Source organism: Grampus griseus (assembly GCF_964374135.1).
Source record: "Grampus griseus genome assembly, chromosome: Y".
NCBI classification, from domain to species: domain Eukaryota; kingdom Metazoa; phylum Chordata; class Mammalia; order Artiodactyla; family Delphinidae; genus Grampus; species Grampus griseus.
In genome coordinates this window covers 17,115,718-17,259,896 of record NC_139016.1, presented here as the reverse complement: position 1 = coordinate 17,259,896, position 144,179 = coordinate 17,115,718, and the positions used below count along the sequence as shown (strand labels likewise).

Genomic DNA, 144,179 nt, shown 5'->3' with positions numbered 1-144,179 from the left:
ATTAACGAGCTGCCCCTGGCTTTGCAGTCTATTGTCCCCAGCAGAGACTACTTCTTTGCCTCCTATGCTTGTAAATTAAAGTCATTCTAAGATTTTTGCATAACGTTATTTAGTGCAGCTTTTTTTTTTTCTTTTTTTTTTCGGTGTGCGGGCCTCTCACTGTTGCGGCCTCTCCCGTTGCCGAGCACAGGCTCCGGACGCGCAGGCTCAGCGGCCATGGCTCACGGGCCCAGCCACTCCGCGGCACGTGGGATCCTCCCGGACCGGGGCACGAACCCGTGTCCCCTGCATCGGCAGGCGGACTCTCAACCACTAGCGCCACCAGGGAAGCCCCCTAGTGCAGCTTCTTTATAGCATAAGATTAGAAACAATGAACATGTCCAGCAATTACTTTGATGATACATTCATACAACACAGTATTCTCTAGATGAGAATATCAAATCTATTCTTGATTAAATAGATCTGTACTTTAAAATGATCCCTTGATAATGATCCCAAGGACTGTTACTAAGAAAAAAAGGGGTGGCATACAACAATTTGTATAAAATGTGTTTTAAATATCTCATTGGAAAAAGCAAGAAATTGGATCTGGGAGGTCACGCAGCAAGAATAGGAGACACATTCCATTTCTCAGCCATTTCTCTATAGGCTTCCCTTGGTAACAGTGGACAAACAAGTATGAAGGCATGTTTCTCCTGTTTTCATAAATGAGAACCCGTTATTGCTGTTTGGTATCTCCTTTGTGAAATTTGTAAACATGTCTTACAGCATATCTTTGCCAATGATAACAGAAAGTGGTGCTATATTTTGTGGTGCTATAGATAACATCAATTTCAACTAACTCCTCCATCTTTCCACCACATTCTGCAGAAAGTATTCAGTATCAGTACATACTTCCTTCTTTTCAAAAATGATGGGCATTTGTCACACCTCCCCTTACTTCGCCTTTCAGGAACACTCAACAAGCATGAGCACTACTTCTATAAATTACTTGATTCTCTTGGCTTCAGCATACACAGCCCTGCCCTTATAGAGAAGTGTATATAGTCTTGTTGGTGAGATAACTGTCCAAGGAAGACCTCTCAGAACCTATTAAGGAGCCGACAAGTGGCCTGTGTGGTTGCCCCTTGGACAATGAGGTAAACCGTGGCAAGCACTGACGTGGCATGGAGTGTAAGCTTTGCTAAGAATTTGGTATTTTGTTTCCAATGCCGCGGGAACTGCTGGGACAGTGACATCTGACATGTTTTTAAAAGATCTTCCTAGTTGCCCTGTGGAGGATGGCCTAGAGGAGGATGAAGCAGAGATCAACTGGAATAATAATCATGGATAATAAATGTGGATGTGAGAGAATGGAGAGAAGTTAGGCTTATTACAAAATTTGGAAGTAAGTTTATCTTACTTTCTGTTCCCTGGGTTTCTGAACTTTTTCCAGTCTCCTTCTTACTCTTCTCTGTACTCTACCCGTTGCCTTGGGCCTTGGGCCTCCCCTATTCCCCACCACCATAGAATCCAAACCCATGGCTTTAAATATCACCTATTTCTGATGACTCCTGGACAGAGAAGGAACTGCATTTCAGGGAACAAGTTAGTTGTAGGTGTGTGCTATAGGGAAAGGGGAGTGCCTGGATTTTCAGGTAGGGCTTTGTAGTTCTGCTGAGGATTGAAGCAGAAAAAAGTGGAAAGTGAAGTTTGAAACCAGAAGATTCTCACCCTCTGAGAAAGGCCCAGGGGACATCCATGGGAATATGTGATGCCCTATAAATCCTATCCTTGCAGAACATCACGACCAAGAGACGAGAGAAGAGCACCCTAGCCACAAGCAAAATGAAGCCAAAAATCAAAGACTTGTTTTAACACTGTGCCTGTTGCCAAGCAGTGGGTCCTTACTTGACAGCAGAAGACCACAACTGTCATTCCCTGTGACCTGCTAAAACCAGAAGAGTGAGTTGAGATCACATTTGACCTTCGGGTGTTGAAGTACTTTTAAGTTACGCCATTTGAACTGTAACAGTAACAGTATGTCTACAATGCATTTGATAGCAAAACAAGTCCTTCTTAATTATGAGTAATTTCTGCATGAGTGCCTCACTGTTATAAATCACATTATTAGGTACATTTTGCTCTGCATTTAATCCCCAAAGTAATCCTATTTGATAGGTATTAATATTCACATTTTATAATAGAAAAAACTGAGGTTGTACAGTTACCCTCAAAACAGATATAGCTTCTACAGGCGTCTACCTGTCTCCAAACCTAGGATCTCTCCAGTAGACTGTACTCTTTGCTCCCATGTACCTGCACCATTCTCCCAAACCTTAAACTCTTTCTGGGATCAGATCTTACATAACTTCTTCAATTATGTACTTCAATACCATCCTGGCAACTTGCTAACTGTGATAAATACCACAAAAGAAGTCTGTTCCTTTCTGGGATCAGCAGGTGTCAGATGATACATTTTGTTCACCATAGGACATAATAATTTATAGAATCTATTATCCAACTAAAGAATTGCCTTCCTCAGAGGATTCTGGGGAATTGCAGAGTAGAAGCACCAGAAATCTGCCTCCCCACATAGACAACAATAGCACTGGCAGAGTCTGTAAAACTATTTTGGAACTCTAAAGTCTATTGAGGCTTGCAAGTTCCAGAAGACTTATATGGTAAAATGCAGATAATTTTGGTCAACTTCTGCTCTTAGAAAAACAGCAGCTACCCAGTCAAAATGCTGGTGGCAGGAAGCTGCCCATGTTCCAGGAGGAGCTTGCATACAGCATGCAGGAACAGGGTGAGCAAAAATGACCTTGTCTCTAAATGTTGATGTCGATTGCTGCTTATGATCACGAGGTACAAAGAAGCTGGCAGCCACTGCTGTTTCTCTTACTCTCATTGGTGTAGGTCCATCCCTTTGGACCTGAAATGACTTCTAGAGGATTTAAAGAACCTGTGCCTTTTTAGTTGCTCTTCATTCTCTTTTTCCACTTCTGACAGCCAGACATTAAAGACTATGACATTAAAAAACAACTGCATAATGGGGAAAATTAGAAAGTGACTGCACATGCCCCGGAAAGACTCAGAGAAAACCTTAAGTTTATACCTTAGTTTGATCCCTGGGCACAGAGACAGCCTACAAAAATCAAAAATAAATAAATAAACAAAAGCAATAACAAAATACAGTTGACCCCTGAAAAATGCATGGGTTAGGGGCACTGACCCCTATACAGTTGAAAATCTGTGTATAACTTGACAGTCAGCCCTCCATATCCACGATTGTGCATCCACAGACTCAAACAAGTGCAAATCATGTAGTACTGTGGTACATACATATTGAAAAAAATTTGCATATAATTGGATCCACAGTTCAAACAGTGTTTGAGGGTTCTTCAAGAGATGACTGAAGAACAAACCTTGACAAGGTAAGAATATACTTTCTAAAGTTACCATTTTATTAGATTCAAATGTCCAGTTTTCAAAAACAAACAAGAAAAAAAAGGCATACAAAGAAAGAGGGAAATATGACTCATTCAAAGAGAAAAAAAATAAAACCACCAAAACTTCCCTTGAAAAATAACTAATGGCAGATATAATAGACAAAGACTCTAAAGCAACTGTCTTAAACAGCTAAAGAAACTAAGGAAAATGTGGAGAAAATCAAGAAAATGAGGTATAAACAAAATAGCAAATCAATAAAGAGATAGAAAACCTAAAAAGAAACAAAACAGTTCTGGAGCTGAAAAGTACAATAACTAAAATGAAAAATTCACTAAAGGGATTCAAAGTCAAATCTGAGCAGGCAGAAGAAAGAATCTGTGAACTTGAAGGTAGCACAATGGACATTATCAGGAACTGAAAGAAAAATTGAGTGTTATAATTTTTAGATGTTAAATATAATTGCCATAGTAACCAGAAAGAAAACAGCTACATAATATATAAAAAAAGGAAAAGGGAATTAAAACATTTCACTATAAAGTAACAATTAAATTTTTTAAACACAGTAACAGGAAAAGAAGGACAAAAATAGTTATAAGACATATAGAAAACATATGGCAAAATGATAGAAAGAAGTCCCTTCTTATCAGTAATAACTTTAAATATGATTCAACTCTTCAATCAAAAGAGAGAGATTGGCAGAATGAATTTTTTAAAAACATAATTCAACTACATGCTTGCTATAAGAAATTTACTTTAGATCCCCAAACACAAAATGGTGGAAAATGAAAGGATGGAAAACTATATCCATGCAACTAGTAACCAAAAGAGAGCAAGACTGATGTACTAATATCAGATAAAATAGAGTTCGTTTCAAAAAAATGGTTACAAGAGACAAAGAGGACATTATATTGCCTATGAATAAAAGGTTCAAATAGCACGATGATATAACAGTTGTTAACATTACGTACACAATGACAGATCATCAAAATATATGAAACAAAAACTGATAGAATGGGAGGGAAAATAGACAATTCTACAATAATAGTTGTATATTTCAATACCCCACTCACTACACTGAATAAAACAGCCGGGCAGAAGATAAGCAAGGAAACAGAGGACTTAACACTGTAAACCAACTAGATCCTACAGACATACACAAAACACTCTGCCCAATAAAAACAGCATATACATTCTTCTCAAGTGCAAAAGGGATATTTTCCAGAATAGATCATATAGAGCACAAATTATCTCAATAGAGATTAAAAAATAGATATTATAGAAAGTATACTCTCCAACTACAAGAGAGTTAGAAATCAATAACAGAAAACAATGGAAAATTTACAAGATGGGCGAATTACACACACTTTTAAACAAGCAGTGCATAAAAGAAGAAATTACAGGAAAAATTAGAAAATACAGATGAATGAAAGCAAACAGAGAATATACCAAAGCTTACCGTACACAGTGAAAGCAGTACTAAGGGCAAATTTATATCTATAAATTCTTACCTTAAAAAGCAAGAAAAATATCAAGTAAACAACTTAAATTTACAAATTAAGAAATTTGAAAAAAGAATAAACTAATTCCAAGGTAGCAGAATGAAGGAAATAATAAAGATTACTGCAGAGATAAATGAAATAGAGAATAGAGAAATAACAGAAAATCAACAAAATGACAAGTTTGTTTTAGGATTTATTGTATAGCACAGGGAAATATATCCAATATCCTGCAACAACCTATACTGTAATATCATCTGAAAAAAACCCCAAATTACTATGTTGAACATCTGATAGTAAGCCAATAATGTAAATCAACTATATTTCAATTTTTTAAAGTTTGTTTTTTAAAAAGAACAACGAAAATTGAGAAAACTTTAGCTAGCTGTATTAAGAAAAAAAGAGAAAAGTTTCAAATTACTAAAATTAGAAGTGAAAGTGGGGACATTACCACTGATTCTACAGAAATAAAACTTATTGTAAGAGAATACTACAATTATGCCAGCAAATTGGACAACTTACATGAATGAATGATTCCTAAAAATATAGAACCTGCAAAGGTTAAATCACAAAGAAATACAGGGTGTGAATAGACCTATAATTAATAGGATGATTGAATCAGTAACAAAAAATCTCTCAACAGAGATAAGCCCTGGACATGATGGCTTCATTGATTAATTTTACCAAACATTTAAAAAAGGACTAATACCAGTCCTCTCAAACTTTTCCAGTTGAAGAGGGGCAAACATTTTCTAATTCATTCAATGAGGCCAGTATTACTCTGATACAAAGCCACATGAAGACACTACCACAAAAGAAAATATAGATCACTATCCTTTATAAATCTTGATGCAAATATTTCAACAAAATAGTAGAAAGCTAAATTCAGCAGTATATTAAAAGGCTTATAAGCCTAACCAAAAAGGATTTATTGTTGGACTGCAAGAATCATTCAACATAAGGAAATCAATCAATGTAATACACCACATTAACAGAATGAAGGGGGGAAAAAAACACATGATCATCTCAATTGATGCAGAAAAGCATTTAACTTAATTCAACACTGTTTAGTAATTTACAAAAAGACTCAAAAAACTAGGAATAAAAGAAAACTACGTCATACTAAAAGCCATACACAGTGAACGTTATACTCAACGATGAAAGACTGAAAGCTTTTCCTCTAAGGTAAGGAAAAGGCAAGGATGCCTACTTTTACCACTTCAATTCAACATAGTATTGTAAGTTCTAAGCAGAGCAATTAGGAAAAAAATAGATATAAAAACACATAGATGAAAAGAACAGGATTGATGGAAACTTCCTGGTGGTCCAGTGGTTAAGATGTCATGTTTCCACTGCAGGGGTTCGATCCGTGGTCTGGGAACGAAGATCCCACATGCTGCGCAGTGCAGCTAGGGAGAAAAAAAAAAGAAAGCAAAAAAAGAAATAAAGAAAAGAAAAGAACAGAATTGAGAGTGCAGAACTAAACCCACACTTTTTTTGCCAATTAATTTACAGCAAAAGAGCCAAGAATATAATACAGGGAAAGAAAATCTCTTCAATAAATGGTGAGGAAATTGGACAGCTACATGCAAAAGAATGAAACTGGACTACCTTCACCGTTCACAAAATCCAACTAAAAATGGATGAAAGAGTTGAATGTAAGAGCTGAAACCATATAACTCCTAGAAGAAAACATACTTCGTAATCCCCTTGACGTTGGTCTTAGCAATGATTTTTTTGGACTTAACACCAAAAGCAAAGGCAACAAAAGCAAAAACAAACAGTGGGACTATACCAAACTAAAAAGTTTCTTCACAGCAAAGGAATCCATCAACAAAATTAAAAGGCAACCTATGAACTGAGAGGAAATATTTTCAAATTATACATCTCATAAGAGGTTAATATCCAAAATACATTAAGAATTCATACAACTCCATAGCAAAATAAGAAACATTCTGATTTAAAATGGGCAGAGGATCTGAACAGACATTTTCCCAAAGAAGTCATATAGATGACCAAAAGACATGTGTAATGGTGTTCAACATCACTAATCATCAGGGAAATGCAAATCAAAACAATAATGAAATATCACCATACACCTGTTAGAATGGCTATCATCAAAAAGACAAAAATCAAGTGTTGACAAGGATGTGGAGAAAAGTGAACACTTGTGCACTGTTGGAGGGAATATCAATTGGTACAGCCACTATGGAGAACAGTATAGAGGTCTCTCAAAACAAAAACACAAACTTGAAAAGATGTCTGCATGCCCATGTTCATTGCAGCATTATTTACGGTAGCCAAGATACGGAAGCAACCTAAGTGTCCACTGATGGATGAATGGGATAAAGAAAAATGTGATATATATGCATATATATAGTGGAATATTATTCAGCCACACAAAAAGAACATGGATTTTTGACAACAATGCATGACCTTGAGGGCATTATGTTAAGTAATAAGTCAGAGAGAGACAAATACTGTGTGATCTCTCTTATATGTGGAACCAAAAAAGAAAGCAAGCAGGCAAGAAAGAGAGAGAAAGACAACACCCCCCCAAACTCACATACACTGAAAACAGATTGGTGGTTATCAGAGGTGGGGGTGGGGAGTGACTGAAATGGATGAAGGTGGTAAAAAGGTACAAACTTCCAGATGCAAAATAAATAAATCCTGAGATGAAAAGTATAGTATGCTGATTATTCTATAACAATACTGCATTGTACATTTGAAAGCTGCTGAGAGAGTAGATCTTAAAAATTCTCACCAAAAAAAATTTTGTAGCTGTATAGTGATGGCTGTTAACCAGACATTGTGGTGATCATTTCACAATATATACATGTATTGAATCATTATACCGTATACCTGAAATTAATATGTTATATATCAATTATACCTCAATAAGAAGAAAAAAGTTCATCCAAATTGGGAAGAAAGAAGTAGATTTCTCTCTTATCATATACGTCTGATCTTATATACAGAAAAGTAATGACTCCATAATAAAACCGACTAGGACTAATAAATGAATTCAGCACAGTAACAAGAAAATAAGTCAAAGAAATACAAAACTCAGTTTCATTTCTTTTCTTTTCTTTCTCTTTTATAAATTTATTTATTTATTTATTTTTGGCTGCTTTGGGTCTTCGTTGCTGCACGCAGACTTTCTTTAGTTGCGATGAGTGGGGAGATACTCTTTGTTGCAGTGAGCGGGATTCTCACTGCAGTGGCTTCTCGTGTTGCAGAGAATGGGCTCTAGGTATGCCAGCTTCAGTAGTTGCGGCACACGGGCTTCAGTAGTTGTGGCACGTGGGCTCAGTAGCTGTGGCATGCAGGCTCTAGAGCGCAGGCTCAGCAGTTGTGGCACACGGGCTAAGTTGCTCCGCGGCATGAGGGATCTTCCCCGACCAGGGCTCAAATCCGTGTCCCCTGCATTGGCAGGAGGATTCTTAACCACTGTGCCAACAGGAAAGTCCCTCAGTTGCATTTCTATACACGAACAATAAACAACATGAAAAAGAAATTACAAAAACAATTACATTTATAATAGTATCTTTTTAAAAATTCTTTTATTAATTTTTCTTTAATATCTTTATTGGAGTATAATTGCTTTACAATGGTGTGTTAGTTTCTGCTTTGTAACAAATTGAATCAGCTATACACACACATATATCCCCATATCTCCTCCCTCTTGTGTCTCCCTCCCATTCTCCCTATACCACCCTTCTAGGCGGCAACAAAGCACTGAGCTGATCTCCCTGTGCTCTGTGGCTGCTTCCCACTAGCTATCTATTTTACATTTTGTAGTGTATATATTTACTTGCCACTCTTTCACTTCAGTCCAATTTATCCTTCTCCCTCCCTGTGTCCTCAAGTCTATTCTCTATGTCTGCGTCTTTATTCCTGTCCTGGCCCTAGGTTCTTCAGAACCATTTCTTTTTTTTTTTTTTACATTCCATATATATGGGTTAGCATACGGTATTTGTTTTTCTCTTTCTGACTTACTTCACTCTGTGTGACAGACTCTAGGTCTATCCACCTCACTACAAATAACTCACTTTCATTTCATTTTATGGCTGAGTAATATTCCATTGTATATATGGGCCACATCTTCTATATCCATTCATCTGTCGATGGACTCTTAGGTTGCTTCCATGTCCTGGCTATTGTAAATAGAGCTGCAGTGAACATTGTGGTACATGACTCTTTTTGAATTATGGTTTTCTCAGGGTATATGCCCAGTAGTGGGATTGCTGGGTCGTATGGTAATTCTATTTTTAGTTTTTTAAGGAACCTCCATACTGTTCTCCATAGTGGCTGTGTCAATTTACATTCCCACCAACAGTGCAAAAAGGTTCCCTTTTCTCTACACCCTCTCCAGCATTTATTGTTTGTAGATTTATTGATGATGGCCATTCTGACCAGTGAGAGGTGATACCTCATTGTAGTATTGATTTGCATTTCTCTAATGATTAGTGATGTTGAGCATCCTTTCATCTGTTTGTTGGCAATCTGTATATCTTCTTTGGAGAAATGACTATTTAGGCCTTCTGTTCATTTTTTATTTATTTATTTTTTTTTACGGTACGCGCGCCTCTCACTGTTGTGGCCTCTCCCGCTGCGGAGCACAGGCTCCGGACGCGCAGGCTCAGTGGCCATTGCTCACGGGCCCAGCCGCTCCGCTGCATGTGGGATCTTCCCGGACTGGGGCACGAACCCGTGTCCCCTGCATCGGCAGGCAGACTCTCAACCACTGCGCCACCAGGGAAGCCCTTCTGTTCATTTTTGGATTGGGTTGTTTATTTTTTTTAATATTGAGCTGCATAAGCTGCTTGTAAATCTTGGAGATTAGTCCTTTGTCAGTTGCTTCATTTGCAAATATTTTCTCCCATTCAGAGGGTTGTCTTTTCTTCTTGTTTATGGTTTCCTTTGCTGTGCAAAAGCTTTTAAGTTTCATTAGGTGCCAGTTGTTTTTTTGTTTGCTTGTTTTTAATTTCCATTTCTCTAGGAGGTGGGTCAAAAAGGATCTTGCTGTAATTTATGTCAGAGAGTGTTCTGCCTATGTTTTACTCTAACAGTTTTATAATGCCTGGCCTTACATTTAGGTCTTTAATCCATTTTGAGTTGATTTTTGTGTATGGTGTTAGGGAGTGTTCTAATTTCATTCTTTTACATGTAGCTGTCCAGTTTTCCCAGCACCACTCACTGAAGAGGCTATCTTTCTCCATTGTATATTCTTGCCTCCTTTATCAAAAATAAAGTGACCACATGTGCATGGGTTTATCTCTAGGCTTTCTATCCTGTTCCACTGATCTATATTTCTGTTTTTCTACCAGTACCATACTGTCTTGCTTACTGTAGCTTTGTAGTATAGTCTGAAGTCAGGGAGCCTGATTCCTCCAGCTCTGTTTTTCTTTCTCAAGATTGCTTTGGCTATTCGTGGTCTTTTGTGTTTCCATACAAATTGTGACTTTTTTTGTTCTAGTTATGTGAAAAATGCCATTGATAGTTTGATAGGGATTACACTGAATCTGTAGATTGCTGTGGGCAGTATAGTCATTTTCACAATGTTGATTCTTCCAATCCAAGTACATGGTATATCTCTCCATCTGTTTGTATCATCTTTAATTTCTTTCTGCAGTCTTACAGTTTTCTGCATACAGGGCTTTTGTCTCCTTATGTATGTTTATTCCTAAGTATTTTATTCTTTTTGTTGCAATGGTAATTTTTTCAAAAGCTTTTTCTGCATCTATTGAGTTGATCATATAGTTTTTCTCCTTCAATTTGTTAATATGGTGTATCACATTGATTGATTTGCATATATTGAAGAATCTTTGCATTCCTGGGACAAACTCCACTTGATCAAGTTCTATGAGCCTTTTAATGTGCTGTTGGATTCTGTTTGCTAGTATTTTGTTGAGGATTTTTGCATCTATGTTCATCAGTGATATTGGCCTGTAGTTTTCTTTTTTTGTGGCATCTTTGTCTGCTTTTGGTATCAGGGTGATGGTGGCCTCATAGGATGAGTTTGGGAGTGTTCCTCCATCTGCTATTTTTGGAAGAGTTTGAGAAGGATAGGTGTTAGGTTTTCTATAAATGTCTGATACAATTCGCCTGTGAAGCCACATGATCCTGGGCTTTTGTTTCTTGGAAGATTTTTAATCACAGTCTCAATTTCAGTGCTTGTGATTGTCTGTTCATATTTTCTATTTCTTCCTGTTCAGGGTCGGAAGGTTGTGCTTTTTAAGAATTTCTCCATTTCTTCCAGGTTGTCCATTTTATTGGCATAGAGTTGCTTGTAGTAATCTCTCATGATCCTTTGTATTTCTGCAATGTCATTTTTTACTTCTCCTTTTTCATTTCTAATTCTATTGATTTGAGTCTTCTTCCTTTTTTTCTTGATGAGTCTGGCTAATGGTTTATCAATTTTGTTTATGCTCTCAAAGAACCAGCTTTTAGTTTTATTGATTTTTGCTATTGTTTCCTTCATTTATTTCTGACCTGATCTTTATGATTTCTTTCCTTCTGCTAACTCTGGGGGGTTTTTTTGTTCCTCTTTCTCTAATTGCTTTAGGTGTAAGGTTAGGTTGTTTATTTGAGATGTTTCTTGTTTCTTGAGGTAGGACTGTATTGTTATAAACTTCCCTCTTAGAATTGCTTTTGCTGCATCCCATAGGTTTTTGGGTTGCCGTGTTTTCATTGTCATTTGTTTCTAGGTATTTTTTAAAATTTCCTCTTTGATTTCTTCAGTGATCTTTTGGTTATTTAGTAGTGTATTTTTTAGCCTCCATGTGCTTATATTATTTGCCAATTTTGCCCTGTAATTGATATCTAGTCTCATAGCGTTGTTGTTCGAATAGATACTTGATACAATTTCAATTTTCTTAAATTTACCAAGGCTTTATCTGTGACCCAAGATATGATCTATCCTGGAGAATGTTCCATGAGCACTTGAGAAGGACATGTATTCTGTTGCTTTTGGATGGAAAGTCCTATCAATTAAGTCCAATTTGTTTAATGTATAATTTAAAGCTTGTGTTTCCTTCTTTACTTTCATTTTGGATGATCTGTCCATTGGTGAAAGTGGGGTGTTAAAGTGCCCTACTATGATTGTGTTACTGTCAATTTCCCCTTTTATGGCTGTTAGCACTTGCCTTATGTATTGAGGTGTTCCTAAGTTGGGTGCATAAATATTTACCATTATTATATCTTCTTCTTGGATTGAGCCCTTGATCATTATGTACTGTCCTTCTTTGTCTGTTGTAATAGTCTTTATTTTACAGTCTATTTTGTCTGATATGAGAATTGCTACTCCAGGTTTCTTTTGATTTCCATTTGTATGGAATATCTTTTCCCATCCCCTCACTTTCAGTCTGTATGTGTCCCTAGGTCTGAAATGGGGCCCTTGTAGACAGCATATATAGGTCTTGTTTTTGTTTTCATTCAGCCAGTCTATGTCTTTTGGTTGGAGCATTTAATCCATTTACATTTAAGGTAGTTATCGATATTATGTTCCCATTACCATTTTCTTAACTGTTTGGGGTTTGTTATTGTAAGTCTTTTCCTTCTCTTCTGTTTCCTGCCTAGAGAAGTTCCTTTAGCCTTTGTTGTAAAGCTGGTTTGGTGGTGCTGAATACTCTTAGCTTTTGCTTGTCTGTAAAGATTTTAATTTCTTCGTCGAATCTGCATGAGATCCTTGCTGGGTAGAGTAATCTTGGTTGTAGGTTTTTCCCCTTCATCAATTTAAATATGCCCTGCCACTCCTGTGGCTTGCTGAGTTTCTGCTGAAAGGTCAGCTGTTAAACTTATGGGGATTCCCTTGTATATTATTTGTTGCTTTTCCCTTGCTGCTTTTAATATTTTTTCTTTGTATTAAATTTTTGATAGCTCAATTAATATGTGTCTTGTCATGTTTCTCCTTGGATTTATCCTGTATGGGACTCTCTGTGCCTCCTGGACTTGATTGACTATTTCTTTTCCCATATTAGTGAAGTTTTCGAGTATAATCTCTTCAAATATTTCTCAGTCCCTTTCTTTTCCTATACTTCTTCTGGGGCCCCTATAATTCACATGTTGGTGCATTTAGTGTTGTCCCAGAGGTCTCTGAGACTGTCCTCAATTCTTTTCATTCTTTTTTTTCCTTATTCTGCTCTGTGGTAGTTATTTCCAATATTTTATGTTCCAGGTCACTTATCCATCCTTCTGCCTCAGTTATTCTGCTATTGATTCCTTCTAGAGAAATTTTAATTTCATTTATTGTATTGTTCATCATTGTTTGTTTGCTCTTTAGTTCTTCTAGGTCCTTGTTAAACATTTTTTGTATTTTCTCCATTCTATTTCCAAGAATTTGGATCATCTTTACCGTCATTTCTCTGAATTCTTTTTCAGGTAGACTGCCTATTTCCTCTTCATTTGTTTGGTCTGCCAGGTATTTACTTTGCTCCTTCATCTGCTATGTGTTTCTCTGTCTTCTCATTTTGCTTAACTTACTATTTTGGGGGTCTCCTTTTCACAGGCTGCAGGTTCGTAGTTCCCGTTGTTTTTCACATCTGCCCCCACTGGGTAAGGTTGGTTCAGTGGGTTGTGTAGGCTTCCTGGTGGAAGGGACTGGTGCCTGTGTTCTGGTGGATGAGGCTGGATCTTGTCTTTATGGTGGGCTGTGCCATGTCTGCTTCTGTTGTTTTTTTTTTTAATGTCTTTATTGGAGTATAATTCCTTTACAATGGTGTGCTAATTTCTGCTTTATTACAAAGTGAATCAGATATACATATACATATGTTCCCATATCTCTTCCCTCTTGTGTCTCCCTCCCTCCCACCCTCCCTATCCCACCCCTCTAGGTGGTCACAAAGCACCGAGCTGATCTCCCTGTGCTACGCGGCTGCTTCCCACTGGCTATCTATTTTACGTTTGGTAGTGTATATATGTCCATGCCACTCTCTTGCTTTGTCACAGCTTACCCTTCCCCCTCCCCATATCCTCAATACCATTCTCTAGTAGGTCTGTGTCTTTATTCCTGTCTTACCCTTAGGTTCTTCATGACATTTCTTTTCTTAAATTCCATATATATGTGTTAGCATATGGTATTTGTCTTTCTCTTTCTGACTTACTTCATTCTGTATGACAGACTCTAGGTCCATCCACCTCATTACAAATAGCTCAATTTCATTTCTTTTCATGGCTGAGTAATATTCCATTGTATATATGTGCCACATCTTCTTTATCCATTCATCTGATGATGGACACTTAGGTTGTTTCCATCTCCAAGCTATTGTAAATAGAGCTGCAATGAACATTTTGGTACATGACTCTTTTTGAGTTATGGTTTTCTCAGGGTATATGCCTAGTAGTGGGATTGCTGGGTCATATGGTAGTTCTATTTGTAGTTTTTTAAGGAACCTCCGTACTGTTCTCCATAGTGGCTGTACCAGTTCACATTCCCATGCTGGTGTGTTTTGCGTTATCTGTGAACTTATTATGATTTTAGGCAGCCTCTCTGCTAATGGGTGGGGTCGTGTTCCTGTCTTGCCAGTTGTTTGGCATAGGGTGTCCAGCACTGTAGCTTGCTGGTCACTGAGTAGAGCTGGGTCTTACGGTGAGATGGAGATCTCTGGGAGAGTTTTTGCTGTTTGATATTACATGGAGCCTGGAGGTCTCAGTGGGCCAATGTCCTGAACTTGGCTCTCCCACCTCACATGCACAGGCCTACACCCAGCCGGAGCACAAAGTCCCTGTCAGCTACATGGCTAAAACAGGGACTTTAGTATCCGGTAAATGGTGGCACAGACGATGGAAGAGTTTTCGCTTGGTGCTTGATTTCCAGACAAATTGGGAGTGATTTTTGGACTGAAACATGGGAGAGGGGCTTCCCTGGTGGCGTAGTGGTTGAGAGTCCACCTGTCGATGCAGGGGACACAGGTTCGTGCCCTAGTCCAGGAAGATCCCACATGATGCGGAGCGGCTGGGCCTGTGAGCCATGGCTGCTGACCCTGTGTGTCCAGAGCCTGTGCTCCACAACGGGAGAGGCCACAACACTGAGGGGCCCACGTGGTGCAAACAAAACAAAACAAAAAATAGATGGGAGAGGCACCCTTGCTTGACTATGTGTAGCCCAGGAGCCTGGCAAGAAACTTTGCTATATATGAGCAGTGAGGCAGGGGCTCTCCTGAGGCAACGGATCCATCCTTTCCGTATGGGAGAGCCCAAGCGCTGAGGTCTCGACTGCAGCCCGCCAGCAAGCACCTATAGTACTATCTTAAAAAATAAAGTACCTTGGAATTAATCTAACGAAAGAGATGAAAACTGCAAAACATTGCTAAGAGAAATTTAAGAAGAAATTAATAAATGAAAACACACCCATATGTTATGAATTGGAAGACTCAGTATTATTAAAAATGTTCATCTACTCAAAATGATTTAGAGATACAATTCAATCCCTTCCAAAATCTTTGATGTTTTTGCAGAAATAGACAACCCATCCTAATATTCATATGAAATATCTACTGACCCTAAATGGCCAAAAGAATCTTGAAAAAGAAGAACAAAACTGAAGGATTCACATTTCCTGAGTTTATTTTTATTTTTTAGATTTTTTAAAATGTGGACCATTTTTGTTTTTTGTTATTTTTGTGGTACATGGGCCTCTCACTGTTGTGGTCTCTCCTGTTGTGGAGCACAGGCTCCAGACGCGCAGGGTCAGTGGCCATGGCTCACGGGCCCAGCCGCTCCGCGGTATGTGGGATCTTCCCAGACCGGGGCACTAACCCGTGTCCCATGCATCGGCAGGTGGACTCTCAACCACTGCGCCACCAGGGAAGCCCCGTTTTTGGTTTTTTGGTCGCAAGGCATATGGGATCTTAGCTCCCTGACCAGGGATTGAACCAGCACCTTGTGCATTGGGAGGTGAAGTCTTAACCACTGGACCAGCAGGGATATCACCGCACTTCCTGAATTTAAAACTTTCTACAAAGCCACAGTATTCAAACTGTATGTTACTGGCATAAACCCAGACATACAAACCAATTGAATAGGTTAAAAGCTCCAACTATATGCCAATTAAAGCAGTGCACCAGGAAAAAATAGATAATATGACTAGTAATGAAATTGAATCAGTGATTTAAAAAAAAAATGACGGGCTTCCCTGGTGGCGCAGTGGTTGGGAGTCCGTCTGCCAATGCAGGGGACACGGGTTCGTGCCCCGGTCTGGGAAGATCCCACATGCCGCGGAGCAGCTAGGCCCGTGAGCCATGGCCGCTGAGCCTGCGCTCCGCAACGGGAGAGGCCACAACAGTGAGAGGACTGCATACTGCAAAAAAAAAAAAAAAAAAAAAAATGACAACAAATGAAATTCCTGGACCAGATGGCTTCACAGGTGAATTCTATCAAACATTTACAGAAGGTTAATATCCATCCTTCTCAAACAATTCCAAAAAATTGTAGAAGAAGGAACACTTCCAAACTCATTCTATGAGGCCAGTATCACCTTCATGCAAAAACCAAAGTCTGGGAGCATTATATCTGCAGCTTTATTCTTTTTCCTCAGGATTGTTTTGGCAATTCTGGGTCTTTTGTTATTCCATATAAATTTTAGGATTATTTGTTCTTTTAGAACAAGTATATTTATAATAGCTATAAATGGAGTATAACCTTTAAAAATTGTGAATCACTCTATTGTACTCTTGTAACATATAATATTGTGTATCAACTATACTTCAATAAAGAAATATATATATATCTTGTTTTCTTATTTTTAGACATCAATCCTTTTTTCTTTATAAATAGGAAGGCTCCAAAATGCTTCAGTTTGTACTATACCTATTGATAGCTACTGAAGCTGAGACGTGGAGATGCAGTAAGAAAGTGGTAGCACAGACCAGAAAGAGATCCACGGGAATTTCAGTAAGTTCTTTTACCCAGGGTAATGGGAACTACTTCAGTGTTTAACACCGAAGTAGTCAGTTGGCATGACTTCTAAAAACCTTCCTCATTCCCTTGGAATAAGTGAAATAAGAGTTTAGACTTCAAATCTCATATGGTAATGATTAATCAAAACATAGAGAAGAAGGCCAATTTTATAGAAATTATGTCTGCTTCACTAACGTGCTAGAACCAGGGAAGTCCTGGGAAGTTGCTTAATCATGCCAAACTACATTGTTTGTACCAATGGTGAATTTTCAATAGGAGAGGGTGCTCCAGAGAGGCCTGTGTAAGGTGAGTCTCTTTAGGGACCTGCAGAAGGGTGGCCTGAGCACATGTTCAGGCCACTTCAAAGTTATTTATTTTTATTATATTTTCACTATCTTAAGCCAGAGTTTCCATCTTTCTTGTTCATTTTATTGCCAATGAAGCTTATTTACTGAACAAACTTTTAAGGGATCTTTTACTTTGTTCTTCAGAGTTGACTTGCTAGGACTTGAGCCTTTTTTGCTTTTGTGACCAGATTTTACTCTCAAATTCTGTAGGGTTTTTTCACCTCTAAATCCTGCTAGTGTCTTTCTAGGGTAGATACGATTCACTTCATTTCATCATTGTCAGGTTCTCAGGTTGAAGGAAGGAGAAATGATCTCTTGGCCAGTGTGGTCAGCTTTCTACATGAAAAAATCAACATATTGAAAAAGCTGCGAATCTGATTTGGTCTACTTGCTAAAATATAACTTCAAGCCCCTTCTTTTCATACTTTCTAATTTTTCTTATACACAAATTAGACATTTTCTCTGGAAAATAAATCAGGCCTATTTGTAAGGCTCCCTGGAACTAATAAAGGACAGGAATGCAATGCAAGTCCTTGGAAAGCAAAGAGAGCAGAGCTGCCAGGGGTCGGTCGCCAAGCATGGAGAGCACACATGACGCACTCCACATGCTGTCAGCGGCCGCATTTCAGCCGCTTACTAAACGGGCGTATTAGAAAGCGTAGGAGTGCAGCCCCTGCCGGTGCCCTTGCCTGCCGCCTCCTCGCGAGCTTTCAGCGCAGACTGCCCTTCCCGGGGACTCGGCATATAGACACAGCCACCTAATGTCATTAGTGGCTGAAACTTGACACAAGCCTTCCCCGCCTCCCCGGGCAGACACTCTTGCACATCCTCTCCCTAGCCCCTCGTGGCAAGTTTACTTTCAAAAAATTGGTCCCTGTTTCCGCCGCGAAAGCTCACAGTGTGCTGTACAGGGGATAGGAGAGAACTCCCTGCGGGCTGGGAAGGATTTCTTCACCAGCACGGAAGCCTAGGGTGTTCTTAGGCCTCCGGCTGGCCTCCTTCCCAAGCGCAGGAGTCTGGCAAATTTCCCCCAACGCTACCGGTAATTGACCGAGAGTGCCTGTGATGCTATGCGAGCGTACACCTACACACACACACCTACACACACACACACACACACACACACACACACACACACACCTCTGTCACTCCTACCCGGGCCAACAGGTCCCGCGAACTTTCAGGTCAGTGGCGGTACCGTGTGCTCAATTATCCACAGTAGAGAGACGCCAAGGTGAGCCCAAGCTCAGGAAAGTCAGTCCAGTACAGAGGCCACAAATGCTGTTAACAGTAAGCTGGTGTTAAAGCGAGGACATACTGGGTGTGGCAGAGCACTGTAAGTCGACACCAGACTCTGGTAATGGCAGGGCAGGGACTGATAGCAAGACAAAGTGGAAGGAGAGAGCCAGAGAGGGCCTATGACAAATGCAAGAGTGCCAGCCGCGCAGCCGAGACGCTGAGGCATGCAGCCAGGCGCTGACTAGCTTGCCCAGTTTAACCTCGCCAGGGGACCAGGACACCAACTCCCCTGAGATCTGCTGTGGAGGGGGTGGTCATCACTGATCCGTCCCGCTCTTTTCCCTCCCCCTCCCTGAGCCCGAGATAATGTGAAGTTAACTGGCACGAGCTCGCGCCTGGAGAGTTCGAGCTCGCATCTCCGCCCTGGTAGATTTGATTAACAAGTTATTTAACTTTGTAGTTCAAGACATGTACACTCCAATTAGTTTCCGGCTGTGGGTCCCTTGACAATGGAAAGAGACCCGTATGACACCTGTCTGAGTAAGTAGGAACAATATAATGTTCGAAGAACCCTTCAATCTCAGGTCCTCTGCTGCCTTCCCCAGGTGATCACAATCACCTCTTATTAACTATAACTTCTCCCAGCCGGTGCAGCCTGGGATGAAACCTGCAGCTTTCCCTCTTGTGCTCGAAGCACCCACCCTAACACATACACATGTTATTCTCACACTTAAAAAAAAAATCTGCCAGTGTACTGGGAAACCGCACAGTCTGTCCTGTGGCCTGGTGATAGCTAGATGGTAGAAGTAAGACAAACAAGAAACTCAGGTGTCTAGACACTCCTGCCATAACAGAATCCAGTAGAAAAAGGCTAGTTCTCAGGGAAGAAAAGCAAGATTATAATTCTGCTTGCAAATAACCACCTACGTAGACAAAAACACAAATTATCTTCTTCATAATGAAAACATAAAAACACATTTTTCCTTGCTCTTAAACACAAGCAAGATTCTCATATACTCATGGGGCACAACCAAAGGAGAATAAACACATCTGAGACATTATTTTTTTTCTGCTCCAGAAAAACAAGAGGAACTAAGGATTCCAGATGATAAAAAACCCACTGAAGTGCCGTCCTAGACACCATATAATATTATTAATTTTATAGACTCCCTTCTTTTATCATAGCTTGAAAGTAGTATGGATTGACTTGGAAATTTTTCCCTGGTTATAAGATTGAGAAATCACCTCAGAAATTCATGGCAATAGTATGGGAAATAATAAATGTTAGGTAAAAGGGAAGAAGTATTGGGAAATAACAGTCAATACACCTATGACTCTTTGTCCTGTAATGATTGTCAGAAAACTATCAAACAGAAAGAACATGCCACTTTTCTCTGAACACAAACAGGTAAAGTTAATACCCTCAGACTGCTACAGATCCCCTTCTGACTTATTTTTAGGCCTAGCAGCCTGTAAGTGCATTAGGTATTTTGAGTCTGGGGTTCACCTATTTTTGTGAAGTTCATCTCTGGGACCAACAAGAACCTCTGAAAAACATCCCTCAGAGGAAAGGAAATTCTAGGGCAGATATTGCTATATAGTAACTGCTTTTTCATTTCCAGTAACTTTGAGGATGTGCCACTATTAAGCTCTGAGACTTCCTACAGATGTCCTCCTCCTCCATACCCCACTATTTGCACCAAAAGCTAAGTGTCTGAAGTCGCTGCCATGAGAAGCACACCCTCTATAATGTACCCTAAAATGTTAATTTGTTCCAGATAGTTTTAAACAATGAAGGAAAAATTTTGAAAGCAAATTTTGCTTGACTTTGAAAAGCTATGATATGTTCAGAGATTTTATCCTAGCAAAGTTTACTCAGTTTTGATGGGCTCATTTCCTTGTTTTTTGTTCAACTTCACTGTCAATATGATAGAAAGTGTTATCAAATAAGAAAGGATGCTCAGCCTATGCTCTGTTAAATTTGAATAGGGAAAATCTTATTAACATAAATGGCTCAGAACTTGTATAATTTACACAAAGCTCCTAGAGATTTGTTCATGTCATTTACTTTGACTGATATTAGACAAAAACGATACAGCATTAGCAGTCATATTCAGTTGTTTTTAGTGTTTTCAGTGTTAACTTGATCACTACCCTATTTTTTTTCTTTATTTTTTTTATCTATTTATTTATTTGGCTGCGCCGTGTCTTAGCTGCAGCATGCAGGATCTTTGTTGCAGCACACTGGATCTTCATTGAGGCATAAGGCATCTTCGTTGCCACGTGCAGTATCTTTAATTGCAGCATTTGAACTCTTAGTTCCAGCATGTGGGATCTAGTTCCCTGACCAGGAATCGAACCCAGGCCCCTTGTATTGGGAGCATGGAGCCTTAGCCACTGGACCATCAGGGAAGTCCCACAACTCTATTTCTTCTATTGAGTACAGCATCTTTTAGGCCAGTGGTTTTCAATTGGGTTGCATGTCAGATTTACCTATTGAATTTTATTTATTTACAGATGATTATGATCTCTTTCAGACTTACTGATATTCTTCATTTGATGTTCTTGGTATATCCTTAACATATTCTTGGTATATCCTTAATATTTTTGCTATATCCATTGGATAGTATGCACATTGTCTTAGATTTATGTTTTATGTTAAGATTTTTCCACTGTAAAACTTTTGCTTATTTTTGTGTCAAATATATTGTGTACTGCCTTATTTGAAAGTAGCCATATTATTATTTTTTATAGACATTTTGTTCAAAACTTTTATGAGTTAGCTTTGTTTTATATGCTACAGAAACAACCAAATTTCTTTATCAGTTGCAATACTCATTATAAGCTATTATCAGATTTTTCACATTTGAAAATTATCAGTAATAAGTTAACTACAACCATTTTAAGCCTTTAGATGTCTGTCTGTAGATAGCTCTTTATTTGTTTCATTGAAAGTACTTGCAATCATCTACAGGCCAGAATACTTCATCTTCCACAGAAAGGACTGTCTCAGACCCCATGGTTATTCAAACTATTGCCACTTCAAATATATTGTTGGGTAGGCTTCTGGTAATATAGTTTAGACAATATTGCAGTCGTATTGTTGGACAGAATCAAGATCTCCAGCACTCTTTTTAGTAGAGAAAAATTTTCATAATACAACTATCCTAAGATCTAACAGAACATGAATTAAATACACAGGACTGAATGAACTGATGGGGAAATATTGTTGATATTGTTTTGAGGCTCTACTTTTGATTGTGAGGGAAGCCCTATCTCTTTCTTTTTAAGTTATCTATAATTCAAAACAATTTAGTAGCTTTATTCTGCTTTGCTAAACTGAAATGAAATAGTTAAAAAGAATATCTCACTCTCCCTGCCTGACCTTTCTGAAGGGTCCGACATTGGAATCTCTTATTGAGTATTCTTATTTTCATGGCAATATAGTTATTTGCATAGGTTTGATAAGAACTGTCCTTCCTGTTAACAAGATACAATTGGAAGCACTGTAGACAACCAAGATCTTGCCTGGAATGTCATATTTTTAAATGATAGTAATTTAATATCAAATCAATCCAGGAAAAATCTGCCAGGGCTGGGAACTACTGCCCACAGGTCAAACTTATAGTTCAAAGTCTAAAAGAAAACACCAATCAATCTATGTCTTCTTCCCCAGTGCTACTCCACAGAGAGCCAGGCATGATACATCCAGCAGGGAAGGACACAAAAAGATATGACCAGGGACTTTCAAGGAACTAAGTTTGACCTTGTGGATTCAGTGCTCACAGAGCTGTCTTGGGAAAACTGGACCAGTACCTCATTTAGAGGGTCTAGGTGTACAGTTAGTAAGGAGGGTCACTTCCTGGCTGACCCAATTAACTTAGAATATTGGGAACCTCAAAAATAGAGGAATCACTGAAATACATAAGTGCTGCAAGTAAAATCTGATGTCAGTTCTTGAATTTGACTTTCTAGATTTAGGGGCTTTTAAATGAGATTTCTTATGAAAACCTTCAGAAAAACAAAATTTCATCTTCCTATGAGATTTAAAAAGAAATCAACAGAAAAGTCATCCTGAAGATGTTGGAGGAGTAAGACATGGAGATCACCTTCCTCCCCACAAATACATCAGAAACACATCTACTTCGGAGCCACAGAGGAGAGCGCAGCAATACGGGTATAGAGGGCAAAATGGAGAGATTCCCACACAGAGGATAGGTGCCAACCAGCACTCACCAGCCTAAGAGGCTTGTCTGCTCACCCGCCGGGGCGGGTGGGAGCTGGGAACTGAGGCTCCGTTTTCAGAGGTCAGATCCCAAGGAGAGAACGGGGGTTGGCTGCGTGAACACAGCCTGAAGGGGGCTTGTGTGCCACAGCTAGCCAGGAGGGAGTCTGGGAAACAGTCCGGACCTGCCTAAGAGACAAGAGACCATTGTTTCAGGGTGTGCAAGGAGAGGGAATTCAGAGCACCGCCTAAACAAGCTCCAGGGATGGGTGGGAGCTGCGGCTATCAGTGCAGACACCAGAGATGGGCATGAAACACTAAGGCTGCTGGTGCAGCCACCAAGAAGCCTGTGTGCAAGCACAGGTCACTATCCACACAACCCCTCCTAGGAGCTTGTGCAGCCCGCCACTGCCGGTGTCCTGTGATCCAGGGACAACTTCCCTGGAAGAATACAAGGCATGACTTAGGCTGGTGCGTCACCCCGGACTCTGCCCCCCAGGCTCACCCCACATTCCGTACCCCTCCCTCTCCCCGGCCTGAGTGTACCAGAGGCCCCTAATCATCTGCTATTTTAACCCCATCCTGTCTGAGTGAAGAACAGATGCCCTCAGGTGACCTACACTCAGAGGTGGGCCAAATCCAAAGCTGATCCCCAGAAGCTGGGTGAACAAAGAAGAGAAAAGGAAATTTCTCCCAGCAGCCTCAGGAGCAGCAGATTAAATCTCCACAATCAACTTGATGTACCTGCATCTGTGGAATACCTGAATAGACAATGAATCATCCCAAAATTGAGGTGGTAGACTTTGGGAGCAGCTGTAGACTTGGTTGCTGTCTGCATCTAATTCGTTTCTGGTTTTATGTTTATCTTAGTTTAGTATTTAGAATTTATTATAATTGGTAGATTTGTTTATTTGATTCGGTTGCTCTCTTCCTTTATTTATATATATATATAAATATATATATATTTTTTCCTTTCTCTTTTTGTGAGTGTGTATGTGTATGCTTCTTTGTGTGATTTTGTCTGTATAGCTTTGTTTTTACCATTGGTCCTGGGGCTCTGTCTGTTGTTTTTCTGTTTTGTTTTTGTTTTTTTTATTTTTTATTGTGGTACGCGGGCCTCTCACCACTGTGGTCCCTCCCGTTGCAGAGCACAGGCTCCGGACACGCAGGCCCAGCGGCCAAGGCCCACCGGCTCAGCTGCTCCGCGGCACGTGGGATCCTCCTGGACCGGGGTACGAACCCACGCCCCCTGCATCGGCAGGCGGACCCTCAACCACTGCGCCACCAGGGAAGCCCTTTTTTTTTTTTTTTTTTACTATGCTTTTGAGACCTTATTATCATTGGTGGGTTTGATTTTTGGTTTGGTTGCTCTCTTCCTTCTTTCTTTCTTGTTTTTATTACTTTTTAATTGTTTTATTTTTAATAGTTTATTTTTATTTTAATAACTTCATTTTATTTTTCATTCATTCTTTTTTTCTCCCTTTTCTTCTGAGCCATATGGCTGACAGGGTCTTAGTGCTCCATGCAGGTGTCAGGCCTGTGCGTCTGAGGTCGGAGGGCTGAGTTCAGGACATTAGTTCACAAGAGACCTCCTGGCTCCAAGTAATATCAAATGGCGAAAGTTCTCCCAGAGATCTCCAACACAACGCGAAGACCCAGCTTCACGCAATGACCAGCAAGCTCCAGTGCTGGATAACATATGACAAACAACTAGCAAGACAGGAACACAGCCACACCCATTAGCAGACAGGCTCCCTAAAATCATAATAAGGACACAGACACCCCAAAACACAACACGGAATGTGGTCCTGCCCACCAGGAACACAAGAACCAGCCTCATGCACCAGAACATGCACCAGAACACAGGCACAAGTCCCCTTGACCAGGAAGCCTACACAACACACTGGAGGCAGACAGCGAAAACAACAGGCCTCTCACCACTGGAGAGAAAACAACAGGCCTCTCACCACTGGAGAGAAAACAACAGGAACTACGAACCTGCAGCCTGCAAAAAGGAGACCCAAGACACAGTAAGTTAAGCAAAATGAGAAGACAGAGAAACACATAGCAGATGAAGGGGCAAGGTAAAACCCCATGAGACCAAACAAATGAAGAGGAAATAGGTAGTCTACCTGAATAAGAATTCAGAGTAATAACAGTAAAGATGATGCAAATTCTTGGAAATAGAATGGAGAAAATACAAGAAACATTTAACAAGGACCTAGAAGAACTAAAGAGCAAACAAACAATGATGAACAATACAATAAATGAAACTAAAATTTCTCTAGAAGGAATCAATAGCAGAATAACTGAGGCAGAAGAACGGATAAGTGACCTGGAAGATAAAATAGTGGAAATAACTACCAAAGAGCAGAATAAAGAAAAAAAAATGGAAAGAATTGAGGACAGTCTCAGAGACCTCTGGAACAACATTAAACACAACAACATTCCAATTACAGGGGTCCCAGAAGAAGATGAGAAAAAGAAATGGACTGAGAAATATTTGAAGAGATTATAGTTGAAAACTTCCCTAATATGAGAAAGGAAATAGTTAATCAAGTCCAGGAAGTACAGAGAGTCCCATACAGGATAAATACAGAGAGAAATACGCCAAGACACATATTAATCAAATTGTCAAAAATTTAATACAAACAAAAAATATTAAAAGCAGAAAGGGAAAAACAACAGACAACATACAAGGGAAGCCCTATAAGGTTAACAACTGATCTTTTAGCAGAAACTCAGAAAGCCAGAAGGGAGTGGCAGGGCATATTTAAAGTGATGAAAGGGAGAAACCTATGACCAAGATTACTCTACCCAGTAAGGACCTCATTCAGAGTTGACAAAGAAATTAAAACTTTTACAGACAAGCAAAAGCTAGGAGAATTCAGCACCACCAAACCAGCTTTACAACGAAGGCTAAAGGAACTACTCTAGGCGGGCAACAGAAGAGAAGGAAAAGACCCACGATAACAAACCCAAAACAATTAAGAAAATAGTAATAGGAATATACATATAGATAACTACCTTAAATGTAAATGGATTAAATGCTCCAACCAAAAGACATAGACTGGATGAATGAACACAAAAACAAGAAAGGCTGTCTACAAGAGACCCACTTCAAACCTAGGGATAAGTACAGACTGAAAGTGAGGGAATGGAAAACGATATTCCATGCAAATGGAAATCAAAAGAAAGCTGGAGTAGCAATTCTTATATCAGACAAAATAGACTGTAAAATATAGATTATTACAAGAGACAAAGAAGGGCAGTACATAATGATCAAGAGATCAACCAGAAGAAGATATAACAATCGTAAATATTTATGCATCCAACATAAGAGCACCTCAGTATGTAAGGCAAATGCTAACAGCCATAAAAGGGGAAATCGACAGTAACACAATCATGGTAGGGGACTTTATCATCCCAATTTTACTAGTGGACACGTCATCCTAAATGAAAATAAATAAGGAAACACAAGCTTTAAAGTAAACATTAAACAAATTGGACTTAATTGATATTTATAGGACTTTCTAACCAAAAACAACAGAATACACTTTCTTCTCAAGTGCTCATGGAACATTCTCCAGGATAGATCATATCTTGGGTCACAAATCAAGCCTTGGTAAATTTAAGAAAATTGAAATCGTATCCAGTATCTATTCTGACCACAACTCTATGAGACTATATATAAATTACAGGAGAAAATCTGTAAAAAATAAAAACACATGGAGGCTAAACAATACATTACTTAATAATCAAGATATCACTGAAGAAATCAAAGAGGAAATTAAAAAATACCTAGAAACAAATGACAATGAAAATACGACTCAAAACCTATGGGATGCAGCAAAAGCAGTTCTAAGAGACAAGTTTATAGCAATACAATCCTACCTCAGGAAACATTTCAAATAAACAAGCTAACCTTACACCTAAAGCAATTAGAGAAAGAAAAACAAAAAACACCAAAGTTGGCAGAAGGAAGGAAATCATAAAGATCAGATCAGAAATAAATGAAAAAGAAATGAAGGAAACGACTGCAAAGATCAATAAAACTAAAAGCTGGTTCTTTGGGAACATATACAAAATTGATAAACCATTAGCCAGATTCATCAAGAAAAAAAGGGAGAAGACTCAAATCAATAGAATTAGAAATGAAAAAGGAGAAGTAACAACTGACACTGCAGAAATACAAAGGATCACAAAAGTTTACTACAGGTAACTCTATGCGAATAAAATGGACAACTTGGAAGAAATGGACACATTCTTAGGAAAGCACAACTTTCCGACCCGGAAACAGGAAGAAATAGAAAATATGAACAGACCAATCACAAGCACTGAAATTGAGACTGTGATTTAAAATCTTTCAACAGGGCTTCCCTGGTGGCGCAGTGGTTGAGAGTCCGCCTGCCGATGCAGGGGACATGGGTTTGTGCCCCGGTTCGGGAGGATCCCACGTGCCGCGGAGCGGCTGGGCCCGTGAGCCACATCCGCTGAGCCTGCGCCTCCGGAGCCTGTTGCTCCGCAACGGGAGAGGCCTCAACAGTAAGAGGCCCGTGTACTGCAAAAAAAAAAAAAAAAAAAAAAAAAAAAAATCTTCCAACAAACAAAAGCCCATGACTACGTGGCTTCACAGGCGAATTCTACCAAACATTTATAGAAGAGCTAACACCTATCCATCTCAAACTCTTCCAAAAATACAGAGGGAGGAACACTCCCAAAATCAGTCTATGAGGCCACCATCACCCTGATACCAAAACCAGACAACAATGTCACAAAAAAAGAAAACTACAGGCCAATATCACTGATGAATATAGATGCAAAAACCCTCAACAAAATACTAGCAAACAGAATCCAACAGCACATTAAAATGCTCATACACCATGATCAAGTGGGGTTTATCCCAGGAATGCAAGGATTCTTCAATATACACAAATCAATGTGATACACCATATTAACAAACTGAAGGAGAAACACCATATGATCATTTCAACAGATGCAGAAAAAGCTTTTGACAAAATTCAACACCCTTTTGTGATAAAAACTCTCCAGGAAGTACGCACAGAGGGAACTTAACTTAATAAAGGCCATCTATAACAAACCCACAGTCAACATCATCCTCAATGGTGAAAAACTGAAACCATTTTCACTAAGATCAGGAACAAGACAAGGTTGTCCACTCTCACCACTATTATTCAACATAGTTTTGGAAACAGCAATCAGAGAAGAAAAAGAAATAAAATGAATCCAAATTGGAAAAGAAGAAATAAAGCTGTCACTGTTTGCAGATGACAGGATACTATACATAAGGAATCCTACAGATGCTACCAGAAAACTACTAGAGCTAGTCAATGAATCTGGTAAAGTAGTGGGATACAAAATTAATGTACTGAAATCTCTGGCATTCCTATACATTAATGATGAAAAATCTGAAAGAGAAATTAAGGAAACACTCCCATTACCATTGCAACAAAAAAGAATAAAATACCTAGGAATAAACCTATGTAAGGAGTCAAAAGCCCTGTATGCAGAAAACTATAAGACATTGAAGAAAGAAATTAAAGATGATACAAATAGATGGGAGATATACCATGTTCTTGGATTGGAAGAATTAACATTGTGCAAATGACTATACTACCCAAAGCAATAGATTCAATGCAATCCCTATCAAACTGCCAATGGTATTTTTTTCACAGAACTAGAACAAAAAATTTCACAATTTGTATGGAAACACAAGAGACCCCAAACAGCCAAAGCAATCTTGAGAAAGAAATATGGAGCTGGAGGAATCAGGTTCCCAGATTTCAGACTATACTACAAAGCTACAGTAATGAAGAGAGTCTGACACAAAAACAGAAATATAGATCAAGAGAACTGGATAGAAAGCCTAGATATAAACCCACACACATATGGTCACCTTATTTTTGATAAAGGCAGCAAGAATATACAATGGAGAAAAGAAAGCATCCTCAATTATTGGGAAAACTGGACAGCTACATGTAAAATAATGAAATTAGAACACTCCCTAACACCATACACAAAAATCAACTCAAAATGAAAAGACCTAAATGTAAGGCCAGACCCTATAAAACTCTTAGAGGAAAACATAGGCAGAACACTCTATGTCATAAATCACAGCAAGATCCTTTTTAACCCACCTCCTAGAGAAATAGAAATAACAACAAAAATAAACAAATGGGACCTAATGAAACTTGAAAGCTTTTGCACAGCAAAGGAAAAAATAAACAAGACAAAAAAAAAAAAACAATTCTCAAAATGGGAGAAAATATTTGCAAATGAAGTAACTGATCAAGAACTAATCTCCAAAATTTACAAGCAGCTCATGCAGCTCGATATCACAAGAACAAACAACCCAATGCAAAAATAGGCAGAAGACTGAAATAGACATTTCTCTAAATAAGATATACTGATTGCCAACAAACACATGGAAGGATGCTCAACACCACTAATTATTAGAGAAATGCAAATCAAAACTACAATGAGGTATCACCTCCCTCACACCAGTGAGAATGGCCATCATCAAAAACTACAAACAATAAATGCTAGAGAAGGTGTGGAGAAAAGGGAACCCTCTTACACTGTTGGTGGGAATGTAGAAAGAAAAAAACAGAGTTATTTTTAGTGAGGTAGATGGATGTATAGTCTCTCATACAGATTGAAGTAAGTCAGAAAGAGAAAAACAAATACCATATGCTAAAACATATATATGGGATCTAAAAAAAAAGTGGTTCTGAAGAACCTAGGGGCAGGACAGGAATAAAAATGCAGATGTGGAGAATGGACTTGAGGACGTAGGGAGGGGGAAGGGTAAGCTGGCACAAAGTGAGAGAGTTGCACGGACATATATATACTACCAAATGTAAAATAGATAGCTAGTGGGAAACAGCCGCATAGAACAGGGAGATCAGCCTGGTGCTTTGTGACCACCTAGAGGGGTGGGATAGTGAGGGTGGGAGGGAGGTGTAAGAGGTAGGAGATATGGGGATATATGTATATGTATACCTGATTCACTTTGTTATAAAGCAGAAAGTAACACACCATTGTAATGCAATTATACTCCAATAAAGATGTTAAAAAAAAGTCAACAAGAGCAATGTATATGTGCATAAACTATGCAAATTACAGTAGTCACTTATATTGATCTGTAGGGATTCTGAGCATTTCATTCCTCTGAGCTATTTCAAATCTGTAAATTTAGAGAACCAACAGTGGTACAAAAATCAATCTTTTCTGTAAACATGTACATTTTGTTCAAGAGAGGTTCAATTTACCCCTCTTCCAACCCCCCTCCACACACACACTCCTCTTTTTTTTTTTTTTTTTTTGTGGTACGTGGACCTCTCACTGTTGTGGCCTCTCCCGTTGCGGCGCACAGGCCCCAGACGCGCAGGCTCAGCGGCCGTGGCTCACGGGCCCAGCCGCTCCGTGGCATGTGGGATCTTCCCAGACCGGGGCACGAACCTGTGTCCCCTGCATTGGCAGGCGGACTCTCAGCCACTGCGCCACCAGGGAAGCCCCACACACTCCTCTTTTTAAGAAGTTAAAAGCAACAACAGCAATGCTGAATGTAGCTTTAAGCTTCAAAAATAGTTGTTCTCAGAGTCCCAGGAATAGTAGACAACAGTGGTGCACCCACATAAACACACACCCAACAGGTAATGGGCCTAATATTTTAGACAAATTTTGGGTATGTTCTTTCCATAAACTTTCCTCCTGAGACAATATGACTAGAACGCAAAGTGGTTGTCGGGCTCTTGCTGAGTTCTCTCGGAGCACTTCTGGCATTTACATGCTGCCCATCCCACTTAGCTTTAACTTTCTGATATCCCTGGAGGCATAGGGGGCCGACCACAGCCCCAGGTCACTCAGGGCTCCTCTGGTACCCAGAAAGGAAGCAAACAGCGGCAGCACGTTCGCAGGGAAAAGGGGGCAGGGGAAGGTGAGGTTGCTGGTCACTGTCCTAAGGGAGAAGCACTTCAGAATCCTGCTAATGGGGCGCTCAGCATACTAGGCAGGAGAAATAGCCTAGAAGTGAGGCGTGCCAGTGGCCCTGAGGATCCTTTCCTTCAAAGTTACCAGCACTACCACCAGCAAAACAGAGAGAGTTTTAAATTGGAGTGTAGGATGTTAAGGGGTGGAGAGGGAATCAACGTGCCCCACTTCCCTACTGAATATTCTTTTCTTTTTTCTTTTTTTCTCTCCACCTCCCCACCAGGGGGAAACAAGGGAAGCACTTGCCTGTTATCCTCGGAAAGTACAAAACTTTTCAGTCTGGGGAAAGGCAGTTGACTTCGATACAGGGGTCAAGAGGCACACATTGAAGGGGAAAAGCTTACAGGAAGACCCGGGAGAGAGGCCGGCGCACAGGGTGGAGGGAAAGCTGGTAAGGTTAACCGAGCTGGAAACCTAGCAGCTCGACTGAGCGCGAAGGTACAGAGCAAGTTGTAATTAGCCGACCTTAGCCACGGCTGTGGTAACTTAACAACGATGCCAGCCACTGCAGAGCAGCCGGGTATGCGGTAGCCTGGGCAGGAATTGTTGGACCAGTAAGGAGGGACTGGGGAGAAAATCATGAGTAAACTCAAAGTAGTGCTTTCTGCACAACGCTCCTCAGACACACACACCTTAAGAATGGCCTAGAATCAGGCTTCATGCTGAAAATCCGAAGATAGTTTCATGTTTCAGGTTTTATTATTTCATTTTCTTCTTCAGCATACTTCAGTATTTCAGGAAAGTTGCCTGGAAGATAAAAATATCAAATAAATTTTATTAATGAAAGTCGCTGAAAGACTATTCTGCTGACGCATCAAACCACAGTTTATATCCCCCAACTCTCTTTGAATATCCTCCGTGAAAACTCTCCAATCTTTGTACCAATCAATGCTGTATTGTGTTAAGATCTTTACCCCTTACTAACCAACCAAGTACGCTACTGCCAATTGAAAACACCAGTGTTAATTGAAAAGTGAAATCTTCAAAAATGCATACCAATTTTGTCCTTTCCAGCCCCCTTTAATTCCTACTAATACGTTGGGACCTGTTGAGATAGTGAACTCTCTTATCGCGGTAATAATGAAGTAAGCTATTTGTTTTACCAACAGGTGTTTAAACTGTATTTTCCAAGAGCCAACACTTAACAGTTTTTAACCTTGGAGAGCCGGGGAGGGTGGAGTAAGCAAAGGTCCACTGAGCTCACTCACACTGAAAGTGGGGGACAGTGTGAGGTCTGAGGGGTGTTTGGTCTCTTTTTAGGATTGACCACAAATCAGATAAGTCCCCTTGCCTGCTCTGGCTCTGCCTTTCCAAGGGGCGGGTCAGTTTTACCCTAGCGGGTAGGAGCCCTTAAGGGGAATGGCAAAAGCAGACCGAAAAGCCCGGAGTAGAGGAGTTGAGAAGAAGCACAGAGCTGGCTTGTTTTTTATTTTATTATTTTTTAATTATTTTTTTTTGCTTTACGCGGGCCTCTCACTGTTGTTCGGACGCGCAGGCTCAGCAGCCATGGCTCACGGGCGCAGCCGCTCCGCGGCATATGGGATCTTCCCGGACCGGGGAACGAACCCGTGTCCCCTGCATCGGCAGGCGGACTCTCAACCACTGCGCCACCAGGGAAGCCCTGGCTTGTTAAATGAAGACCAGGAGTAGGGCTCAGAGGGAAGCATCCTGATGAGTGCTGTGTAGGACTCGGTGAAAGGTCCGCCCCACCAAGGAACCGCCCGAGGCTCCGGATGGCAGGGCCTTCTGCGCCTGCAGTTCCGGACGCGAAGCCCAAACAAGAAGCTGCTAAGAGGATGAGCTGGCTTGGTAGTGGGCCGTGGGGAGTAATTATAGGGGGCGGCCGCATCCTGGGACGCGAGGTGGTGGGGGGCACAGCCCTGGGCTGCAGCCACCGTCTGCAAGAGCAGACAGTGCTTTCTTGGCATTTGTGTCGGTCTGTTACGGAAGAAATGAGCGAGTCGGGTAGGAGGGGATCGCTTCGTGCGTGAAGGGCGCAGGGTAGGGATCTTTCCCTGACAGCAGCTGATCAACAGCCTGGGTAAAGCCGAGAAGGAATGGTTTACCCTTTACTGAAAGTCGTCCCTTTTAATATGTCAAATTAATCCGTCCTCTTGGTAACCGGTTAACCTACTCGCAGGCATGCCACCTCTCAGCAACATATAAGCTCCAAGTTTTTTGGAGGAAGCCGGTTGCGTGATCAGAGAAGAGAAAAATAGCCGGGATAGAAGTGGGAAGAAAAGAGGGAAGTACTGTTGGTCCATTTCAATTGTCTACACTTTGTACAGTTGTAAAAAGGTCCGTGACAATAAGGTGCGGATAACTCATAAGGCTGCTGCACAGGATAACCACTGATTTCATAGATTGTCCTCACAAGGACTCCTAGTGTTGGAGACAGCATCTTCAAACCCACTGGCTCAACTTCCTTCGATGCTTGCAGGTATCACCTAGCTGCCCAAGCCTTTCTGAAAGTCACAGTTACACTGACCTTTAAAAATAGTTTTCCAAAACACTTTCGGAGGTTTCCGGAAGATTGTGCAATGGCTTCGAGCTTGACAGAGCAAGTTAAACTCAATTGCGTGGGAAGTGGACGCTTCAACGCCACACATCTTTTATAAGCTCCCACACGTGCATTTCAAGCTATAATAAGACTTTAATTTTGGGTGCTCTTAGTTTCTCTATTTTTCCCCTGTACTAATTTTGCGTTTATTTTTGAATCGACTTTAGCTCATTTATGATAGTGAAATTATTTCCCATTAAAGGTAGCAATGATGGGGACTTTAATTGTATAATCTGATCAGATGATGTTTTCTGTAAAACAATTAGAGGTTTATGGACATCTGGTTAGATGAAAGAATCTAATTTATTAATCTCTGTCTATTTTAGCTCAAAGCAATTAAGAATTTTTCATCCTGTGAAGCAAGATAATAGATCTTTGATATTCGGAATAATGAGTGTTTTGCCTGTTAGTTTCTATGTTTAACTTTTCTTGTAGTTGGAATGGTTTAATTGAAGATGCAAACTTTTGTTCTTGTGTCCCAGTGTCTCTCTGTAACTCAGAAGGTACCTCTCATTTTGTGTTTGTAATTTTTTAGAATACAAAACAAAGGAATTCTGAATTAAATATTTCTAAATATCCAGAAAATAAAATGAAGCTCCTTAAAATGTAACTGTGCTAGGAAAATAAATACTCTTCTTGTAGGAAACAACTCAGAACAGTTTTAAAAATCCAAATTCACAAATCTAGGTCAAATTTTTTTCAAATGAGACTAACCATTTTTGTTCAATAAAAACACCTTTGTCTTGTCTGATTAATAATTGTTAAGTAAAATACAAGCATACATTTTATCCTACTTAGGTATTCTTTTTCCAGGTTTACTGATAAGTAAGCTAAAGTTATTTCCATTTAATGTTTAGGCTTACAGAGAAAGTAAATCTGTTTTTTAAACCAAATTGAATCATTGTTATGACAAACTGATTTCAACAGTAATCATATTTTGTAATTTGTAAGTTGGATGATTATTTTCCAAGATATTTAGGTATCTTAAAATGTTGAACTGTTAGAAAATTGAGTAGGTTAATGTTTATTTATTGAATTCCTAGATTACTTCTAAGTAAGATAGAATATCTTATGTATTAGGAGCAACAATGGCAGAGAAATAAATTGTACATGTTTCTGTTTTTCAAGGCAAAATAGTTTTTCGTTCTAACAAAGTAACTCAGATTTCAACAGTTTGTTGTCTTTATTATTTTGTTGTTGGTGGTGTCCAGACCTTGTTACACTCTGAAGTCTTATTGAAGACACCAAAATATTTTTCTTTACATGAGTTATAATTATCAATAATGAAATAGTAATTTTATCGCTGACTCATTTTAATTATTATTATTATTTTGGCTGCGCCACGAGGCATGTGGCATTTTAGTTCCCTGACCAGGGCTCCAAACTACGCCCCCTGCAGCTGAAGCGAGGAGTCTTAACCATTGGCCTGCCAGGGAATTCCCTGCTGACTCATTTTAAAATAGCACTAATACACATATTGCATGGGTTAACATATGTAAGATGTTATGCAAATAGCATCTTGAATTGTTTTGATCTTGAGTACCCACTGAGAAAAAAATCTCCATGTTCAAGAAAACTGTTAATTTCTTCCAGAATATAAAAAGATATATTTCCAAAAAATTTGGAAAGTGAATTTTACCTGCATTGGTCTATATTACCTGAACGTGAGAAGAAGTGTTACTGATTTTTTTGGCAATGTTTGCTCTGTTTTCATGGCGTTCCTTGTTTTGTCTTACTGATTAATGTGTTTGCCTACAATATGAAAGGATTTTCTTAACGTTCTGTGTTACTTGCCTACATGGTAAAGATTTGTGACTTACCAGAATAATTTCTGTGCTTTAGGTTGACTTTAATATTATTTTATTATTTAGGAAAAAACAAAGACAGACAAAATATTTCATCACTTACAGAAGAGCTTGTTTTATTTACAGCCATGTTACGTGTATGTTTAAAATATTTTTACTGTCAATTTAATTAAATAGGTGATAAGCATTTATTATCATATATCAAAAAACTAATTTTAATCATGTCCAATTCTGCTTTTGCCTTCTAAAGATACCCTAAGCATAGAAAAAAATTCAGAATATCTTTAACACTTAAAACTATCTTTCAGGGCTTCCCTGGTGGCGCAGCGGTTGGGGTTCCGCCTGCCAATGCAGGAGACGCAGGTTCGTGGCCCGGTGCGGGAAGATCCCACATGCCACAGAGCGGCTGGGCCGTGAGCCATGGCCGCTGACCCTCAGCGTCTGGAGCCTGTGCTCCGCAATGGGAGGGGCCCCAACAGTGAGAGGCCCGCGTACCGCAAAAACAAAAAACAGAAAATGTTATAGAGATTTGTTCTTCCATATTATAAAAAGAGAGATGCTAGAAATATATGCTTATGATATATGTTGCTATTAAAGAATTGCATAGAAAAATTTTCAAATCAAATGAGACACTCAGTCTTGACTAGGTTAAATTTATTTCTGTAAGTGCAATTAATTTAAATTAAATTTAATTTAATTAAAATTAAATTAAATTTAAATTAAAGATTTAATTTAAATATTTTATTTTTTGTGAAGAACTTTTTTAAATTCAGAAATTGCATACTTTATCCAATTATACGAGGAAGTTCGTTCAAGAGTTTTGTCAGTGTCATCACTTTCTATATTTTTAGGTTCAAAGAAAACCCTGGTTAAATTGACTATGAGTTAATTAATTTCTGTTGCATTTTTCTCTGTCTTTTAGTGCTTTGCTGGATGATACTAGGCAATAACTATATAGTGTGTAAAGTAATAATTTTAGTTTTTATTTTATTTTAAATGTTTGTTCACAACTTTACTTCAATTTGGATCTAGCATCTTCTACACCACTGTTTTTCACTTGGCCATGCACAACAAACTTATTTATGGAAATTTGTGAAAATCCTTCAGAGTTGCCTATTCAAGTCATTTGCCTATTTTTTAATTGGATTGTTTGGTTTTGTTGTTGAGTTTTAGGTGTTCCCCTTGTATACTAAATATTAAGCCCTTATCAGAGATATATGATTTGCAAATATTTTCTGCTTTTTTATTCTGTTGATGTCTTTTGATGCACAAATTTTTTAACTTTCATGAAATCCAATTTGTCTATTTTTTCTTTGGTTGTCTGTGCCTTTTGAGTCATATCCAAGATGTAGTAGCCACATCCAATATTGTACAGCTTTTACTCTATGTTTTCTTCTGAGAGTCTTATTGTTTTAGGTCTTACATTTATGTCTTTTATCTATTTTGAGTTAACTGTTATAGATGGTGTTAGGCAAGGGTCCAAATTCATTATTTTCACGTGGATATCCAGCTATCCTTTCCCCATTGAATAATCTTGGCACTCTTTTAAAAATAATTTGACCATAATGGGATTTTTACTTCTGGATTTTCTATTCTATTCCATTGGTCTCTATGTCTGCCTTTATGCCAGTACCATACTGTTTTGATTACTGTAGCTCTCTGGTAAGTTTTGAAATCAGAAAGTATGAGTTCCTCCATTTTGTTCTTCTTTTTCGAGATTGTTTTGGCTATTTGAGGTTCCTTGAGATCTGCAAAATATGTCATTGTTACTCCCAACTCTTAAAAATAATTATATCAAAGGACTTAAAGGGCAAAGTCATAACTCATACAAATACACTAAAAAGCACGTTAAAGATTGTGGTTATATTATAAATGTGGGTATCAGTGAGGTACCATAAACAGTACACAAGTCAAATAAGCACCTTTTTAATATGGAGTATAGGAATGTTGAGAAACACACGTAAATGATTTTTCTAGGGCTGCTATAAAAAATTATCACAAAATAGGTGGCTTAAAACAACAAACTTATTTCCTCACAGTTCTGGAGCCTAGAAGTCTGAAATGAATGGGTTGATAGGGTGGTTCATTCTATGGGCTTTCTCTGAGGGAGAATCTGTTTCATGACTTCCTCCTAGCTCTCAGTGGTTTGCTGATAATCATGGGCATCTTTTGGCTAGTACATGTAGGGGAAAGTATGAAAATTCCACTTCAGAGAATTCATTTATCTGTCTGTAGAAGAATTTTGCATTGCTGTAAGACAATTAAAGGATAGAATTTTATAACCTGGAAGAATGTAATGTAAACATTGCTTAGTTTTACATTGAAGATATCAGGAATCTTTTTGTTTATCCCCCATGTGCTTATTACTTGAGAAACTGAATTGGAAGTAATGTAACAGAGAGAGGTTCAAAATATTAGATTGCTTTGGATTCTCTTTATCTCTTACATTCCTACATGGATTTGCAAAGGCTTTTACCGTTTTTTTCTTTTTCTTTCTTTAAATCAGGAAATGAATGCCTTTTCCAGGAGAAGGGAGACTAAACATTATTCACAGTGAAAGGGAGAGGTTAGGCCATGTTTACAAAGTGCTTTAACATATTCTATCTTTTGGTCATCAGAAACACATGTGAATTCTGCAGGATGAAGCTATTATTCTCATATTACATATCACATATATAAGTCGTCTCACCAGGTAAGTTTCAGGAAGCTAGTATTACTCACTGACCTTGGTTGGAAACCAGATAAAATTAGCCTCCTTTTGCCCCCACCTGCCGTAAAGGCCAATGTCATCAGTAAATACTGCATCCTTTTCTGAGCTCTGTATGCTTGAGATCCACACCATATTCTGCCCAGGCAGTCCCAGCAGCACACATTTTTAGGCAGCTCCTTCCACAGCCTGGAAATGAAGGAACTGTGTCTTTCAACTGTTTCTGTTCACCTAATGCAGGGAGAGCAATTTTTAAAGGTTTCCTGCAGACGGACCCTCTGGACTGTTGCAATAGCTTTTGGGCTTGTGAGGGAGTTGATTCCTGGAGGGACAGCAGGATTGGTCCTGTTATGGGTGGAGCAATATCTGTGATAGATATAATTCTCACAGGAACGGGAGGCATAGGTGTCTTGTCAGTATATGCTCTCCTTCCCAGTAAATTTAGATTTTGCCTGGGCTGGGTGGAAACCCAGTTGTGTGTCCTGGATCTAGTCCATGACCTTGAGTGAAAAACAATGCATGGAGACACAGGGCACGCCATATTTTGGAATCCTGAGAGACAAGTATTCGCACGAAGAGTGCAGTTTTGCATGCCTTTGCACATCTGTTTATTCCAGTTCTGTGGAATGAAGAGCCACACTGAGGAAGGAAGTCATAAGAAACATTTAATCACTGGAGAAGATTACAGTGCCAGAGTTTCAAGTTCTGGAAAACTCGTGGGGTCTGCCTTGAGGGATGCAGGAGCTTCTCTAATGTCTACAACACTGGCTTGACTTTCTCCTGTCCAGCCAGAAATCTGTATTTTCTGTGTTTGGAAGTCATTAGAGCAGCAGACCGCAAACTGCGACCCACTGGGTTAGGGTGTGAATCTGTTTAACTCCACTCAGCAGGGCATTAGTCTGTCTTTGCAAACTACAAAGTAAGCTTCGGGGGTTTGGGGTGAAACGGATGCTCTTTCACTGAACACCAAGCACCTGTAGGCTCAAGAAAGCAGTAGGCTGCGTTCAGTGCAAAAAATGACTAGTAGAAACTATGGTAGTGTGAGTAGAGGTTGAAAGGGCAATCTCAGAAATAGGGATTTACCGTCAGAGATCCCCATCCTGCTGCGGGCATTACTACTCAGACCCTTCCTCAGATCCTGGGGATGTGGTGGAACACTGAACAACCAGCACACAAATCCCTGCTAACCACCGCAACCTTTTTGGAGGGATCGTGGGAGCTGGCTTTGATCTAATTACCAGCATGCTGCACTTTGGAAGGAGGGCATTGCAGTCTTCCTCATGACTTTTCCTTGGGCGCAGCACACAGAGTGTGTATACGTGCATGGGGCACGGGTGTAAGGGGAAGCAGTGCAAGAGTAAGCAACTCGGAACTACCTGTCCCTACCCTAGACTGAAGAGCTGGGGTTTTCCTTCGGATCTCTGGCTCCCAGAGATGCGGTTTGCCTGCCCACATTGGGGACCATGAAGGAGTCGGTCCAATGGTATAATAAGGTAAGAAGATCCCCAGTAGTCTAGTGATAATTGACTGCCAGAAGTTGGATGGATAGTGGGGAGGATGGCTGCTGTCAGGGGGGTGGGCGTGTGGGGGAGTGGGGAGGGAGAGTGTGGAAAAGAGTTCTTTTAAAGACTTTCCCTGACATCTCCTTCACCAAGCAAGAGGCTCTGGAACTTACCTTTACCAAACTAAGGGCTAAATATGTAGTTCTCTGGTCTATTGAAACAGTTGGGTAAGTCTTACCTTGGAAAGTTATGTTCCAGTTATTTCGCTTGAAGCATCCCTCCAAACTTCTCAACAATTGAGCACCTGGAGAAACTCTGGAGAAACAATAACTGGAGGCATCCCGATTGGCAAAGGAAGAAGTAACACTATTTGCAAGACATGTTCTTGTATATACAAGGAACATGAACACAGACACAATGTAATAAATGAATTCTGCAAATTTGCAGTAAAAGATGCAGCGCAGGCTTTACTGAACAGGGTGAACAGGGTGTGGCCCCCAAGGCACATTAACTCAGGACTTGTAAACAACAGTGAAAGTTCTGGTGAAGGGTCAGGACCCTGGGCAGGTGCTGGAGCTGGAAAATTCAAATTCTGAAAGATAATACTCCTCTGCTTTTTGCAAAGTACAAGCATATCTCAGATATTATGCTGGTTTTGTTCCAGGCCACTGCAATAAAGTGAACAGTGCAAGAGAGCGAGTCACACACATTTTTTTCTTGGTTTCCCAGTGTGTATAAAAGTTATGTTTCCCCTATATTGTAGTTTATTAAGTGTGCAATACCATTACATACAAAAATCAATGTACAATCCTTAATTAAAAATAATTTATTGCTAAAAAATTCTAACCATCATGTGAGCCTTCAGCAAGTTATAGTAGTAATATCAAAGATGACTGGACACAGATCACCATAACAAATGTAATAATGAAAAATTTTGAAATTGAGTATTTAGCTGAAACAAATAGACTCACGGTTATTTCTCCAGCACAGATGGGTTCTTTTCAGGATCAGCAAAGAATTGTAATTTAGGACCCGCAACAGTGGGCAGGCCACATGTAACTCCCCCACAGCAGGAGAACGCTATTGCAGAGAGGAGAAAGAAGGTGGGAGGGCGGTAGCAAACAGAGTCCCTGGGTTCTCACTGGCTGAGTCCTTGACAAGAAGAGGGCTCTCTTCTTCCTGGGCGGGGCGGAGGGGGGCGGAGGGGAAGGGTCTGCAGTGGTCTTACCCTTCTGGTCACCCAATCCTATTTAACTGAGGTTTCTGTTTGTTAATTTTTTTACACAGGAGACAGGAAGTGAGGAAATAATGTTGGAACATGGTGGCAATAAACTTGCTGGATGCAGGATTACCACAAACTTTCAATTTGTAAAATGATGCAATATGTGTGAAGTGCAATAAAACAAGGTATGCCTGCAGCGCCTCTTACCCCCAATTATTTCAGGATAATAATAGCTAGTAGGGCCCATAATAAGGATAACCTAACAAGAACAAAAACAGGAGATACTACTGTTTTCACCTGACCCTAAACTCTTCCCTTTTCAAAGTAGTTTCCTTTAGCGTGAAATCGCCCCTAAAAAACTACAAATCCCATTAAGCAGCAGGCGCAGCACAGTAAGTACTCCTCCCTTCTCAGAATGCCGCGGAGTTCCGCCCTAAACCCAATCTGGGCTTGCAAACTATGGCGGGACAGTTTGCTAGGACCTGCAGTTCTTTCCACACTCTTTATCCTCTTCTGCGCAGAGTCACTGGGGCTTTCTGTTAGCCCTTTGGCCCTGAGACCGGGCTTGGCCTCCGATGCTCCCCTCCCCCACCTCACTCAATTCTCTGGAGGCAAACATCCAGCCGTCACGTGGAGAGGGCCGGATCGTCGACTGGCTGCTGAGGCTTGGAAGGTAGTAGATAGGCCTTGCGAGCTTCCGTTCTTTGGGTCAAAGGTGCCGGTTTAAGTGCTTCCGTCACTTCTTGGCGACGCAGGTAGGATAAAGAGCGCCGGGAAGAGGCGGCGGAGTAGGGGCTGAGGAGACGATTGAGGCTGGACGCAGCGGTCGACTGAGCAGCCAGAAGCAGGTCAGTCCTGGTTTCCACGGGGTGGCGAGGGTGGAGTGTGAGGGAGAGTATTACCTTTTACAGGTTTGCCTGTGCACTCTCTTCAGTTACTTTAGGTACGGGACAAACATTCCGCTTTCTTCAGACGGTGGCGATACTAGGGTGTTTGTGTGGCGAGGAGGTGGAATCGGAATAAATGGGGTGGAGGGGACCGCTGTGGGTTGGGGAGGGATGTGTGCGGCTTGGGTATTAGAAGAGGCGGGGAACGCAGTCCTGTCTGTGGGTGAAAGGGTGCGAGGCGGGGGTGCGCCATGTGTTGCAACGATGTACTGCGGGTGCTCCGGGGTCCTGTGAGCTTGATGTTCTCTCCCAGTTCCTGACGTCCTCATGCTCCCTCCGTTCGGCGCCACCTTCGGTCGACTAGGGACAGGGATTTGCTCTTCTCAGCTTTCGGCGACTGCATGCGTCGCTCTGCATGGTGCGTTGGGGTTAGCGCCGGCAAGGCTGTTGCGTACTTAGATAATGGCGCGGGGGCCGGGGATGCGCTGCGTTTCTGTTTCCCGATCCTCCTTTACTCTCTGCTACCACGCAGATGGTGGCCGGCGGTGGCGGAACTGGTAGGGCTGCTTCTTAGCGTCACTGACAAGGCAACATTCGGGGCTTAGGATACGGAGGTGACGCCGAAGTACCTCTTTCCAACCTAATTGGGGAGCATCATCGTGCAATAACTTGTCTTTCTAACTCCTTTAAAAACAAACCAAAACAAAACTGAACACCTTTATCTTTCCTTTGGTTTGTGCTTTAGCGCCTCCCGTACTTTTGGTCTCTCAATCCGGTAGACATGCTGGAACGTTCCCCTTGTCTTACTTTACTTACATCAGGGTCATTTCATTGTTCCTCTGGTGACAGGAAAATCTAGATCTGCTTCAGACTGTAAAAATCCCACTTCTCCTGGGCTGAGTTTGTAGAATCAGGAAGTTTTCCACAACGACTGGGCTGCATACAGGTATATACGGTTTCCAGAGCCCTACCCTAGAGTTGAGAATTGCAGGGAAAGGGCTTGGTACAGTGGAAATCTTTTTTCTTTTTCCGTTCATTTAAACTTGTTGAAGCGTTCATTCCTGTTTGAACGTATGAAATAATATTTTTCTAACATGTTTCATGAACTTCAAAAATCTCAGTTTAGATTTGAGCAAAGTGTCAAGAATTAGCTTTTTTTGACCTGTTTCTGAGGTGAGGTATTTTCTTGTGCCTCTGTATGAAGGTGTCAGTACTTCACATCTTTCTTTCTTTTTTTTCCTTTCTCTCTCCTTGTATTCTGAAAGAAAGATCCAGTTCTTAAAGGATTGCGAAAAAAACTTGAGTGCATAGTACTGTAGAGATTCAAAATTATCACTTTCACTACTTTCTCCAAGGACAACTCTGATTTAAAAAAAAAAAACCCAACAACAATGCAGTTTACGATATTCCAACAAAGAAGAGAAATCTTATTTTATAGACAAAAAGGAGAGGTTGTGGGAGGTTTGAATGAAAATCTGTTGCAGAAAAGTGAGAGTTCAGGATGTTGATAATTTCTCACTGGCTGAGTTGTTGAAGTAGTCGATTTCTTGGAGGAGATGCACTGTACATATTTTTCCCTTTTGGCACCTTTTGGTAGTTGAGAATTTTTTCCTATTGATGATTCTTCTGTTGGGATCTGTAATTGATAATTTCTCCTATGTAGTTACTTTTACTATTGTTCTTTATTTCTTTGTATGGCTTTTGAGTTAATTTGTAATGTCCCTTTATTTTTGTCAGAAGGACTTCCTTTGTGGTGTTTTGTTTTGTTTTGTTTTTTTTCGGGGCAGGTCTACTAGTAAAGGATTCCCTCAGCTTTTGTGTATTTGGGAATGTTTTAATGTCTTCTTCATTTTGAAAGATAGTCTTTGAGTTTATCATACTTAAGAGTTTACTCATTACTTAACTCATTGGATGTGTAGACTAATGGTTTTCATCAAATGAGAGAAGTTTTTTTTCATTTCTTTGAATATTCTTCCAGCCTCCTTCTCTCCTGTTCTGTGACTTCCATTATGTATATGCTAGTGTCCCACAAGTCTCAAGTTCTGTTGATTTTTATTTATTCCTTTTCCTTTCTGTTTCTCAGATTGTATTTTCAATTGACTTAGATTCTAGTTTGCTGATTATTCTTCCTGCTAAATTCAGTTGTCATACTTTTCAGCCCTGAATTTTTCTTTGGTTCATTTAAAAAATAATTTCTACCTTTTTATTGATGGCTGATTCTTAATTTCTTTTATTCCTATGACTTGCCTATAGTTAATTTCTTCTTTGCATGACTTGTGATTTTTTTTGTTGGCAACTGAATGTTTTTAGTATTATAATGTGACTGTCAAACAAAAACAAATCCTGATTTAGATAACAAGAGACCTTATTCAGAGGCACTCCTGCAATACGGAGAACACTCTGATTTCAGAAATCTGAAAATGTCTTAAAATCAGAGAATGACTTTTATTGAGACAGGTAAACAGGTTAATAGAAACTTTTTAAGGGGAAATCGAGCAAGCAAAGGAAAGTGAGCAGACAGCATAATTGGCATGGTTGATGGGAGATGATTGTCAGCTGATTCTTGGATCCTTGGGATGAGTTGTTACTAGGGGCACGCTCTGCATTTGAGTGCTTGATCATGGTGGGTAAGCCAGTATCCAGGGGTTTATGCGAAGAGAGAAGCTTGACTGAAGTCTGGTTAAGACAAGACAGTTAAGAAATGTGCAATTGTGAACCCTATACTCTGGGAATCAGACTCTCCCCACATCCCTAGGGTTTGTTGTTGTTGATTGTTATGGGTTGTAAATGTTTGCTTAGTAATTCTGTGGTAAGCTGTTTTATAAAGATTGTATTCTTTGTCCTGCGTGGTCTCTGAAGTCTTCTGTGGTAGCTTAGAGGTCAGCCAGGTAGCTTAGAGGTCAGCCAGGAATTTAAAAGAGATTTTCTTGAAATCCTGGAGCAACAAAAATAACAAAAACTAAACTCCACGTCTTTGCAAATTGATTTTGTTTAGGCAACTCCTTTAACGCTTAGGTAAGCCCAGGCTTAGCATGTACTTCCTTCTTGCACAGAGCCAGATACAAAAGTGTAGGGTCTTCTGCGGTCTTTTCTGGCATGTATGTTGCCCTGGACATGCATGTAGGCTTTGAGATTCCCTGGTATACCTGGGGCCAATCCAAAGCCCTTATCCTTCCATGTTTCTTCTTTACCACCCTCCTTCTTTTGGGGCTTTTCAGTCTGTCTGCCATTTGCCTTGTCATTTTGTCCTTAGCCCACGTAGCTGTGGCTGTTATTTCAACATTTCACACCAAGAAGCTGCACCAACTGTGAGAAAATTTTGAGGCTGGCAAAACAGGAGGATATTCTTGAGCTCCCTTTGGGGGTCTGCCATATAGATCAAAGCCCACTATCAGAACTTTTAAGAACAAGGTTTCTTATCCATCTGGCACCAGCAAGCCACACCAGATATGCTCGCTCCTTCCCGGGTGGGGATTAGGGGGTTGTAGGCAGGTAAAGTAAAAAGTTACAATATTCCTTAAGTGAACTGCAGCAGCTTCTTTCCTAGTTAAGGATTCCTCTGGTTGTTGGTTTCAACTGTTTCCCAGAGTTTCCAAAAAGTTGATTTGGACAATTTTTGTCACCATAATCATTGCTTTCGTATAGAAGTGGGAGGTTGCTACCTCACCATTTTCTTTCTTTAATTTTTTTCTTTAAATTTAGGTATAGTCAATGTACAATATTATGTAAGTTTCAGGTGTATAACATAGTGATTCACAATTTTTCAAGGTTATACTCCATTTACAATTACAAAATATTGGCCATATTCCCTGTGTTGCACAATATATTCTTTTTTTTTTTTTTTTTTTTTTTGTGGTACGCGGGCCTCTCACTGCTGTGGCCTCTCCCGTTGCGGAGCACAGGCTCCGGACGCACAGGCTCAGCGGCCATGGCTCACGGGCCCAGCCGCTCCACTGCATGTGGGATCTTCCTGGACCGGGGCACGAACTCGTGTCCCCTGCATTGGCAGGCGGACCCCCAACCACTGCGCCACAAGGGAAGCCCCACAATGTATTCTTGTAGGTTATTTTATACAAAGTAGTTTGTACCTCTTAATCCTCTACCCCTATGTTGTTCCTCCCCTTTTCCCTCTCCCCAGTGATAATCACTAATTTGTTCTCTAGATCTGTGAGTCTGCTTCTTTTTTTGTTTTATTCACTAGTTTTATTTTTTAGATTCCACATGTAAGTGATAATCATCCAGTACTTGTGTTTCTGTCTGACTTATTTCACAAAGAATAATGTCCTCCAAGTTCATCCATGTTGTTGAAAAAGGCAAAATTTCATTTGTTTTTGTGTCTGAGTAGTATTCCTTTGTGCGTATGTGTGGCATGGGGGGCACATCTTTATCCATTTATTTCTTGATGGACACTTGGGTTGCTTTAGTATTTTGGTAATTGTAGATAATGCTATGAAGATTGTGGTGCATGTGTATTTTTTGTTTTTCGTTTTTTTTTTTTTTTGCGGTACGCGGGCCTCTCACTGTTGTGGCCTCTCCCGTTGCGGAGCACAGGCTCCGGACGCGCAGGCTCAGCGGCCATGGCTCACGGGCCCAGCCGCTCCGCGGCATGTGGGATCTTCCCGGACCGGGGCACGAACCTGTGTCCCCTGCATCGGCAGGCGGACTCTCAACCACTGCGCCACCAGGGAAGCCCACATGTGTATTTTTGAATTAGTGTTTTCGTGTTTTCGGATATATACTCAGGAGTGGAACTGCTGGGTCATATGGTAGTTCTATTTTTAGTTTGTTGAGAAACCGCCATACAATTTTCTACAGTGACCGCACCAATTTACATTTTACCAACAGTGTAAGAGGGGGTTAATTTTCTCTACACCCTCACCAACATTTGCTATTTCTGTTCTTTTTGATGATAGCCATTCTGATAGGTATGAGGTGATAATCTCATTGTGGTTTTGATTTGCATTTCCCTGGCAATTAGTGACATTGAGGATCTTTTCATGTGCCTCTTGGCCATCTGTATGTCTTTGGGAAATGTCTATTTATGTCTTCTGGCCATCTTTTAACTGGATTGTTTGTTTTTTTTATGTTGAGTTGTATGAGCTGTTTATATATTTTGGATATTAACCAAAATGTCAGTCATATAATTTGCAAAACTTTTTTTGCCATTGGGTAGGTTGTCATTTTGCCTGTATTTTTTTCTAAGAATTTTATGGTTTCCAGCCTTACATTTAGGTCTTTAATCCATTTTGAATTTATTTTTGTATATGATGTTAGAAAATGTTCTAATTTCATTCTTTCACATGTAGCTATCCAGTTTTCCCAGCACCAGTCTTTTCTCCATTTTATATTCTTGCCCCCTTTGTCACAGATTAATACGTTATCAATTTTAGTGATATTCCTCTCCAGATATGAGCTTACCTTTATAAAGTAGTGGTATCTGGATAAATAATGCCTCTTATTTAAAAATTAAAACTTGTTTAAATGACATAGTTCCTAGAGAGTGATTTTCATTTATAATTAATACATGATTAATTGATAGGGCATATGACAGACCTTACTTCATAGTCAGTTGTTGTTTATGTAAAATAAGATTTATACTAATGTCCCAAATAAACTTTATTGCCTCCTTTTCCTTCCCTCCTTCCAATTCCTTTTTCTTTGCTGTTAATGTGATTATGAGTCACTTTCAGATAATATAATGAATGTAGTGGTATTTGACGTACCTAACGTGTTAAACAAATTTAATATATTATTGAGTATCAGCTATGTTTAACTTTTTCCATTTGTGCAGTTTTCAGAAGAGAACAAGTATTAGATAAGCTTTAAGTTCCATTCACACCTAGGGATTCTATTTTTATAATTCAGTCCACTTCCTAGTTAAATTTATTTATTTTAATGAATTTCTGTAAGTTCTTTGACTTGATGGAAAAGATTCACCAAACGACCTATGCTGTCTCCCTGTGCTACTGAGCAAGTTTTATTAATATTTGTTGTTTTGGGCTTCCCTGGTGGCGCAGTTGTTGAAAGTCTGCCTGCCGCAGGGGACACGAGTTTGTGCCCCGGTCCGGGAAGATCCCACATGCTGCGGAGTGGCTAGGCCCGTGAGCCATGGCCGCTGAGCCTGTGCGTCCGGAGCCTGTGCTCCGCAACGGGAGAGGCCGCAACAGTGAGAGGCCCGCGTACTGCAAACAAACAAACAAATATTTGTTGTTTTGAGTGTTGATTTGAATCCCATGTAATATTTCCAAAATATCTCCCAGATGCCCCTCACTCTCCCCAGTGTTTGCCCTTTAATCTGCCATAACTAATATTTACTTGCTAAGATGATACTTTATTTCCTGCTCCTATAGTGCAGAGCAGTTTGGTGGGGTATATAGTTCGTAGAAGTTATGCCAGTAATTTAAAAGATAATTTCTTCTTTAAGAATTGAAGTGTGGACCATGTTAATGTGACAATGTATGTGTGGTAGATAAAATAATGCCCCCCCCAAATATGCTCATGTCCTAATCTCTGAAACCTGTGAATATGTTTATCCTATCTGATTAAGTATGATCTTGCGATGAAGAGATTGTCCTGGATTATCTTGGTGGATTCAGTGTAATCACAAGGTTTCTTATAATAGAAAAACAGAAGGGTCAGAATCAGAAGAGATGTAATGATGGAAACAGAGATTAGAGACAGAGAGATCTGAAGATGTTATGCTTCAGACCCTGAAGATGGAGAAGGGTATGATAAGCTAATGCAGGCAGGTGGTCTCTAAACTTGGAAAAGGCATGGGAATAATTCTTCAACCTCCAGAGGTAACACAGCCCTGCTGATCCATTTTGGACTTGTGACCTCTAGAACTGTAAGATAATAAATGTGAATTTTTAATCCATTTTTAGGTTTGTGATAATTTGTTATAACAGTAGTAGGAAACTTCACAAATTATTATGAAAGTCCTGTTGTGGGCCAGCAATTTATAGCCTTACCTAAACTTAAACTCTGTAAGATATTATCATTAAAACGAATAATGTCAGTTGGTTTATCTTGACAGACATTTTCTGAAAAATGTCTGGCAGATACCCAAATTTGAATATGTAATCATAGCAGCAAGAAACTCTGAAGGGTCAGAGATTTTAATTTACTTGCAAATTCATAATTTTCCCATAACTTATGGATACTGGGAGAAATCTGGAGACAAAGGATACTTTTTTACAGTAGTATTTACTAGTGTCCACTTTTGCACCTGATTCCTGAGCTTTTGTTCCTACAGGGTTATATAAAGAGAACTAGATATTTGCATTACAAAAAAGAACTCCTAAGTTTAGGGATATTAAATCTTTTATAATGGGCAGTGTGGTAGGCAGAATAGTGGCTGCTCAAAGCTGTTCCTGTCTTAAACAGGGACCTGTGAATTATCTTATTGGTTAAAAGGATTTGCATAGATTAGGACTTTGTGGCATTACCCTGGATTATCATGGTATACACAATGAAATCTTAAGTGTACTTAGAAAAGAAAGAGGAAGATAAACGTCAGATCCAGAGAGATGGCATTTTGCATGACTTGCCTTGCCTTTTACTAGCTTTGAATATGGAGGAAAGGATCATGATCCACGGAATACAGTCAGCCCCTAGAAGTCAGCAAAGGCAAAGCTCTTTTCTCTCAGGGAGCCTCCAGAAGGAATGTAAGGTAAATAAATGAGTGGTATTTTATTACAACAGCAATTGGAAACATATTGGCAATAAGCAAACCTGCCCATTGCTGATGAGGTAGACATCATTTCTATTTTTTTTCTAAGGCTCTTTGCTGTATGAGCATCCTTGAAAAGATAGTTTGAAACAAAGACAGTCACTACCTCTGTTCACAAGAGAAGCAGAAACACTGTCATGGCTTCTATTGAGTTTTTCCTTGAGTATGCAAGTTCATTGGCCACACTGTTAAATTTGGTCAAAATAGGCTAGGACCAGATCTGTTGAGTTTATCTTATAGAATACTAGGAACAGGACTCCAAGCCTAAGGAAGAGCCCAAAACTTAGGATTGACTTCAGAGTCCCAGACCTAAACAAATGAACAAGTTCCATACATAATCAGAGTCTACCATCTGGCTTCCTTAAGGCTATGTGTTGACCTTCCCACTTAGCCTGATTCACCGATTCAGTTGCAGCAGGATATATTCATGAATGGCCCATAAGAAAAAAGTCTAGGGCAATTTTGCCATAACTGATAACTGTGGCCAGACAGTTCGAGACGCACTTGAATGCAGTCCACTGATCGTTTCAGCTGAAGTTGTGGAGAGATTTCATACTACCTTTCATTAATGAATGGCTCCCGTTGAGAGGATAACTACCTGCAGTGTGACCCTAAGCCAGAGGTCAGTTGCCCCTCTGGTGAGTTTCTCCAAACAACCAAAAGTAGCCTCATTTTGGAGAGCACTTTGCAGTTGTCCAAAGGCTGCATGACTACTGACTATGTTTCCTGAAACAGTTGATGATCTGTTATGCCCTCCCCTTAATGTGGGAAACAGTGTTTTCTAGAGAGATGCAAGTTAATTCCTGGCTTCCATGTGAGAAAGGGCATACTTGGTACCTCTGGCAAGAAAGGGTTGATTCTGATTGATCATGTAAGTCCTCAAATGGGACTTAACATTAGTATTTCCAAGTGGGCACAGATTTAAAGTGCTTTACATCATGTCTCCCTAGCCAGTTACTAACCTTAGCGTTTCCAGGTGAAAAACTGAATCACATCCTTCTTTTTAAAAGGCCTGCCGAAGGCCACACAGTCCTACCGTCTGGCTCTGATACCAGCTGGATGGCATTTGTCTACCCCTGGAATGACTTACCGATGGCTAGAGAAATGACGGTGTGGGAGACATTCAGTGATGACACTTAAGTGTTTTGCATAGGAAATGCAGTAGCTGGGACATTCCTGCTATTTCTATTTGAATGGCAGTCAAATTGTCACCTGAGCTCTCTGGCTGGAAGGCAGATTCAACACCCTTAAATTCAAGAGGCTTGCAGCAATTTGGGAGAGCCACACTAGGACACCTATTTTTATGATGAAGACTCCAGAGACAGTTTTTAAACATGTGGGAAGATTAATGTTGTTAGGTTTGTTAACAAAGGCTGTATTTCCAGTAGCTATAGTTTCAACTTTTGTCCAATCAGTCGTCACCTACTCATGACAGTCCTTTGGCTCACAAAGGCCAGGTACTAGAGGAGTGAGGGGATTTTTGTAAGCCTTGCAGAGATCCATTATGCCCCATTTCTTTGACCTGCAAAGGTCACCATAGGGAGGCTCCATAGGCAGTGTATTTAGGAAGGGGTAATTATCCACTGGGTACACTGATCTAGAACCATTTCAGTCTCACAAGAGAATCCAGGTAGTAGAAACCAAGTTTGAATCCTCTAGGTGCCAGTTTGGACTAGAGCATGCCACTTGGGCTGACATGGTTATGCTATTGGCAGAAAGAAAAAAACAGTAGCCTAAGAATGGCTAAGTTTCTTTGAATTTCCTTGACATTCAATGCTGAGTTTTTAAAATGGGTTTGTATAACCCAGCACCCAATTTGTCCTGATCCTTAGCAAGGAAGAGACTGAGAGGGGGTTGTCCCTCTCTGGGACCAGCTCATTCAGTGACCCAACTTGCCTTTCCACAGTTTGTAGAAAAGGTGAAGGTGAGGGGGTTAATATCAGGATTCTTTTCTGAGTCAGTTTTTGAAAAGCAGACCTAATGCTCAATAATTCCAGATGCCTATGGATGACAGGGAGTGTGGATAGGAATGGTGGAGGTACATTGACTACTTTTACTTTTGTGGTAGAATGTGTACCATTTTCAGACTGCATATTATCCAGAAAGCTGACCACATGGCAGATCAGTTCAAAGGCTACAATGATGTGGCCAGAGTCAGCTGATTGGTGTGGACCATCAATCCCATGACCTGAAATGGTGGTCAACTGTGGGGCATCCAGGATGAAAGACCTGAATAGGTTTAAAGGTTGGATGCACTCAGACTTCCAGAATGAGGAGAATCAATGCTCTGTGTGTCATGGCCTTCCCAATCTGGAGACAACTGGGTCACCTTTCAGCATGCGTCACAAGGTAGCCACTGCAAAAAAAAAAAGACTCTTTTACTTGGTGCCCTTTCTGTGAGGGTAGACACACAGCCATAATCAGTGCAAAGAGTGTAGTGCAGATAGCAATCATACCCATCTTGATCGTACCCAATGATCAAGGCAGTGCAGGCTTGATCAGTAGCTTGACTTCACTCAGCATACGTGTCTGTGTGAATAAACCATATGATTCCCGTAGTAGCCATGATTTATTTCTCCAGTTTGTGGTACTTTTATCCACCAGTCTGTGTGTTCCCAGTGAATTTAAGGTTCCTGCCTCATCGTGGAAGAAATCTGGAGATGAGACAGCGAGGTTAAGAAGTAAAGTGAGGATTTATTTAAGCAAGAATACACTCTCAGAGGGAGAGCAGGCAGATAGGTGAGGAGCTGCTGCCCTGGGTTCCATTGGCAAGCCAGTTATGAGGGGCATACAAATGAAAGGTTGGCATACTCATTGGGGAAGCAGGAGTTTGGAGGTCGTATTCCCCTACAGAACCAGATGGAACAGTGAGTGACTTGGATACCTGTTTCCAAAGAGCCATAAATGTTTGAGTCCTTCTAGTCTCCACAGCGCCCCAGCATACTAAAATGGGTTCCATTTGGGGGTGGGGAGAATTTGGTCACAATCCTAGCCACCTTTCTGCGTAAGGTGGCTAAAGTCAGGGTACACCCAGAGTACCCAGGGAGAAATCAGTGGATGTGAAGACAGATTAGTTTCACATCAGTAAGCAAGACATGTTTTCTCTTTTACTTTTCATCAGCTTAGAATACTTAGTCAGGGTGTTTACAACTTTACCTTAGCCTTTAATTCTGCTGGAAGGCCAGACTGAAGGCCAGGCAGAGATAATAAGATTAGTCTAATGTGGGAGATTTCATATGCCTATGTCATCTCCTTTCTCAGTCTCTCTCTACTCAGATATTTATGTTTATTGCTTTTTCCAAGTTTTTGCCCCATACCCCAGGCTGCTGAAGTCAGTACTTTCATACTTGCATCTAAAGCTATCCTGGAAGCTGCCCTAGTCCTGAGACAGCTCTTCCAAGGACGAAACAAAGGCAAACTCCTGTACAGATTTCTCAGGGAGCTGCGCAAAAGAATGAATGAGACCCAGTCCTTTGAAAATAATGTCTGTTTTGTTCCCTTTGGCACCAGTAGTCTTCACAGAGAGTGTGGGCTGCTCTCCTTATGGTCTTTGTTGACCTAGGGTATGTATGATAGTAGACAAGAAGTTTAAAATCCTATCGTGCTCTCCTAATTTTTTTTTATTCACTAAGCTGTAAATTTGGGCTGTAAATTTGAATTATCTTTTGCAAGCTTTTAGCAGATTCTAGAGTTTTGCAGAGGTTGATTCTGATAGATGCTGCCAGCATATTATTTGTCAGAGGGACATAACCTTGGATTTTTTCCCTGTTCCACTATTACAGTAGTCTCTTCCCCTCCCTTTTCCTCCTTTGATTCTAAGAAGCACTGCTGTTTTATGAACCAGTATGAAAGGGAAAAAATTAAACTGTCTAATAGTGACATGCCTGTTGATTGTACCACGTACAAAAAGTGAAAACTACATTTAAGCATGAGCAAAGTGGGGAATTCTCTGGTGGTCCAGTGGTTAGTACTCCACGCTTCTGCTGCAGGGGGCCCCGGTTTGATCCCTAGTCAGGGAACTAAGATCCCACAAGCTGTGTGGCCAGGACAAAAGAAAAGGAAAACAGGTTGATTTCACTGTTAAAAAAATGAGCAGAATGGGGTGAACACTGAGCTTTTATATACTGCATTGTTTTCCTCCCTTGATTACATTTGATTTAATTCCTTTCTCCATATTTTTTTCTGCTCTTTTTCTGTAGCTTGTGATTGGCACAGTTGAAGAATCTAGAATTTACAGACTAGGAGTAAACGCAGATATGTTGCATAACTCTCAATCAAATGATATTCCTCAACGTCGTGACTCAAATTACAGTAGCCCAACTAACAAGCATTCACTGGAAGAGGATGAAAGCAGTAACTTTATAACACAGAGCAGGGATTTGCTGAGCCCAGTGTACTGCACACAAGAGTCAAGAGAGGAACCTTCAGGGCCAGAAGCTGGAGCAGATCCCTCTGATGGTCAGCAAGATTCAGAATGCCGCAGAAACAAAGGAAATATCTTAGGTAATAATCTCTGCTTAGGGTTTGGACATTTGCACATGCTGCTTGTTTAACTTATATTTTCTGCAGCACAGGTAATTACTGAGCATGACCATTTTTGAGGTAGATGTTTAGCTAATACACATCTAGTTTCTTTGGTCACTTCAGTATGCCTGTCTCCTGCAATTATGTGCAGGAGGCGCAAGTAGCAGAGTGGAAAGCTTAGTTATGGGTACCTTGCTTCTTTCTCTCTCATTAAGACTTGTTTTCCAGAAAGAGTTTGTGGCCAGTTTGGCAGAAGTAGTATTTGATTTGCTTTGTTGTTTGATCATTTAAAGTAGTCTGACTAATAATTACTATGAAAACTGTTATAATTGCCTAGCTTTTTAAAGAATATTCACTAAAATTTGGAAATGATATTTTTTTGCAATTTAGAAAGTAGCTTAATAAGATTGCTTCTAGGATATGTTTTATCCCTCTGCTTAGTTAGTTTGACAGTTCAGACTAAGAATGTGATATGTTAAATTTTATGAATGAAACCTGAAACCCTATTTCACCTTATTGGTTACCCCTCAATTTTTCATTCCTATTGTACCTAATATTTACCTTGTTTGGTTTCAGTGATTTGTGCATAGGACTGTAACTTGAAATTCTCTTTCTTAATCTACTTTCTGCTACATTCTAAAGACTTTAAAATTTATATGAATATGAGAAGTGTTTATAATTCCTTCCGTACAAGACTAATACCTTCAGAGTCATTAACCCCACCGCTATGCATAAAATGTAGCTTCAGGTTAAAATCATTTAAATAGCTTAAAATGGTTAGAGTTTAAAATCTTCATATACTGAAGTGCACATTACTGTTATGTCTAAATATTCAATCATTATATTTCCTCTTTTTTATTTCATCTTGAACTGAAGGTAAAAAATTTTCAGTACTAAAATTTTATGTGGATAGGAAAGTATTCTTTTTGAAAGTGGCCTGTTCCTCCTCTCTCCCACCCTTATAGCAGCATGTAAAGTATATCAAATATAAGTTTGATATCAAATCAAAGTTTTCTTCAGCTTTTTAGATGAAATAGTCTACATACAAGAGTGAACATTTTAGGAAATAAAAAGTTTTCTACCACCAAGGTAAGCAATAGAACGTTATTTCTTACTTTAAAGCCCATTTGCCTTCATCTGTCTTGATCACCTGCTTCTCCCTGCCAAAGCTATTAAATTACTCATTTAAAACTCTTTAGGGCTTCCCTGGTGGCGCAGTGGTTGAGAATCCGCCTGCCGATGCAGGGGACACGGGTTCGTGCCCCGGTCTGGGAAGATCCCACATGCCGCGGAGCGGCTGGGCCCGTGAACCATGGCCGCTGAGCCTGTGCGTCCGGAGCCTGTGCTCCGCAACGGGAGAGGCCACAACAGTGAGAGGCCCGCGTACCACAAAAAAAAAAACAAAAAAAAACTCCCCAAAAACCAAAACTCTTTAAAGTGTTGTTCTCACTGTTCAAATGCTAAATAGCTAACGGGTAGCAGTGTTGGTAAGTGAAGAAATTTGGATGATGGTGAGGCTAATAAACTGATTTGAAAATAGCTACTTTAATTTAGTAGGTGAATCTCTATGTTTAATTATAGCCTTAAATTGTAAACATTAGTTTTATGTTGAATTTAAGTCATCCTTCTGCTACCTTTTTTCTTTTATAAATCATTAGGAAAAGAAGTAGTAGTATTGATGCAAGCCTTAAACACTCTTTCAACTCCAGAGGAGAAGCTGGCAGCACTGTGTAAGAAATATGCTGATCTCGTGAGTATTAAGGGAGTGAGACCTGTATATAGTAGGGCAAAATATGTGTAACTTCTTAATAAACTTTAAAAATATAATTTTGATATAGTTTCACACGTAAAATTATATTTTATTACAAAATTGAAGGGAAGAATTAAATTTCTTGGCACTGTTGTTGATGGTATGGCTTATTAGTTTTATGATACGCTATATAGTATATTACAGTGCTTTCTGAGATGTATCCTGAGAGTCAGTTAGCCTTAGTGTTTCCAGATCAGCATTTTAGATGCCTCCCAGTTGGGAGGGAGTGGTTTCTGTATTCAAGTTCAGGAATTCTATACATGAAAGGAATGTTAGAAATAAAAGTGTTAACCATTTTGATTGAAATTTTGAGTTACATGAAAAACAGTACTGTTTCTCAGGAAGTATTTACTGAGCATCTACTATATGCTAGGCATTGTTCCTTTTTCCATCTTCCAAAGAAATTGACTCATGGAAGAGTTTGTTCTAACCTATGTTATTTCAAGTAGCACTCTTCTTCTAGGATTATGGAAGCATTGTCAACATGGAAACGTTGCTAGCTTTTTAAAGCAAAGAATGGAAAAGGCATAGAATCTTTTGAAGAACAGATGTGGGAAATTTTTAGAATAGTTGGTTCTAATTTAAATGCCAAAATTCTTGATTTTGTGAAGAACTTGTGTGAATTATCACTGATAAACTTTGTGCATTTTCATCTATTATTAAAAAACTATCCTGTATCATAAATTTTATTATATTTTGTCAGTAACGGTTCTAAGAACAAAGCTGGAACAACTTTAGTTACTGTTTCTTCAAGTGGTACATGCATGTCTCATTTAGGAGCCTGGCATCTTCTGATATTTTGAGAAGTAGGAACCCCCCGAGTATCAATGAAAATGACCTAGAGCCATCTGAATGCAAAGATGGCAGCAGTCAGTGTTGATGCATTGCTGGCCTCAGAAAAGAATGCTTGCATTGGATATCAAAGTCTCTAATAGTATAGTCACATGATGGAAATCAAGTAAGAATTGGCAGAAAAAGAAAAAAGGGGAGAAAAGAAAAAGGAGAAAGGAGTGAAATTTGGGTAGGAAAAGCAGCAGAATAGGTTAGTTTGACTTACTGAAGTGACAGCAGCAGCCAGCCATGAAAGGATTAGGGAAGAAAGAGAAATTGACTAGCATAGTGGGCTAACTCAGTCCTTCTCAGACTCATACATATCACCTAGAGATCTTGTCAAATTGCAGATTCTGAGTCAGTAGATATAAAAGACACCTTACAGTAGATTTTAAGTGGAGATGGGGAAGATGGTTAAGATAAACTTGCATTTTAACAAGTTTCCAGTTGATGGCCAGAGCTGCTGGTCCAGGGACTAGACTTCGAGAAACAGGAATCAAGTTATTTATTTATTTAGATATGTTTTTGAAGGAGGAGGATATGGCAAGTAAGAGTTACTGCATTTGTTTGCAAAAGTGATACATTGGAGACTTGACTGAGGAGTAGCCTCTTTTTGATGTGGTTTTATCCTTGTGGAGATCAGTAGTTCTGGTGAATAATAAAAAATAGGTGTATTTTGGTTTAAAAAATATGTTCAAAAACTGTTTCTTGAAAAACTCATTTTCTAAACAGTTGGATCACCTTGGGAGTATAACATCACTGTCAAATCAAGGTGGGTTGGAGAAGTTGAGTCACAGACCTCACCCTCAGGGTAGCAACCCACAATTAAAAGAGAACAAAAAAACCTGGAGCAAAGGGTCTGAACCCCACATCAGGCACCCCAACATTTTTAAGTCCTGCACCTGAAAGAAGCCCCCAAAACATCTGGCTTTGAAAAACAACAGGGGAATCGCACCCATGTGACCCCGAGGGCTGTAGTTGACTGAGAAATGCTTCTTAAAGGGAAGCTGCACAGACTTACTCTCCCCGGGGCCCAGTGCAGATGCAGCTGTTTGAAAAGCATGCAGACTTTATGTGAAAGAGATTGATTTGCTAAGCTCAGAGCATGGGCCTGAGAAGAAGGGGCTGGTTGAGATACTCTCCAAGGATGGAGGTGCAGGCGCCATTTCTGTACTCTCACTCTAAAGCCAATGGGTGCCTTATTTTTCCCTCTAGACATTTTTCTTCTAGGGAGTGTGCCATTTCTGCACTTTCACTAAATCTTGTTAAATGTTGCTAAAGCCAGTGGGAGACGTTTTCATGCTCCCTCTGCTCCACTCCAGTACCTCCCGGAGAGGAGCTTTTATACATGTTTGGTTCTCTGATTTTGCAGCTGCAGCTCAGGGGATGCCCTGTGATCACCTGGCCCTGCAGGCCAGCAGTCTTGGGTTCCTGGGTACCTCAGGACTATAACAATTGGAGAGACAGTTCTTGGCAACCTGCCACTTGCAAGGCACTGCACAGACAACAGACTTAAACCCAGCCTTAGTCTTTCTGAGAAAGAGGACTGTTTGCTTGTCCAGGAGCTTTAGCTTGAGGGGAAGGCTTCTAGTGTGGCACACTTCTAAAGGCCTGTGGAGTTGCTGTCAGGGAACAGAGGCTGGAGGACAGGATCTTTGCACTCTCCCTCTGCTTTGCTTCAGGTTGCTGCTATCTTCCATAACGCACCTTATCTGGTGCCCCAGTTGTTGTGTCTGCTGCCAGGGGACACCTCTACATTGCTTGGTTCTGGGGGCCAGTGATGGTCAGTGGGTACCAGAAGACCGTATCCAATGGAGGAAAGTTCTTAAACAGCTACCATCCCAGAGCACAGCAGGAGGCAATGGAACAGGGAGCTAGGGCTTTCTGTGAAAGAGGCTGATGAGCTTATTTTCATGGCTATGGACTGAGGGGCAGGCTTCTAAATTAAACACACATCAAAGGGCTAACTGTAAGCCTTCCAGAGACCTAGGAAAGCAGGTGTTATCTTTGAGCTCCCCTTCTTATGCTCCAGAGTGCTAGACTCTCTTGGAGCGGAGCTCTTAACACGTGTCTGGTGCCTTGCTTTCGTGGCTGCTGACCATGGAATCCCCCCCGCCCCCAATGAATGCCTGGCCTGTTGACCAGGGAGGTTTGTGTACCTGGGTCTCATAAGAGTCAGAGACACAGCTGGCTACCACACCCAGGGCACTGCACAGATAGCACACTGAAAACACCCCCTCCTTCTGTGGAAGAAGCCTGTTTGCTTGTCCAGGAACGTTGGTGTGAGGGTCAGTCTTTGGGTTTTGCACACATCCAGAGGCCTATGGACTTGCTCTCTAGGAAAACAGGCTGAAGGATGAGATCTTTGTACTCTCCCATTGCCTCACTACAGCTTACCATAATCTACAAGAAGGTGCTGATCCATTCTTATGGAGGCCTGAATTTTACAGCTGTCACCAAAGGGGCACCCGCAGATGGCCTGGTCTGGTGGCCAGCAGAGCTTAGCTTACAGTTGTACAGGACTGTACATATTTGCATTCTTTAAAAACTGCTGCCTTTCAGGGTCAGGCTTCCAATCAGCCTGAACCTAGGTTGTGCTGAAGTCTCCCCTGACCTCTTTGGGACACTGACAGGTCCTGGAACACACTCAACAACTGGGAGACATTAAAAATAAAATGAGCTGCTTGCACAAGCAATCACCAACATTTGAGAGACAAGCAAGAGCTGCAAGGTTGAAGGATAAGATTCATCTCCTAAGTGAGGCCACTCCTCCAAGACTGGGAGAGGTGGCTATTTCATGGAGTGTATAAAAGCAAACACAGAAAGTCAAGCAAGATGAGGAAGAGGGGAAATATGCTGTACGTGGAACAACAAAATAAAACCTTGGAGAAAAACATAATGAAGTGGAGATAGGTAATTTTCTTGATAAAGGGTTCAAAGTAATAATCATAAAGATGCCCACTGAGCTAGGAGAAGAATGCATGAACACAGTGAGAACTTCAACAAAGATAGAAAATATAAGAAAGTAAAAAATCAAAGTCACAGAACTAGAAAATTGAAAAACACTGAAAAATACGCTAGTGGGTTCAACAGCAGACTAGATGAAGTAGAAGAAAGGATCAGTGAACTTAAAGCAAGGGCGGTGGAATTCACCCAAGCAGAGCGGCAAAAGGAGAAAAAAATTTAAAAAGTGAAGGCAGCTTTAGGAATGTGTGAGAGAACATCAGGTGCACTGATATGCATATTATAGGGGACCCAGAAGGAGAAAAGAGAGAGAAACAGGCAGAACACTTATTTGAAAAAGAATGATTGAAAAGTTCCTTAAAATGGGGAAGGAAGCACATCCAGCTCCAAGTTCCAAATAACATGTACTCAGAGGAACCCACAGCAAGACACAGTATAATTAAAATGTCAAAAGTTAAAGACAGAGACTTCGGGCAGCAAGAGAAAAAGCAACCTGTTACATATAAGGCAATACTCAGAAGATTATCATTAGATGTTTCAGCACAAACTTTGCCGCCCAGAAAGAAGTTGCACAATATTATCAAAATGCTGAAAGAAAAAAAGAATACGCAGTAAAGTTACCATTCAGAAGTAAAGGAGAGAGAATTTTCCATACAAGCAGTTCTAGAGGAGGTCATTACCACTAAACCAGTCTTATAAGGAATGTAAACGGGATTTCCTTAAGCTGAAAAGAAAGGGCACTAATTAACAGGAACATATATGAAAATATGTCACTGATAAAGGTAATTATGTAGGAAAGACAGTGGATTAATCTTGTAAAGCTAGTATGAAGGTTAAAAGACAAACGTAGTAAAAATACTACTTTGGTATTAGTGGATAATAATTGGTATTAGGGGATACACAAGATAAAAGATATAAAACATGACATCAAAAACTTGAAAAGTGTGTGTGGGAAGATAAAAATTTAGAGCTTTAGAATGCTTTCAGACGTAAGTTGTTATCAACTTAAAATGGAATGGTATAATTTGTTACCTCATGTAAACCTCATGGTAACTACAAAGCAACACCCTGTGGTAGATAACACAAAAAATAATGACAAAAGAATCTAATAATACCATTTGCAAAGTGCAAAGGAAGAGAGCAAGAAACAAGAAAGGAATGCTGGAATGAGAAAACAATTAAAAAAAAATTGAAATGGCAATAAGTACAAATGGACTAAATTCTCCATTCAGAAGTAGTAGAGTGACTGAATGGCTAAAATAAATAACATTTATACACCGCCTACAAGAGACTCACTTCAGGTATCAGGATAGGCACAAACTAAGAGTGAAAGGGGGGACAAAGATATTCCATAGAAATGGAAACCAGAAGAAAGCTGTGGCAGGTATATATATATATCAGACAAAATAGAGTTTATGAACAAAGACTGTAATAAGAGACAAAGAAAGGGATTACATAATGATAAAGGGGTCAGTACAGTAAGAGGATATAACATGTGTAAACATTTATGCACCCAGCATAGAACCATCTAAATATATGAAGCAAATATTAACAGTCCTAATGGGAGAAATAGACATCAATACAATAATAGTAGGGGCTTCTAATACTCCACTTACATCAACCATATAGATCATCCGGACAGAAAATCAGTAAGAAAATGTCAGCCTTAAAGAACATGTGAGATCACATAGATTTATCAGATATATACAGACCATTCCATCAAAAAAAAAAGAAAAAGGAATCCAGCAGAATCACACATTTTTCTGAAGTGCACATGGAACATTCTGGAGAAGAAATGTTTTAGGCCACAAAACAATTCTTAATAAATAAAGGAAGATTTCAGTGTATTGAGCATCAGGTATAAAACTAGAGATCAATTTTGAAACAAAACTAGAAAGTTTACAAATGTGTGAGATCAAACAACATGTAGTGAACCGACCATGGGTCAATGAGGAAATCAAAAGAGAAATTTAAAGAAAAACAACCTCGAGAAAATGAGAATACAACATAACAGATTTATGGGATGCAGGAAAAGCAGTTGTAAGAGGTAGGTTCCTGGTGATAAAATGCCTAACTCCATAAACAGTCTAACTTTACACACCAAGAAAATAGAAAAAGAAGAATAAATGAAGCCCCAAGTTACTATAGGAAAGAAATAACAAAGATCGGGATGGAAATAAATGTAACAAAGACTCAAAAGACAATAGAAGAGGTGAATGAAATTAAGAGACTTTTTTTCTTTTAAAAGATAAATTGATGAACGTTTAGCTAGACTCGTCAAGAAAAGGACAGGGCTTAAATAAATAAAAATCAGAAATAAAAGAGACAGACACCACAGAAATAAAAAAGATTGTAAGAGTGTACTGTCAACTGAAAACAAAAATGCACAACCTAAAAGTTGAGAATTACGTTTTATTTGGCAGACTTTCTGAGTACTGTAGCCTGGGAGACACCCTCTCAGATAGCTCTGGGGGACTGCTCCAGAGAGGTAAAGGAGGAGCCAGGATATATAGGAGTTTTTGCAACAAAAACCAGGTAGTTGGAACATCAGAAGCTTTCTGTTATTTAAAGAAAACCAGACATCTCAAGTGAATGAATTTAGCACGTTTCTCTCTATGGGGAGGTGCAGGAGTCTGGGCTGACGGAAATCATTCCTTTGATACACACCTTAGCTATGTAGGGTCACTATCCTGTTGTCTCCTATCTTGAGTCCCCTCAGGGTGCACAGTTGGGGGCAATTGGAGTGTTTGATGGCTTGATGGCTGCAGCATCCTTTGTTTAGTGCAATGGCTGGTGGCATTCTTAGTCCACACTAGTATAAACAGTTATATACTAGCAAATTGTAGAGGAGATGGATAAATTCCTAGAAACATACCAGCAAGCGGGACTGGATCATGAGGAAATAGAAAACTGAACATACCAATAACTAGTAGAAAGATTGAATAATCAAAGATATCCCAGGAAACAAAAGTCCAGGATCAAACAGTTTCATTGGTCAGTTCTACCAAACAATCAAAGAAGATTTAATAATTAATACCTCTTTTTCAAACTCTTCAAAAAAGTTGAAAAGGATGGAACACTTCTTAACTACTTGTATGATGCCAGCATTACCTTGTTACCAAACCTGACAGGGATACCACAAGAAAAAGAAAATTACACTCCAGTATCCATGATGAATATAGATAAAAAATCTTTAACAAACTATTAGCAAACTGAATCTAACAATACATTAAAAGAATAATACACTATGGTCAAGTGGGATTTATTCCAGGGGTGCATGGGTGATTCAGCCTCTCATATCAATCAGTGATACACTTCATTAATACTATGAAGGATAAAAATCATAACATCCCCTCAGTAGATGGAGACAAATCATGTGACAAAATTCAACATCTATTTATGATGAAAACTCTCAACAAAGTGAGTGTAGAGAAAATGTACCTCATAAAAAAAAGTAAATGTATGAAAATTTTGCAACTAACATACTGAAAGATGATGTATTGAAAGTTTTTCCTCTAAAACAGGAACAAGACAGGGATGCTCATTCTCATCACTTTTATTCAACACAGTATTGCAAGTCATAGCCAGAGCTATTGGGCAAGAAAGAGAAGTAAAAACTGTCACTATTTGCAAGTGGCATTATATGATACTGTACAGAATCCCCTAAAGACCCTACCAAAAAAACTATTAGAACTAATGGACAAATTCAGTAAGGTTCCTAGATACAAAACCAATTTACAAAAATGAGCTGCATTTCTCCTCAGCAAGAGCTATTAAGAAAACAGTTCCACTTAAAATTGTATCAAAAAGAATAAAATAGGGCTTCCCTGGTGGCGCAGTGGTTACAGTCCACCTGCCGATGCAGGGGACACGGGTTCGTGCCCCGGTCTGGGAGGATCCCATGTGCTGCGGAGCAGCTGGGCCCGTGAGCCATGGCCGCTGAGCCTGTGCTCCGCATGGGAGAGGCCACAACAGTGAGAGGCCCACGTACCGCAAAAAAAAAAAAAAAAAGAATAAAATACCTAGGAATAAAATTAATCTAGGAAGTGAAAAACCTGTACGCTGAAAACTATAAGATATTGATGAAGGAAACTGAAGAAGACACAGCTAAATGGAAAGAAATAAATTTCATGCTCATGGATTGGAAGAATTAATATACTAAAATGTCTGTACTGCCCACAGCAGTCTACAGATTCATTAAAATTGGTATGAAAATACCAATGGCATTTTTTTTACAGAAATAGAACAAACAACCTTAGTTTTTTTTGATGTAATCACAGAAGACCCTGAATAATCAAAGCAAACTTATAAAGGAAAAACAAGCTGGAGGCATCTTGCTCCCTGATTTCAAACTGTACTACAAAGCTATAGTAATCAGTGTGTTATTGTCATAAAAACAGACACATAGATCAGTGAAACTGAACAGAGAGCCCCCAAAAAACTCATGCATACATGGCTAAATTATTTTATAAGAAAAGAGCCAAGAATATACAATGGGAAAAGGACAGTCTCTTGCATGAATTGTCTTGAGAAACCTGGACAGCCACAGGTAAAAGAAAAAAAGGGGACTTATGTCTTAGACCATATACAAAAATTAACCCAGAATGGATTAAAGAATCCATTGAATGTAAGACCTGAAACCATAAAAGTTCTAAAAGAAAATATGAGTGGTAAGCTCCTTAATATTGGTCTTCCCAGTAATTTTTTGGATTTGATGCCACAGCAAAGGTGGCAAGAACAAAAATAAATAAGTAGGACTATGTCCAACTAAACAGCTTTTGCATAGCAAAGGAAATCATGAAAAAATTGTAAATGTAATTTACTGAATGGGAGAAAATATTTGTAAATCATATATTTGTTAAGGAGTTAATATGCAGGATATGTAAAGGTAGATAAAAAATATATAAATACATGTACATAAAACTCAATAGTCAAGACCAAGCAATTCAGTTAAAAATTGGGTAGAAGATTTGAATAGACCTTTTTTTTGTTTTTTTTTTACTCAAAAAAGACATGGCCAACAGGTACATGAAAAGTTGCTTAACATCACAAATTATTAGGAAGTGCAAATCAAAACTATAATGAGCTATCATCTGACATCCTTAGTATGCCTATCAAGAAGATACAAGATAAGTGTTGATAAGGATATGGGAAAAGGGGAATCCATGTGCACTGTTGGTGGGAATGTAAATACATTATGGAGCTGTATCCAGAAATTAAAAATAGACTTGCCATATAATCCACCAGTTTCTCCTCTGGGTTTTTTCCCAAAGAAAATGAAAACTCTAATTTGAAGTTAAGTATTCTTTGCAGCATCATTTGTAATAGCCAAGGTTTGGGACAACCACAGTGTCCATCAGTGGATGTATGGATAAAAAAGATGTGGGAAATGTATACATGTATATCTGGGAAATATATATACAATATATATACATACAAACAATGAAATATTCAGTCTTGATCACTAAAAAATAAATCTTGTCATTTGCATAGACAGCATGGATGAACATTGAGGGCTTTATGCTAAGTGAAATAAGACAGACAAATATATAATCTCACTGATATGTGGAATTAAACACACACAAGCTCATAGGTTCAGAGAACAAATTAGTGGTTGCCAGAGGTGGGTGGGAAGTGAACAAATGTGTGAAGGGGGTCAAAAGGTAGAAACTTCCAGCTATAAAATAAGTCATGGGGATGTAAGGTACTCCTTGATGGCTACAGTTAATAATACTGTATTGCATATTTGGAAGTTGCTGAGAGACTAGATCTTAAAAATCCTCCTCAAAAGAAAAAAAAAAGTTTTGTAACAACATATGGTGATAAATGTTAAATATACTTGATCCTTTTGCAGTGTATACAACTATCAAATCATTATTTTGTACACCTGAAGCTAATAGAATATTATGTCAGTTATACCTGAATTTTAAAAATCAAAAATATAAGAAAAATTAAATAAACTAAATTGTTTGCGATAATAATATACATAAGTACTTTTCAATTTTGCACCAAGGAATTCTTTAAGAAACCAAACACACTTATAAGGGAAAATAATGGCAAAGTGTGGCTTTATTCAAATTAACCCTGTCTCATTAAAGACACCTTAGAGAAATTTTCAGCAGATACCCAACAAAGGATTAGAATCATGAATATATGAATAGCATGTACAGAGTGGTAAGGACAGGCAAATAACCCAGTAGAAAAAGGACAGGAGACATGAGACATTTTATTGAAGAAGAGAAAAAGTTTTGGTTTGTACATTTTTTAAGTGGGAGAGATAACAGAAAAAGTATGGATAGAATATATAGAAATTCCTCAGTAATGCTTATTAAATGGAAAATATCTTTGCACTTCGTTGACTTTAATATTTTCTTATGTATTGATTAGTTGTGTTTCTGTGCATATTGATTATCTAGTCTCCTTTGCCCCTTTTCCCCTTGGAATGTTGCTGTGCACTTTTTATTACAGCGAAGAGAACATAATTTTACTTCTTTGACTCAAAAGCCATGTTTCAAAAATCTCAATCTTATCCACCTACTTCCTGCCAAAATAGGACAAAAAGAACAGAGATAGGCCTTTGAGTTGCCACTTTTATTATCTTACAGTTTTATCAGTGCCTCTTCCTATGGGGCAGACATTTAAGTAGCAATGAGTCCCTTGTGGGACTCTAACCATCTTTGAGGTACTTTCTCTGTTGGAAACACTGGTTGTGTGTCTAAGATGAGCTTAGATGTTGCAGAATACCTTCTGCATTTGCCTGGAATCTCTCCTGGACTACCCCAGTGTGGTGAAGCTCGTGGGTTATCTACATTTGTTACTATTTATTTTATTTTTATTTTCTAACGTCTTTATCGGGGTATAATTGCTTTACAATAGTGTGTTAGTTTCTGCTTTATAACAAAGTGAATCAGTTATACATATACATATGTTCCCATATCTCTTCCCTCTTGCGTCTCCCTCCCTCCCACCCTCCCTATCCCACCCCTCCAGGCGGTCACAAAGCACTGAACTGATCTCCCTGTGCTATGCGGCTGCTTCCCACTAGCTATCTACCTTATGTTTGTTAGTGTATATATGTCCTTGCCTCTCTCTCGCTTTGTCACAGTTCACCCTTCCCCCTCCCCATGTCCTCAAGTCCGTTCTCTAGTAGGTCTGTGTCTTTATTCCTGTCTTACCCCTAGGTTCTTCATGACATTTTTTTTCTTAAATTCCTTGTCTATGTGTTAGCATACGGTATTTGTTTTTCTCTTTCTGACGTACATCGCTCTGTATGACAGACTCTAGGTCTATCAGCCTCATTACAAATAGCTCAATTTCGTTTCTTTTTCTGGCTGAGTAGTATTCCATTGTATATATGTGCCACATCTTCTTTATCCATTCATCCGATGCTGGGCACTTAGGTTGTTTCCATCTCCGGGCTATTGTAAATAGAGCTGCAATGAACATTTTGATACATGACTTTTGTTTTTTGTTTTTTTTTGCGGTACGCGGGGCTCTCACTGCTGCGGCCTCTCCCGTTGCGGAGCACAGGCTCTGGATGCGCAGGCTCAGCAGCCATGGCTCACGGGCCCAGCCGCTCCGCGGCATGTTGGATCTTCCCAGACCAGGACACAAACCCGTGTACCCTGCATCAGCAGGTGAACTCTGAACCACTGTGCCACCAGGGAAGCCCCATGACTCTTTTCGAATTATGGTTTTCTCAGGGTATATGCACAGTAGTGGGATTGCTGGGTCATATGGTAGTTCTATTTGTAGTTTTTTAAGGAACCTCCATACTGTTCTCCATAGTGGCTGAATCAATTCACACTCCCACCAGCAGTGCAAGAGTGTTCCCTTTTTTCCACACCCTGTCCAGCATTTATTGTTTCTAGATTTTTTTGATGATGACCATTCTGACTGGTGTGAGATGATATCTCATTGTAGTTTTGATTTGCATTTCTCTAATGATTATTGACATTGAGCATTCTTTCATGTGTTTGTTGGCAGTCTGTATATCTTCTTTGGAGAAATGTCTATTTAGGTCTGCCCATTTTTGGATTGGGTTGTTTGCTTTTTTGTTATTGAGCTGCATGAGCTGCTTGTAAATTTTGGAAATTAATCCTTTGTCAGTTGCTTCATTTGCAAATATTTTCTCCCATTCTGAGGGTCGTCTTTTGGTCTTGTTTATGGTTTCCTTTGCTGTGCAAAAGCTTTGAAGTTTCATTAGGTCCCATTTGTTTATTTTTGTTTTTATTTCCATTTCTCTAGGAGATGTGTCAAAAAGGATCTTGCTGTGACTTATGTCATAGAGTGTCCTGCCTATGTTTCCCTCTAAGAGTTTGATAGTTTCTGGCCTTACATTTAGGTCTTTCATCCATTTTGAGCTTATTTTTGTGTATGATGTTAGGGAGAGAACTAATCTCATAATTTTACATGTACCTGTCCAGTTTTCCCAGCACCACTTATTGAAGAGGCTGTGCTTTCTCCACTGTACATTCCTGCCACCTTTATCAAAGATAAGGTGTCCATATGTGCATGGGTTTATCTCTGGGCTTTCTATCCTGTTCCATTGATCTTTCTGTTTTTGTGCCAGTACCATACTGTCTTGATTACTGTAGCTTTGTAGTATAGTCTGAAATCAGAGACCCTGATTCCTCCAGCTCTGTTCTTTGTTCTCAAGATTGCTTTGGCTATTCGGGGTCTTTTGTGTTTCCATACAAATTGTGAAATTTTTTGTTCTAGTTCTGTGAAAAATGCCAGTGGTAGTTTGATAGGGATTGCATTGAATCTGTAGATTGCTTTGGGTAATAGAGTCATTTTCGCAGTTTTGATTCTTCCAATCCAAGAATGTGGTAAATCTCTCCATCTATTTGTATCATCTTTAATTTCTTTCATCAGTGTCTTATAATTTTTTTCATACAGGTCTTTTGTCTCCTTAGGTAGGTTTATACCTAGATTTTTTGTTGCAATGGTAAATGGGAGTGTTTTCTTGATTTCACTTTCAGATTTCTCATCATTAGTATATAGGAATGCCAGAGATTTCTGTGCATTAATTTTGTATCCTGCTACTTTACCAAATTCATTTATTACCTCTAGTAGTTTTCTGGTAGCATCTTTAGCATTCTCTATTTATAGTATCATGTCATCTGCAAACAGTGACAACTTTACTTCTTCTTTTCCAGTTTGGATTCCTTTTATTGCCTTTTCTTCTCTGATTGCTGTGGATAAAACTTCCAAAACTATGTTGAATAAGAGTGATGAGAGTGGGCAACCTTGTCTTGTTCCTGATCTTAGTGGAAATGCTTTCAGTTTTTCACCATTGAGGATGATGTTGGCTGTGGGTTTGTCATATATGGCCTTTATTATGTTGAGGATGTTCCCTCTGTGCCTACTTTCTGCAAGGTTTTTATCATAAATGGGTGTTGAATTTTGTCAAAAGCTTTCTTCTGCATCTATTGAGATGATCATATGGTTTTTCTCCTTCAATTTGTTAATATTGGTATCACATAATTTGCATATATTGAAGAATCCTTGCATTCCTGGAATAAACCCCACTTGATCATGGTGTATGATCTTTTAATGCGCTGTTGGATTCTGTTTGCTAGTATTTTGTGAAGGATGTTTGCATCTATGTTCATCAGTGATATTGGCCTGTAGTTTTCTCTCTTTGTGACATCCTTGTCTGGTTTTGGTATCAAGGTGATGGTGACCTCGCAGAATGAATTTGGGAGTGTTCCTCCCTCTGCTATATTTTGGAAGAATTTGAGAAGGGTAGGTGTTAGCTCTTCTCTAAATGTTTGATAGAATTCACCTGTGAAGCCATCTGGTCCTGGGCTTTTGTTTGTTGGAAGATTTTTAATCACAGTTTCAATTTCAGTGCTTGTGATTGGTCTGTTCATATTTTCTATTTCTTCCTGATTCAGTCTTGGCAAGTTGTGCATTTCTAAGAATCTGTCCATTTCTTCCAGGTTGTCCATTTTATTGGCATAGAGTTGCTTGTAATAATCTCTCATGATCTCTTGTATTTCTGCAGTTTCAGTTGTTACTTCTCCTTTTTCATTTCTAATTCTATTGATTTGAGTCTTCTCCCTTTTTTTCTTGATGAATCTGGCTAATGGTTTATCTATTTTGTTTATCTTCTCAAGGAACCAGATTTTAGTTATATTGATCTTTGCTATCATTTCCTACTTTTCTTTTTCATTTATTTCTGATCTGATTTTTTGTTTGTTTGTTTGTTTTTGCTGTTTTAATATTTTACTAATCCTGTCAGTCAAAAATGGTGATGTCATGAGAAATGACAGTTTAAGTTTAATATGAGGAATGGAGTTTACCTCATAATTAAAAGAAGTTTAAAAAGTTAAAAGAAATTTAACTTTTAGGTGGAAAGACAAATATTTACTTATGAAACAACAAAATTCAATACAGTTCATAATCAAGTACTGGATTATATGGTAGAGATTCTAAGAGGTATAGACATTCTTATTAGTAATAATGTTTTTTTTTTTACATCTTTATTGGGGTATAATTGCTTTACAATCGTGTGTTAGTTTCTGCTTTATAACAAAGTGAATCAGTCATACATATACATATGTTCCCATATCTCTTCCCTCTTGCGTCTCCCTCCCTCCCACCCTCCCTATCCCACCCCTCCAGGCGGTCACAAAGCACTGAGCCGATATCCCTGTGCCATGCGGCTGCTTCCCACTAGGAATCTACCTTACGTTTTTTAGTGTGTATATGTCCATGACTCTCTCTCGCCCTGTCACAGCTCACCCTTCCCCCTCCCCATATCCTCAAGTCCGTTCTCCAGTAGGTCTGTGTCTTTATTCCTCTCTTACCCTAGGTTCTTCTTAAATTCCATATACACGTGTTAGCATACAGTATATGTGTTTTTCTTTCTGACTTACTTCACTCTGTATGACAGACTCTAGGTCTATCCACCTCATTACAAATAGCCCAATTTCGTTTCTTTTTCTGGCTGAGTAATATTCCATTGTATATATGTGCCACATCTTCTTTATCCATTCATCCAATGATGAGCACTTAGGTTGTTTCCATCTCCGGGCTATTGTAAATAGAGCTGCAATGAACATTTTGGTACATGACTCTTTTTGAATTTAGGTTTTCTCAGGTTCTGTGCACAGTAGTGGGATTGCTGGCTCATATGGTAGTTCTATTTGTAGTTTTTTAAGGAACCTGCATACTGTTTTCCATAGTGGCTGAATCAATTCACACTCCCACCAGCAGTGCAAGAGTGTTCCCTTTTCTCCACACCCTGTCCAGCATTTATTGTTTCTAGATTTTTTTGATGATGACCATTCTGACTGGTGTGAGATGATATCATTGTAGTTTTGATTTGCATTTCTCTAATGATTAATGATGTTGAGCATTCTTTCATGTGTTTGTTGGCAGTCTGTATATCTTCTTTGGAGAAATGTCTATTTAGGTCTGCCCATTTTTGGATTGGGTTGTTTGTTTTTTTCTTATTGAGCTGCATGAGCTGCTTGTAAATTTTAGAGATTAATCCTTTGTCAGTTGCTTCAATTGCAAATATTTTCTCCCATTCTGAGGGGCGTCTTTTGGTCTTGTTTATGGTTTCCTTTGCTGTGCAAAAGCTTTGAAGTTTCATTAGGTCCCATTTGTTTATTTTTGTTTTTATTTCCATTACTCTAGGAGGTTGGTCAGAAAGGATCTTGCTGTGACTTACGTCATAGAGTGTCCTGCCTATGTTTCCCTCTAAGAGTTTGATAGTTTCTGGCCTTACATTTAGGTCTTTAATCCATTTTGAGCTTATATTTGTGTATGGTGTTAGGAAGTGATCTAATCTCATACTTTTACATGTATCTGTCCAGTTTTCCCAGCACCACTTATTGAAGAGGCTGTCCTTTCTCCACTGTACATTCCTGCCTCCTTTATCAAAGATAAGGTGTCCATATGTACGTAGGTTTATCTCTGGGCTTTCTATCCTGTTCCATTGATCTATCTTTCTGTTTTTGTGCCAGTACCATACTGTCTTGATTACTGTAGCTTTGTAGTATAGTCTGAAGTCAGAGAGCCTGATTCCTCCAGCTCCTTTTTTCATTCTCAAGATTGCTTTGGCTATTCGGGGTCTTTTGTGTTTCCATACAAATTGTGAAATTTTTTGTTCTAGTTCTGTGAAAAATGCCAGTGGTAGTTTGATAGGGATTGCATTGAATCTATAGATTGCTTTGGGTAATAGAGTCATTTTCACAATGTTGATTCTTCCAATCCAAGAACATGGTATATCTCTCCATCTGTTTGTATCACCTTTAATTTCTTTCATCAGTGTCTTATAATTTTCTTCATACAGGTCTTTTGTCTCCTTAGGTAGGTTTATTCCTAGATATTTTATTCTTTTTGTTGCAATGGTAAATGGGAGTGTTTTCTTGCTTTCAATTTCAGATTTTCCATCATTAGTATATAGGAATGCCAGAGATTTCTGTGCACTAATTTTGTATCCTGCTACTTTACCAAATTCATTGATTAGCTCTAGTAGTTTTCTGGTAGCATCTTTATGATTCTCTATGTATAGTATCATGTCATCTGCAAACAGTGACAGCTTTACTTCCTCTTTTCTTATTTGGATTCCTTTTATTTCCTTTTCTTCTCTGATTGCTGTGGATAAAACTTCCAAAACTATGTTGAATAAGAGTGATGAGAGTGGGCAACCTTGTCTTGTTCCTGATTTTAGTGGAAATGCTTTCAGTTTTTCACCATTGAGGATGATGTTGGCTGTGGGCTTGTCATATATGGCGTTTATTATGTTGAGGAAAGTTCCCTCTATGCCTACTTTCTGCAGGGTTTTATCATAAATGGGTGTTGAATTTTGTCAAAAGCTTTCTCTGCATCTATTGAGATGATCATATGGTTTTTCTCCTTCAATTTGTTAATATGGTTTATCACATTGATAGATTTGCGTATATTGAAGAATCCTTGCATTCCTGGAATAAACCCCACTTGATCATGGTGTATGATCCTTTTAATGTGCTGTTGGATTCTGTTTGCTAGTATTTTGTTGAGTATGTTTGCATCTATGTTCATCAGTGATATTGGCCTGTAGTTTTCTTTCTTTGTGACATCCTTGTCTGGTTTTGGTATCAAGGTGATGTTGGCCTCGTAGAATGAATTTGGGAGTGTTCCTCCCTCTGCTATATTTTGGAAGAGTTTGAGAAGGATAGGTGTTAGCTCTTCTCTAAATGTTTGATAGAATTCACCTGTGAAGCCATCTGGTCCTGGGCTTTTGTTTGTTGGAAGATTTTTAATCACAGTTTCAATTTCAGTGCTTGTGATTGGTCTGTTCATATTTTCTATTTCTTCCTGTTTCAGTCTCAGTAGGTTGTGCTTTAATAAGAATTTGTCCGATTCTTCCGTGTTGTCCATTTTATTGGCATAGAGTTGCTTGTAGTAATCTCTCATGATCTTTTGTAGTTCTGCAGTTTCAGTTGTTACTTCTCCTTTTTCATTTCTAATTCTATTGATATGAGTCTTCTCCCTTTTTTTCTTGATGAATCTGGCTAATGGTTTATCTATTTTATCTTCTCAAGGAACCAGATTTTAGTTTTATTGATCTTTGCTATTGTTTCCTTCATTTCTTTTTCATTTATATCTGATCTGATTTTTATGATTTCTTTCCTTCTGCTAACTTTGGGGTTTTTTTGTTCTTTCTCTAATTGCTTTAGGTACAAGGTTAGGTTGTTTATTCGAGATGTTTCCTTTTTCTTTTTCTTAAGGTGGGCTTGTATTGCTATAAACTTCCCTCTTAGAACTGCTTTTGCTGCATCCCATAAGTTATGGGTCTTCATGTCTCCATTCTCATTTGTTTCCAGGTATTTTTTATGATTTCCTCTTTGATTTCTTCAGTGATCACTTTGTTATTAACCAGTGTATCATTTAGCCTCCATGTGTTTGTATTTTTTACAGATCCTTTCCTGTAATTGATATCTAGTCTCATAGTGTTGTGGTCCGAAAAGATACCTGATACAATTTCAGTTTTCTTAAATTTACCAAGGCTTGATTTGTGACCCAAGATATGATCTATCCTGGAGAATATTCCATGAGCACTTGAGAAAAATGTGTATTCTGTTGTTTTTGGATGGAGTGTCCTATAAATATCAGTTAAGTCCATCTTGTATAATGTATCATTTAAAGCTTGTGTTTCTTTCTTTATTTTCATTTTGGATGATCTGTCCATTGGTGAAAGTGGGGTGTTAAAGTCCCCTACTATGAATGTGTTACTGTCGATTTCCCCTTTTATGGCTGTTAGTATTTGCCTTATGTATTGAGGTGCTCCTATGTTGGGTGCATAAATGTTTACAATTGTTATATCTTCTTCTTGGATCGATCCCTTGATCATTATGTAGTGTCCTTCTTTGTCTCTTCTAATAGTCTTTATTTCAAAGTCTATTTTGTGTGATATGAGAATTGCTACTCCAGCTTTCTTTTGATTGACATTTGCATGGAATATCTTTTTTTTTTTTTTTTTTTTTTAACTTTACATGGGCCTCTCACTGTTGTGGCCTCTCCTGTTGTGGAGCACAGGCTCTGGATACGCAGGCTCAGCAGCCATGGCTCACGGGCCCAGCCGCTCTACGGCATGTGGGATCTTCCCAGACCAGGGCACGAACCCGTGTCCCCTGCATCGGCAGGCGGACTCTGAACCACTGCACCACCGCGGAAGCCCTGCATGGAATATCTTTTTCCCCTCACTTTCAGTCTATGTGTGTCTCTAGGTCTGAAGTGCATCCCTTGTAGACAGCATATATATGGGTCTTGTTTTTGTATCCATTCAGCCAATCTGTGTCTTTTGGTGGGAGCATTTAGTCCATTTACATTTAAGGTAATTATCGATATGTATGTTCCTATTCCCATTTGTAAATTGTTTTGGGTTCGTTATTGTAGGTCTTTTCCTTCTCTTGTGTTTCTTGCCTAGAGAAGTTCCTTTAGCATTTGTTGTAAAGCCGGTTTGGTGGTGCTGAACTCTCAGCTTTTGCTTGTCTGTAAAGGTTTTAATTATTCCATCAAATCTGAATGAGATCCTTGCTGGGTAGAGTAATCTTGGTTGCAGGTTTTTCTCCTTCATCACTTTAAAAATGTCCTGCCACTTCCTTCTGGCTTGCAGAGTTTCTGCTGGAAGATCAGCTGTTAACCTGATGGGGTTTCCCTTGTGTGTTATTTGTTCTTTTTCCCTTGCTGCTTTTAATATGCTTTCTTTGTATTTAATTTTTGACAGTTTGATTAATATGTGTCTTGGCGTATTTCTCTCTGTATTTATCCTGTATGGGACTCTCTGTGCTTCCTGGACTTGATTAACTATTTTCTTTCCCATATGAGGGAAGTTTTCAACTATAATCTCTTCAAATATTTTCTCAGTCCCTTTCTTTTTCTCTTCTTCTTCTGGAACCCCTATAATTCGAATGTTGGTGCGTTTAATGTTGTCCCAGAGGTCTCTGAGACTGTCCTCAGTTCTTTTCATTCTTTTTCTTTATTCTGCTCTTTGGTAGTTATTTCCACCATTTTATCTTCCAGGTCACTTATCCGTTCTTCTGCCTCAGTTATTCTGCTGTTGATCCCATCTAGGGTATTTTTCATTTCATTTATTTTGTTGTTCATTGTTGTTTGTTTCATCTTTAGTTCTTCTAGGTCCTTGTTAAATGTTTCTTGCATTTTGCATATTCTGTTTCCAAGATTTTGGATCATCTTTACTGTCATTATTCTGAATTCTTTTTCAGGTAGACTGTCTATTTCCTCTTCATTTGTTAGGTCTGGTGAGTTTTTATCTTGCTCCTTCATCTGCGGTGTGTCTGTCTTCTCATTTTGCTTATCTTACTGTGTTTGGGGTCTCCTTTTTGCAGGCTGCAGGTTCGTAGTTCACCTTGTTTTTTGTGTCTGTCTCCAGTGGCTAAGGTTGGTTCAGTGGGTTGTGTAGGCTTCCTGGTGGAGGGGACTAGTGCCTGTGTTGTGGTGGATGAGGCTGGATCTTGTCTCTCTAGTGGGCAGGTTCACGTCTGGTGGTGTGTGTTGGGGTGTCTGGGGCCTTATTATGATTTTAGGCAGCCTCTCTGCTAATGGGTGGGGTTGTGTTCCTGTTTTGCTAGTTGTTTGGCATAGGTTGTCCAGCACTGTAGCTTGCTGGTCATTGAGTGAAGCTGGGTGCTGGTGTTAAGATGGAGGTCTCTGGGAGATTTTCGCTGTTTGATATTATGTGGAGCTGGGAGGTCTTTTGTAGACCAGTGTCCTGAAGTTGGATCTCCAACCTCCGAGGCACAGCCCTGATGCCTGGCTGGAGCACCAAGAGTCTTTCATCCACACGGCTCAGGATAAAAGGGAGAAAAAGTAGCGAGAAAAAGTTAGTAGAAATAGGAAGAAAGAAAGAACGGCAGGAAGGAAGGAAGAAAAAAAGGAAAGAAGGAAAGAAAGAAAGGAGGGAGGGAGGGAGGGACGGTTGCAGGAAGGAAGGAAGGAAGGAGGGAAGGAAGGAAAAAAGAAAGAAAGAAGATAAAATAAAATAAGTTATAATAAAGTTATAATAAAGTTATTAAGTTAAAAAATAATTATTTAAAAAAAAAAAGGACAGATTGAACCTTAGGGCAAATGGTGGAAGCAAAGCTATACAGACAAAGTCTCACACAGAAGCATACACATACACACTCACAAAAAGAGGAAAAGGGGAAAAAATCATAAATCTTGTTCTCAAAGTCTACCTCCTCAATTTGGGATGATTCGTTGTCTATTCATGTATTCCACAGATGCAGGGTACGAGTTGATTGTGGAGCTTTAATCTGCTGCTCCTGAGGCTGCTGGGAGGGATTTCCCTTTCTCTTCTTTGTTCTCACAGCTCACAGGGGCTCAGCTTTGGATTTGGCCCCGCCTCTGCGTGTAGGTGGCCTGAGGGCGTCTGTTCTTCGCTCAGACAGGATGGGGTTAAAGGAGCAGCTGATTCGGGGGCTCTGGCTCGCTCAGGCCAGGGGGAAGGGAGGGGCACGGAGTGTGGGGCAAGCCTGCGGTGGCAGTGGCCGGCATGACGTTGCACCAGCCTGAGGCGCGCCGTGCGTTCTCCCGGGGAAGTTGTCCCTGGATCCCGGGACCCTGGCAGTGGCAGGCTGCACAGGCTCCCTGGAAGGGGGTTATGGATAGTGACCTGTGCTCGCACACAGGCCCCTTGGTGGCGGCAGCAGCAGCCTTAGCGTCTCCCGCCTGTCTCTGGAGTCCGTGCTTTTAGCCGCGGCTCGCGCCCGTCTCTGGAGTTCCTTTAAGCAGCGCTCTTAATCCCCTCTCCTCGGTCACCAGGAAACAAAGAAGGAACAAAAAGTCTCTTGCCTTCGGCAGCTCCAGACCTTTTCCAGGACTCCCTCCCGGCTAGCCGTGGTGCACTAGCCCCTTCAGGCTGTGTTCACGCCGCCAACCCCACTTCTCTCCCTGCGCTCCGACCAAAGCCCGTATCTCAGCTCCCAACCCCGCCCTCCCTGGCGGGTGAGCAAACAAGCCTCTCAGTCTGGTGAGTGCCGGTGGGCACCGATCCTGTGTGCGGGAATCTCCCTGCTTTGCCCTCCGTACCCCTGTGGCTGCGCTGTCCTCCGCGGCCCCGAAGCTCCCTGCCTCCGCCACCCGCAGTCTCCGCCCGCGTAGGGGCTTCCTAGTGTGTGGAAACCTTTCCTCCTTCACAGCTCCCTCCCACTGGTGCAGGTCCAATCCCTATTCTCTTGTCTCTGTTTTTTCTTTTTTTCTTTTGCCCTACCCAGGTACGTGGGGAGTTTCTTGCCTTTTGGGAGGTCTGACGTCCTCTGCCAGCGTTCAGTACGTGTTCTCTAGGAGTTGTTCCACGTGTAGATGTATTTCTTATGTATATGTGGGGAGGAAGGTGATCACCGTGTCTTACTCTTCCGCCGTCTTCCCCTCGTCTCTGCATTTGTTATTAACTCCTGCATAATCACAGCTGCCAGTGCCAGTTGTCTTTGAGAAATAAATTTCTAGGTCTTGGTTTCCCAGTCTGTATACCAAACTGTAGCAGATTTGTCGGCTCTGACTTGCCCCTTGTTGTTTTTTTCCCTAGATGTTGGGGGTAGGAGTTTATTAATTAATTTATTTATTTTTGCTGTGTTGCATCTTCGTTTCTGTGCTAGGGCTTTCTCTAATTGTGGCAAGCAGGGGCCACTCTTAATCGCGGTGTGTGGGCCTCTCACTATTGCGGCCTCTCTTGTGGAGCTCAGGCTCCAGACGTGCAGGCTCAGTAGTTGTGGCTCACGGGCCTAGTTGCTCCGTGACATGTGGGATCCTCCCAGACCAGGGCTCAAACCCGTGTCCCCTGCATTAGCAGGAAGATTCTCAACCACTGTGCCACCAGGGAAGCCCTGCCCCTTATTGTTCTGTAAGAAAGCCAGAATAAACCTTGCCTTCTGAGCACAGTGAAATCCATAGTATCTTGGACTGGGGGGATTAGGGCTTGGAAGATGGAAGGTATCTGAAAAGGTCCTCCCCTGCCCCGCCTTTCTCCAAGGAAAAACAAAGAATAAAAACTTAATGGTCTTTTGAAATGGCAATCTCCAAAACTCATGGCCACTTTTGTGATCAGTACTTCAGCTTGTATTTATTGAAAGCTGGTTTTCGCCTTAAGACCTTACTCCATTTTGGTCTTTTCTTCTGCGTGTATCTCAGTGCTTGTAAGTGGACCCTTCCTGTTTCTGTGTCCTCCGTTTATCTTAAGATTTAAGACAAATCTAGCTGTTCTGCTGTTCTTTTTGTTGCTGTCACTTACCAACTTTACTGATCATTTCTCCCACACTGAATGCTTTTGCACTGACCCACTGTGGTCCCAGTAATTACGCTGCTTCTTCACTGTGAACAGTCCAGATGAAACTCTGGCCCTGGCCTTTTGTTTTCGTTTCTGTTGTGGTAAAATATACATGACATAAAATTACTGTTTAAAAAATGTTTTTAATTGCTATTTAATTTTTTAAGGAATTGTCTTCTTCACAGGACCTGCATTCTTTTAGTCTTACAGTGCACAAGGGCTTCAGTTTCTCTACATTCTTGTCAGCACTTGCTGGGTTCCCCCCATGCCCCTGAGGAACTTTTTGAATTGTGGTTAAATATCTATAATATTATTATCACTTTAACCATTTTAAAGCAGTGGTACTAAAAACATTCACATTGTTGTGCAACCATTGACCACTGTCTTTTTCCAGAAATTTTCATCATACCCAAGTGAAACTCTATACCTATTAAACAATAACTCCTTATTCTCCTCTCCCTCAGCCACTAATTGCCATCATTCTACTTCCTATTTCTATGGTTTTAACTAGTCTTGGTATCCCATGTAAGTGGAATCATACGGTATTTGTCCCTTTGTGCCTTGTTTAGTTTACTTAGTGTAATATCTTTAAGATTCATCCTTGTCCTAGCATGTATCAGAATTTCATTCCTTTCTAACACTGCGTTGTATGTGTATACCACATTTGTGTGTTTGTGTGTGTGTGTGTGTGATTAGCGATAATTATTTACTTAATTATTTTTTAACAGATCTTTATTGGAGTATAATTGCTTCACAATACCGTGTTAGTTTCTGTTGCACAACAAAGCGAATCAGCCATATGCATAGACATGTCCCTATATACCCTCCCTCTTGAGCCTCCCTCCCATACTCCTTATCCCACCCCTCTGGGTCATCGCAAAGCACCGAGCCGATCTCCTTGCGCTATGCTGCTGCTTCCACCAGCCAACTATTGTACATTCAGTAATGTATATATGTCGATGGCTACTCTCACTTCGCCTCAGCTTCCCCCTCCCACCGCATGTCATCAAATCCATTCTCTGTGTCTACCTTTTTATTCCTGCCTTGCAACTATGTTCATCAGTACCATTTTTTTTTAGCATTCCATATATATATGTTCGTATATGGTATTTGTTTTTCTCTTTCTGACTTACTTTTCTCTGTATGACAGACTCTAGGTCCATCCACCTCACTATAGATAACTCCATTTCGTTTCTTTTTATGGCTGAGTAATATTCCATTGTATATATGTGCCACATCTTCTTCATCCATTCATCTGTCAGCGGACATCTAGGTTGGTTCCATGTCCTGGCTATTGTAAATAGTGCTGCAGTGAACATTGTGGTGCATGTCTCTGTTTGAATTATGGTTTTCTCAGGGTATATACCCAGCAGTGGGATTGCTGGGTCATATGGTAGTTCTATTTTTAGTTTTTTAAGGAACCTCCATACTGTTTTCCATAGTGGTTGTATGAATTTACATTCCCACCAACAGTGTAGGAGGGTTCACTTTTCACCACACCCTTTCCAGCATTTATTGTTTCGAGCTTTTTTGATAATGGCTATTCTGACCGGCATGAGGTGATACCTCATTGTAGTTTTCATTTGCATTTCTCTAATAATTAGTGATGTTGAGCATCTTTTCATGTGCTTCTTGGCTATCTGTATGTCTTCCTTGATGAAAGTCTATTTAGGCATATTTTGTTTGTATCACATTTATCCTTTGATGGACATTTGGATTGTTTATGTCTTTTGGCTGCTTTGAATAGTGCTGCCATGAACATGGGTGTACAAACATTTGTTCAAGTACTCTGTTTTAATTCTTTTGTGTGTATTCCGAACAGAAGTGGAATTGCTGGATTATATGGTAATGCTCTGTTTACTATGGTGACTGCATGCCACTAGCAATGCACAAGGATTAAAATTTCTCCACATCATAGCCAACACTTGTTTTCTGTTTTTCTGGTAATAGTCACCCTAATGTGGGTATATGATTATCTCCTTGTGATTTTGTTTGCATTTCCCTAATGATTAGTGACGTTGTGTATTTTTGATGTATTGGCCATGAGTATGTCTTCTTTAGAGAAATGTCTGTTCAAGTCCTTAGCCCATTAAAAAAATTTTTTTTGTTCTTGAGCTTTAGGAGCTGTTTATATATTGTGAATATTAATCTTATATCACCTATATGATTTACAGATATTTCCTGCTTTTCTGAGGGTTGCCTTTTCATTAATTTGATGGTATCCTTTGATGACATTTTGATAAAGTCAGATTTGTTAGTTTTTTTCTTTTGTTGCCTTCGCTTTTGCTGTCAGACTCAGGAATCATTGTCAGATCCAATGTTACAAAGTTTTTTCCCCTAAGTTTTCTTCTGCGAGTTTTATAGTTTTGGGACTTATATTTAAGTCATTGATCCACTTTGATTTAATTATTGTAGTAGTGTTAGGTAAGGGTCAAATTCTTTTTTTTTTTTTTTTAAGAGCAAAGGATTTTTTTTTTTAAATTTTTTTGCGGTACGCGGGCCTTTCACTGCTGTGGCCCCTCCCGTCACGGAGCGCAGACTCAGCGGCCATGGCTCACGGGCGCAGCCGCTCCACGGCATGTGGGATCTTCCCGGACCGGGGCAGAACCCCTGCGCCACCAGGGAAGCCCGGGTCAAATTCTTTTTTGAGTGTTGATGTTCAGTTTCTTCAGCATCTTTGGTTGAGAGAGAGTCCTTTCCCCATTGAGTGGTCATGGCACCCTTGTGACAATTATTTGACCACATATTTGAAAATTCATTTCTGTGTTTACTCTATTCCCTTTTTTGTCTTTATGCCAGTATCACATTATTTGATCACTCTAACTTTGTAGTAAGTTTTAAAATGAGCAAGTTTGAGACCTTCACCTTTGTTCTTTTTCATTATTATTTGGCTATTCTGGATCCCTTGAGATTCCATAGGATTTGAGGAGGAATTTTTCTACTTTTGCAAAAGACATCATTGGTATTTTGATAGGATTCCATTGAATCTGTAGATCGCTTTGGGTAGTATTGTGATCTTAATGATATTCTGATTGGTATAGCTACCTCCACACCTCTTTTGGTTTTGTTTACGTGGAATATCTTTTTCTGTCATATACTCAACCTGTTTATGTTTTAGATATAAAATGAATCTCATAGATAGTATATAGTTCAGTCGTGTTTATATATGTTTATTTATATTTTTCATTGAGATGTACAGCATAATGATAGATATGTATATATGTGTCAATATATAATGCAAAATGATCACCACAATAAGTCTAGTTAGCGTCCATCAACATATATAGTTATACCTTTTTTTTCCTATGATGAGAACTTTAGATCTACTGCCTTACAACTATCCAGTATAAAATACAGTATTATTAACTGTAGTCACCTGCAGTCACTTATCTGATAACTGGAAGTTTGTACCTTTTGACCATCTTCACCAATTATGGCCCCCCTCTTGGCTCCCTGACTCACTTGCCAACCACCTATCTGTTATCTGTATCTGAGTTGTTGTTTTAAAGATGCCACATATGAGTGAGATCACATGGTATTTGTTTTTCTCTGTCTGATTTATGTCACTTAGCATAATGCCCTCAAATTCCATTCATGTTGTCACAAATGCCAGCATTTCTTTCTGTTTTTGTAGGTGGATAATATGCCATTGTCTGTGTGTGTCTATATCATCTTCTGGCTGTCTATATCATATATATATGTATATCATGTGAGTGTATATCATTGTAAAATTTAATTCATCCATCCTTGGACATTTAGGTTTTTTCTATGCCATGGCTATCCAGTTATGTGTTAGTATTTTTGGTTCCTCAAGAAAAATTTTCCCAAGTAGAATTTCTGGATCATGTAGTAGTTTTATTTTTAAATTTTTGAGGAACTTCCATACTGTTCTCCATAGTGGCTGCACCAGTTTACATTCCTACCAACAGTACACAAGGGTTCCCTTTCCTTTTCTCCACATCCTCTCCAATACTTGTTATTCTCGTCTTCTTGATAATAGCCTTTGAGCCAGGTGTGAGGTGATATCTCATTTTGTTTTTTGTTGGCATTTCCCTGAAAATTAGTGACCTTGAGGATTTTTATGTACCTGTTGGTTAGCTGAATGTCTTTTTTGTTTGTTTGTGCTATTGAATTGTTGAATTTGGATATTAACCCCTTATCAGATATATAATTGCAAATACTTTCTCCCATTCAGTAAGTTGCATTTTCATTTTGTTGATGGTTACCTTTGCAGCTAGTTCTTGTATATGATATAAGATAGGAGTCCTCTTTCATTCTTTTGCATGTGGCTGTCCAGTGTTCTCAACACCATTTATTAAAGAGACTCCCCTTTCCCCAGTGTATATTCTTGGCCCCTTTTTCATAGATTAATTGATCATAGGTGTGAGGGTCTATTTCTGGGCTGTCTATTCTCTTCCATTGATCTGTGTGTCTGTCTTTATGACAATACCAAACTGCATTGGTTACTATAACTTTGTAATATAGCCTGTGATGCCTTCAGCTTTGTTCTTCTTTCTCAAGATTGCTTTGGCTATTCCAAGTCTTTTGTTCTATACATATTTTAAGATTGTTCTAGTTCTGTGAAAAATGCCATTGGAATTTTGATAGAGATTGCACTGAATCCATAGATTGCTTTGGGTAGTATGGACATTTTGAACAATATTAATTCTTCCAGTCCTTGTGCATGGAATATATTTCCATTTGTTTATGTCTTCAGTTTCTTTTATCAGTGTCTCATAGTTTTCACTGCAGGTCTTTCACCTCCTTGGTTAAGTTTATTCCTAGGTATTTTATCTTTTGGATCAATTTGTAAATGGGATTGCTTTCTCATTTCTCTGTTAGTTTGTTAGTAGTATATAGACATGAAGCTGATTTTTGTATATCAAATTTGTATTCTGCAACTTTACTGAATTTATATATCATTGGCAAATATTGACAGTTTTTCTTTTTCCAATTTCAATATGTTTTATTTTTTTCCCTAATTGCTCTAGCTGGGACTCCCATTACCATGTTGATTGAAAGTGGTGAGAGTGGGCATCTTTGTGTTGTTCCTGATCTTACAGGAAAAGCTTTAAGCTTTTTACCACTGAGGGACATTTTAGCTGTGGGCTTGTCATATATTTGTCTTTCTTGTAATGACATACTTTCCCTGTAATACCCATTTGTTGGGAAGGTGGTTATTTTTTTAATTACAAAAGGATGTTAATTTTTGTCAGATGCTTTTTTTCTGTCTATTGACATGATGCTATGATTTTTATACTTCATTTGGTTAAGGTGATATATCACATTGATTGATTTGCAGATACTAAGTTATCCTTGCATCTCTGAAATACATTCCACTTGATCAATGGTGTAAGATTCTTTTAATATTGTTGAATTTAATTTGCCAGTATTTTATTAAATTTTATATCTATGTTCAATAGAGATATTGACCTGTAATTTTCTCATAATATCCTGTCTGGTTTTGGTATTAGAGTAATGCAAGCCTCATGAAATGAGTTTGAACATGTTCCCTCTTCTGATTTTGGAAGAGATTGAGAACAATTGGTATTTATTTGTCAAATGTTTGGTAGAATTCATCAGTGAAACCATATCGTCCTGGATTTTTGTTTGTTGGGTGTTCTTTCATTACTAATTCAGTCTCCTTACTTGTAATTGATCTGTTCAGATTTTGTTTCTTTGTGAATCTCTTTTTAGGTTGAATGCTCCTGTGAATTTATCCATTTATTCTAGATTGTTCATTATTGGTGTATAATTATTCACAGTAGTCTCATAATCCTTTGTATTTCTGTGGCATTAGCTGTAATGCCTGCTCTTTCATTTTTAGTTCTATTTATATGAGTTCTGTTTTTTTCTTGGTGCATGCATGGTAGTCCTTTCAAACTACCAATGGCATTTTTCACAGAACTAGAACAAAAAATTTCACAGTTTGTATGGCAACACAAAAGACCTCAAATAGCAAAATCAAACTTGAGAAAGAAAAACAGAGCTGGAGGATTCAGGCTCTCTGACTTCAGACGATATTACAAAGCTACAGTAATCAAGTCAGTTTTGTACTGACAGAAAAACAGAAATATACATCCATGGTACAGGATAGAAAGCCCAGAGATAAACCCACACACCTATGGTCACCTAATCTATGACAAAGGAGGCCAGAATATCCAATGGAGAAAAGACAGCCTCTTCAATAAGTGATGCTGGGAAAACTGGACAGCTACATGTAAAAGAATGAAATTAGAACACGCCCTAACACCGTACACAAAAATAAATTAAAAATGGATCAAAGGCCTAAATGTAAGACAGGACACTATAAAACTCTTATAGGAAAAACACTCTTTGACATAAACCACAGCAAGATCTTTATTGCCCACCTCCTAAAGTAATGAAAATAAAAACAAAAATAAACAAATGGGACCTAATTAAACTTCAGAGCTTTTGCACAGCAATGGAAGTAAGAAAGAAGACGAAAAGAGAACCCTCAGAATGGGAGAAAATATTTGCAAACGAAGCAATGTACAAAGGATTAATCTCCAAAATATACAAACAGCTTATGGAGTTCAATATCAAAAAAACCAAACAACCCAGTCAAAAAAGTGGATGGAAGACCTAAATAGACATTTCTCCAAAGAAGACATACAGATGGCCAGGAGGCACAAGAAAAGATGTGCAACATCACTAATTGTTAGAGAAATGCAAATCAAAACTACAATGAGGTATCACCTTACATCAGTCAGAATAGCCATCATCAAAAATTCTACAAACAATAAATGCTGGAGAGGGTGTGGAGAAAGGGAATCCTCTTTCACTGTTGGTGGGAATGTAAATTGGTACAGCCACTATGGAGAACAGTATGGAGGTTCTTTAAAAAACTAACAATAGAGCTACCATATGACCCAGCAATCCTACTCCTGGGCATATATATGGAGAAAACCATAATTTGAAAGGATGCATGCACCCTGATGTTCACTGCAGCACAATTTACAATAGCCAGGACATGGAAGTAACCTAAATGTCCATCAACAGAGGAATGGATAAAGAAGATGGGCACATATATAAATGGAGTATTAGCCATAAAAAGGAATGGAATTCGGTCATTTGTAGGGACTTGGATGGACCTAGAGTCTGTCATACAGAGTGAAGTAAGTTGGAAAGAGAAAAACAAATACCATATATTAACGCATGTATGTGGAATCTAGAAAAATGGTACAGATTAATCTATTTCTAGGGCAGGAATAGAGACATGTTGAGAACGGACATGTGAACACGGACGGGGGAGGGGAAGGGGAGGTTGGAACAAATTGGGAGAATAAGTTTAACATATGTGCACTACCACGTGTAAAACAGATAGCTAGTGGGAACCTGCTATATAGCGCAGGGAACTCAGCTGGGTGCTCTGTGATGACATAGATGGGTAGGATGGGTGGGGAGGGAGGTCCAAGAGGCAGGAGATGTACATATAGCTGATTCACTTCATTGTATAGCAGACACTAACACAACATTGTAAAGCAATTATACTCTAATTTTTAAAAAATTAGATCATCTTAATGGGATCCTTTGTATGTGATGAGTTGTTTTTCCTCTTGTTGCTTTCAAGATCTGTCATTGACATTCGACAGTTTTATTACTATCTGTCTCAGTGTGAGTGTGGTGACTTTATCATTCTTAGAGTTTGTTGGGCTTGTGTATTCATATCTTGGAATCAGATTTGGGAAAGTTTTGGTCATTAGTTTTCAAGTAACCTTTCTGCCCCTTTCTCTCTCTCTTTTTTCTTCTTGGTCTCCCACAATGGGTGTGTTGGTCCACTTGATGGTGTCCCACAGGTACCTTAGCTCCTAGATCGTTCCTCAGTCTATTTTATTTCTATTTCCTCTGAGTTGATAATTTCTATTCTACAAGTTCACTGTTTCTTTCTTCTCCCTGCTCAAATCAGATTTTTAATCCCTCTAGTGAATTTCTTGTTTCAATTACTGTACTCTTCACTCCAGATTTTTTCTTTCGGTTCCTTTCTGTGGTTTCTGTCTCCTTATTGATTTTTCCATTTTACTTATACATTGTTTCCTGACTTTGTCTGCATCTTTCTTTAACTCTAGGCATTTTAACTACAGTTATTTTAAAGTCTCTGATAATTCTACCATCTGGTGTTTCTCTAGGGCAATTTGCTTGATTGGTCTTTTTCCTTTGAATGGGCCATACTTTATTTTGTTGTATGCCTATTGATTTTTTTGTAGTTGTTAAAAACTGGACATTTGAATCTTACGGTGTGGTAGTTCTGGATATGAGATTCTCTCTCTTTACCAAGGTTTGTTGTTTTGTTTAATTTTGTTTTGTTATTGTTGTAGAGTGTCTCTTTGTTAGAGATCAGCCTGTGATGCAAATCTAAGGTCTTCTCACGTCATCTTTGATCCTAGACTTGCATGGTGACTTTCTAAATTTCCCCAAATGGGGTTGGTTTTGCATGTTCTAGTGCTTAATGTCTCTTCAAAGGGGATAAAAAAGGATAAATGAAGGGGAAAATAATAAAATTGATCCTGTTTCCTTCAGTCCCCTACATGCTTCTTCACATGGAGGTGTTTGCAACACTGGTGGCCCACCTCTGTGTCTACCCTTTTATGATCAGGTGTATTTATAAATCCAGAGTCAGAACACAGATCCCTGACATTTGGAGGACTGAGTCTTCATTGCCTACCCTGGCTCATGTGAGTCGCTCCAAGAATTTTAGTATGGCCGCCTGCCATGGCGCTGTGGAGTGGAAGAATAAGTACTACTACACTGCTTTTGGTTTAAATGAACCAAAATTAATTACAATTTACTGACCAAGTATTTCTCTGGAAATTGCAAGCCTTTGAATAGACCTCAGAGTTCCAAAATAATTATATCAGTTTCTGTCAGTGTAGTTGTTGTCTAGATGTGGAGACAGATTCCTGGCTCTGTCCACTGTGCCATCTTCCCTGATGTCACTTCAGCTTCTTGTTCCTGACTACCTCATCACTGTGCCCTCCCTGGCTGTCCTCTGCTCCAGAGGTGAAAAGTCAAAAGATACTCTATTCAGACTGTAACCATTGGTGCAGCATACCTGTTGAAGTACTCCCATTGCAGTTGTTTTCTGTAACTGCTGTAGCCACCTCTACATTCTCTGCTTTGTCTTTACCCATACCACCTTCTGTCTTTATGTCTGTTTTTTTCCCTTAGGTTTCATACATCATCATAATCAGTATTTCTCTTTGGAAATACTCCTTATCCCCTTTGTTCATTCCACCTGCGTGGTGTAATGCCAACTCTGGGTATCCAAAAATATAACTAGGCAGATGAAAATGCAACTGGATCTTCATCGCTGAAGATCATTTTAATACCTGTTTCTCCACAGTCACTCTAGTATTATAAAAGTGCCACAGTGAGATGATACCTTTTTTGTTAAATATTAATCCTCAAATTCCCTCTACCTCTCTGCAGTATATTTCTATAGAGAAACCATCAATCTGTCAGTGTCTCCACATCAAATAAATTAAATACAGGAACTTCCCTGGTGGTGCAGTGGTTAAGAATCCGCCTGCCAATGCAGGGGACATGAGTTCGATCCCTGCTCTGGGAAGATCTCACGTGCCGTGGAGCACCTAAGCCCATGTGCCACAACTAGTGAGCCTGCGCTCTAGGGCCCATGAGCCACAACTGCTGAAGCCCACGCGCCTAGAGCTGGTGCTCTGCAGCAAAGAGAAGCCACTGCAATTAGAAGCCTGTGCACCGCAAAGAAGAACAGCACCCGCTTTCTGCAACTAGAGAAAGCCCACGCACAGCAACAAAGACCCAACGCGCCAATAAATAAATAACCAAACAAAAAAATTAATTGCATTTGTGCCCATCTTCTGGACGCTCATTCAGTCTTTTTAATCATTAATGTTTATTAATGTTTATTATTTCAACGTCAGTACCTAATCAATTCAGTGTAATATATCAGCTTCTGAGATGCAGTACCAGTATTTTTTTAAATTATTGTTACCATTGAAGAGTATAATTACAATAGGCACAATAGAGATTATACTAATCCTCTGGTATGTGAGAACTTTGGACGGGGAAAGAAAGAGGTTTAGTTACAGATAATTTGTATAGAACCTATGGAACCTGTTTAACCTACACTTAAATTAGTGTGCTCTGCTCATAGACCATAGTAAGATACAAAAGCAAGATTATTTTTTCCCTGCAGGAATTTCAATAAAGCTGTTTTTAGTAGCTGTAAATATTTTACCTGTAAGGAGACTTGATAGGTTTCTTGGATATGTTACTTTTGCACTTGGAGTATTTGGGTGAACGTTCATTCGTTTTGAAAGCTTTATTGAAATGTCTGTTAGCATAAAACAGAAGAATTTGCTCTAACTCTGAAATTGCCTTCTTTACTCACAAAGACTCCTGAGTGCTGCTTACCCTTTTCAACAAAGTGTGTTTCACATTTTTCTTTTAGAAAAATAAAACTCTAGATAGTGTTGATTCATAAGAAGTGTTCTTAAGAGATTTAGTTTTTAATAAAATAATAGACAATGAAATTGGTTTTCTTCCTGCATTAAATGATTTGTGTACTTTCTTGTGACATCTGAGTAAAAAAGTAAGAGAAAAAGTTCCATGACTATAATTGCTATTTTTCCAGTTTTAATTCAAAAGTTTTTACTTTCTAAACCTAAAGAAAGTGCTTATTACTTTTAGCTGGAGGAGAGCAGGAACGTTCAGAAGCAAGTGAAGATTCTGCAGAAGAAGCAAGCCCAGATCGTGAAAGAGAAAGTTCAGTTGCAGAGTGAACACAGCAAGGCTATCTTGGCAAGAAGCAAACTAGAGTCTCTTTGCAGGGAACTTCAGCGTCACAATAAGACATTAAAGGTTAGTTGGTTTCTTTTTCTGTTTTACAGGAGGTACTTAGGCTGATTTTATAATTACCCTGTATGTATTTGAAGTAAATCCTTATGTCATTTGCTTTAGTGGGACTTAGTTACATTAATGGGTGCTGGTTGATAAATCCTGGGTACAATTGCTCTGGTAGATTAGGTTCCTGAGCAGACCAGTCTGTGGGGTCCTCAGAGACAAACTACCTTGCTTTTTATTTTGCTTGGGCTAATGCTGTGTGTGATGTCATTGTAAATCAAAGACTTTTTATATCTAACATTTGGTTTCAGATTCAAGGAAGAGCTCCTTACCTCATACTTGATCACAGGGAAGCTAGAATGTACTGATGTTTATGTCAATAATCCCCCTGCTTAGGAAGTTTAAGGCTGCCGCATAGTCTTCTGACCATTAATGTAGTTGATTACCATGTTTCCCCTGGATAAGGAATGAAATGGCTTGGCTGAAATGAAGAAACTTACAGACTTGAGTCAGAATGAGTTTAAAGGAAAAGCATGTGGCAGAGCTCTCCTATGGATGTTAATTGGGTAGTTTGCTTTCTACTCAGTGCATTTTCAACTATTTAGTTGCTGAATACTTCAGAATACTAGTCATACCTGAGCTGATATAAAGGAATTAGTAAAGGAAGTGAAGGAAGAGGGAACAGGTATCAAAATTTGTATCAGTAGGGGAAGAAGGACAAAGAGTAGACTCTAGAAAGAATCTACCTCCTATAATGGGAACATGTCTGCCTTTAGCAATAAAGAGGTACAGTTGGAGTATGATTTTGATTGAGCATGGTTGATGTCTGATTACCCCTATCTCTGAAAGTCTCAAGGACCTAGAATATAGGACAACTCAAGAAATAATCATCTAATGTGTGGGTATTTTTTTTCCCTTTGCTTTTGAAACCTTGGATTTAGATGTAGTAAAAGTAGATTTTTTTTCTTAAAACAGGTCAAAATTTTGACTGAACTAATAATTGTTTAGGTAAAGGTCTTCTGGCATTTGAAAGAGTTGAAAGTAAGCTTTTTAAAATAAAGATTCCATTTGTCCCTTGCCCTTTAGGGAATGTGACTCAGAAAGTAAGGTGCTAAATGGGATATATATCACTTGAGGCTGATCTAAGAAGATGCTCTGCTTAACCAGTGAGGAGGATATTTGGCAAAATAATGTGGAAGAAGCACACTGTGTGGACAGGCTCCTCACTTGTACTGTAGTATAGTGATTATGTAGATGGTCAGATAACACTTTATTTATAGCAGGGCAGTTTGTGTTTCTATGATTACTCTGTCTAGTTTGGAAAATCTGCTTGATTTTCAGTGAGAGCTTTCTGGCTGTAGACCAGAAGGGAGAAGATTTTAGTTCAGAAGTAATACTTTGGGCAGCATTATATGAACCCACATAGCGGCAACATCTTTTTTTTCAGCATTTGCGCTATAGTTTCACAGTATTAACAAAAGATTTTGGTTAATTAGGAAGAAAATATGCAGCAGGCAAGAGAAGAAGAAGAAAGACGTAAAGAAGCAACTGCACATTTCCAGTTTACTTTGAATGAAATCCAGGCACAACTAGAACAACATGATGTACACAACGCCAAACTCCACCAGGAAAATATTGAACTGGGAGAGAAACTGAAGAAGCTCATTGAACAGTATGCACTGAGGGAGGAGGTAAAGATGTTTTCTGTGTTTAGACATCTTGTTATTTCCAAAAACTTTGTGCCACTTCTTACAAATTTTATTGTCACCGGACAGTTTTAGAACTTATGCATATTTATAGTGGAAGTCAGTGATTTCTTAGGAGAAGGTTAGGCACTATGTGAACTGAATTGGGATCATCACTTGATGTCCCAGGAGTCAGTGGATTTGGATATGTAAGGTAATTTCTAGGAGACATGTTAAGTAGTACTTGTTTCCCATGTAGTACTGGAAGAATATGATTTTAGCACAGAGACAGTTTTTCCCATATCTGACCTAACAATAAATAAATATTTGGCACCCAAACACTGAATATCTCAGACTTCTGTAATAATCTGTACAGTACAGTACCATTGCTTTCCCCCTACTATATTGTATTTGGGAGAAGAAAATAACCCATTACCTAGTCCTGTTGGTATACTTAATGAAGTAAAAAGTTAATAGGAATGATCTGTGGCTGCAGAACCTGGTCATTGCAATTACTTTACAAACTAGTCTGGAAGTTGGGTGGTGTCTAGATTAAAAGCAAATTGGTGATAACCTGCTCATCTAAGTTTTGTTACTTTCACAGGTCAAATGTGCAGGATGAGAGGATTTGGGTTTTCCAAAGGGTGCATACCCTGTCTTTAATGTGCTTTAAGCTAGTAAAATATTATTCTTTTATGTATTTTGATCCTTATGCAAACAGGTAAAAATTGCTAACTCAAAAACATTATCTCCAGTTAAAATGGAAAACTTCATATGTATTTTACAACAACAACAGAAAAAGATTGTGGCATTTGTGCAGTTTCAAATTTCAGATTATTTCAATTTATAATTTTATATAGTGTTTGAAAACATTTTTAAGATTTTGAGCATTTTCCAAACCATTCTTCTATCTTTTAACAGATTTCTAACTTCCATAATTTGAAAATTAAAAGTAGAATTCATCAGTTAGTTTCAGCAGTTATTCACTTTTGTGCCTAGTAACATTTTTTATCTACTTTCAAGCAAATCCAAGATGATATATAATTTCACTCCACTGTTTAAATGCATATCTTGAAATGGCAAGACTTTTTTGAAGCAGAATACAATACCATTTTCATACCTAAAAATTTCACAATAACTAATCAAATACTTTATCACTGTTTACATTTCTCCATCTCCCACTTTATAAGATTGTTTGAATCAGGTCCAAATAAGGCTTAAACAATTGATTGGTTGTTACGTCGCAAGTCTTTGTAATATATAGGTTTCCCTCTCTTTTTTTCTCCTTGGATTCTGCTTATTGAAGAGACAATTTTTAAGCCTATGCAGTGAATTTTCTTTTTTCTTGTATTTATTTTTATAGAGTCAGCACTTTCTTAAAGGAGTCTTTTATGTTTTGTTGTTTTCAAGAATGACAGTCTACCTGGCTATTAATGTAGTGAATTTGGAAAATGTATGTCCAGGTCATATTACTTCTAAATCTTTTTTGAGATATTACAGAATTTTGTCTTCCTTTGGGTAAGAATATAATTTAATAATCAAACTGTCTGCAATTCAAGACAGATCTGGTACAGTCCTCAAAAGCTAATTAGGTTATGTCTTATCAATTAGCCTTTCTTTCTCTTACATGGGTTATTTAACTAAGAGAGTTACTATTTCTCTGAGATGGATGTTCTGATTACTTTATTGTACATGAGTGCCACTTAACAGTTTAGTTTGGAAATATGACATCTTCTCTTACCAAGTGTTTACTAATGTGTCAGGCACCAAGCCCCTTAGTTTAACCATTGCATTGATTTGTACAATAACTCCGCAAGGTAGATGTGTTTATCAACCTTTTTAGTTAAGAAAACTGAGATTCATCAATGGGGAGAATTTGTCCAAGATCCTCCACTAAGCCAGGATATGACTCCAGGCTAGTCCTACCATTATGCCATGGTACTACATACTACTACCTACAGTATGAAATTCTGGAAAATTTAATGAGGAGAAAAAAATGTCCGGGAGTCCTGTGTATGTTGAATGGGTTTAATAGTTTGAGCTCCTTTTCAGTCTTTTTCTTGATAGTTTGAGCCTAATATTCAATATAGAGCAGAAATAGGATATATAAAACTGTTGATGGTAATAACCCACCTCCAACAAGGAACAAGTATGGGGAAGTAGTCAGAGGGGATATTTCTTGTAGGTGTAGGGTGGTTTGCAAGGTAATATAAATAGATTCTTCTTCAAGCATATGCACAGAAAGACCCAGTGTTGTTAGCTATCATAGTATTGGTAGGAACAACAGGGAGGCAAGATACTGTAACTTGTGTTATATACTTCCCTCACCAGTGTGTACCCTTTTTCATTAAGTGATGGAAGAAATTTTATTTTCCTTCTAGCATATTGATAAAGTGTTCAAACACAAGGAACTGCAACAACAACTTGTGGATGCCAAGCTTCAGCAAACAACACAGCTCATAAAGGAAGCTGATGACAAACATCAAAGAGAAAGAGAGATGGTAAGTTAATTATAGTGTCAAAATTGTTACCAAAGCCACTTAAATCTCTTAAACTCATTCAACATTATTTTACGTAGATCTTGGGTCATGTGATTTGTTTTTTTACTGTCTAGATTGAGAAATGTAAGAATACATTTGGTTTTGTATTTCTGATGAAATTTTCATATAAAATATATACTGGAACTATCATACCAAGTTTAATGGAAAGACCTGCACATGTTTGATTTTCTGTATGTAGAATGTTGTCTTGATTTTTAGATAGTGAGTCACCAGGTTCAAGATTTATGCCAGTTATTGGCAAATTAGGCCTTGAGAGTGAGGGGCAATTAAATTTCACACCAAGTTTTTTCACACCAAAAATGGGTCTCCTACACTCTCTGTTACATTTTTTCTAAAAGTTTAAGGCAGGTAAACTGTTTAATTACTCTGGTATAACTTTCTGATGAAATTTAACAGAATTCTCTATTTCCTAATCATACGGTATTGTTCCTTGAGTCTGCTCAGATTATTTTGCTTGTCAATTGTGAACATAGTGAAATCTCATATTTATCATACATAAATTAAATCATCTGTGCTTAACTTAAATTAATAAAGTGAGAAATGATTCTAGTAATGTGGACTATTCCATCCAGCATTTCATTCAAGTAGCCTAGGCACTGAGGTAAACATGGTATGGCATACATATACCATGAGTAGTATTCCTGTGTGTCCCTCATGATGTAAACAACTCACCCTTAGTATGAGTCTAGGATTTAGAGACATACATTTTTTACAGCATGGACCTTCAGTACAAAGCCATAGACAGTGAAGATACAGTTGCTGTTTTCAATGTGGACTATGAACTGCTTGCACACATGAGTGTACGTGAATGTGTCTGTGTGTGTACATATATAACACATGTACATACATACACGTATTACATAAGTATACTTTCTGGTTGCTTTGAGGATATTTTAAGCCTTATTTACACTGTATGTAACATTATTTCAGAAGTTCAAGGATTGAATTTCACAGCTGCCTACCAAGAAAATTTACTGTACCATTTTCTTAAAAACCCGGGTGTATTAACTAGATACTCATCTGCCCCACTTTTAAAAAGGTAATTAGAGACCCAGTTTGTCTTCATTGCTTTGCTACACATACTTTCTACCTGCCTCATCTTGCCTCTCATGATGTCAATGAGCTTTCTCGACCACCCAGATAAGGTCAAGATTCATCACCCTGTTTTCTGCTTTGAAGTGTAGACATCTGATTATTTTCACCTATAACAGAACAATTTAACTCTGAGGTTTTTTTTTTTTTTTGCGTTACACGGTCCTCCCACTGCTGTGGCCTGTCCCGCTGCGGAGCACAGCCTCCGGACGCGCAGGCTCAGCGGCCATGGCTCACGGGCCCAGACACTCCGTGGCATGTGGGATCTTCCCGGACCGGGGCATGAACCTGTGTCCCCTGCATCGGCAGGCAGACTCTCAACCACTAAGCCACCAGGGAAGCCCAACCCTGAGTTTTATAAACCTTACTATGCCTCTCAGGTACTTTTTATCTGTAAGTGGTTTAAAGATTATTTCTATATTCCTAAGTATTAACAAGGGTTTAACAGATCAAAGATAGGGATAATTGGCAATTGATGTAATAGGATGTTTCACTGACCCATGATTCTTGTTAAAATAATGAAGGAGAGGCTTAGTGTTCGGCCATCTGACACTTTAGTCAAATGTGTAATTACTACTAGTGTTTTGCCAGAATGTTTCTGTTTTCTAGCTATTAAAAGAAGCAACAGAATCGAGGCACAAGTTTGAAGAAATGAAACAGCAAGAAGTACAGTTAAAACAACAGGTAACTTGACAGTAGAGGTTAGCAGAGTTTGTGAGTCTCCTGGTTCCCAGCCAGAGCCAGAGCTGAACTGAATAATAGGTATTTTGGCCTCCTGAAATTTTCCTCTTCACTTCGGGTGACTTACTTATCATGTTTTGACTAGGAATTTTCTCTGGAAGTCCTGTATCCCAAGAAACCCCTCAGTTCCAGGCAAATTGGTATGTCTGGTCAGACTGTTTTCAGTGTTCCCATTCTATCAATACTATCCCGGATAGTTTCTCCAGTATCTTTTGAGTTTCTCCTATGAGGAAAATAAAACAGTAGAAAGTACATATTTTGTTGTATGTGTAGTGTTAGGTCCACTTCCAGGTAAGGTTGCATGTTTGTTCTTTTTAAAAGAATTGGAGTTCTCCCTGGTTTTCAGTTCAGCCTTCTTGTGTTGTCCTTTCCAGTTTCTAATTTGGTTGCCTTGTGTAGAATAACGGGAGCAGATGCTGCATCCTTGCTTTAAAGGAAAGATATTGGAAGGATTATGCTTCTCATCTTGTAAAGTTTTACCAGTTTATTTACCTTCTTTATTATCCCTGTATACTCAGTGATTCATATAAATGGAGAAGAGAATTGATGTGGAGAGTGTATAAAAAAGTCTGTATTTGCTTTGGGAGATGGTCTTTAATGTGGGAGTCATTGATAATTTCTCCAGGATGAGACACCAAGAGGACCTATTTACCAAGCTCACAGGCCAGCTCTGATTCTGTTGTAATGTTATCAGTGCAATTTCTGTTGTTAGGGACGTGTCACTTTTTGACATTTCCTATCTAATCATTAGTTTTCTTTACTGCCACCTGCTCCCTAAATGTGGCTGTCCTTTCCAAGTATTAGTCTCATTGTATGTTCTTACTATGTTAGTTTCCAGCTTTCATTGATGATTTCATAGTCTTACTGGTGTGTCTTGACCACTGTTTAGTAATGTAGGCACATAAGTTCAAGTGTATGGTAGTTACCACTTACTAACTACACAGTATTGGCCAGCACTGAACTCTCAGGTGGAACAGGATACTTGGATGTTCCATTTTCAGTAAAAATGGACCATGCTAAAACTGCCATAACTTCTAATCTCCCTTAAGTGTCATTGCATCGTATCCTACTCCCTCCCCATCCTATTCACATGGATCTATTTAATATTCCTAATATAGCACTAATGAAAGTGGAAAAGCCACTTTTTTTGTCCTCCATCTTTTATTCTTTTCTACTTCTCTGGCAAACCACTTTATTTTCTGAACCTCTGTTTCCTCGTCTTGAAGATAATACAGTTATATTACAGTAGCACTCCCCTCCCCAACTGAACTCATTTTCTGTGGAAGAGGAAAAGGTGACTCTGCATTCTGTATTCTCTTTAGTCTTGTCAGTTAGCATTATTTTCCCAGCTAGAATAAAAATTCCTTGAGGATAGGGGTTAAAATAAAAATTGTTGTTTCTGCCTCTTTTCGAAGATCTTTTTCTCAACTGTACTCCCACTAAATTCTTTCTCCTTCAGCCAAACTATTCTTTGACTTCTGTTGTATTTTCCTGCTTAGGTACGGAAAGACATAGCCTTGATATCAAGCTAATAATTATGCAGGTTGTACTCTGAAAGATTGATCTTTTCTAAGAACAGTTTTACAAATGTAAGGAGAAGGGTAGTGCATAAAGCATTATAATTATATGAAATGTGTAGTTATACCACTGTAGTTTATATTGGTGAAATGGAGCTATAGTAAATGTACATTTTAAACATGTACAGTTACATTAGACCAACAAAATTTCGTAAGTCTCAGTGCATTTCAGTGAGTTATAAGAATTTTAGCCATTTATGTCTGCTCAAAGATTTATTATGCATTTGCCCTCATTTTTTATCACTTATAACAAGTAACTAATGTTTCGCCACACTGTGTTATTTTGATAGTCTTTGGGATTTTATGTCACTTATCTGGAACTCAGAATATTTGATACTTTTTTCTGTAGCTTTCTGTTTATATGGATAAGTTTGAAGAATTCCAGACTACCATGGCAAAAAGCAATGAACTGTTTACAACCTTCAGGCAGGAAATGGAAAAGGTATTTACATATTTTTAGTAGAATATCACTACTAAATTTATAAGAGGTTATTTTAAGCATAATTACTATTTGGATGGAGTCTGATCCTGATCTTAACTTTATCTTTTCTTATCCTCTGCTGGCTTATTTAGAAATTTTGCCCTGAAATTACCCCAAGTTGCTAATGATCTTAATACTCTTAAAATTAAATTTTTGTACTAAAGGCGAATTGTTGTTAGGAGTAGATTTTTAAAAGAGTCACTTCAGATGATCACTCCCAGTTCTTTCATAAAACATTGGTAGATTATTTGCCTAAAATGTTTTTAGTCTTTTAAATTTGATCTCTATACATATAATATAGAGAGACATCTTTATAAAATTTATAAAGTAGTTAAAGTTTGGTGTACAAAAATGTTTTGGGTCATTCTAGTTCAGAATATGGGCTAAAGGACAATTTTAAAGTGTATAGTTACCTGCCTCTTTCTCAAAATAAGCAGGGAGTACCTTGGTTTGGAGCATGGATGCTGGAACTGAGATCTCTTGTTTGCGTTGTGTGAATTCCTTGGGGCAAGCTGTTTAGCTTGGCATTTCCCCTTAAAATTGGGATTTTTTTATAAAAGGTGGTCAATGGAGGATAAGTAACAGTAGGGCCTGGAATTTTGTAAGCGTTCAATAGGTATTAGTCATGATTATTATTAAATCTTAACAAACATAGTGGTTTAGAGCACATGCCTGGCAGTCACATTTCTTGGATCAATAATTGTTGTCATTTATTGTAGACCATGGGCCAGTTGTTTAACCTTTCTATTCCTTTTTGTTCCTTTATTCTTAAAAATGAAAGTAATAAATGTATCTGCTGTATTTCAAACAGTGCTTGGCGATGTTAAGTGCTCTGTTTACCACCTTCAGGTATTTTTACACCCAGTAATGTGGAGAATTCAGTGACAGTCCTCTCAGTTGAGGCTTTGGTCGAGGGACACAGTGGAAGTGTCAGCTGGACTCCAACACATGTATGCTTTTGATGAAGGACAGTTTAAGACGGGGACTCCCAAATTTGTTATCCTGCTGGAGAATCCTTTGGACTGGAACACATTCCTCTCTGCTAGTGGCTGTAGAGGTTACTACAGATCAGCACTCAAGCCACATAGTCTTTGTCTCACTGCATGGTGGTATTTTGTGGGTAATTAAAATACCGTGGCACACGGCATTGGCTCTGTCTTATCCTTGTTTCCCTCAACAGTGCCTGACTCAATATCTCTACCTAGAAAAGACCTAATGTGCAGACCAACAATAAAGTATTATTAGAAACAAGGGTGATAGACCAGCATACCTGAATCTTATTCTGAATTTCTGAAAACTGAGATCTTGTAGCATGGGACGTCATTTTTTGAATCATTTTATCTTTAACAAAGTCTGAAATAAAACTGTCTTGTGAGTTGTGAGGATGATTAAAGCTAAGGATTTAATAATTAAAGTATTTTTCGTGATCACTTGTTATCCTGCCTCTAGTTCTGATACTAATATGTCTTATGATTCTTAAATCTGTTGGGGGCTGTGAATCTCTGTCCTTCCAAGAATCTGATGAGTTACTCGAGAACATGGACACTTTTTTCATACAACTTGGGGAGAAGGAGTTCTCATCTCTTGTTACCTCCAGCTGGAATGAATTGCACTCCAACCCTAATTGAGAGTTCAGAATGTGGTATCTGAAGTTTCCATGTGCTGCTGCTTCCTGTGAAACTGAGGAGATCAAATATGTTTTTCTCATAATATGCAGGTCTCAACTTTGGTTCCTACTGCTCTACCATAGGGACTTCTGTTAGCTCTGCATGTAACAGACCATCACAGCCACTTTTATAAAGATATAAATAGCTATCAGCCATGTGAGACAAGTACAGTGAGTGTTGAGGGATTAGAAGAACATTATAAAATGTTTTTGTGGTGGGTCAGGCAGTTTAGAATTTAAATTTGCAATTTTGTTGGTTCACAGATGACAAAGAAAATTAAAAAACTGGAAAAAGAAATGATAATATGGCGTACCAAATGGGAAAATAATAATAAAGCACTTCTGCAAATGGCTGAAGAGGTGAGAAGATTTTACATGACTGAATAGAAAATGCTCATTTATTTCAGTATTAATGCAGGCTAGAACTTATGAAGGTTTGCTAGGTAACTGTAGGTTTGATTATATGTTCTCTTTAATACAGTGATTTAGATTGTTGTGAGAGAGGCGTTTAAACTTTTTTTCTTAATCAGTTAGCTCATGTTTGTGGTGTAGACAGCTATAAAGTATCTGGGTTTGGCTTTGTTCCATAGCAAACTTGAACTTTTGCAGAATAAACTTGTTAAACCTGGTGTGCTGTTCCCCCATAGTTAATTAGTTAAATATCTGGTGTGGTCCAAGAATTTGCATTTCTTTCATGTATTATGGTAATACTGATGCTCTCGTTGGAAGGCTGCAACCTGAGAGACTCTGCTCTTCAGAAAACACAACTTTCTTTATATTTTTTATGGAGAGAGCACAAAATCAGCTGCTTTTCTACCTTGACTTATTATTTTACAAAAGGCAACACTGTACTGTTTGTCTGGTTTGCTGTAAATAAGGTTGAAATGTATTTCATTTGCAGTTAGTAATTTTCTCACTTTAATATACTTGATAAGAGTAATTTATAATATTTCACAAGAGAAAATATTGGAACTCAAAAGTGGTGGAAGGAAAGAAAACTTGTAGAAATAAGAACTTTCATCTTCTTACTTATAGCATTTTAAATTAAGATCCTGAATTTCCATAATACTTTATTAAGTCTACTTAGTACTTATTAAGTCAAGAAGTGGATTTTGCTTGCTTTCAAGAAATACAAGAGAATTTAATTTTTGCATTGCTCCCGAATAGTTGTAACTATTTAAATATAGTGGTGTTCAAGAAATGATAAAAAGTAGTTTACAGATTGGCTCAGATAACTTAGTTTTGTACATAATAACCTAACTTGTGTTTCCAAATATGAAGGTTCCATAAATTTTGTCTTTTTTTCCCCAGAAAACTGTCCGTGATAAAGAGTACAAGCCCTTTCAAATAAAACTGGAACGATTAGAGAAGCTGTGCAGAGCTCTTCAGATGGAAAGAAATGAGCTCAGTGAGAAGGTGGAAATCCTGAAAGAGCAGGTCTGTGTAAAAGCAGCGGATGTAGATTCAGCAACACCTGTGATACAGCCCTGCACTGCTCTTGATTCTAAGAAAGAGCTGAACACCTCCTCTAAAAGAGCTCCAGAAGGCAACCTGAAGGCTAAGCCCAAAGGAACAAATGAAACAAAATGCAGCTTAAAAGATCCTCTCCACATGATCTTTTCTGGGCATTGATTCAGTTGACTAAGATGAAGTGTGATCACTGTAATGAGAGATATATTTTGCATATAACTTTTCTATAGTAGTTCCTCTTCCTTTTGTGATGAAAATTTTCTTACTTTTTCTACCATATCTGTATTTTCTTAGCTGTTGTACTACATGGTACAGGAGGCTGCTTAGCAGTTAGGTGTTGTTTTAATGTATACATTTTTCCACAGCTGTATTATACACATCTGCCTTCTTTTTCCTTCATTGGACTGTATGTGTTCATTGCCTTCTCCTTTGAATGTATCGGTTCATCTGCTCATTGCCTTCTCCCTGCCTCTTGCATATATTTATCAGAATTAAATTGACACTTGTCTGATAATGGTTCCTTTTTGTAAAAACTAATACTAATTTAAATTCTAGTTCATTAATGTAAAAGAAAATATAAAGATGATTACTTTTGTCTAGTAGCTCATTTAAATGCCAGGTAGAAATAAAAGTGCAGTATGTGATATGAAAAAACACAGCATATTTGATTCAGATTAGTTTTTGATAATATTTTTATCACTTAAACTGAGATAACTGCAAGTTTTGACTCCTTCAAAGTTGTGGCAGAATATGTAAATGAAGATGTCATTTGTAGAGAAGGCATTATATTCAGGCAAGTTGTTGGACAGACAGGTTGAATGTGAATTAAAAATATTTGTATTCCTTTAGTTACAGGTTGGAACAGATGATTGAAGAAAAAAAATAGTATTTAGATCTTTGCATTTAGAAGGGGGAAGTTTTCTGAAGTTTGTTCTTTATTTAACTTTGTTAGTTTGATATCTAACAGCTGAATAATCTTATTTATATGTTCCTGTCACATTTATGATCTAAAATGGATTCAAAATTTAATTATATAATGGGAAAGAGAGCCCCGAATGTGAGATACTTAAAAAGTTCCATCACTGACCTTGATGATCAAGGGTCCATACAGTACATGAAAGCAAAACAAAGTACATGAAAATTGACTAACTACCCTACCAAAATTAACAAAAGCAGATAAAGTTCTTTAACAAATTTTTATAAATATCTCCTTTAGTTACTGAGTTAAATATTGGACTCACTTCTATGAGAGGAAATGAACATGTATGTTAGAAGTAAGAATTTACCTTAAAACTAATGTGATTGATCATATTTCACCAGAATCCTGCTGCATGTAAGATCCTGACATTTAATGTTAAGGTAGTTGTGTGGCACACCACACTTCTTTGTGGCACTTGTTTTCCGTGGAAAGTAAATCTTGGGCTGAAAGCAATGTGGTTGACAACATTTAAGTCTACTGTTTTGGGTGTAGCTAGGTATATTAGATAATTGTGTGAAATAATACAGAGATATACAAAGGTTCTGGGTTATGTTTGGGATGTATTTGGTTTCCCTTAAGAAATCTTCCTCTGGCTAATTGTTATTATATGATCCTTTTTTTCCTCAACCCTTGTTTGAAAACACTTTAGCTGGATGATGAAAAGTTTAAAGGTTGTGAAGAGTTGAATTGTGCTCGTTGCACCATTTTATGGAATCTTCTAGAGTTGTAAAATCTATAGTGGCAGTGGATACCAAGGTACAGAAAAAATGTGGATGTAGAATAAATTACCATTTTATTTTGAGATGTGTAGGAAGACATTCTGTGGTTATGAGACCAATTTTTTTTAGTTACTTTTGAAACTTTTATTACAGTTGGCTATCACCATACATTTCTCAGGTGTTGCAGAATTACCTACCTCTTTCAAACTGTAAATGAAAAACTGAAAAGTGCTAAATACACTGCTTTATTTTTACAGCTTACATTTTTCCTGAAGATAAAAAATTGAGACAGTCTTATTTTGCAATTCAAAGACATTTTGTAGATTTTTCATAAATGTGAATTTTATTTCATCTACTCTGTTAAAGGTTCAGTAAATATGTAATGACTAATTTAACTGTCTCTGTGTATTCTTTTAACTTAATGTGACTTCATATGACAATAATCAACTGAAAAGATAATTGTGAATGGCTGATTTCTCAGGCCTTGGAAGCATAGGTAATTACTGTACCATTTAAATAAGTGGGTGGGGTGTGGGGTAAAGGATACCACCCCCTGACTGACTGGCAGAAGTCGTTTTATTCAGCCAGAGTTTGGTTCACACCTTATTTTTTTCTTTTAAAGTAGGTGTTTTAGAAGATAGCTGTAGTGTAACTTTTGCCAAGGCTTTAAAAACTATGAATTTCTTTAGTCTTAGATGACCTTAGTAAGGGATATCTGTATATGGAGTTTCAGTGTCTTTTATTCAATTATCTTTTGATAACCAAAAATTGTGTTTACCTAAGTCTACATAAGCAAAGCAGCAAATTTTTATTTTTTGGTTGAACAACCTAGAAGAAAACTAATATTTGTCTTGAGTGTCCAGATACATCACTAAACAATAGAGGTCAAGAGAAATATTGTGAACAATGGTTGGAAAATGCTGAGAGTCAGCCCCTCTATTGCAACAACTAAATTTACAAAAGTTTACATCAAAGAACATTTTCTAGAAAATGAAAAGCTAATTATAAAATGAGAGAAAGTATTTCTTAATCATATGTTGCATAAGGTTATACTAACCAGAATATACAAAGAACTCTTACAACTCAACAACAAAAAGACAACAGTAAAAATTTTGGGAAAGTGAATAGACACTTCTCCAAAGAAGGTATGTAATAAGGTAGGAAATGAAACTTTAGTAATCTCTAGGGAAATGCAAATCAGAATCATGAGGTACCTTTTCATACCAGCTAGGCCAAAAATGAAATAGGCAAAATAACAATAAGATGACGTTTTGGAGAGATTAGAACTCTTGTAAATTGCTTAGGGAAATGTAAAATTGTGTAGCTGGTATGGGAATGAGTAGAAATTCCTCAAAATTTAATCAGGAGGTGAGATGATGTCACCAAGATTGGGACATGGGTCTTTCCTGAGTTTGCTCCCCCACACTGGGAAAATTAACAACCATTCTGAACAAGACAACATAGAATCCTAAAATATGGTGGGGGGGAGGTGAGCCTAAAGCACACCCCTGCATCTGAGACCAAGACAGAGCACATTAAGAGGGTAAGAGGAAACTTCCCCCAGTCAAACGCAGCACCATGTGAAGAGGTTCCTCTGACCCTCTGGTTGGTTACCCCATTGGGAAATAAGAACCCAGGAGGGACAATTAGCATTATCCTCAGCATTGTGGGTTGCTTTGTGGGAACCTGTAATCTGAGCTCACACTGTGGGCAATGTAGAGTTTTTTTGGGCACAACCATTGGGTATCTGACTGTGATGGAGCAGGGACTTGCAAAAACCAGCATGTGAGTTTTGGCAGGCTGAGTTTACGCCTGCAGCATCCAGTCAATCTCAACCACTGATTTTCTCATCCGCAGAACTAAGTTGGCACGTTCTTGGCAGGTAACTTGGTGGGGTGCATATCTGCCTGATTAGGATCCACAAACTAGATTTGCCTGCCCTAGATATCAGTTTGTCTTTGCCCAGTCAAGGTGCTGAGTCGAAGCACCACCCACTGGAAAGTGCTTTCAAGTCCCATGACCAGAAGGGTCAATGATAACTGGAAGCTGTGCAGTCCAGGGATGTTCAAGCTAAGAGGCAGGAGGGCAGAGCTGATTACTCCCAGATTAAAGTCAGTATCAGCCATGGAGGTGTCCCCTGCTACAGACAGGTAGGGGATTAATTCATAGCTAGGGCTGAGTGTAACCCTCAGCCCCTCCCAACCAGTGAGGCTGTTTTGGAAATTGAGATATGCCTGAAGTAGCACCTCCTCTTCCCATCCAGGCAAGGGGGCTGGAACATAGCCACAACTCCTATGGAGAATGCCTTTCAGTTCCATCTCACCAGAAGTCCTGACAAAAAGACCTGAAAGTTAGGGGGCTCAGCAGCACTGTAGTGAGAGTATTGCAGACAAAAACATGGTTTAGAGAACAAAGACAGTGGCCCAGTTTGGCCAGGGAACTAGAATGGGGGTTGGCATGGGATAAGAAAACAAGAGCTGCTGGTTTTAGAACGGCTTCTCCCACTGCAGGGAATCTAACCTGTAACCCCATTTTTTGTAGAACACAGCCGTCAGCATGTCCAGACTGGAGACCAAACCAGATCCCATAGGAAGCTGCAAAGCCCATGCAACAGCCTATGTTTAGTGACACTTGAATAGAGAGTATGACCTGACCAGGGAATTTAGTGCACACTAATGGCTGACTTGGATCCCCAGACAATGAGCTGTGCAGGTCCTGGGATACACCTTGCTGCCTGTCATGGCAAAGAAGCTAATTCATAGCCTCATCTACTACTGAAAAGAGTACCCAATCCTGACCATGTAGTAAGCCTGACCAGAGATCCTAGGCAAATGTGTAGTGTACTCTATAGCTTAACCTGCATAGAGAACCAGGAAGTCTAACTGTTCTAAGCCAGGGTCGCATCCCTCCATCCCATTCTCAGAGCTTGAAGAATTGTTCATCTCCCAAATAAATAATAAGAACAGGACCCAGCTGCCCAAGGACTTTCCCAGAAATGGTTTTCAGAAAACCAAACCCAGAAAACCAAACTGAGCTGACTGGTGAAAAACTCTCTCTGCCAGAGTAAACCTGTAAAGTCTGGAAGAGGAGTTCCATTACTCAAATGTACAGGTAACAACATAAGAAATAAAGGTTCACAGAAATCAGGTAGATGTGACATCAAATAAAACACTAATAACTGACCCAAAAGAAAAGGAAAACTGTGAACTGTCAGACAAATTCAGGGTAACTCACTTAAGGAAGTTTGGTGAACTACAAGAAAACACATACTGACTGTGAAACAAAATTAGGAAAATGATGACTGAAGATAAAAAGTTCAGTGAGGAAATAGCAAACTTCAAAGAAGGCAAACAGAAAGCTCTGAGTTGAAAAATAAAATAACTGAAGAATTCAGTAGAGATTTACAGAAAAATCAATGACATGGAAGATAGAAGGTCACAGGAGTAAAAAGGAAAAAAAATTGAAAAGGGACAAAAAGACTGCAGGAATTATGAGCCACAATGAATATATACACTACCAAACGTAAAATAGATAGCTAGTGGGAAGCAGCTGAATAGCAGAGGGAGATCAGCTCAGTGCTTTGTGACCACCTAGAGAGGTGGGATAGAGAGGGTGGGAGGGAGGGAGATGCAAGAGGGAAGAGATATGGGAACATATGTATACGTATAACTGATTCACTTTGTTATAAAGCAGAAACTAACACACCATTGTAAAGCAGTTATACTCCAATAAAGATGTTAAAAAAAGAAGTCCTTATCAGTACATAGACCTAGAATGGCTGAATGAATAAACCATAAGTTCCAATAATACAATATCTAAAATAGACACAGACCAATAGTGAAGAGATGGTAAAAGACATTTCAAGCAAAGGGAACCTGAAACAAAGAGAAGACAAATGAGAAGGAGGGATAGGAGGGGGAGGAAGAGGAAGAGGCAGAAGTGTTAGCCATATTTATATCAGATAAAATGGAGTTTAAACTAAAAATGACAGACAAGGAATTTCATTATGATAATGAGCATTAATCCATTAAGAAGATAGAACAATTATAAATATTTATGCAACCAACAGCTGAAAATGTGTGGGACACATAAATGTATAAAGCAAACACTAAGAGAGCTAAAAGGAGAAATAATAATACAATAATGTTTGGGGACATTAATATGTACCCTCAATAATGGATTGAAGAGTGTGGCCAAGGTGGCAGAGTAGCAAGACCCTGAGCTCACCTCCTCTCACAAACACTCTATAATCACAACTGTCTGCATAATGACCATCAGAGAAAAAGTCTAGAATCTACCAGAAAAGATTTTCCACAACTAAAGATGTAAAGAAGAAACACAACAAGAGGGGTAGGAGGACCAGATTTTCAATATAATCAAGTCCCGAATCCCCCAGGGCAGACTCTATAATAATTATATTATAGAGGTTCTCCCACATGAGTGAGAGTTCTGAGCCCCACATCAGGCTTCCCAGCCCAGCCTGTGGAACATTTGCCTTTGAAGCCTAGTGGGGCTTAGCTGCAAAAGTCCCAAAGACTAGAGACTTTACTATTAAAGGATGCACACAAAACCTCATGTGCACAACGACCGAGGGCAAACCCTGTAATTTTATAGGAGCTTGGGCCAGCCCTACCTGCTGATCTTGGAGAGTCTCCTGGAGAGAGAGTGGGAAGCTACAACTCACCCTGGGGACTTAGACACTGGTGGCAGCCATTTTGGGGAACATTCAGCCATGTGAACACTCCTGGTACCTCATATCTTGGATCATTAATGCAAGACCTGGCCCTACCCAAACAGCCTGTTGGCTCCCATCAACAGACAGGCTGCCTAAAGACTGAAGAGCCCACATCCACCTCTAAACATGTCCCTAAAAAGAGTCCAGCCTACCAGCAGGCCAAGAGCCAGATTCATGAACAACTGGACAGGCACCAGCACCTCCCACCTTGAAGCCTGGCAAAACCTCTAGATCAGCCTCACCCACCAGAGAGCAGTCCTGAGAAGCAAAAAACTATGATCCTGCAATGCATGCCAGACCTTACTCTGACCAGCTGGGCCCTGGCTCTGCCCACAAACAGGCCAAAAACAATCATTCTGACATCCTGGGCCCCATACCCAACAGTATCAGAAATCTTCCCTCCCCACGTCCCCCACCATGATCTGAAATGAGCTCTAGGATCCCTGGGCCATACAGCCAGACTCCAGGAACCACCTCTGCCTGTCAGTAGTCTGGTACTAACCCCAGGATCTGCATTCACCTGTCACTGGGTGGGCAAAAGCCCCAGGGTCCCAGTCAGGACCCTGCTCCACCAACAAATAGACCAGCACTAGCTCCAGGGGCCCCTAGGATTCGGCAACCAGCCACCTCATGACAAGGCCCCACCAAACTGTAGGCAATAGCATCCACATAAGGCAGGACCAGGGGCCAAGCAAGCCTACAAGACCATTGACATGGTCAGCTAACCATGAAAGAAGGACCATGCAGCCCTTTGAGGGGGAACCCCTGGAGCATATACGTCAAGCAATGAGAGGAAAGTAAACTGCTGGCAGGAATAGGATGTCTCCTACAGATTGCCACTTCTGCAAGAAACGTAAATACCCTACAACATACAGAAAAATGCCAATAGAACCTTAGACAAAATGAGACAGCAAATGAATAATTTCCAGATTATTGATCAAGATTAACCCCCCAGAAAAAGAACTAAGTACAGTGGAGTTACGTAATCTACCTGAGCAAGAATTCAGAGTAATGATAGTAAAAATTATCAAAGAACTCGGTAAGAGAATGGATACACAGAGTAAGCAGTTAGAAGGATTTAACAAAGAGGTAGAAAATATAAATAACAACCTGACAGATGAAGAATACAATAACTGAAATGAAAAATACACTAGAAGGAATCAATAGTTGACTAAATGACTCAGAGGGAGGGACCAGTGAGCTGGAAGATAGAATAGTGGAAATCACTGCCACTGAACAGAAAAAAAAAAAGAAAAAATAATAAAAAGAAGTGAGGACAGTTTAAGAGATAACTGAGACAACATCAAGGGCACTAATATTTGCATTATAGGGGTCCCAGAAAGAGAATTGAATGAGAAAGTCCTTGAGAAAATATATGAAGAGCTAATAGCTGAAAATCTCCTAGACCTAGGAAAGCAAACAGTCAACCAAGTCCAGAAAACACAGAGAGTCTCATACAGGATTAACCCAAAAAGGAACACACCAAGACACATAGCAATCAAAATGAAAAAAATAAAGATAAAAAGGGAATATTACAAGCAGTATGGGAAAAGCAGCAAATAATATACCAGGCAACTCCTGTTAGGCTATCAGCTGATTCTTCAGCAGAAACTCTGCAGGCCAGAAGGGACTGTAATGATATATTCAAAGTAATGGAAGGGGAAAAGCTACAAACAAGAATACTCTAAACAGCATGGCTCTCATTCGGATTGGATGGAGAAATAAAAAAATTTTACAGACACTCAAAATCTAAAAGAGTTCACCACCACCAAACGTGATTTACCACAAATTTGAAAATACTTCCTCTAGAAAAAAAAAAAGGAAAAGAAAAGGAAAAGGAAAAGCCACAGCAGGAAACAAGAAAACTATGGAAGGAAAAACTCCCCAGTAATGGCAAGCATACAGTAAAGGTATGAAATCATGCACACACAGAGCTAGTTAAAAGGTTAAAAAGTTAAAAGACAAAACTTTTAAAATAATCTGTGTCTACAATAAGCAATTAAGGGATACAAAAACAATTAGATGTAAAATATGATATCAAAAACAGTAATCATGGAAGAAAGAGAGTATGAATATAGGGAATTCAAAATGCGTTTGAAATTAAGAATCCAGCAGCTTTAAACAACCATGTATGTATATAGTCTTCTATACAAATACCCATGATAACCACAAACCAGAAAAACCTATAATAGATATACACACAAAAGAGAAAAAGATATCCAAACATATCACTAAAGTTAATCATCAAATCTCAAGCTAAAAGAACAAAGAAAAAGAGTGGGGGGAAGACCTTCAAAACAACCCCAAAACAATGAACAATATGGCTATAAGAACATATTGATAATTACCTTAAATATAAATGGAATAAATGCTCCAACCAAAAGACATAGAGTGGGTGACGTATAAAAATACAGGACCCATATAGACTGCTTACAAGAGACTCACTTCAGATCTAAAGACACACACAGATTGACAGTGAAGGTATGGAAAAAGTTATTCCATGCAAATGGAAATAAAGAGAAAACTAGAGTAGCAATACTTATATCAGACAAAACAGACTCTAAAATAAAGACTGTTATAAGAGAGAAAGAAGACCACTACACAATGATCAAGGGACCAATCCAAGAAAAAAATATAGCAATTTTAAATATAAATGCACCCAACATAAGAACACCTCAGTATATAAAGAAAATATTAACAAACATAAAAGGGGAAATTGACAGTAACACCATAATAGTAGGGGACTTCAACACCCCACTTACATCAAAGGACAGATCATCCAGACAGAAAATCAATAAGGAAACACAGGATTTAAATAACACACTAGACCAAATGGACTTAATGTTTATAGAGCATTCCATCTGAAAGCAGCAGAATATGCATTCTTTTCAAGTGCACATGTAATATTCTCCAGGATGGATCACAGACTAGACCACAAAACAAGCCTTGGTAAATTTACAAAAATTAAAATCATCTCAAGTACCTTTGATGATCACAACACTGTAAAATTAGAAATCAACAACAAGAAAAAAAAACCAACCCTTCAAAATACTATGAAGTTGTGGAGGCTAAACTATATACCACTAAAGAAGTCATAAAAATCAGAGGAGAAATAAATAAAATAGAAATTAAAAAACAATAGAAAAGATTTATGAAACTAAAAGCTTGTTCTATGAAAAGATAAACAAAATTGATAAATTCTAGGCAGACTCAACAAGAGAAAAAGGGAGAGTGCCCAAATCAATAAAACTGGAAATTAAAAGAAGTTACAACTGACACCACAGAAATACTAAGGATCATAAGAGACTACTACAGGCAGCTGTACACCAATAAAATGGAAAACCTAAAAAAAATGGAGAAATTCTTTGAAAGGTACAATCTCCCAAGACTGAACAAGGAAGAAATAGAAAATATGACCAATTACTAATACTGAAATTGAATCAGTAATTTAAAAAACCCCAAGAAACAAATGTCCAGGACTGGTTGGTTTAACACGTGAATTCTACCAAAGATTTAAAGAAGAGTTAACACGTAACCTTTTGAAAGTATTCCAAAAAACTGCAGAGGTGGAGACACTTCCAAACTGATGATGATGAGGCCTTCATCACCTTGATACTAAACCAGATACGGATATTTCACACACACACACACACAAACGCACACACATACACACACCTTACAGGCCAATACATTGATGAACATAGCTGCAAATATCCTAAACAAAATACTAGCAAACAGAATCCAACAGCAAATTAAAGGCTCATATACCATGATCAAGTGGGGTTTATCCCAGGAATGCAAGAATTCTTCAATATATGCAAATCAATAAGTGTGATATACCATATTAACAAAGTAAAGGATAAAAACTATATGATAATCTCAATATATGCAGGAAAAGGTTTTGATAAAATTCAACACCGATTTATGATAAAAACCCTCCAGAAAGTAAGCATAGAGGGAACTTACCTCAACATAATAAAGTCCATCTACGAAAAACCCACAGCCAACATCATTCTCAAAGGTGAAAAATTGAAACCATTTCCTCTAAGATCAGGAAAAATGCAAGGTTGCCCACTCTCACCACTATTATTTAACATAGTTTTGGAAGTTTTAGCCACAGCAATCAGAGAAGAAGAAAAAGACATAAAAGGAATCTAAATTGGAAAAGAAATAAAACTCTCACTGTTGGCAGATGACAAGATAGTATACACAGAGAATCCTGAAGATGCTACCAGAAAACTACCAGATCTAATGAAGGAATTTGGTAAATTAGCAGGATACAAACTTAATGCACAGAAATCTCTTGCATTCCTATACACGAATGATGAAAAATCTGAAAGAGAAGTTAAGGAAACTCTCCCATTTACCATTGAAACACAAAGAATAAACTACCTAGGAATAAACCTACATAAGGAGAAAAAAGACCTGTACACAGAAAACTAAAAGATACTGCTGAAAGAAATTAAAGATGATGCAAATAGATACAGAGATATACCATGTTCCTGGATTGGAAGAATCAACAATGTGAAAATGATTGTACTACCCAAAGCAGTCTACAGATTCAATCCATTCCCTTCAAACTACCAATGGCATTTTTCACAGAAGAACAAAAATTTTCACAATTTATATGGAAACACAAAAGATCCTGAAGAGCTGAAGCAATATTGAGAAAGAAAAATGGAGCTGGAGGAATCAGGGTTTCTGACTTCAGGCCATACTACAAAGCTACATTAATCAAGACAGTATGGTATTGACACAAAAATAGAAATATAAATCAATGGAACAGGACAGAAAACCCAGAGATAAACCCACACACATATGGTCACCTTAACTTGATAAATGAGTCAAGAATATACAATGGAGAAAAGATAGCCTCGTCAATAAGCAATGCTGGGAAAACAGGACAGCTACATGTAAAAGAATTAAATTAGAACACTCCCTAATACCATACACCAAAATCAACTGAAAATGGATTGACATGAAAAAGACCTAAATGTAAGGTCAGACACTATAAAACTCTTAGAGGAAAACATAGAACACTCTATGACATAAATCACAGCAAGATCCTTTTTGACCCACCTCCTAGAAAAAAGGGAAGTAAAACTAAAAATAAACAAATGGGACCTACTGTAACTTCAAAGGCTTTGCACAGCAAAGGAAACCATAAACAAGATAAGAAGACAACCCTAAGAATGGGAGAAAATATTTGCAAATGAAGCAACTGACAAAGGTTTAATCTCCAAAGTATAAAAGCAGCTGATGCAGCTCAATATAAAAAAAACAATCAACCCAATCCAAGAATGAGCAGAAGACCTCAATAGACATTTCTCCAAAGAAGATATACAGATTGCCAACAAACACATGAAAGGATGCTCAACATAACTAATCATTAGGGAAATGCAACTCAAAACCGCAACGAGGTATCACCTCACACCAGCCAGAATGGCCAACACCAAAAAATCTACAAACAATAAATGCTGGAGAGGGTGCAGAAAAAAAGGAACTCTCTTGCACTGTTGGTGAGAATGTAAATTGATACAGCCACTATGGAGAACAGTATGGAGGTTCCTTAAAAAAGTAAAAATAGAACTACCATACAACCCAGCAATCCCACTACTGGGCATATATCCTGAGAAAACGATAGTTCAAAAAGAGTCATGTACCACAATGTTCATTGCAGCACTTTTTATAATACTACATGGAAGCAACCTCAGTGTCCATTGACAGATGAATGGATAAAGCAGATGTGGCATATATATAAAATGGAATATTACTCAGCCATAAAAACAAACGAAATTGAGTTATTTGTAGTGAGGTGGAAGGACCTAGGGTCTGTCATACAGAGTGAAGTAAGTCAGAAAGAGGAAAACAAATACTGTATGCTAACACTTATATATGGAAACTAAAAAATATATATATTGTTCTGAAGAACATAGGGGAAGGACAGGAATAAAGATGTAGACATAGAGAATAGACTTGAAGACATGGGGAGGGGGAAGGGTAAGCTGGGACGAAGGGAGAGAGTGGCATGGACATATATACACTACCGAATGTAAAATAGATAGCTAGTGGGAAGAAGTCACATAGCACAGGGAGATAAGCTCCGTGATTTTTGACCACCTAGAGGGATGGGATAGGGAGGGTGCGAGGGCGATGCAAGAGGGAGGGGATATTGGGTTATATGTATACGTGTAGCTGATTCACTTTGTGTTACAGCAGAGACTAACACATCATTGTAAAGCAATTTCAACTTACAACATAATGATTTAATATTTGTATATATATTCCAAAATGATCACCATGATCAATCTTAACGTTCATTACCATACATGGTTATTTAAAATATTTTTTGTGTTGGGTTGTTGTGTTGCATGCAGCCTTTCTCTAGTTGCTTTGAGTAATGGATACTATTCGTTGGGTGTGCAGGTTTCTCATTGCAGTGACTTCTCTTGTTGCAGAGCATGGGCTCTGGGCACGTGGGAGGCTGCAGCCCATGGCTCAGTAGTTGTGGCATGAGGCCCTAGAGCACATGGGTTTCAGTAGTTGCAGCACAAGGCCCCAGTCGTTGTGCCTTGTGGGGGCCCTAGAGGGCAGGCTCAGTAGTTGTGGTGCATGGGTTTTGTTGCTCTGTGGCATTTGGAATCTTCCTGAACCAGGGATCAAACCCATGTCCCCTGCTTTGGCATGAGGATAATTTTATTTTAAACATCTTTATTGGAGTATAATTGCTTTAAAATGTGTGTTAGTTTCTGTGTATAACAAAGAAAATCAGCTATATGTATACATATATACCCATTTCCCCTCCCCCTTGAGCCTCTCTCCCACTCTTGCTATCCCACAACTCTAGGTTGTCACAAGACACTGAGCTAATCTCCCTGTGCCATGCAGCTTCTTCCCACTAGCTATCTATTTTACACTTGATAGTGTAAATATGTCAATGCTATTCTCTCACTTTGTCCCAGCTTACCCTTCCCCCTCCCCATGTCCTCAAGTCCATTTTCTGCATCTGTGTCTTTATTCCTGTCCTGCCCCTAGGTTCATCAGAACAATTTTTTGGGGGGTTATGTGTTAGAATATGGCATATGTTTTTCTTTTTCTTACTTACTTCACTCTATTGTAAGTAGTGCTTCAATGAACATTGTAGTACATGTCTATTTTTGAATTATGATTTACTCAGGGTATATGCCCAGTAGTGGGATTGCTGGGTTATATTGTAGCTCTATTTTTAGTTTTTAAGGAACCTCCATACTGGTCTCCATAGTAGCTGTAACAATTTATAGTCCCACCAACAATGCAAGAGGGTCCCCTTTTCTCCACACTCTCTCCAGCATTTATTTTCGGTAGAATTTTTGATGATGGCCTGAAGGTTGTGAGGTGATACCTCATTGTGGTTTTGATTTGCATTTCTCTAATGATTAGTAATGTTGAGCATCCTGTCATATGTTTGTTGGCAATCTGTATACCTTCTTAGGAAAATGTCTATTTAGATTTTCCGCCCATTATTGGATTGGGATTTTTTTTAATTTTGTTTTTGATATTGAGCTGCATGAGCTGCTTATATATTTTGGGTATTAATCATTTGTCAGTTGCTTTTTTGCAAATATTTTCTCCCATTCTGAGGGTTTTCTTTTCATCTTGCTTATCTTTCCTTTTGGTGCAAAAGCTTTTAAATTTCATTAGGTCCCATTAGTTTATTTGTTTTGTTTGTTTAATTTCCGTTTCTCTAGGAGGTGGGTCAAAGAGGATCTTGCTGTGATTTATGTCATAGAGTGTTCTGTCTTTGTTTTCCTCTAAGAGTTTTATAGTGTCTGGCTTTCCACTTATGTCTTTAATCCATTTTGATTTTATTTTTGTATACAATGTTAGTAAGTGTTATAATTTCATTTTTATACATGTAGCTCTCCAGCTTTCCCAGCACCACTTATTGAACAGGCTGTCTTTTCTCCATTGTATATTCTTACATCAAAGATAAGGTGACCATATGTGCGTGGGTTTATCTCTGGGATTTCTATCCTGTACCATTGACCTATATCTGTTTTTGTGCAGGTATTATACTGTATTCATTACTGTACCTTTGTGGTGTAGTCTGAAGTCAGGGAGGCTGATTCCTCCAGCTCCATTTTCCTGTCTCATGATTGCTTTGGCTCTTCGGGGTCTTTTGTGTTTCCATAAAAACTGTGAAATTTTTGTTCTAGTTCTGTGAGAAATGCCACTGGTAGTTTGATAGGGATTGCATTGAATCTGTAGATTGCTTTGGGTAGTATAGTCATTTTCACAATGTTGATTCTTCCAATCCAAGAACATGGTGTATCTCTCTGTCTTTTTCTATTGTCTTTAATTTCTTTCATCAGTGTCTTATAGTTTTCTGCATGCAGGTCTTTTGTATCCTTAGGTAGGTTGATCCCTGGGTATTTTATCCTTTTTGTTGCAATGGTAAATGGGAGTGTTTCCTGAATTTCTCTTTCAGATTTTCATCATTAATGTATACGAATGCAAGAGATTTCTGTGCATTAACTTTGTATCCTGCTACTTTATCAAATTCATTGATTAGCTCTAGTACTTTTCTGGTAGCATATTTAGGATTCTCTATGCATAGTATCATATCATCTGCAAACAGTGACAGTTTTACTTCTTCTTTTCTGATTTGGATTCCTTTTATGTCTTTTTCTTCTCTGATTGCTGTGACTAAAACTTCTAAAACAATGTTGAATAAGAGTGGTGAGAGTAGGCAACCTTATCTTGTTCCTGATCTAGTGGAAATTGTTTCAGTTTTTCACCATTGAGGACGATGTTGGCTGTGGGTTTGTCATATATGGCCTTTCTTATGTTGAGGTAAGTTCCTCTATGCCTACATTCTGAAAGGTTTTTATCATAAATGGGTGTTGAATTTTGTTGAAAGATTTTTCTGCATCTATTGATATGATCATATGGTTTTTCTCCTTCAATTTGTTAATATAGTGTGTCAGATTGATTGTTTGCATATATTGAAGAGTCGTTGCATTCCTGGTATAAACCCTAGTTGAGCATGTTGTATGATCTTATTTATGTGTTGTTGGATTCTGTTTGCTAGTATTTTCTTGAGGATTTTTGCATGTCTGTTCATCAGTGATATTGGCCTGTAGTTTTCTTTTTTTATGACATCTTTGACTGGTTTTGGTATTATCGTGATGGTGGCCTTGTAGATTGAGTTTGGGAGTTTTCCTCCGTCTGCTATATTTTGGAAGAGTTTGAGAAGGATAGGTGTTAGCTCTTCTCTAAATGTTTGATAGAATTCACCTCTGAAACCATCTGGTATATAGCTGTTTGTTGGAAGATTTTTAACCACAGTTTCAATTTCAGTGCTTGGAATTAGTTCATATTTTCTATTTCTTCCTCGTTCAGTATTGGAAGGTTGTACTTTTCTAAGAATTTGTCCATTTCTTCCAGGTTGTCCATTTTATTGGCATATAGTTGCTTGTAGGAATCTCTCATGATCTTTTTTAATTCTGCAGAGTCAGTTGTTACTTCTCCATTTTCAATTCTGCTTCTGTTGAGTTGAGCCTTCTCCCTGTTTTTCTTGATGAGTTTGGCTAATGCTTACCAATTTATCTTCTCAAAGAACCAGCTTTTAGTTTTTTTGATCTTTGTTATTGTTTACTTCATTCCTTTCTTTCTTTTCTTAACATCTTTATTGGAGTATAATTGCTTTATACGGTATATTAGTTTCTGATTTATAATAAACTGAATCAGCTATACATACACATATATTCCCATATCTCCTCCCTCTTGCGTCTCTCTTCTACCCTCCCTATCCCACCCCTTTAGGTGGTCACAAAGCACTGAGCTGATCTCCCTGTGCGATGTGGCTGCTTCCCACTAGCTAGCTATTTCACATTTTGTCATGTATAATTGTCCAGGACACTCTCTCACTTTGTTCTAGCTAAACTTTACCCCTCCCCATGTCCTCAACTCCATTCTCTATGTCTGAGTCTTTATTCCTGTCCTGCCCCTAGGTTCTTCAGAACGTTTTTTTTGTTTGTTTTGTTTTTTACTATATATATATATATATATATATATATATATATATATATATATATATATATATCAGCATACAGTATTTGTTTTTCTCTTTCTGACTTACTTCACTCTGTATTACAGACTCAGTCCATCCACCACACTACAAATAACTCACTTTCATTTATTTTATGGCTGAGTAATATTCCATGGTATATATGTGTCATGTCGTCTTTATCCATTCATCTGTCGATGTACACTTAGGATCTTTCCAGGTCCTGGCTATTGTAAATATAGCTGCAATGAACATTGTGGCACATGACTCTTTCTGAATTATGGTTTCCTCGGGATATATGCCCAGTAGTGGGATTCCTGTTTCGTATGCTAGTTCTATTTTTAGTTTTTTAAGGAACATCCATACTGTTCCCCATAGTGGCTGTATCAATTTACATTCCCACCAACAGTGCAAGAGAGTTCCTTTTTTTCCACATCCTCTCCAGCATTTATTCTTTGTAGATTTTTTGTTGATGGCCATCCAGACTGGTATGAGGTGATACCTCACTGTAGTTTTGATTTGCATTTCTCTAATGATTAGTGATGTTAAGCATCATTTCATGTATTTGTTAGCAATCTGTATATCTTCTTTGAGAAATGTCTATTTAGATCTTCTGTCCATTTTTGGATTGAGTTTTTTATTTTTGTCATATTGAGCTGAATGAGCCACTTGTAAATTTTGCCGATTAATGCTTTGTCAGTTGCTTCATTTGCAAATATTTTCTCCCATTCTGAGGGTTGTCTTTATGTCTTGTTTATGGTTTCCTTTGCTGTGCAGAACTTTTAAAATTTCATTAAGTTCCAATTGTTTTTTTTTTTTTAATTTCCATTTCTCTCAGAGCCGTGTCAAAAAGGGTCTTGCTGTGATTTATTTCATAGGGTGTTCTGCCTAAGTTTTCCTTTAAGAGGTTTATAGTGTCTGGCCTTACATTTAGGTCTTTAATACATTTGGAGTTGATTTCTGTGTATAGTGTTAGGTAGTGTTCTAATTTCATTCTTTTATATGTGGCTGTCCAGTTTTCCCAGCACCATTAAGTGAAGAGGTTTTCTTTTCTACATTGTGTATTCTTGCCACCTTTATCAAAATATGGTACCTGTATGTGCGTGGGTTTATCTATATGTTTTCTATCCTGTTCCATTGATCTATGTTTCTGTTTTTGTGCCAGAACCATACTGTCTTGATTACTGTAGCTTTGTTGTATAGTTTGAAGTCCAGGAGTCTGATTCCTCGAGCTCCGTATTTCTTTCTCAAGATTGATATGTCTATTCGGGTTTTTTTGTGTTTCCATACAAATTGTGAAATTTTTTGTTCTAGTTCTGTGAAAAATGCCAGTGGTAGTTTGATAGGGATTGCATTGAATCTGTAGATTGCTTTGGGTAGTAGAGTCGTTTTCACAAATTTGATTCTTCCAATCCAATCCAATGCCCAGTAATGGGATTCCTGGGTCATATGGTAGTTCTATTTGTAGTTTTTAAGGAACCTCCATATTGTTCTCCATAGTGTCTGTACAAATTCACATTCCCACCAGGAGTGCAGGAGTGTTCCTTTTTCTCCACACCCACTCCAGCATTTATTGTTTGTAGATTTTTTGATGATGGCCATTCTGGCTGTTGTGAGATGATATCTCATTGTAGTTTTGATTTGCATTTCTCTAATGATTAATGATGTTCAGCATTGTTTCATGTGTTTGTTGCCAGTCTGTATATCTTCTTTGCAGAAATGTCTATTTAGGTCTTCTGCCCATTTTTGGATTGGGGTTTTTATTTTTTTCTTATTGAGCTGCATGAGCTGTTTGTAAATTTGGAAATTAATCCTTTGTCAGTTGCTTCATTTGCAAATATTTTCTCCCATTCTGAGGGTTGTCTTTTGGTCTTGCTTATGGTTTCCTTTGCTGTGCAAAAGTTTTCCAGTTTCATTAGGTCCCATTTGTTTATTTTTCTTTCCATTTTTCTAGGAGGTGGGTCAAAAAGGATCTGGCTGTGATTTATGTCATAGAGTGTTCTGCCTATGTTTTCCTCTAAGAGTTTGATAGTTTCTGGCCTTACATTTAGGTCTTTAATCCATTTTGAGCTTATATTTGTGTATGGTGTTAGGGAGTGATCTAATCTCATACTTTTACATGTATCTGTCCAGTTTTCCTAGCACCACTTATTGAAGAGGCTGTCCTTTCTACACTGTACATTCCTGCCTTCTTTATCAAAGATAAGGGGACCATATGTGCGTGGGTTTATCTCTGGAATTTCTATCCTGTTCCATTGATCTATCTTTCTGTTTTTGTGCCAGTACCATACTGTCTTGATAACTGTAGCTTTGTAGTATAGTCTGAAGTCAGAGAGCCTGATTCCTCCAGCTCTGTTTTTCATTCTCAAGATTGCTTTGGCTCTTTTGGGTCTTTTGTGTTTCCATGCAAATTGTGAAATTTTTTGTTCTAGTTCTGTGAAATATGCCAGTGGTAGTTTGATAGGGATTGCATTGAATCTGTAGATTGCTTTGGGTAGTAGAGTCATTTTCACAAAGCTGATTCTTCCAATCCAAGGACATGGTATATTCTCCATCTATTTGTATCATCTTTAATTTCTTTCATCAGTGTCTTATAATTTTCTGCATACAGGTCTTTTGTCTCCTTAGGTAGGTTTATTCCTAGATATTTTATTCTTTTTGTTGCAATGGTAAATGGGAGTGTTTTCTTGTTTTCAATTTCAGATTTTTCATCATTAGTGTATAGGAATGCCAGAGATTTCTGTGCATTAACTTTGTATCCTGCTACTTTACCAAATTCATTGATTAGCTCTAGTAGTTTTCTGGTAGCATCTTTAGGATTCTCTATGTATAGTACCATGTCATCTGCAAACAGTGACAGCTTTACTTCTTCTTTTCCAATTTGGGTTCCTTTTATTTCCTTTTCTTCTCTGATTGCTGTGGCTAAAACTTCCAAAACTATGTTGAATAACAGTGGTGAGAGTGGGCAACCTTGTCTTGTTCCTGATCTTAGTGGAAATGCTTTCAGTTTTTCACCATTGAGGATGATGTTGACTGTGGATTTGTCAAATATGGCCTTTATTATGTTGAGGAAAGTTCTCTCTATGCCTACTTTCTGCAGGGTTTTTATCATAAATGGGTGTTTAATTTTGTCAAAAGATTTCTCTGCATCTATTGAGATGATCATATGGTTTTCCTCCTTCAATTTTTTAAGATGGTTTATCACTTTGATTGATTTGCGTATATTGAAGAACCCTTGAATTACTGGAATAAACCCCACTTGATCATGGTGTATGATCCTTTTACTGTGCTGTTGGTTCTCTTTGCTAGTATTTTTTGGAGGATATTTGCATGTATGTTCGTCAGTGATATTGGCCTGTAGTGTTCTTTCTTTGTGACATCCTTGTCTGGTTTTGGTATCAAGGTGATGGTGGCCTTGTAGAATGAATTTGGGAGTGTTCCTCCCTATGCTATATTTTGGAAGAGTTTGAGAAGGATAGGTGTTAACTCTTCTCTAAATGTTTGATAGAACTCTCTTGTGAAGCCATCTGGTCCTGAGCTTTTGTTTGTTGGAAGATTTTTAATCACAGTTTCAAGTTCAGTGCTTGTGATTTTTCTTTTCATATTTTCTATTTCTTCCTGATTCAGTCTTGGCAGTTTCTAAATATTTGTCCATTTCTTCCAGGTTGTCCATATTATTGGCATAGAGTTTCTTGTAGTAATCTCTCATGATCTTTTCTATTTCTGCAGTGTCAGTTGTGACTTCTCCTTTTTCATTTCTAATTCTATTGATTTGAGTCTTCTCCCTTTTTTTTCTTGGTGAATCTGGCTAATGGTTTATCTATTTTGTTTATCTTCTCGAAGAACCAGCTTTTAGTTTTATTGATCTTTGCTATTGTTTCCTTCATTTCTTTTTCATTTATTTCTGATCTGATTTTTATGATTTCTTTCTTTCTGCTAACTTTGGGGGTTTTTTTTTGTTTTTCTTTCTCTAATTGCTTTAGATGAAAAGTTAGGTTGCTTATTCGAGATGTTTCATGTTTCTTAAGGTGGACTTGTATTGTTATAAACTTCTCTCTTGAACTGCTTTTGCTGTATCCCATAGGTTTTCGGTCGTCATGTCTCCATTGTCATTTGTTTCTAAGTATATTTTTATTTGCTCTTTAATTTCTTCAGTGATCACTCGTTATTAAGTAGTGTATTTGTTTAGCCTCCGTGTGTTTGTATTTTTACAGATATTTTCCTGTAATTTATATCTAGTCTCATGGCAATGTGGTCGGAAAAGATACTTGATACAATTTCAATTTTCTTAAATTTACCAAAGCTTGATTTGTGACCCAAGATATGATCTATCCTGAAGAATGTTCCATGAGCACTTGAGAAAAATGTGTATTCTGTTGGTTTTGGATGGAGTGTCCTATAAATATCAATTAAGTCCATCTTGTTTAATGTATCATTTTAAAGCTTGTGTTTCCTTATTTATTTTCATTTTGGATGATCTGTCCATTGGTGAAAGTGGGGTGTTAAAGTCCCCTATTATGAATATGTTACTGTCGATTTCCCCTTTTATGGCTGTTAGTATTTGCCTTATGTATTGAGGTGCTCCTATATTGGGTGCATAAATTTTACAATTGTTATATCTTCTTCTTGGATTGATCCCTTGATCATTATGTAGTGTCCTTCTTTGTCTTTTCTAATAGTCTTTAGTTCAAAGTCTATTTTGTGTGATATGAGAATTGCTACTCCAGCTTTCTTTTGGTTTCCATTTGCATGGAATATCTTTTTTCATCCCCTTACTTTCAGTCTGTATGTGTCTCTAGGTCTGAAGTGGGTCTCTTGTAGACAGCATATATATGGGTCTTGTTTTTGTATCCATTCAGCCAATCTGTGTCTTTTGTGGGAGCATTTAATCCATTTACATTTAAGGTTGTTATCGATATGTATGTTCCTATTCCCATTTTCTAAATTGTTTTGGGTTCGTTTTTGTAGGTCTTTTCCTTCTCTTGTGTTTCTTGCCTAGAGAAGTTCCTTTAGCATTTGTTGTAAAGCTGGTTTGGTGGTGCTGAGCTCTGTCAGCTTTTACTTGTCTGTAAAGGTTTTAATTTCTCCTTCAAATCTGAATGAGATCCTTGCTGCGTAGAGCGATCTTGGTTGCAGGTTTTTCTCCTTCATCACTTTCAATATGTCCTGCCACTCCCTTCTGGCTTGCAGAGTTTCTGCTGTAAGATCAGCTGTTAACCTTTTGGGGATTCCCTTGTGTGTTATTTGTTGTTTTTCCCTTTTTGCTTTTAATATGCTTTCCTTGTATTTAATTTTTGATAGTTTGATTAATACGTGTCTTGGCATATTTCTCCTTGGATTTATCCTCTATGAGACTCTCTGTGCTTCCTGGACTTGATTAACTATTTCCTTTCCCATATGAGGGAAGTTTTCAACTATAATCTCTTCAAATATTTTCTCAGTCCCTTTCTTTTTCTCTTCTTCTGGAACCCCTATAATTCGAATGTTTGTGCATTTAATGTTGTCCCAGAGGTCTCTGAGACTGTCCTCAGTTCTTTTCATTCTTTTTTCTTTACTCTGCTCTGCAGTAGTTATTTCCACTATTTTATCTTCCAGGTCACTTATCCGTTCTTCTGCCTCACTTATTCTGCTATTGATCGCTTCTGGAGAATTTTTCATTTCATTTAATGTGTTGTTCATTGTTGCTTGTTTCCTCTTTAGTTCTTCTAAGTCCTTGTTAAATGTTTCTTGCATTTTGTCTATTCTATTTCCAAGATTTTGGATCATGTTTACTATCATTATTCTCAATTCTTTTTCAGGTACACTGCCTATTTCCTCTTCTTTCGTTAGGTGTGGTGGTTTTTATCCTGCTCCTTCATCTGCTGTGTTTTTCTGTCTTCTCATTTTGCTTATCTTACTGTGTTTGGGGTCTCCTTTTGCAGGGTGGAGGTTTGGAGTTCCCATTATGTAGACTTCCTTGTGGAGGGGACTAGTGCCTATGTTCTGGTGGATGAGGCTGGATCTTGTCTCTCTGGGGCAGGTCCATGTCTGGTGGTGTGTTTGGGGTGTCTGTGGACTTATTATGATTTAAGGTAGTCTCTCTGCTAATTGGTGGTGTTGTGTTCCTGTGTTGCCAGTTGTTTGGCATAGGGTGTCCAGCACTGTAGCTTGCTGGTCGTTGAGTGAAGCTGGGTGCTGCTGTTAAGATGCAGATCTCTGGGAGATTTTCGCCGTTTGACATTAGGTGGAGCTAGGAGGTCTCTTGTAGACCAGTGTCTTGAAATTGACTCTCCCACCTCAGAGGCACAGCACTGACTCCTGGCTGCAGCACCACATGGCTCAGAATAAAAGGGAGAAAAAGTAGAAAGAAAGAAAGAAAGAAAGAAAGAAAGAAAGAAAGAAAGAAAGAAAGAAAGAAAGAAAGAAAGAAAGAAAGAAAGAAAGAAAGAAAGAAAGAAAGAAAGAAAGAAAGAAAGAAAGAGAAAGAAAGAAAGAAAGAAAGAAAGAAAGAAAGAAAGAAAAAGAAAGATGAAAGAAAGAAAGAAAGAAGAAAGAAAAAAGAAAGGAGGGAGGGAGGAAGGGATGGAGGGAGGGTGGAAGGAAGTAAGGAAAGAGAGAAAGAAGATAAAATAAAATAAGATAAAATAAAGTTAGTAAATAAAAAATAATTATTAACAAAAAATTTCCTTTTTAAAAACAAATAAACTGACGGATAGAAACCTAGGACAAATGGTGGAAGCAAAGCTATACAGACAAAATCTCATGCAGAAGCATACACACCCACAAAAAGAGAAAAAGGGGAAAAAATCATAAATCTTGCTCTCAAAGTCCACCTCCTCAATTTGGGATGATTTGTTGTCTATTGAGGTATTCCACAGATGCAGTGTACATTAAGTTTTTGTGGAGCTTTAATCTGCTGTTTCTGAGGCTGCTGGGAGGGATTTTACCCTCATTTCTTTGTTCGCACAGCTCCCGGGGGCTCAGCTTTGAATTTGGCCCCGCCTCTGCGTGTAGGTCGCTGGAGGGTGTCTGTTTTTTGCTCAGACGGGGACGGGGTTAAAGGAGCAGCTGCTTCGGGGGCTCTGGCTCACTCAGGCCGGTGGGAAGGAAGGGTACGGAGTGTGGGGCGAGCCTGCAGCGGCAGAGGCTGGCGTGTTGTTGCACCGGCCTGAGGCGTGCCGTGCATTCTCCCGGGGAAGTTGTCCCTGGATCCCGGGACCCTGGCAGTGGCGGGCTGCACAGGCTGCCCTGAAGGGGGGTGTGGATAGTGACCTGTGCTTGCACACCGGCTTCTTGGTGGAGGCAGCAGCAGCCTTAGTGTCTCATGCCCGTCTCTGGGGTCCGCGCTGTTAGCCGCGTCTCGCACACGTCTCTGGAACTCCTTTAAGCAGCACTCTTAATCCTCTCTCCTTGCACACCAGGAAACAAAGAGGGAAGAAAAAGTCTCTTGCCTCTTCGGCAGGTCCAGAATTTTTCCCGGACTCATCTCGGCTAGCCGTGGTGCACTAACCCCCTGCAGTCTGTGTTCACGCAGCCAACCCCAGTGCGCCCCCTGCGTTCCCCTCAAAGCCCTGAGCCTCAGTTCCCAGCCCTGCCCGCCCCGGCGGGTGAGCAGACCAGCCTCTCGGGCTGGTGAGTGCTGGTCGGCACCGATCCTCTGTGCGGGAATCTCTCCGCTTTGCCCCCCGCACCCCTGTTGCTGTGCTCTCCTCCGGGGCTCCGAAGCTTCCCCCCTCTGCCACCCACTCTCTCCGCCCACGAAGGGGCTTCCTAGTGTGTGGAAACCTTTCCTCCTTCACAGCTCCCTTCCACTGGTGCAGGTACGGTCCCTATCCTTTTGTCTCTGTTTTTTTTTTTTTTTTTTGCCCTACCCAGTTACGTGGGGAGTTTCTTGCCTTTTGGGAAGTCTGAGGTCTTCTGCCAGCGTTCAGTAGGTTTTTCTGTAGGAGTTCTTCCACGTGTAGATGTATTTCTGATGTATCTGTGGTGAGGAAGGTGATTTCCACGTCTTACTCTTTCACCATCTCCCCTCGTCCCCCAGTTTTGTTCTTTTTCACGTTTCATCTTATCAGATTCCTTTTTTATTCCATACACATTTTAATATTGTTTGTTCTATTTCTTTGAAAAATGCCATTGGAAGTTTGATAAGAATTGCATTAAATCTGTATTTGTTTGTGGTAGTAAAGACAACATTAATTTTTTCATTCATGAGCATGGAATATCTTTCAATTTTGTTGTCTCTGCTTCAGTTCTTTTTACTAAATTATAGTTTTTATTTTACCAACTTTTACTTTCTTGGTTAAATTTATTCTTAGGTAATTTACTCCTTTTGATGCAATTGTGAATGGAATTGATTTCTTAACTTCTTTAATAGTTTGATATTACTTGTACAAATGTAACAAATTTTTGTATATCAATTGTGTATATTGAAACATTAATTCATTCATTATTTCTAAAGTTTTTTGGGTCCAAATTTTGAACTTTAGGCTTCTCTACTTAATATCATGTCTTCTGCAAATAGTTGTAGTCTTACTTCTTTCTTTCCAATTTAAACACTTTTATTTCTTTTTCACCTGAATGCTCAGTCTAGAACTTCTAATGCTATGTTGAATAAATGAGTTAAAATTTGGCATTTTTGTCTTGTTCCAGATCTTACAGAGAAACCTTTTAGGTCTTCACCATTGTGTATGGTAGCTGTGGGCTTTTCATATATGACTTTTAATATAATGAGCTATGTTCCAGCCATACTCATTTTTGAAGTGTTTTCATTATAAGTGGATGTTTTATTTTGTTATATAACTTCTGTGTGTCTCTTGAGATGAGCGTATGATTTTTATATTACATTATATTAATTTCTGTATCACGCTAATTGATTTATGTTAAACCATTATTGCACACCTGGAATTAATTGTACTTTAAAATGTTGTATGATTCTTTTTTTTATTTCCCTCCATTCATCTAGTAATACTATAACAAATTTAATTTTCTAATGATAAAACCTTGCTTTATTGAGATAAACTCAATTTTGTCATTATATATTATCATTTTTATATGCTGTTAAATTTGATTAGCCTTTCTTTTTGCTTATGTTGGCATTTGAAGTATAAACTCTCCAAGTACTGCTTTAGCTTCATCTCACACATTTTGATTGGCACTACTTTTTATTATCATTCATTTAAAAATATTCTCTAATTTTTATAAACATTTCTTCTTTGAACCAATTATTTAGCAGTGTTTTCCCATTCTAAAAATTCTTTTAAAATTACCATTTAATCATTGATTCCTTCTTTTTAAAATTATTTTTATTTGTTTGAATTTTATTTTATTTATTTCTTTATACAGCAGGTGCTTATTAGTTATCCATTTTATACATATTAGTATATCTATGTCAATCCCAATCTCCCAATTCATCATACTCCCACAACCCCCACTGCTTACCCCCTTTGGTGTCCATACTTTTCTTCTCTACATCTGTGTCTCAGTTTCTGCCCTGCAAACCAGTTCATCTGTATCATTTTTCTAAGTTCCTCATATATGTGTTAATATACGATATTTGTTTTTCTCTTTCTAACTTCACTCTGTATGACAGTCTCTAGATCCATCCACGTCTGTACAAATCACCCAATTTCGTTCCTTTTTATGGCTGCATAATATTCCATTGTATATATGTACCACATCTTCTTTATCCATTCATCTGCCATTGGGCACTTAGGTTGCTTCCACATCCTGGCTATTGTAAATAGTGCTGCAATGAACATTGGAGTGCATGTGTCTTTTTGAATTATGGTTTTCTCTGGGTATATGTCCAGTAGTGGGATTGCTGGGTCACATGGTAATTCCATGTTTAGTTGTTTAAGCAACCTCCATACTGTTCTCCATAGTGGCTGTATCAATTTACATTCCCACCAACAGAGCGAGTTGGTTCCCTTTTCTCCACACGCTCTCCAGCATTTGTTGTTTGTAGATTTTCTGATGATGCCCATTCTAACTGGTGTGGGTGATACCTCATCATTGTTTTGATTTCCATTTCTCTAATAATTGGTGATGTCAAGCAGCTTATCCTGTGCTTCTTGGCCATCTGTATGTCTCCCTTGGAGAAATGTCTATTTAGGTGTTCTGCCGACTTTTGGATTGGGTTGTTTGTTTTTTTAGTATTGAGCTGCATGAGCTGTTTATATATTTTGGAGATTAATCCTTTGTGTGTTGATTCATTTCAAATTATTTTCTTCCATTCTGAGAGTTGTGACCCAAGATATGATCTATCCTGGAGAATGCTCCATGAGAACTTTAGAAGAAAGTGTATTCTGTTGTTTTGGGATGGAATGTCCTATAAGTATCAATTAAGTCCATCTTGTTTAATGTATCATTTAAAGCTTGTGTTTCCTTATTTATTTTCATTTTGGATGATCTGTCCATTGATGAAAGTGGGGTGTTAAAGTACCCCTACTATGATTGTGTTAGTATTTGCCTTATGTATTGAGGTGCTCCTTATGTATTGAGGTGCATAAGTATTTACAATTGTTACATCTTCTTCTTGGATCAATCCCTTGATCATTATGTAGTGTCCTTCATTGTCTCTTGTAATAGTTTTTACTTTAAAGTCTATTTTCTCTGATATAAGAATTGCTGCTCCATCTTTCTTTTGATTTCCATTTGCATGGAATATCTTTTTCCATCTCCTCACTTTCAGTCTGTATGTGTCTCTAGGTCTGAAGCAGGTCTCTTTTAGACAGCCTATATACAGGTCTTCTTTTTGTATACATTCAGCCAGTCTATGTCTTTTGGTTGGAGCATTTAATCCATTTTCATTTAAGGTAATTATTGATATGTATGTTCCTATTACCATTTTCTTAATTGTTTTGGGTTCGTTATTGTAGGTCTTTTCCTTCTCTTGTGTTTCTTGCCTAGAGAAGTTCCTTTAGCATTTGTTGTAAAGCTGGTTTGGTGGTGCTGATTTCTCTTAGCTTTTGCTTGTCTGTAAAGGTTTTAATTTCTTCATCGACTCTGAATGAGATCCTTGCTGGGTAGAGTAATCTTGGTTGTAGGTTCTTCCCTTTCATCACTTTAAATATGCCCTGCCACTCCTTTCTGGCTTGCTGAGTTTCTGCTGTAAGATCAGCTGTTAACCTTTTGAGCTTCCCTTGTATGTTGTTTGTTGTTTTTCCCTTGCTGCTTTTAATATTTTTTCTTCGTATTTAATTTTTGATAGTTTGATTAATACATGTCTTGGTGTGTTTCCTCTTGGATTCATCCTGTATGGGACTCTCTGTGCTTCCTCAACTTGATTAACTATTTCCTTTCCCATATTAGGGAAGTTTTCAACTATAATCTCTTTAAATGTTTTCTCAGTCCCTTTCTTTTTCTCTTCTTCTTCTGGGACCCCTATAATTCGAATGTTGGTGCGTTTAATGTTGTCCCAGAGGTCTCTGAGACTGTCCTCAGTTCTTTTCATTCTTTTTTCTTTATTCTGCTCTGCAGTAGTTATTTCCATTATTTTATCTTCCAGGTCACTTATCTGTTCTTCTGCCTCAGTTATTCTGCTATTGATCCCATCTAGAGTATTTTTCTTTCATTTAATGTGTTGTTCATCATTGTTTGTTTCATCTTTAGTTCTTCTAGGTCCTTGTTAAATGTTTCTTGTGTTTTCTCTATTCTATTTCCAAGATTTTGGATCACCTTTACTATCATTATTCTGAATTCTTTTTCAGGTAGAGTGCCTATTTCCTATTCATTTGTTAGGTCTGGTGGGTTTTGCTTGTTCCTTCATCTGCTGTATGTTTTTCGTCATCTCATTTTGCTTAAGTTACTGTGTTTGGGGTCTCCTTTTCACGGTCTGCATGTTCGTAGTTCCTGTTGTTTTTTATGTCTGTCTCCAGTGGGTAAGGTTCGTTCAGTGGGTTGTGTAGGCTTCGTGGTGGAGGGGACTAGTGCCTGTGTTCTGGTGGATGAGGCTGAATCTTGTCTTCTGGTGGGCAGGTCCACGTGTGTTGGTGTGATTTGGGATGTCCGGGGCCTTATTATGATTTTAGGCAGCCTGTCTGCTAATGGATAAGGTTGTGTTCCTGTCTTCCTAGTTGTTTGGCATAGGGTTTCCAGCATTGTAGCTTGCTGGTCGTTGAGTGCAGCTGGGTCTTGGTGTTGAGATGGAGATCTCTGGGAGATTTTTGCTGTTTGATATTACATGGAGCTGGGAGGTCTCTTGTTGACAAGTGTCCTGAATTTGGCTCTCCCACCTCAGAGGCACAGCCCTGACGCCTGACTGGAGCACCAAGAGCCTTTCATCCACCCGGCTCAGAATAAAAGGGAGAAAAATGAATGAAAGGAAGGAAGGAAGGAAGGAAGGAAGGAAGAAAGAAAGAAAGAAAGAAAGAAAGAAAGAAAGAAAAAGAAAGAAAGAAAGAAAGAAAGAAAGAAAGGATAAGATAAAATAAAATAAAATAAAGTTATTAAAAGAGAAAACAATTACTAAGAAAAACCTTTTTTAAGTAATAAATAAAAAAAGGACAGACAGAACCCTAGGACAATTGGTAAAAGCAAAGCTATACAGACAAAATCACTCACAGAAGTATACACACACACACTCACAAAAAGAGAAAAAGGGGGAAAAAATATATATCTTTGCTCCCAAAGTCCACCTCCTCTATTTGGGATGATTCATTGTCTATTCATGTATTCCACAGATGCAGGTTACATCAAGTTGATTGAGGAGATTTAATCCGCTGCTCCTGAGGCTGCTGGAAGAGATTTCCCTTTCTCTTCTTTGTTCGCACAGCTCCTGGGGTTCAGCTTTGGATGTGGCCCCGCCTCTGCGTGTAGGTCTCATGAGGACATCTGTTCTTCGCTCAGACACGATGGGGTTAAAGGAGCAGCTGTTTCAGGGGCTCTCGCTCACTCAGGCCGGGGGGAGAGGTAGGGGTAGAGATGTGGGGTGAGCCTGCGGTGGCAGAGTCTGGCGTGACATTGCAGCAGCCTGAGGCGTGCCGTGCATTCTCCCGGGGAATTTGTCCCTGGATCCCGGGAACCTGGCAGTGGCGGGTTGCACAGCCTCCTGGGAGGGGCGGTGTGAAGAGTGACCTATGCTCGCACACAGGCTTCTGGGTGGCGGCAGCAGCAGCCTTAGCGTCTCATGCCCATCTCTGGGGTCCTCGCTTTCAGCCACGGCTTGCGCCCATCTCTGGAGCTCCTTTAAGCAGCACTCTTAATCCCCTCTCCTTGTGCACCAGGAAACAAAGAGGCAAGAATAAGTCTCTTGCCTCTTCAGCAGGTCCAGACGTTTCCCCGGACTCCTTCCCGGCTAGCCGTGGTACACTAACCCCTTCAGGCTGTGTTCACGCTGCCAGTCCTCTCTCTGTGCTGTGACCGAAGCCCGAGTCTCAGCACCCAGTCCGCCCGCCCCAGCAGGTGAGCAGACAAGCCTCTCGGGCTGGTGAGTGCTGGTCGGCACCAATCCTCTGTGTGAAAATCTCTCCGCTTTGCCCTCTGCACCCCTGTTTCTGCACTCTCCTCTGTGGCTCCGAAGATTTCCCCCTCAGCCACCCGCAGTCTCTGCCCTCAAAGGCGCTCCTAGTGTGTGGAAGCCTTTCCTGCTTCACAGCTCCCTCCCACTGGTGCAGGTCCAATCCCTATTCTTTTGTCTCTGTTTTTTCTTTTTTCTTTTGCCCTACTCAGCTATGTGGGGGAGTTTCTTGCCTTTTGGGAGGTCTGAGGTCTTCTGCCAGCGTTCAGTAGTTGTTCTGTAGGAAGTTGTTCCACGTGTAGATGTATTTCTGGTGTATCTGTGGGGAGGAAGGTGATCTCAACGTCTTACTCTTCCGCCACCTTCGATTGTCCATAAACTTGTTTTTAAGTATTTATTTCTTCTAGGTGGTATTTTCAAGTGGAATTTTCTTCTTCTTTTTTTTTTTGCTGTAGAAGTATTTTAGTTTTTTCTTTTCAAAATGTAAATCCTTTTTTTCCCCTTTCTATAGGAATGTAAATTCATTTTAACACTGCAGGAATCACCCATGAGTGAGTCTTCATTACTGTTTCAATATCTGTTTCCTCTTAAGGGAAGGGGATGTCTACGGAGAAATAAAGTTGTCCCAGAGGTGACCTAGCTGGTATTGGGACTAATTTCTTTCCTTCTCTGATCTTGGCAGGGGAACTCTGCAACTCCTTCTGGTTCACTCATGGTCACCTGACCAGGACTGAGGCAAAACTCCCAATTACAGAGGTATTGGGTAGGCTTGTTTTTTAAAAAACTTTTTGCAGAAATTATATTTCACTGTAGGTTATTACAAGGTAGTGGGTATAATTCCCTGTACTGTATATTATATTCTTGTTTCTTATCTATTTTAATAGTCGTTTAATAGCAGCTTGTATCCATTAATCCCATACCCCTAATTTGTCGCTTTCCCCTACTCTGTCACCTTTGGTAACCACCAATTTCTTTTCTATATCTGAGTCTGTTTCTGTTTTGCAGATACAGCCACTGTATTATTATTACTATTATTATTATTGAATTACACATGCAAGTGGTATCAGATAGTATTTGTCTTTTTCTGTCTGACTTATTTCACTAAGCATGATATTCTCTAGGTCCATACATATTGTTGCAAATCGCAGGATTTCATTGTTTCTATAACTGACTGATATCCCATTGTGTGTGTGTATATATACATATATATTTATATATATACAAATATCACATTTCTTAATCCAGTTGTCTGTTGATGGACACGTAGGTTGCTTCCATATCTTGGCTATTGTAAATAATGCGGCTGTGAACATTGGGGTACATGCATCTTTTCAAATTAGTGTTTTCATTCTTGTTCTGGATATATACAGGAGTGGGATTGCTGAGTCATATATGGTAGCTCTATTTTTAGTTTATATAAGAAACTTCCATACTGGTCTCCACAGTGATGCACCAGTTTCCATTCCCACCAACAGCATACGAGAGTTCCATTTCTCCACATTCTCACCAACATTTTGTTGTTTCTAGACTTTCTGATCATGGCCATTCTGACAGGTGTGAGGGGATACCTCACTGTAGTTTTGATTTGCAGTCCCTTCATAATTAGTGATGTTGGGTATCTTTTCAAGTGTCTGTTAGCCATCTTTCTGTCTTCTTTGGAAAGATATCTATTCAAGTCTTCTGCCCATGTTTCATTTGGGTTGTCTGTTTGCTTTTTGATATTGAGTTGTATGAGCTGTTTGTATATTTTGGACATTAACCCCTTGTTGGTCACATAATTTGTAAATATCTTCTCCCATTCCATAGGTTGTCTTTTTGTTTTGTGGATGATTTCCTTTGATGTACAAAAGTTTTTATGCTTAATTGGGTCCCATTTGTTTATTTTTGCTTTTATTTCTTTTGCCTTAGGAGAGTGATCCAAACAAATATTGCTACAGTTCATGTCAAAGAGTGTTTCACCTCTATTCTCTTCCAGGAGTTTTATGATTTCTGGGCTTTCATGTAGGTCTTTAAACTATTTTGGTTTGTTTTTGTGTACAGTGGGAGGAAATGTTCTAATCTCATTGATTTACGTGCAGCTGTCCAGATTTCCCAGCACCACTTGCTGAAGAGACTGTCTTTTCTCCATTGTTATTCTTGCCTCCTTTTTCATAGGTTAATTGACTATCGGTGTGTGGGTTTATTTCTGGTCTCTCTATTCTCTTTCATTGATCTATGTGAGTGTTTTTGTGCTAATTTAGTGTCATTTTGATTATTGTAGCTTTGTAATGTAGTCTGAAATCAAGGAGTGTGATACTTCCAGCTTTGTTCTTTTCTCTCAAGATTGTTTTGGCAACTTGGTGTCTTTTGTGGTTCCATATAAATTTTGTGATTATTTGTTTTAGTTCTGTGACAAATGTCCTGATATTTTGATAGCAATAGCTTTAAATTGTAGATTGTTTTGAGCAGTATGGCCCTTTTAATAATATTAATTCTTCCAACCAAAGAGCATAGGTTATCTTTCCGCTTCTTTACATCATCTTTAATTCATCAGTATTTTATAGTTTTCAGAGTATAGGTCTTTCACCTCCTTGGTTAAGTTTATTCCTAGATATTTAATTTATTTTTTGATCAAATTTTAAACAGGATTGTTTTCTTGCTTTCTTTTTCTGATATTTCATTGTTATTGTATAGAAAAGCAACAGTTCTGAATATTAATCTTGTATCTTGTAAGTTTACTGAATTCATTTATTAGTTTTAATAGTTTTTTGGTGAAGACATTAGAGTTTTCCATATAGAGTATCTTGTCACCTGCAAATAATGACAGTTTTATGTCTTCCCTTCCAGTTTAGATGGTTTTAATTTCTTTTTCCTGTCTGATTGCTCTGGCCAGGTACTCAATACTAAGTTGAATAGAAGAGGCAAGAGTGGGCATCTTTGTTTTCTTTCTCATTCTAGAGGAAAGTCTTTTGGCTTTTCACCATTGAGTACTTATGTTGGCTGGCTTTGTCATTAATAGCCTTCATCATTTTGAGATAAGTTCCCTTTATACCAATTTTGATTAAAGTTTTTATCATGAATGAATATTCAAATTTGTCAAATGCTTTTCCTGCATGTGCCCAGTGGCTTTGTTGGGAGAGCTCAATCTGATGTGATCACTAGTCATGTCTTTCCTCAGGGTGTGCTGGCAGCTATCACCTTGGTAGGTGGTGGGACTGGACATGGAGGGCCTAGAGCCAGAGCCAGTTTGAACCAGGGCTTCTCTTCTGTTCAGTGACTATTACTGCCCTATCCAAGGTGTGGTCAGGTCCCATGTTGCTGGAGTAGTGTAAGAGAAAGAGGAACTTTCTCCTGAAAGTGAGTGCCAGAAATGGCTGCCTCTGCCCCATGCAGATACCTCTTTAAGGTCTGAGGTGCCTCTGCCTTCCACGGCCAAGTTCTGTCCTTGGCTTGCCAGCCTACTGTGGAGCTGTGACATGCAACAAGCCTACTAGGGCATTTGCTTGGATCAGTCTGCAGAATCAATGCGCCCAGGGGTTCACGAGAAATCAGCCAGCCACCTGTGTCTCCTCAATCCATGCTGTAAATCCTGCCTGAGGGCAAGGCAGCACACAAACACCTCTCAGGTGTGGCGTGTCAGATTCTCCAGCCTTTCTGTTTGTCTCAGCAGTTCTCCTTGCAGCCAGGCCTCACAGTGCTTGTCTCCTCCATGTGGGACCCAGTCTTTGGCTTGACCTGCTCATTCCCTAGGGTAGGTCTTTGCCTGTGTAGCCTCACTTTTCTTCTTAGTCCCCTCCCAGTGTCACAGGTCCCAACCCAGTACTTTTCCCCCTTCCTCTCTGATTATGTGGGAGTCTTTCTGGTAGTCTTTTTTCTGTAGGGGGTTCTTTTTTTTTTTTACCGTGTTTATTGGAGTATAATAGCTTTACAATGGTGTGTTAGTTTCTGCTGCATAACAAAGTGAATCAGCCATACATATACATGTATCCCCATGGCCCCTCCCTCTTGTGTTTCCCTCCACCCTCCCTATCCCACTCCTCTAGGTGGTCACAGAGCACCAAGCTGATGATCCTGTGCTATGTGACTGCTTCCCACTAGCTATCTGTTTTACATTTGGTAGTATATATATGTCCATGCCACTGTCTCACTTTGTTTCAGCTTACCCTTCCCCCTTCCCGTATCTTCAAGTCCATTCTCTACATCTGTGTCTTTATTCCTGTCCTGTCTCTTGTCCTTCATAACCTTTTTTTATTAGGTTCCATGTATATGTGTTAGCATATGGTATTTGTTTTTCCTCTTTCTGACATACTTCACTCTGTATGACAGACTCTAGGTCCACCTCACTACAAATAACTCAATTTCATTTCTTTTTATGGCTGAGTAATATTCCATTGTATATATGTGCCACATATTCTTTAACCATTCATCTGTCAATGGACATGTAGGTTGCTTCCATGTCCTGGCTATTGTAAATAGAGTTGCAGTGAACATGTGGTACATGACCGTTTTGAATTATGGTGTTCTCAGGGTATATGACCAGTAATGTGATTGCTGGGTCGTATGGTAGTTCTATTTTTAGTTTTTTAAGGAATCTCCATACTGTTCTCCATAGTGGCTATATCAATTTACATACCCACAAACAGTGCAAGAGGGTTCCCTTTTCTCCACACCCTGTCCAGCATATACTGTTTGTAGATTTTTTGTTGATGGTCATTCTGACTGGTGTGAGGTGATACCTCACTGTAGTTTTGATTTGCATTTCTCTAATGATAAGTGATGTTGGCATTTCTTTCATGTGTTTGTTGGCAATCTGTATATCTTCTTTGGAGAAATGTCTGTGTAGGTCTTCTGCCCATTTTTGGATTGGGTGGTTTGTTTTTTTGATATTTAGCTGTATAAGCTGCTTGTAAATTTTGGAAATTAATCCTTTGTCAGTTGCTTCATTTGCAAATATTTTCTGCCATTCTGCTTGTTGTCTTTTTGTCTTTTTTATGGTTTCCTTTGCTGTGCAAAAGCATTTAATTTTCATTAGTTCCCATTTGTTTATTTTTGTTTTTATTTCCATTTCTCTAGGAGGTGGGTCAAAAAGGATCTTGCTGTGATTTATGTCATATAGTGTTCTGCCTATGTTTTCCTTTAAGAGTTTGATAGTGTCTGGCTTGACATTTAGGTCTTTAATCCAATTTGAGTTGATTTTTACCTATGGTGTTAGGGAGTGTTCTAATTTCATTCTTTTACATGTAGCTGTCCAGTTATCCTAGCATCATTTATTGAAGAGGCTGTCTTTTCTCCATTGTATATTCTTGCCTCCTTTAACAAACATAAGGTGACCAGGGGCTTCCCTGGTGGCACAGTGGTTGAGAGTCTGCCTGCCAATGCAGGGGACATGGGTTTTTGCCCTGGTCCGGGAAGATCCCACATGCCATGGAGTGGCTGGCTCTGTGAGCCATGGCTGCTAAGCTTGCACATCCAGAGCCTGTGCTCCACAATGGGAGAGCCACAACAGTGAGAGGCCCATGTACCACAAAAAATAAATAAAATAAAATAAAATAAATAATGTGACCATATGTGCCTGGGTTTATCTCTGGGCTTTCTATCTTGTTCCATTGATCTTTATTTCTGTTTTTGTGCCAGTACCATACTGTCTTGATAACTGTAGCTTTGTAGTATAGTCTGAAGTCAGGGAGCCTGATTCCTCCAGCTCCGTTTTTCTGTCTCAAGATTGCCTTGGCTATTTGGGTCTTTTATGTTGCCATACAAATTGTGTGATTTTTTGTTCTAGTTCTGTGAAAAATATTATTGCTGTTTTTCTAGGGATTTCATTGAATCTGTAAATTTCTTTGGGTAGTATAGTCATTTTCACAGTGTTCATTCTTCCAATCCAAGAACGTGGTATATCTCTCCATCTGTTTGTATCATGTTTAATTTCTTTAATCAATGTCTTACAGTTTTCTGCATACAGGTATTTTATCTCCCTAGGTAGGTTTATTCCTAGGTATTTTATTGTTTTTGTTGCAGTGCTTAATGGGAGTGTTTCCTTAATTTCTGTTTCAGATTTTTCATCATTAGTTTATAGGAATGCAAGAGATTTCTGTGCATTAATTTTGTTTCCTACTACTTTACCAGATTCATTGATTAGCTCTAGTAGTTTTCTGGTAGCATCTTTATGATTCTCTATGTATAGTATCATGTCATCTGCAAACAGTGACAGCTTTACTTCTTTTCTGATTTGGATTCCATTTATTTCCTTTTCTTCTCTGATGGATGTGGCTAAAACTTCCAAAACTGTGTTGAATAATAGTTGTGAGAGTGGACAACCTTGTCTTGTTCCTGATCTTAGAGCAAATGTTTTTAATTTTTCACCATTGAGAACAATGTTGGCTGTGGGTTTGTCATATATGGCCTTTATTTTATTGAGGTAAGTTCCTTCTATGCCTTCTTTCTGGAGGGATTTTATCTTAAATGGGTGTTGAATTTTGTTGAAAGTTTTTCTCCATCTGTTCAGATGACCATATCGTTTTTCTCCTTCAGTGTGTTAATATGGTGTATCCCTTTGATTGATTTGCATATATTGAAGAATCCTTGCATTCCTGGGATAAACCCCACCTGATCATGGTGTATGATCCTTTTAATGTGCTGTTGGATTCTGTTTGCTAGTATTTTGTTGATGATTTTTGCATCTATGTTCATCAGTGAAATTGGCCTGTTGTTTTCTTTCTTTGTGACATCTTTCTCTGGTTTTGGTATCAGGGTGATGGTGGCCTCGTAGACTGAGTTTGGGAGTGTTACTTACTCTGCTATATTTTGGAAGAGTTTGAGGAGTAAACCTGTTAGCTCTTCTCTAAATGTTTGATAGAAGTTGCCTGTGAAGCCATCTGGTCCTGGGCTTTTGTTTGTTGGAAGATATCTAATCACAGTTTCAATTTCAGTGCTTGTGAGTGGTCTGTTTATATTTTCTATTTCCTTCTGGTCAGTCTCAGAAGGTTGTGCTTTTCTAAGAATTTGTTCGTTTCTTCCAGGTTGTCCATTTTATTGGCGTATAGTTGTTTCTGGTAGTCTCTCATGATCCTTTGTATTTCTGCAGTGTCAGTTGTTACTTCTCCTTTTTCATTTCAAGTTCTGTTGATTTGAGTCTTCACCCTTTTTTTTCTTGATGAGTCTGGCTAATGGTTTCTCAATTTTGTTTATGTTCTCAAAGAACCATCTTTTAATTTTATGTATCTCTGCTACAGTTTCTTTCATTTCCTTTTGATTTATTTCTGATCTGATCTTTATGATTTCTTTCCTTCTGCTAACTTTGGGGATTTTTTTGTTTTTCTTTCTCTAATTGTTTTAGATGTAAGGTTAGGTTGTTTAACTGAGATATTTCTTGTTTTTTGAGGTAGTATTGTATTGCTATAAATTTCCCTCTTAGATCTGCTTTTGCTGCATCACGTAGGTTTTGGGTCATCGTGTCTCCATTGTCATTTGTTTCTAGGTATTTTTTGATTTCCTCTTTGATTTCTTCAGTGATCTCTTGTTTATTAAGTAGTATATTATTCAACCTCTATATGTTTGTATTTTTCATTGAATTTTTCCTGTAATTGATATCTAGTCTCATAGTGCTATGGTCAGAAATGATACTTGATACAATTTCTATTTTCTTAGATTTACCAAGGCTTCATTTGTGACCCAAGATATGATCTGTCCTGGAGAATGTTCCATGAGCACTTGAGAAGAAAGTTTATTCTGTTGTTTTTGTATGGAATGTCCTATAAATATCAATTAAGTCCATCTTGTTTGTTGGTTGGTGTTGTTGTTGTTTTTTTTGTGGTACGCAGGCCTCTCACTGTTGTGGCCTCTCCCGTTGCAGAACACAGGCTCCGGACGTGCAGACTCAACGGCCATGGCTCACAGGCCTAGCCGCTCCATGGCATGTGGGATCTTCCCGGACTGGGGCATGAACCCGTGTCCCCCGCATTAGCAGGCGGACTCTCAACCACTATGCCACCAGGGAAGCCCAGTCCATCTTGTTTAATGTATCATTTAAAGCTTTTTTTTTTTCATATTTATTTTCATTTTGGTTGATCTGTCCATTGGTGAAAGGGGGGTGTTTAAGTCCTCTAATATGATTGTGTTACTGTTGATTTCCCCTTTTATGGCTGTTAGTATTTGCCTTATGTACTGAGGTTCTCCTATTTTGGGTGCATAAATATTTACAATTTTTATATCCTCTGCTTGGATTGATTCCTTAATCATTATGTAGTGTCCTTCTTTGTCTCATATAATGGTCTTCATTTTAAAGTCTATCTTATCCAATAGGAGTATTCTTACTCTAACTTTCTTTTGATTTCCATTTGCATGGAATATCTTTTTCCATCCCCTCAATTTCAGTCTGTTTGTGTCCGTATTTCTGAAATGGGTCTCTTGTAGACAGCATATATATATGTGTGTCTTGTTTTTGTATCCATTCATTGAGTCTTTGTCTTTTTACTGGAGCTTTTAATGTATTTACATTTAAGGTCATTGTCAGTGTGTATGCTCCTCTTACTGTTTTCTTAATTGTTTTGGGTTTGTTATTGTAGGTCTTTTCCTTCTCTTGAGTTTCCTGCTTAGAGAAGTTCCTTTAGCATTTGTTGTAAAGCTGGTTTCCTGGTGCTGAATTTGCTTAGCCTTTGCTTCTCTGTAAAAGTTTTAATTTCTCTGTCATATCTGAATTAGATCCTTGCGAGGTAGAGTAATCTTGATTGTAGGTTTTTCCCTATCATCACTTTAAATATGTCCTGCCACTCCCTTCTGGCTTGCAGAGTTTCTGCTGAAAGATCATCTGTTAACCTTATGAGATTTTGCTTGTATATTATTTGTTATTTTTCCCTTCTTGCTTTTAATATTTTTTCTTTGTATTTACCTTTTGATAGTTTGATTAATATTTGTCTTGGTGTGTTTCTCCTCTACTTGGATTTATCCTGTATGGGATTCTCTGTGCTTCCTCGACTTGATTAACTATTTCTTTTCCCATATTAAGAATGTTTTCAACTATAATCTCTTCAAATATTTTCTCAGTCCCTTTTATTTTCTCTTCTTCTTCTGGGATCCCTATAATTCGAATGTTTGTGCATTTAATGTTGTCCCAGCAGTCTCTGAGACTGTTCTCAATTCTTTTCATTTTTTCCCTTTATTCTGTGCTGCAGTAGTTATTTCCACTACTTTATCTTCAGGTCACTTATCCGTTCTTCTGCCTCAGTTATTGTGCTATTGATTCCTTCTAGAGAATTTTAAATTTCATTTATTGTGTTGTTCATCATTGTTTGTTTGTTCTTTAGTTCTTCTAGGTCCTTGTTAAACATTTCTTGTATTTTATCCATTCTATTTCCAAGATTTTGGATCATGTTTACTGTCATTACTCTGAATTCTTTTTAAGGTAGACTGCCTATTTCCTATACATTTGTTTGGTCTGGTGGGTTTTTAATTTGCCTCTTCATCTACTGTGTTTTTCTCTGTCTTCTCATTTTGCTTAACTTACTGTGTTTGAGTCCCAGGACTTTAACGTAGAGATTTTGTATCAATGATTTCTTTCAGTGACATTATTTGAGGTATTCATTTTGTTTGTGATCTTAATAAATGGAAAGAAAGAGGCAAAACAAAAGGAATAGGACTTGGCCTAAGGAAGATTTATATTCTCTAAATACTTAATCCATTGTGTTTGTGTAACTATGATTCTTAGTAAATGAAAATTTGAGGTAATTTTGGCAAGTATTTTAGCTGTAACAGAAATTTATTTCCAGTGGATTCAGTTGTTTGGAATTCTGACTGATAGTGAGTTAAATAAATTTTACAGAGAAAAGATTTTTTGCATTTGTTTGTTTTTTAATTAGGAGTTTCTGACCTGTTCAAATTATTTGGATTTGGTTGTATGCGGAGCTATTAAACAATCTTGGTGTTTAAGGCACTTCATGGAATGTAGCTGCTAACTGAAAGATGCACAACCTAAATGTTGGGAGTTGTTTTTTTCAGGGCTTTTACTGAAGACTTAAGCCCATGAGTCAGTGTCTCAGATAGCTCTGAGGTACTGATCCAAAGAGATAAGGGAGGGGCCACCATATAGAAGAGTTTTGCAACAGAAAAACAGGTAAAAGTTTACTGTTTATACAAGAAAGCAGATATGTCACATTAAGGAATTTAGTGCTTTCCCATGTATGGGAAGATGGAAGAGTCTGGCTCACTGAAATCATTGCTTTGATATGTACTTCAGCTATCTGGAGCCAGTATCCTGTGTTTCCTCAGGGTGTACCATTGGAGGTGCCTGCTTTGCTTACTGATATGGCAGATGACATTCTTCCTCTACAAGCCACATTCACCTATATGAGGTCAGGAAATGATTTTGACCTAGTTTCTAAGTGTTGCCACCTAAGTTGCCTGAATGATAGCCTTCAGTACCCAGATCAAAGGAATAAAAGAATGGATGCTGGCCCTGCAGTTGGGTCTTATAAGCAGGAGAAACTAATGAAAATGACCTGGATGCAGAATACACCAGTGTGGGGTGACTCTCAGATGAAGAAAGAGAAGTCTCCACAACTCAGAAAGGGACAGGAACCAAGTCACCGTACCTTCAAGGCCTAAGAGAAAGGAGTCAGAAGCATCAAGAAAAAGAGATGCAGAGAGGTGGACGGGGTGATAGAAATTAGAAACGGCCACTAAAGTGGTCTAGGTGTCGAGACACTGGAAAAGGCTTGCAGCACTCTGTGCTGCCAGAAAGTGGCTGACTGTGTAAAAGTTCTGTCTTATTCACCCCTAGATATGGGTTATTCTTGGTAATGATGCTGTGCCTGTTAAAGAACTTTAAATCATGTACACTTCACTGTTTATGAAAGCAGTAAGCCATGTATTGTATTTTAGCTATTACATATCTGTGAAATCCAACTCAGGATAAAATTGTGGGCTCTTCAGTGTGTGGGGGGAAAAAACCTTGGAGGAATTGCATTTTCTCAGGCCTGCCATATACTGACAGATTACTATAAAGCTACCTTTAAAAAACTTTATTTTTTACAGTTTTACATTTACAGCAAAATTCAGCAGAAAATTCCCATATTCCACTGCTCCTACACATACACAACCTCCCCCATCACTTACCAAAGGGCACATTTGTTACAACTGATGAATATATATTGACATATCATCATTACCCAGCATTCATCTTTATATTAGGCTGTCTCTTGGTACTGTACATTCTGTGAGTTTGGACCTACATATACTGACATGTATGTATCATTATAGTATCTTTTAGAGTATTTTTACTTCTCTAAAAATATTCTGGTTTCTAGCTATTAATTCCCCCTTACAACCTGTGGCAATGACTGATTCTTTTGCTGTAGGATACACAGTTTTTGCCTTTTCCAGATTGTCATATACTTGGAATCATATAACATGCAGACTTTTCAGATGAGCTTTTGTCACTTGTATATTTTTTCACATATATATTTTAGGTTTCCTCATATCTTTTTATGGCTTTCTGACTTTTTATTTCTTATTTTTAGTGCTGAATAATACTGTATGATCTGGATGTAATAAAGTTTATTTACCATTCACCTGTTGAAGAGCATCTAGGTTGCTTCCAGGTTTTGGCAGTTTTGAGTTATGAACCTTCTTCAGTGTGCAGGTTTTTATGTAGATATAAAATTTCAGCTCTTTTGGGTAAATACCAAGGAGTGTGACTGCTGGATCACATGGTAAGAGTATGTTTAGTTTTGTGAGAAACTGTCAAAGTGGCTGTAGCATTTTGCATTCTTTCCAGCAGTGAATGGGAGTTCCTGTTACTCCACATCCTCACCAGCATTTGATGTTGTCAGTGTCCTCATTTTGGCCATTCTAACAGGTGTGTAGTGGAATCTCACTGTTGTTTTAATTTTCATTTTCCTGATGACATATGATTTAGAGCATCTTTTTTCATATGATTTGCTGTCTGTTTATCTTCTTCAGTGAGGTGTCCATTAAGGTCTCTGGCCCATTTAATTGAGTTCTTTGTTCTCTCACTGTTGAGTTTTAAGTATTCTTTCTATATTTTGGATAACAGTTCTGATCAGATGTGTCTTTTGCAAATGTTTCCTCCCAGTCTGTGATTTGTTGTCTCACATGTGTTGACATTGTCTTTCACTGGCAGAAGTTTTAATTTTAATGAAGTTGAGCTTACCCATTATTTCTTTCATGGATCCTGCCTTTGGCATTGTATCTAAAATGACATTTCCAAACCAAGGTCCTCTTAGTTTTCTCCTATGTAATCTTCTAAGAGTTTTATAGTTTTGCATTTTATATTTAGGCCTTGAGTTAAATTTCGTGAAGGGTGTGAAGTCTGTCTAGATGATTTTTTTTTTTTTTTGCATGTGGATGTCCACTTGTTCCAGCATCATTTTTTGAAAGACTATCTTTGCTATCATATTATTTTGCCACTACCATACTTTCTTGATTACTGTAGCTTTATATTGTCTTGAGGTCTGATAGGTTCTGATAGGTTCTCCAGCTTTGTTCTTCTTCAGTATTGTGTTGGCTGTCCTGGGCCTATTGCCGCTTTAGGATCAATTTGTTGATGTCCACAAAATAAGTTGTTAGAATTTTGATTGGGATTGTTTTGAATCTATAAAGCATGCTGGAAAAAAGTAACATCTTGACAGTATTGAATCTTTCCCATCCATGAACATGGAATGTCTCTTCATTTATTTAGTTCTTCTTTGTTTCAGTTCATCAGAGATTTGTAATTTTCTTTGTATAGCTCCTGTACAAGTTTTGTTAAACTTATAACTAAGTATTTCACTTTTGGGGGTGCCATGTGAATGGTATTGTGTTTTAAATTTCAGATCTACTTGTTTATTGATGGTATTTAGGAAAGCAGTTGACTTTTATATATTAACCTTATATCCTACAGTCTTGTTATAATCATTTATTAGTTACTGGAAGTTTTTTTTGGTCATTTTTTTCCAGATTTTTCATATAAAGGTCAAGTTATCTGCAAACAAATCCTTAAGTAAAAATCAACCATTAAAAATATTTGAGGCTGTGAAATGTTAGTTCTTTAGTTGTCAGTGCTAATGTTAATTTGTATGTGTGATGCTAAGAGGTAATTAATAAGGTGAATATGAAGTTCTTATCTGTATGCATGTATGTAATTTAATGGATCTATTGTAAAATAAAATATTTTCTTTCTATTTAGCCTTTTCTGGATATTCAACAAATACTAAGTACAGCCCACTCCAAATAAAAGCAGAAATAGCAAGTCATCAGGACAGGGTGAGTAAAAATGAGTGTTTTTACACTAGAAGCAGCTTGTATATTCTTTATATACTGATAACATCACTTATTATGATTTACTTAATTCCTTTGATAGGAAGAGAAAAGTTTCATTTTAAAGCCTCAGCCCATCTAACAACAAATTGCTTGTATCCCTCTGTGTATTTCATAGGGCTAGATTCACCCAACATTTGGAAAGATTTGGCGATGTCCAGGCCCGAGCTCACAGGGCTGCTTCCCTGTATTAGTGGGAGGCCAGCTCTGTCCCTTGGCAGATTTAGCATCTGCCGTTCTTCCCTGGTCTCTGTATTCCCAGAGAAATCTTGCCTGCGATGGTGTTTGACCAGAAGGTGCCGGTGCTCTTTGCCAGTGGTGCCAGGTTCTTTGTGTGCCACCGTGTTCCATCCCTTCATCCTCTTGTCTTTGGTGTCTGGGAGGGGGGACAGGAGACATCTTGGAGACCAAGCCTCCCATCCTAGTGTCTCAGTGCCTAAACCAGAGTGTCTCTTTTAGTGCTATGTTTCTCATATTCTAGTGCACCAACAAAAAACACCTGGGGCATCAGTTCAAGGTGTGAGCCCCATCCCCATTTCCATAGAAACTGTCTCATTACCATGCTGGCTGTCCCTGGAAGAGGCAGGGCTCCCTGCCAGCGAACGGCCCACAATTAAGTGTCCCCTGCTCGCCCGGCTGCCAGAGATGGCTCCCAACCCCAGCCAGCGTGGTTCAGAAGGGATGTCAGTATGCCCGCTTTCTGGAGCGATCAGATATCTGCGTGGGGATTTTTCTCGGCGTCTTAGACACATGAGCTCGCCCCATCCTGTGACCAGGTGATGCGCCTGTTACGAGATCCCAGACGTCGGCCTTCCTGCGATTTTCACTGGGTGCTGTGTGAGCAGGCCTGCCAGGTGCCCCGAAGATGCTG

The 144,179-nt window shown here is 38.7% G+C and overlaps 1 protein-coding gene across 3 annotated transcripts; it reads left to right on the top strand.

Annotated features, from left to right (window-relative positions):
- Positions 1–41,199: 41,199 nt before the first annotated feature.
- Positions 41,200–102,190, top strand: LOC309817744 (gamma-taxilin-like). Of its 3 annotated transcripts, none has more exons than XR_014296243.1 (10): positions 41,200–41,297; positions 53,268–53,571; positions 55,251–55,342; positions 88,677–88,847; positions 90,326–90,520; positions 92,896–93,015; positions 94,777–94,851; positions 96,835–96,927; positions 97,816–98,992; positions 99,944–99,993. XR_014296243.1 is itself a non-coding variant. In XM_082647021.1 (10 exons), exons 2-10 carry the CDS (start codon positions 53,325–53,327, stop codon positions 100,262–100,264), a joined length of 1,410 nt encoding a protein of 469 aa, XP_082503147.1. In that variant the 5' UTR covers positions 41,200–41,297; positions 53,268–53,324; the 3' UTR covers positions 100,265–102,190. The 3 variants fall into 3 exon arrangements, 2 of the variants coding, with proteins under 2 accessions (XP_082503147.1, XP_082503148.1); XM_082647021.1 differs by having other exon boundaries at positions 98,897–98,992; positions 99,944–102,190; XM_082647022.1 differs by lacking the exon at positions 96,835–96,927 and having other exon boundaries at positions 98,897–98,992; positions 99,944–102,190.
- Positions 102,191–144,179: the final 41,989 nt, after the last annotated feature.

What these genes read in the sequence shown, in the direction of transcription:
- LOC309817744 (XM_082647021.1), top strand. Translation starts at nt 53,325, where the DNA reads ATGTTGCATAACTCTCAATCAAATGATATTCCTCAACGTCGTGACTCA. An exon ending in AGTATGCACTGAGGGAGGAG is followed by an intron (nt 90,521 to 92,895) that starts GTAAAGATGTTT and finishes TTTTCCTTCTAG; the next exon opens with CATATTGATAAAGTGTTCAA. An exon ending in ATCAAAGAGAAAGAGAGATG is followed by an intron (nt 93,016 to 94,776) that starts GTAAGTTAATTA and finishes TCTGTTTTCTAG; the next exon opens with CTATTAAAAGAAGCAACAGA.